Source organism: Xenopus laevis, chromosome 2L (assembly GCF_017654675.1).
Source record: "Xenopus laevis strain J_2021 chromosome 2L, Xenopus_laevis_v10.1, whole genome shotgun sequence".
NCBI lineage: Eukaryota > Metazoa > Chordata > Amphibia > Anura > Pipidae > Xenopus > Xenopus laevis.
In genome coordinates, this window is record NC_054373.1 from 146,235,818 (window position 1) to 146,376,528 (window position 140,711).

The following is a 140,711-nucleotide window of genomic DNA, read 5'->3' on the forward strand; positions in this document are numbered from 1 at the left end:
CTCACAGCTTAAAGGGTAATTCACCTTCATTAGCAAAACTGTAATAACAGGAAAAAAAACCACAGAAATATGTTCAAACTTTCATAACCTGCCAAATTTTGTAAAATGAACATGGTAATTAGGGGATGTGGCCACAAAAATGGGTGTGGTCAAAACATTCAGCCCGCTACGCGCGCCAACTTTTCTGTCCCTCTTTTTATTTCCAAAATGTTGGGCCCCATCAAACAAACATACCGTATCTCCTTCTGTCTTTATGTCTTAACATCTTGAAAATAATTGGTAACGTACATGCCTCAATAGCAGAAAACATTCCCTTTTAATGGGGAAAAATGAATTCTTTGGAGCCATATCATGTAAATACCAGAGACACCAGGGCTTGTCTGTATCACCTAATACAAGGAAAACAAATTTGTTTCTTGCCCTTTTGAGACCCTTATTTGAGTAGATCAACACTTGCTGCTGACTCCATTGTGGACCTCCTTGACTGGCTCTTTGTCTGCAGCCTGCTTTGGTTTCTGGCACATGGAGCGCTTTGTTTTCTGAAGTCGACTGAAGTTTCCTCGTGAGGCAATTATGGGCGACTTCGGAAAATGAAGTGCTCCGTGTGCCTGCCCCAGGCGATTTACATTTTAGCCGGCGGAAGGCAGATCAGGGAGATTAGTCGCCACGAAGAAGAGGAGATTTGTTGCCTGGGGACTAATCTCCCTGAATCTGTCCATGTAGCCAGACCCTTAGGCCTTCTGTGTTCTATTCACCAGGACATCTGGCTTGTCTCTGACCTGTTGCCTGTCCTGCCCATGACATTTTCCTTGCCATGGGAAGCCGATGTTGCCTGGAAAGTCTGATTAGCATGTTCCATCTCCAAGCTCTCTGTGAATAAATAATACATAAAACTGTCTCAAGATTACAGACCAAAGGATCTGGATTTGTTTATACTGTGAGAAGGTCTTTACCTAGATACTTTTATTAAGAATCCTTTGAAGCTTCACTTACTGCCTCTAAATGGCAACTCCACGCATTGCTTTCAATAAGGACCATAATAGCCAAAATTGCAGATGAAAATTGATGTCCTCACCATCTTAAAAAAATCTGATGTTTTGCTGGTTACATGTTTTTTGAAGCCATATTTACTATATGTTTCACTTTGATCTAAAGCCTTTATAAGTTCAGATGTAGCTTGCAATTTCATAGAATAGTCCCATCCTGAAAACCAATGCTTTGCCTCTCACATGGGAAACATAACACTGTCTAGCCAAGCCATTGAAGGAGGGCATTTGGTTTTGGGTCAAGTTGCCAATAATACTATTTTGACTCTTCCTATAAGATATAAATTTAAACAATATGAAGCATGAATTCTTTGAATACGGGGATAAGCTTACCACTTTCCACGGTGGGGCCGGGTGCTCATGCCCCAGACCTTCAGCAGAGGGGAGCAACACACAAAACTTGTATAACGGGCAGGCACCACTCCCGAACACTTAAATCAGTCAGTCGGTAGAATCCAGGAGCCCAAATTTTTAAATAGTACAAAAAGTCTTTATTTTACATTATGCATAAAAGCCTGACGTGTTTTGTGTCCCCCAAGGACACTTAATCATAGCCTATGATTAAGTGTCCTTGGGGGACACGAAACGCGTCAGGCTTTTATCTTTTATACATAATGTAAAATAAAGGCTTTTTGTACTATTTAAAAATTTGGGCTCCTGGATTCTACTGACTGATTTTGGTGTTCGGGAGTGATAGACCAAGCTATTGTTTGGTTTGTACTGCTATAATTTCTCTGAATTATCCCTTTATACTGTGGGGGGCGGGGTTTATACTATATCTGCAATATCTTTTCTTTATGGTGGCGTTACAATGGCGAGCAAGAGAAGTGATTACAGAGAGGTGGATGGGCTATATTTGAAAGACTGTGTCCATTACTTAAGGGGCTGATACACCTGAGGGATTCAGTAACATATACACATACACATTATTAATTGATATGATGATAATAAACCTGACAGGAATCTTACAACACTTAGAGGGAGTCTCTATTTTCTCTTTTGCGCTTCTTCCAGCATTTTTATATCACTCAAATGATTTGTCTCCCTAGTGAACTAGTAGACTACAACATTCATCTAAAATTAATTGCTTATTGGCAGGACAACATGTTTATTTTCTACCCAGCTTTAAAGAAATATTCTGAAACTGAATATCAGTGATGTGCCTGGGTATGTGTGCTAATGCTAATTCTCTGTCCAGAAGCTGGACAACGAGTGAAACCCCTGGAGGCCCCAGCCCTCATGAGCTAGCCACTCCAGGCCACTGCCTGTGTTTGGGGAATTAGTTTGAGGTGAGTTATCAAAGGTACGTGGTCCAATGGGGGCGGATTGTGGTGGGATAGGGGGCCTCCTCCAATACTGTATGGGGGTTATATAAAAAAGGGTAGTATTAAAAACAAAATTGTTATTACCATGTTTCCAATTGCAACATTTCTCCTTTTCAATGTGGATACTATAAGAGCACTTGCCAAGGTGATGACCAAATAATCATGCAGAGTATATGTGAAAGAAGAAGCCTCTGAAGGTTTTCATTGATCCATGTCATGCAGTATCCAGTTGTATGAAACATCTGGCCTTACTCAGAATTGATCAGCCAGTCCAGCTGCTATAGACGTATCACTACTAGAAATGATAACAGAAGAATTCATATAATCCATTAAATGTACAGGCCTTGCATAGGAAAAGATCTATAACATGGGCATAAAATGCCACCTAGTGGCTACAAAATAAACAGCACATGAAATACAGTATCTCCAATACCTTATTTAGGGGAAATACTTAATACTTTTCACACTAATAGATTTTCAACTTCATAAATAAATTGTCTCAGTATTTATGATTGATCCTTAAAATGGAATCCATTAGTAGAATCAGTAATCTTAATTCACAATACAGGATCTATTATCCAGAATGCTCAAGACCTGTGGTTTTCCGGGTAGGGGATATTTCCGTAAATTGGATCTTCATACCTTGATACCATTAAATAAACCCAATAGGATTGCTTTCAAGCAAATAACGATTCATTATATCTTAGTTGGGATCCAGTACAAGGTACTGTTTTATTAATACAGAGAAAAAGTAAAATCACTTTAAAAAACTTTAATTATTTGATTAAAAAGGAGTCTATGGGAGATGACATTCCCGTTATTCAGAACTTTCTGAATAACGGGTTCCTGGAAAACATAACCCATATTTGTACAATGAAATACTAGAAAAAAACACCTGTCAGCAAATCTGTTAATGCTCTTATAACTGTGCTTGTGATTGTGGCTTTAAAGGGTATATAAAGTCTATTTTGAAAAAAATTCCTTATAGGTTTTTTGCACTAAACAGCTTTGCAATGTATGTCTGCTAACAATGTTGTACCTGCTTTGAAATACACACACAGTGGTTTCTGCAGTTTTCCCTTCTCTCCCTTGATCGCAATCCTCCTTGAAGTTGAACAGCCTTTGACTGTCCTACTCCCTGGGGCAGCAATTCCTGAACAAGTATGTACTGTATATATGTGAGGTTTAAACCACCCTGAACCCTATCTAACAGTTAAGATTGGAGGGGTAGCCCATAACTCATTACTAGCGAGTAGGACAGCTGGCAGCTGCTGAATTTCAAGGAGGATTGTTATCAAGGGAGATAAGAGAAAGCTGCAGAAGGATTGTGTGTATCACAAAGCAGGTACAACATTTTTAACAGACATACATTATAGAGTAAGTGCTAAGAAACTATATATGAATTTTTAAAAAATAAATATGGGATCTTTCATCCAGAAACCCATTATCCAGAAAGCTCTACATTACAGGACTCCATTTTAAGCAAATAATTAAATGTTTTTCTCTGAAGTAAGAACAGTAGCTTGTACTTGATGGTAACTAAGCTGCATGAATCCATACTGTTGGCAAATCAATCCTATTGGGTTTATTTAATGTTTCAATTATTTATACAAGACTTAAATGATGGTGATCCATATGGAAAGATCTTGAAAACCTTAGGTCTCAGACATTTTGGATAACTATGTCACACCTCTACCCATACAAAAAATGTGTCCTATGTGCACCAATCAGATAGTTATTACTCATTGGTGGCATCCATTTCACACACCCTCTATCTACACAACTCATCATCCATTATAGGGCCTCCTCTAAATTGCTGCTGAATGAAGCAGTAACAGTTATTGGCAGAAAAATGTGCATTCGGGTGTTTTTGGCCTGAGCACTAGCATTAATTGTGATTTCCAGACATTCCCAGGCAGATCATTTGCAAATACCTGTAAGTAATGGTCAGTGTTGGAGAAACAAAACCTCCAGCTCTGTATCAAATTATTGGATCCAGGGAGCACAAGAGTTTCTTAAAGGCATTGTTCAGTTTAAAAATAAAAACTGGGTAACTAGATAGGCTGTACAAAATAAAAAATGTTTTCAATATAGTTAGTTAACCAAACATGTAATGTATAAAGGCTGGATTGAGCAGATGTCTAACATAATAGCCAGAACACTACTTCCTGCTTTTCAGCTCTTTTGGTTTCCACTGATTGTTTACCAGGTTTTTAAGCCTATAACTCAATTAATTTGAAGTACTGAGGTTGTTCGATCAGTTCGAGTATTCGAGTTTTTCAGTGACTTGAGGGAGGGACACATGGGCCATATCTGTTGCTTTTGAATCTGAGTTGAATACTGAAGATCAATTACAAACTCACTGAACAGTTATGTCCCATGTGCCCCCCCTTTCAAGTAACTGACTAACTCAGAGTTATAGAGCTGAAAAGCAGTAAGTAGTGTTCTGGCTATTGTGTTAGACATCCAGTCACTCCAGCCTTTATATATTACAATTTTGGCTAACTAACTATATTAGAAACATTATTTATTTTGCACAGCCTGTCTATTTACACAGTTTTTATTATTACACTGAACTGTTCCTTTAAACTACCGTAGTCCCCTATTCACTTTTCCTCCACTGTTAAAAACCTCCCCACAACAGGAGAGCCAAAGCAAAGCCGTGATTGGAACACACTCCAATAAGTGCGCAAACTCCCTGCTAACCCTCTGATTGGCTACAAGCACAGGCGTTCTTTCTTACTGTCAGCCAATGTAAAGAGGGCATCGTCTATAGGCAACAAATCATTGGCTAATACCCGTTGCCCGTGGCAATGAGGTACAACTGTTGCCCTGGGAGACGAGTGAAACTTTTGGTATCCGGATACGGGACATCTCATATTCTGGAGTCTGGTCAAGTCGCTGCCAATATGCCGGGCGGGGAAGGGGAGAACCGGGTCGGAGAAGGGATCCAATCACTCAAGCAGCTACATGCACTTCCCTGGGACGAGAAGACGGAGAATGAGATGCTCCGGTCCCGGCTAGACGAGCAGTCGCAGCTAATCTGCATGCTGAAGCAGCGAGCGGATGAGACGCAAATAAAGTGGCAGCACCTGGAGCGAGTGAATGGGGAGCTGGAGAGACAGAGCGGGGAGGCGGCCCAGCGATTTCAGTCTGAGAGGGAGAGAGGGGAGCGGCTGGAGGAGAGGTTCGCTATACTGGCCTCTAACCACCAGCAAATGATCCGCTTTAAGGACGAATACAAACAGCAGAACGAGGAGCTGAGGCAGCTGTGCGACACAATGCGGGAAAGCAAATACCCGGAACTTCTGCACAGGGACCGCTGCATCCAGGAACTGAGGGACCAGCTGGGGGACACGGAAACGCGCCTAAAAGAGCAGGAGATGAACTACGGGCGGAAGCTGGACACACTGAGGGCAAAGGTGGAACAACTGGAAGGAGAGAAGCGGACTGGAAGCCTGGAGCTGGGGGATCTCACTCACAGACTAAAGGCAAGAGCCGAGGGCCCCGCAGTATTGCCCCAAACACCTGTGTCCCAGTCATCACCAGTTCATTACTAAATACCTGATATTGTGAATAAGCAATTGTATACACATTATATTCTGTGCTGATATAGCTAATTATGTGTGGCCAAGTCTGGTTGGACCCTCTCACTGACTCACATTTACCCACAATCCCACATGTAGGCTTGGCAGTAATATGACTATAACCAGGAAGTGATGTCACGCTAGACAACAGACCAATCAGGATGACACAATTATATATTTTACCATGACCCAAGTGCCCAACAAGGAGCCAGTGGAAATAAGAGCTGCTTCTACCTGCTGGTGTAACCAACTCAGTGCAGGACTCTGTATTATAGAGCAGGGAGGGTATTTTTTACATGAGGGATGCTGGAGCTACCATTCTTCAGCTCTAGTTTGTCTGTAATGCCCAGCATCCCCCTGTCAGCTGAAAACCCTTAGATGTAGGCTTCAACATTTGTCTAATGTCCAAGGCCCAGAGCTGCTGCTGCCATGAGGCAAGTTAAGAATCTTGCCTCAGACGGCAGTGTTTCATGGGTTACCAGTGGTTTCTAAATCAGAATTTCATCTCTCTGCACTAGCTATGAGTCCACCTTTGAAGGTTTAAATTAAGGGTGAGCTGATGATGAGGGTTACTGTATATCAGAAAGATCTGCTTTGGGGCAGAGAACAGCTACAAATTGCCCCTTCCAGGTCTCCCTTTTCATTAACTGCAGTTATACCCCCATATGTAATAAATGGTACTAAGTTTGCCCAGGAGCAGTAACCCATAGCAACCAATAAGATGTTTGCTTTTAAACAGGTGACCAGTAAACTGCTGATTGGTTGCTATGGGTTACTGCTCCTGGGCAAACTTAGTGCCCTTTATTACATAAACCCCAAAGTGTTTTCAACATGAGTTTAATAAATAGAGCTTGTGCTGAACATACTTTTTGACTGTTGATTTAATTATGAACATTTAAAGGGCACCCGTTGGTTGAAAATATTCCTCCTCTCCAAAGGGCTAATAGAGCCCACACTCAGGTTGGGGTAACAGTAGTTTTTTTTTTTATAAATTGTCCCCGTCAGTGCTAGGACACTCGCCCCGGGAGCTTTCTCCGGCCAAGTCATGCAGAGCACATGAGCATAATGACGTTCTGATATTACACGCATGTGCCAAATGAGCAAGTCATGGCATTCACTTAGATATGCTCATGCGTGTGCCCCAACATGGCTGCTCAGGCCGGGAACTCCCTCCCTGTGTGGGTGTCCCTCCCTACTGTTAACCACAACTGGAGTGTGCATTCTATTAACCCACACCTTTGGTGGGTGAAATTATTTTCAGGCAACAGGTTACTTCTTGCAAAAAACAGTGATAAATCTGAAACTGTAAGTAAAATTATGTATTTCTTCCTGTTCTCTCAATCTAGAGAGGAGGTAATAGTGACTTTTGCATTATTTTTTTTTCTTTAAGGGAGGGAATTGTGCCCCCTGCCATTGTACCTTAGGTGTGTGCCTACCCATAGTCCCAACTATGGGAGGAGCTTATTATACCGAGAGCTTCTTAGTGAATTGATTATTTATTTTGATTGTACTCTTTATTTTAATTTTCAAATTTTGCCCTTAAAGTCTAATTAAAACAATAGGCAAAAAGTAAGTTCAGCATAAGCCCTATTCATCAAACGCATTTTGAACAAGAGGTGACAAAACACCTATAATGAATATGATTTTAAGCATGTTCAGGAATGCTCTGTATTTTTTGAAGAGGGCAATGCTGCTTCTGCCAAGGTAAAACCACTGTCCTTGGTAACTTTAAGATCCAATATTTTTTAAAATTAAAATGCTGCACCAGAGGTGATCCCCCCCCCCACCCAAAATGCATCATGGAAATAATAAGCTTTATAGTGGGGTGAGAATGGGTTGGGTGTCTCTGAAGGTAAAGCTCTAGTTTTAGTTTTAATAGCAAACTATTTTGTAGCCTTCAGATGAGATGTTAAATTATTATATACCCTTTTGTATAGAAACATATTTAGAGAAACCTGAAATCTGGTGAAACTTGGCTTGGTTATTGTGTTGCAGGTGTCAGAGGAAACCCGTCACGAAGCTCAAGAAAAGCTGGCACGTCTGGAGGAAATAAAGAAAGCTGAGAAGGCTGAAGCAGACAGAAGACTGGAAGAGATAAAGAAGGAGAAACAGGAACTTTTAAATCTGTGCATGGAGCGAGGGAGAACCCTGCAAGACCGCCAGAGAGAGGCTGCTGAGCTCAGTGTTCGGTTACAAGAAGCGCAAAAGTCACTTGAGAAGGCAGAAGAGAGTTACCAAAGAGACAAGGCAGCTGTTGATGCTGATATCAGAGTGTCAGACCTTCAGAGAAAACTGGAAGATGGTGAAAACCAGTTTGAGCAGCTGAGAAGAGATTTTGAAGCATACAAGAAGCATAGTGGGGACTTGCTGACTAAGGAGCGAGAGCTAAATTCTAAATTACGGCATTTGATTGGATGAACATGGACAAATGTTTCTAATTGTGGAGACTTTTACCACATAGCTTTGGGAGCACAGATGCAAAATATGTTGAATAAAAGTATATATAGGAGAAATCTAGTTCCTAGGACAAATATATACACTGGTACTTTGGGTGACACTATATGATTTCTAGAGCTATGAGGAGAGAAGCAAATGAGAATCCTCTGCTATGAGATCAAATATTAAATGCAATTTTACGAATAAATAGTGTTTGTGCCACCTTTATAAGAATTCTACACGGAGTGCTCTTTTTTTAGCAGTATGTCCCATTTTAAGCACTAAGGGCCTGGGACCATATGATTCACAGTGCACACAAACAAACCAAGGGCACACATACATGTTAGTTCACATGAGCCAATTATTGAACAGTGTTCTGTCTTTTACTCCCACACTTCTTCCTGTTACAGTTAGAGGTGTAGTATTTCCTGTCAGGTGATCTCTGAGGCAGCACACAGACCATCACAAAATGGTGGCTCAAGGGAAAAGATTAAAAGATTTACAGATATATATATTTCGGTTTGGTAGGATTCTTTAATAGGTCATTTAATATAATATAAACTATCTGTTGGTTAAGTATTCTTTCTGGGGGTATAGTTTTCATTTAAGTTCGCAAAATGTATTGTATCACTAAGTATAAGTATATACATTTGAGAATGTTTTCACTTGGCCATATAAACTTTGATACATTAAATAATTACTTTTTGAACTGTCTGGGTGCTACTTTCCTTTAGAACTTGGGCATGATAGTACTTTGCCAGCACTGTAGAGTCTATTTTAATGCCTGTTAAACACGTCCAAGCTTTTCTTTATTCATTATAATTGCTGAGCCATTGAAGATTGCTTTATTTAGTCTTTTTTTGTCAAAGCAATTGTTGTTGCTTGTATTTAGATTCAGATAAATAACACCCACCATGGTGCACTGAACTATGACATTACAAAAAAAGAAAAAAGTAGCTATAAAGTTCACAAAAAATGATTAGTGTCATTTGTCATTGAAGCCTATGGGGAAATGGAACCGAGTTATAGATGTTTTCCATATTAAATGTAATATGGCCAAAAATTCCTTATTAGCTACAGGCTCTGCCAATGGAATCCTAAAAACTCGGCCTGCCATATTTTCACCCTTCGAAGAAAAGTGGAGACAATCAGATCAGTTCTTGAATGAATTGACTTTTTTTTAAATTATTTAGCATTTTATTCAGTGGTTCTCCAGTTTGCATTTTTAGCAATTTGGTTGCTAGGGTCCAAATTCCCCTAGCAGCCATGCATTGATTTGAATAAGAGACTGGAATATGAAAAGGAGAGGGAATGAATAGAAAGATGAGTAATAAAAAGTGTCAATGACAATAAAATCTGTAGCCTTATAGAGCCTTTACTTCTAGGTGGGGGTCAGTGCCCCCCATTTGAAAGCTGGAAAGAGTCAGAAGAATGAGGCAAATTAAAAAAAAAACTATAAAAAATAAATAATGAAGACTAATTGAAAAGTTGCTTAGAAACAGCCGTTCTATAACATACTAAAAGTTAACTTAATGGTGAGCCACCCCTTTAAATATCATAGGTTACAGGAAGTACTCCAATAATGTGGGCATTGTAAGTAATTAATAGAATATAGCAGAAAATGACATAGGCTTACAGTATGTCACAAAGTGGACTAATATGCAAGCAGTCCTTATGACATGTATATAATATATTGGGAACTCCTTATAATATATGTGTTCACACCTTCTGTGCACCTCATTGTAGTTAAAACTATTTGTAGTGGTAGACAAAATATATAAGTATGGCATACAAAACTGCAATGATATTGAAAACAAGTGTAAAGATAAGAATAAGGGAGTGGATTTATAATTTTAGTAAGAACAGGAAGATTATTGTGGAACTCTCTCTCTTTCTGACGAGGTTATCATAGAAGGTTGTTTTTTTTACAATTAGAGAAGATAATTCAAGATGAAAGTGTTAATGTGTTTATCAGTGAACCAATCCAAAAGCCACTCTGGATTCATAGGGGAGCATTACCTATTTCTTCCTCCCTGGCTGAGGTTTCCAAAACAAGACAACACAGAGAAGTATGCGTTTGAAATAAATTGTTTATTAATACCAATTGACATACTGCTTAAGAAGGCACAGGCGAAGAAAGAGAACAATCTTTACAGTGAAGAATTGCTTATCCTTAAGTTACATATGATTTGTTTTTGTTCCGAGATCAGAATAAGGATGGCAGCTCTTAAAATATCCATTTCTAACAGGGATAATGACATGTTGATGAACAAGATGCTTGTGTTCTCTTTACATTTGCAGCAGTACAGCCAGGCAAGGTTGTGTTGAGCTCAAACGAGATAATGCAACCCTGCAGCCTGACTTCTACCTTAAGGGCTCTTACACATGGCCGTTTTTGCCTGCACTTCCCTGCGTTTCGCTTTCTTCCGTTCAGCCGCAGGGGAGCGCAGGAGTAGACGCACTCAATTATTTTGAAGGGGGCTGTACTCACACAGACGCATGTATGCGGCAAACGCAGGTTGGGACAGAGCATGTTGCGTTTGGTGCATACATGCGGACGAAATCGCAACGCAGGGGAGCGCACGCAAAAACGTCTGTAAGAGCCCTAACAGAAGGGTGCAACAGTATATATGTAAAGAAAGAAATTCTCAAGGATACAGGCATTATGGCCTGAAACATGTCATTATACCATAAATAATTTACCATTTTTAGTCTGTGCTTCAGTTTAATTTTAACAGGTTATAAATAAATGTAAATAGATTTTAAAACATATTTGATGATATGCCAAAGTTCTATCTCCTTGTCACTTTGAGCATTAAACTGTATAGAATTCAATCACTCGCTATTCTATTTATGCGATCATCCATCATCTACTATTTGTGGCAATTTTGCCTCTATTGCATTTTTTCCATGAGGAAGAAAAACAATAAAAAAAAAAAAACAGATATGAATATGAATTTGCACCTATGGAAATCTGTCTCCAGAATACGAGGTATATATTTGAGGCCTTTGTCCAAAAATGAAATGGAATTGGAGGATTTCTAAAGTTTTTGGCATAATTAATTAGATACTGAATGCATTTGAGGTAAAATCAATCCTTTATTAAAATATGCCTAAGGTCATACTATAATATAGTGGTGGCTACTCAAGGGGAGCATTATATAAACAGCACAATGTAGTTGCACAGGTTCATCTCTTGGAACTGGAAGTGCAGCAGTCAAATTACTGTATAAACACAAAAAAATGATTCTTTACAGCAACTGCAACTATACAACAGCTTGGGCTCATCATCGGGAGAGAGAAAATAGTCCTCAGAGCATGTACTTTTTCTGATTATTACAAGGTGCCAATATGCATAGAAAGGGGAAGGAGCCTTTGACACTTCAAGGCAGAAGAGGTGGAGGACTAATAGCGGACGGAAAGGTGTGAAACCTGTGAAATAAAAAGGGATGAGAATACGACCCAAGACTAGAGATCTCCTAAACCTGCTGCAGAAATGATTCCATTGTGGCTTGCAGGGGAGATGTAGATCATGGTAAGGTTTGGAAACTCTTGATTATGAAGACTACCTCTCCTTCAGGTTCAAGCAGGTTTTAAAGCCCCATTCATACTCTCATCATCACTATACAAACACTTCCACTCTTTGGCTGCCTTTCTTCTTGTACACGGGACCCTTGCCATTCTGAACACTTGCTTCAATGAACTTCAGAGCTATTGGATCCTTTTTGAACTTTACCGAAAATCTTAAATGAAAGGAGAAAGTGGTTTATAGACATCATCATCTACTCATTATTATAATACCGTAATAATAATATAAATAGTAATATGTCTATCAAGGACAGTGTCTATTCCCAAACATTTACAGACACTAGGCAGCTTATTTTCAAATGCCAGAAAGGAACAAGAAATTTGCAGTTTTTCAGATAAGGAGTCTTTATTTTATAATTTGGATCTTCATACTTTGTCTACTAGAAAATCATGTAAACATTAAATAAACCCAATAGGCTGGTTTTGCTTCCAATAAGGATTAACCCTTTAAGTGCCAGCAGAATTTCACATTTTGGTTACGCGAAATGCCAGCCGTTTTTGAAACATTTTGTGCTCTCTCACTTTAGGGGCATTTTCTGAGGGGAAACCTATAGTTTACCTAGGAAAACTATACATTGTTTTTTTCGGTAGAAACTGAGCTTTCTAAATCTGCCTGAGTTTTCATGTATTTTCACCTGTGCAAAAAAATTTATAGTGCTAAATACCAAAAAAAAATGAAAAATTACCATTTTTCATCGTATATCAATTTATACCAGAAAAATATTTCATTTTACGGATGAAAATCCAACTGATTTGGAAAGCCTTATGTCTCTCGAACGTGCCAATACCAGATATGTATAGTTTTAGGGAGATTTAGGATTTCTGTACAGCAAAAACTCCCGGCAGTATATTACCGAATTTTGAAAGCACTAAGGCAGAAAACGGCATGCTTTAGATTCCAAGGCAAAAAATCCTGAAACCGTAGGTTTACCCCAGAAAACCATACATTTTTGAAAAGTACACATTCTGCTGATTACAAAATGGGTAACTATGTCTCTCTACTCCCAACTACCAAACATAAAAGCTTGTCTGAACATAGCGGTTTTTCAACAAAAAATTCAAAATTCTGAAAAATCATTTCAATGGTTTTATTTGCTGCTCCGCATATCCCAAACTATATTAGGTACCAAGAAAAAGCACCTGAAATATGATTGCCAGGGGTCCACTGAACAGTTTGATACCCATTATGCATAGGTTTACCAAAGTATCTGGCATTTAGAGACACCAATATGTAGTTAGCACATCCAAATTGTTCAGGACTTTACTTCAGCTACTGAGAAATCAACACATTGACTGCATTTTTTGTGGGGTAAAAACACAGAAATATATGTTTACCCCCCAAACCCATATATTTTTGGAAAGTACACATTCTACTGAATCTAAAATGGGTACCCATGCCTTTCTGCTCCAAACTACTGAGTCGCAAGGCTTTCCCAAAATTGTCGGTTTTGGTGAAATATCTGAAAATTTCCTCAAACCTTCAACTTCTCAGCACCATATCACCCATGTATCATTACATACTAAGAAAAAGCACCCTAAATATGATTGCCAGGGTTCCTCTGAACATTTTGGTGGTCATTGTTCATAAGTTTACCAAAGTATCTGGCATTTAGAGGCCCCAAAATGAAGTTAGCGCATACAAACAGTCCCGTGGGTAACTTCAGCTAATGAAAGATCAACACATTGACTGCATTTTTGTGGGGTAAAAACACAGAAATATATGTTTACCCCCCAAAACCAATATATTTTTGGAAAGTACACATTCTACCGAATCTAAAATGGGTACCCATGCCTTTCTGCTCCAAACTACTGAGTCGCAAGGCTTTCCCACAATTGTCGGTTTTGGTGAAATATCTGAAAATTGCCTCAAAGCTTCAACTTCCCAGCACCATATCACCCATGTATCGTTACGCACCAAGAAAAAGCACCCTAAATATGATTGCCAGGGTTCCTCCAAACAGTTTGGTGGCTATTGTTCATAGGTTTACCAAAGTATCTGGCATTTAGAGGCCTCAAAATGAAGTTAGCGCATACAAATAGTCCTGTGGGGAACTTCATCTAATGAAAAATCAACACATTGACTGCATTTTTGTGGGGTAAAAACACAGAAATATATGTTTACCCCCCAAACCCATATATTTTTGGAAAGTACACATTTTACTGAATCTAAAATGGGTACCCATGCCTTTCTGCTCCAAACTACTGAGTCGCAAGGCTTTCCCAAAGTTGTCGGTTTTGGTGAAATATCTGAAAATTGCCTCAAAGCTTCAACTTCCCAGCACTATATCACCCATGTATCATTACGTACTAAGAAAAAGCACCCTAAATATGATTGCCAGGGTTCCTCTGAACATTTTGGTGGCCATTGTTCATAAGTTTACCAAAGTATCTGGCATTTAGAGGCCCCAAAATGAAGTTAGCGCATACAAACAGTCCCGTGGGTAACTTCAGCTAATGAAAAATCAACACATTGACTGCATTTTTGTGGGGTAAAAACACAGAAATATATGTTTACCCCCCAAAACCCATATATTTTTGGAAAGTACACATTCTACAGAATCTAAAATGGGTACCCATGCCTTTCTGCTCCAAACTACTGAGTCGCAAGGCTTTCCCACAATTGTCGGTTTTGGTGAAATATCTGAAAATTGCCTCAAAGCTTCAACTTCTCAGCACCATATCACCCATGTATCGTTATGCACCAAGAAAAAGCACCCTAAATATGATTGCCAGGGTTCCTCCAAACAGTTTGGTGGCCATTGTTCATAGGTTTACCAAAGTATCTGGCATTTAGAGGCCTCAAAATGAAGTTAGCACATACAAATAGTCCTGTGGGTAACTTCATCTAATGAAAAATCAACACATTGACTGCATTTTTGTGGGGTAAAAACACAGAAATATACGTTTACCCCCCAAACCCATATATTTTTGGAAAGTACACATTCTACTGAATCTAAAATGGGTACCCATGCCTTTCTGCTCCAAACTACTGAGTCGCAAGGCTTTCCCAAATTTGTCGGTTTTGGTGAAATATCTGAAAACTGCCTCAAAGCTTCAACTTCCCAGCACCATATCACCCATGTGTCATTACGTACTAAGAAAAAGCACCCTAAATATGATTGCCAGGGTTCCTCTGAACATTTTGGTGGCCATTGTTCATAAGTTTACCAAAGTATCTGGCATTTAGAGGCCCCAAAATGAAGTTAGCGCATACAAACAGTCCCGTGGGTAACTTCAGCTAATGAAAAATCAACACATTGACTGCATTTTTGTGGGGTAAAAACACAGAAATATATGTTTACCCCCCAAAACCCATATATTTTTGGAAAGAACACATTCTACAGAATCTAAAATGGGTACCCATGCCTTTCTGCTCCAAACTACTGAGTCGCAAGGCTTTCCCAAAGTTGTCGGTTTTGGTGAAATATCTGAAAATTGCCTCAAAGCTTCAACTTCCCAGCACCATATCACCCATGTGTCATTACGTACTAAAAAAAAGCACCCTAAATATGATTGCCAGGGTTCCTCTGAACATTTTGGTGGCCATTGTTCATAAGTTTACCAAAGTATATGGCATTTAGAGGCCCCAAAATGAAGTTAGCACATACAAATTGTCCTGTGGGTAACTTCAGCTAATGAAAAATCAACACATTGACTGCATTTTTGTGGGGTAAAAACACAGAAATATATGTTTACCCCCCAACGCCATATATTTTTGGAAAGTACACATTCTACAGAATCTAAAATGGGTACCCATGCCTTTCTGCTCCAAACTACTGAGTCGCAAGGCTTTGCCAAATTTGCGGTTTTGGTGAAATATCTGTAAATGCCTCAAAGCTTCAACTTTCCAGCATCTATTGTCCCATGTTCATTACCAGCATAAAGCATCCTAAATATGAACAAGGGTCTACTAACATTTGGATGGCCCAATGTGCATAGATATACCAAACGTATTGCGCACAGAGACCCCAAAATGACAATATGTATAGACATTTTCACGGCTGGGACGCTGGCTGCTGCAATATAACCAACTCGTGTGTGTAATTAACGACATTAGACCCCACACAGTACAGAACCCAGAAAACATATATTTTCAGAAAGTACACATTCTGACGAATCCAATATGGGTAAATATAGTGTTCTCTGCAAACTGCCAAACTGCAAAGCAATGCTGACAATACGGTTTTTATCAAATTCTGAAAATCGTCACAAAGCTTGAATTTACCCATATATGCCCCACATTTCGTAACTTATCAGTTAAAAACACCTAAATATGAACGCCAGGGTCTACTAAACACTTTGATGCCCAATATGCATAGATATACCAAACTATGTGGCCACAGACCCCAAATAACAATAGTGTAGTATACATTTTCACGGCTGGACGCGCGCTGGCTGCTGCAATATAAGCACCGGTTGTGTATATGCGACATTAGACCCCCCAACAGTACAGAGACCCCAGAAAACCATATATTTTCAGAAAGTACACATTCTGACTAAACCCTAATATGGGTAAATATGTTTCTACTGCAAACTGCAAACTGCAAAGCAATGCTGAACGTAACGGTTTTTATCAAATTTCTGAAAATCGTCACAAAGCTTGAATTTTACCCATTATATGCCCCACTTTCGTAACTTACAGCATAAAACATCCTAAATATGAACGCCAGGGTCTACTAACACTTTGATGCCCAATTGCATAGATATACCAAACTATGTGGCGCACAGAGACCCCAAATAACAATAGTGTATATACATTTTCACGGCTGACGCGCTGGCTGCTGCAATATAAGCACCCGGTGTGTGTATTATGCGACATTAGACCCCCTAACAGTACAGAGACCCCAGAAAACCATATATTTTCAGAAAGTACACATTCTGACGAATCCAATATGGGTAAATAAGTGTTTGCTACTGCAAACTGCCAAACTGCAAAGCAATGCTGAACATAACGGTTTTTATCAAATTTCTGAAAATCGTCACAAAGCTTGAATTTACCCCATTATATGCCCCACATTTCGTAACTTATCAGTATAAAACATCCTAAATTTGAACGCCAGGGGTCTACTAAACACTTTGATGCCCAATATGCATAGATATACCAAACTATGTGGCGCACAGAGACCCCAAATGACAATAGTGTATATACATTTCACGGCTGACGCGCTGGCTGCTGCAATATAGGCACCTGGTGTGTGTATATGCAACATTAGACCCCCCTAACAGTACAGAGACCCAGAAAACCATATATTTTCAAAAGTACACATTCTGACGAATCCAATATGGGTAAATAAGTGTTTCTACTGCAAACTGCCAAACTGCAAAGCAATGCTGAACATAACGGTTTTATCAAATTTCTGAAAATCGTCACAAAGCTTGAATTTACCCCATTATATGCCACACATTTCATAACGTATCAGCATAAAACATCCTACATATGAACGCCAGGGGTCTACTGAACACTTTGATGCCCAGTATGCATAGATATACCAAACTATGTGGCGCACAGAGACCCCCAAATGACAATAGTGTATATACATTTTAACGGCTGACGCGCTGGCTGCTGCAATATAAGCACCTGGTGTGTGTATTATGCAACATTAGACCCCCTAACAGTACAGAGACCCCAGAAAACCATATATTTTCAGAAAGTACACATTCTGACGAATCCAATATGGGTAAATAAGTGTTTCTACTGCAAACTGCCAAACTGCAAAGCAATGCTGAACATAACGGTTTTTATCAAATTTCTGAAAATCGTCACAAAGCTTGAATTTTACCCCATTATATGCCACACATTTCGTAACGTATCAGCATAAAACATCCTAAATATGAAGCCAGGGGTCTACTGAACACTTTGATGCCCAATATGCATAGATATACCAAACTATGTGGCGCACAGAGACCCCCAAATGACAATAGTGTATATACATTTTCACGGCTGACGCGCTGGCTGCTGCAATATGAGCACCTGGTGTGTGTATTATACCAAACTATGTGGCGCACAGAGACCCCCAAATGGATATATAGTAGATAAAATTTACAAGGCAAAACAAAATAAGGCAGTAAAGAGTGAAATGCAAAAAAATCCAATAAAACCACAAAAATCAATGTTTTTTTTTCCAGACTAGTGTTATCGGCCGTCAGAATCACAGTTTGAATATTTTAGCTGGGCCAAACAGGTTATACGGCTAGAAACAAGTGAACACAACATACGCAGAGCTGAAAATGCAATAAAATGGCTAAAAATTCAATAAAATGGCTAAAAATGCACCAAAATACCCAAAATTGCAATATAATCACCGAAATAACATACAAAAGATATTGCACAGTAGGGTTAGCGAATACGCTATTCGTAATGGCAATAAAACATTTTTTTCAGCCAAAAAAAGAGACGATGCGATAAGAAAAAAAAAAAAAAAAGCCACAATGCCATGTATGTGCGTGTGCGTGTGTACAAATGGTAAATTACATGTTATGTGCGCGTGTGTGCGTGTGCACGTGTGTGTAAGTGCAGTGAGTGTAAGTGACCCCCCCAATCCCCAAAAATGTATGTGTAAGTGTGTGTAAGTGTGAATCTAAGTGTGTATTACTGTAATAAGTGTGTGTTGGTGTGTTTGTGTGTGTAATTGTTGCACTAACCTGAAAAAGTCGCTGGAGACTGTCGCAGACGATCAGGAAGAGCCCCTGGAAGAGATCTGCGACGTCATCTGTGTCCCTGTGCTGTGGGGGCGGAGATCTACGGCGCGGTGTAGGCTGCAGCAGCAGGACACGTAAGTAACACGTGCCTGCTGAAGTTTTTGGGCCCCTGGGCGATCGCGCCACAGGGGCAACTCGATCCCCTGCTCTGCTCGTTGCCTAGGGGCAGGGGATCGAAGCGGAATGGAGCGAGCGGCTCTAACAGCCGCTCCTCCGCTCCAGAACCCGGAAGTGCTGCAGAACGTAGAATCTACGTTCTGTGGCATTTCAAGTTACTTTTCCACAGAACGTAGATTCTACGTTCTGTGGCACTTAAAGGGTTAATTATATCAAGCTACTGTTTTATTATTACAGAGAAAAAGGAAATCATTTTTAAAAATCTGGATTATTTGGATAAATGGAGTTTATGGGAGACGGCCTTTCCGTAATTTGGGTAACAGATCCAATACCTGTATGTAGACCTGGCAGGGTTGTATGTGTATATGTGCGTGTATGGAGTAGTGCAAATGCAAAGTTAAATGCATTAAATACAAACTGGTTGTTACCTATAGTAACAATTAAATATGTAATACTGTAACTGCCATTGTAAAATGCTGTAAGCAATAAATAAAATTGTTAAAGAAAACAAAACATTATCTGGTCAATGTATTTTCAGCCAAACACGCTCTATTTTCATACAATCAGATTCAAAGCAATTCTTTTTGTCCCATACACAGACCATTCAGGAGACATACGTTTGCCCTTGCTCAGAGTTCCCAAGCTCTGGAGCTGGTCTCTTAGGGGGCCAAGAACAGCTGTGGCTGGGAGTCCCAGTCTGAAGGCATTTAGGGTTAGACTTGGGCACAATACATATTTTCTCACCTAGATACTCCTGTAAACGGAGCTTAAAGGGGATGTAAAGGCAAACAAATAAAATCCCATTTTTAGTTTCTTTAATGAAAAAGAAATTTATCTCCAATTTGCTTTAATTAAAACATTTGTACCGTTTTTATAAGTAAAAACATGACTGTATGCAGTGAAATTCCCCCACTTGCTCTGACTGCTGCGGATAGGAAACTTCAGACGGTCCCGAACTGCTCTGCAGGGAAACTATCCTACTTTCAAACGTCAGGGTAGAGCCCCCCACCTTACTTCCCTGACCTCGAACAGCTTTGTTTGTTTCCCTATACAGCAGCCGGCGACCATGTAAATATTTGTACCCACAGACCCAGTGCAGTCTGCATATTCTGATTATTAATCTGTCTTGCTGTATCAGCTTCTTTGACTTGTGCTGTTTTGATAATTTATGACGATCCCTAAGCTTAACCTCCCAACTGAAGCCCAGACCACACTGAGCATGTGCATAGTCTTGGTCTTGCAAACATGTTTAACAACTTTGAAAATATAAATCATTTGTTAAGGTAGGCTTGTGGTGCAGTAAGTTCATGTTTATGTTTAGTATACAAAATACAGTATTTCTAGCCTTATTCTATTTAAGACTTTAGTTCCCCTTTAAAAATCAATTGGGTGAACTCTCATTTTCTACCCAAGATATTCATAATATGTTTGAATGTGTGATCCAACAAATGTAATATATATAGCTTTATGGATACTTACTCATCGCTGATCTCAATATTTAGTTTATTTTTTGTGATTTCCAGTACAGATTGGTACAGCTTGGCCAGAATCTCAATGGTATTTACGCTGGACAGTAGGAAGTCTCCTTTTAATCCTGCAGTAGCAGTCTGTGAAATGAATGCATGAATAGTGTTATCTGTGTTCTGTGAAAACACATAAATTGTACAAGGCAATTCAGAAATAAATGTGACTGACAAGGACACCAATGGGAAGGGCATTTTTTGTTGTTTTTTTTCCTTTTAAAGGAATACAGCCATCCAAAATGAGCTTACAATGAATAAACCGTCCAGCAGTGCAGCCCTCACAATGTGGTCATAGACCTTGAGACACATTACACCCCCACGTAATTTTGGTCCCCCATTCAGAATTCTTGTGTCAACTTTCTATATGGTGTCACAAGGGTGACGGTGAAATGTGGCTAGTGATTGGTCCATGCTTTATCAGAGGAATTCATTGTTTTTAATGACAGTATCCCTTTAAAATTTAGTAGAGATAACAAGTATATACAAGACTGAATTTTGTAGTAGCATATGATAGATCAGGAGATCCGGTACATCTTTATTTTGGAACCTGTTATTAGAAGTTTGCTTTGCTTGTCTGTTCTGTAGGGATGCACCTAATCCAGGATTTGATTTGGGATTCGGCCTTTTTCAGCAGGATTCAGATTTGGACGAATCCTTGTGCCTGGCTGAACCGAACCCGAATCCTAATTTGCATATGTAAATTAGGGGCAGGTAGGGAAATCATGTGACTTTTCATCACAAAAGAAGAATTTTTTCTACTTTTTCCTTTCCTGCCCCTGATTTGCATATGCAAATTTGGATTTGGTTCGGTATTCAGCCGAATCTTTCACCAAAGAATTCGGGGATTCGGCCGAATCGTGGATTTGGTGCATCCCTACTGTTTTGACGCCTTACATTTTCAGTAGTGGGTCCTATAAGATCTATATGTAGTTGTAGAGTTGTAGATTGTTCACAGGGTAGATTAAAGGAAAATTAGATCATATAAAGCACCCTTGGGCAAAAAAGGGGCCATAACGATTGGAGTCTGCCGGCCTGCCGACAAATCTGTTTCAAGTCCAAATATCGTAGCAAAAACAAGAAAACAGGAGGTCTACAAGATTCAAGGAGGAAGACATGGCAGCCTATTCAAAGACTGAAATTAAATGGAGAATGCCTTGGATCAATCAGAAACTTCATGGAGTGTGTAAGCAAAGGGTTGAACAAGGTGGACACTATTGTAGCCTATATTTAAGCATAGGAGCAGACTTGATGAAAGAAATCATTTACAGTACCGGAGTCAATTGGATTACAAAAATTCCATCGTTGAACTTGCTGACGGAAACACTGGCGATCTCGTCCAACTTGGCTAGTGATTTTACTTGGCCTTTTGTAGTTGTGAGGCCTAAATGGGTGTTTGTCAACAATAACATCATAGGGGATCCCTGAAAGAGCAAGCAGCAGAATAAATGCCTGACAAACAACAGCAAAGTACAAAGAGCAAAAGAAATCAGTAAAAATCATGGGGATATCTTGCTGTAAGTAGGAGTTTCATAAATAGATAGAGAACCGAAGAGAAGTGGCATAAACACTACGATGATGTTCTGTTCAACAGTAGATACATGTTGTCTATGTAAGACATTGTTTGTGCTCTGGTTTCTATAGAGATTCTGCCTCAATGAGGAGAAGGAAAACGCTTACCTTGCCATTAGTTTTGGTGATTCTTTGAACATTGGCAGCAACCAGCAATGTTCCAGAAACACCACTGACAGCCTTTTGTAATTTGGGATTATTCTGGACACCCACATAATCTCCCTGGAATGGTTTGGCAACACTAAAAAAGCAATTACAGTTTAATTACAATGCTATTCTCTTAATGGAAAATGATATAATTAATCACTGGAAAATGGTGAAACATTCATTTTTATCAAGTCAAAAATACTAATCCAGCTTGTATAGACAATTATGGCAAAGGGCATCTGTGTTTCTAGTCGTGAATACGTGTGGGATTGGTATTCTAGAAGATGAATTACTTATGCAACCAGAATATTTGCATGGATCTAATGTTTCAGCTGCAAAGATACCATGGACATACTGGATGTCATTTTTTTTTTTACTATATGGGCTAGAGGTTGAGAAGCTAGAAATAGTTGGCTGTGAACAAAATCTGCCCTTGTTTATCACCAGATCAATAGAGCTGAAACAGCAGAATATATGATTTAGAATATAAAGTGTAACTATACAGTCATCATTTGCATTTATGTTTGTGAGCGTGTACACATACTATTATTTTTGTGTGTCTTAAGTTAAAAATGTTGACCATAGAACAGATATTTTTGCATTAACATATTAAAGGGCCTGACGCTGCAGCAGCCTTTGTCAACTTGTATGTATTCTGCCTATAATTAGGCACCCGTGTACTCCTATGTTCTACTATATTGTATATATATCATTGTAGTACATTGACATTCAAATATATCTTTTTTTTAATATTTTTACTCTTCAATGTCAGAGATTTTGGGCTGGCCCACCTGGATTCCAGAAATGCGTATATGCTACAGAATGCAAAATATGACGCAATTAGAGCTTAGAGTACAAATATTTGTAAAATATATATTTGATATGTTTGACCAAGCTTCAATGGGATCTTTAGTCTGTTGACATAAATTCCCAGCCAACAGTATGACTCTCCTCCTTTAACCTAGTCCATTACAGAGGTTTAAAAGCTGAACTTTATAAGACAGTGTGTTCCTAAGCAAGGCCACCATCAGAACTCCAATAATCACTCTATGTTCCTGGGCATCATTAGTGTCCTGTAGTTGACTAAACAATTCTAAATACAGTTTTTTGTGGATTGAATTATAATATTACTTTATACAGTAATACCTCCAGCTGTTTTCTATGCAGAGAAATAAAGGAGAAACTAATGGGGAGAGACAGTAGATACACTTGGGTAACACTGAAAGGCAATAGAGAAAAAAAGATAAGGATTAATGTAAAATGATAGGGATAAGAAAATGAGGAAGAGATGGGTAGGAAAAGAGATGACGAGGGAGAAACAAATGGAGAACAGAAGTAGTAGAATTTAGTGGTAGGATGGATGAGTATAAGCCCAAACAAACTGGTCAGTACAGAAAGGGGGAGAGAAAAAATAAAGCAGTTTAAGAGAGAACAGTAATAAGTGGACCCATTATGGTATCCTGGCATTAACATTAAAGCTCACATACAAATCCTGCAGTTCCTTTCCAAAATGCATATAAACTTCCATCAGAGCAGTGAATGGTTAATATCTGATGGTTTCCCGAGTAGTACTAATTATAATATGCACATAATGATAACCATTTTTTACTGCAAAAAGTACTTCATAGTAAATCTATTAAACCTTCCACTCAACTCTAGCACCATAATCATGTTAAGCAGGACCCAAGTGATGGCAGAACTCAATAACACTGACCTTGCAGGGTAACATTTCTTTTTGCCATTAAATAGCTCACTGGCACATAGTTTGTCCTGTAGAATAGCTTTCCTCTGGGGTGTTAGATTTTCTCTGTATTTCTTACACTGTGGAAAAAAAAGGAAAGGATTTAGCAAAAAGTATGATGTGATTTGCAGACACAGTCGACTAAGCAGCATGTACGCAGAGTTGTCTAAGAGGTAAATCAGGGCTTAACATTTCTTACAAAATAATGAAAAAGCTCTTATGTCAGAGAGCAGATCTGAGGTAGCAAATTAGTTCTGTAAAGCAATGTCATTGGCTGGTAACATAAAGCACTGCAGCCTTACAAGTATGGAAGAACTAGTCATACGATTAGACGTGCCTGTTGTACTGAATGGAAAACCCTGTAAGTTCACCAGTAGGACAACGGTCTGATTGACCAGGGAAAAAAAGTATCAATAGTATCAATTAAAGGCTAGAGAGAACGATGTTTGTAGATAAGGATAGAAGAGCAAGGCAGAGGCATAAATTCTAACCTTCCAGTGGTGGAATATCCTCATGAGTTGTTGACTGGCAGGTGCAAGAAACTTGTACTTTGGTGGAGCCCATGTTTTGTTTGTTGGGGACATTGATGGCATATTATTTTTCAGGCCAATAATATACATTTGCAGCTGTTTTAAAAAAGAAAGAGGGAGAGATTTCCTTTCAGGATACAATCAATACACAGACACTGGAGGCAAATAAATGTCTTTAAAACTAATTGTCTGAGCACTAAATGTTGATATATATATATATATATATTCAATTCTTAGCAGCTGCACTCTAACCCGGACTATATATATATCCAGTTCTTAGATAAACAACTTTAGCTTTGCTTTTCTTAGTCACTTTCATAATCATTCATATTAAGGTATCCAAAATCCTGCCCTGATATCAACCATGAGTTCTGGGACCATTGTGGTAAGAGTGCACTACTATAATAACAATAGCCAGTGTCTCATACATAAAGCATTAAAGGTTTGTTCACCTTTAAGTTAACTTTTGGTATGTTATAGAATGGCCCATTCTAAGAAACTTTTCAGTTGGCTTTCATTTTTTCTTTTTATAGTTTTTTTAATGATTTATCTTCTTCTAACTATTTCCAGCTTTCAAATTGGGGTCACTGACCCCCCCATCTAAAAGTAACTGCTTTTTAAGGCTAAAAAAGTTTGTTACTTCATTTGCTTCTTCCAGTGTCCCTTAAAGGAACAGTTCAGTGTGGAAATAAAAACTGGATTAATAGATGTCAAAAACAAAAAATATTTCTAATATAGTTAGTCAGCCAAAAATGTAATGTATAAAGGCTGGAGTGACTGGATATCTAACATAACAGAACACTACTTCCTGCTTTTCAGCTCTCTAACTCTGAGTTAGTCAGCGCCTTGAAGGAGGGCCACATCAATCCAAAGACCATGTCCCTTTAATCCATAGACCTATCAGTAGATATTAGTTCTTAGCAGCTTTGTTAGTCTCTATGAGCATTATCATTCACATTTTCCAATCTACACATTAATAAGAGAAAAGAAAAAAGCCTTACAATTCTTAGGTAGATAAAGTTAGCCAGCTTCTTTGATGCTGTGGACCTAAACTGTTTTCGGAATTCTTTTCGCACCTGTAATTTTAATGAATGGATTTAATTGCTTGACTTATTATAAAACAACTCAACCCAAGGTGATGCACAGCTTTAAAGAATACTTTAGCTTTACCTGGTTCTACTATATAAATAATAATAACATAACAACAATAATAATAATAATAATAATAATAATAATAAGGTGGTGTTTCCTGAGCAAGACCACCATCAGAAACCCAATAATCAATTTATTTCCTGTACCATTAGGGCATCTGTAGTTTAATAAATAATTCTAAATATTGCTTTTTATAGTGTCAAGAATAATAAGACATGTGACCCTCATTTCAGAAGTTTTCCCGAAGAAACTTTGCAGAGAATAGGAAGGGGAGAGACAGTAGATACAGTTGGGTAATATTTATGGGAATAGCGAGATAAAGAGAAGGATAAAGATAAAATAAAAGGCATAAGAAAAATAAGTAGATATGGGTGGGAAAAGGGATTATGAGGGAGAGTAACAAATCGAAAGGCCATAACAATAATGATAATAATAATAATCATAACAATAATAATATCACTAAAAGCCCATGCAATAAGATGGAGCACTTAAGGGTGTATGAAATAAAATTTATTTTTTATAATTGGAATGTATTAGCTCGGCAGATTTTGCACACAGTCCCCCAATCATCACCAGAGAGAACAGGCTTTTTACATGTAAACAAGTCATAGAATTTGTATGTGAAGAGTGTGTATTTCAGTACATGTGACAATACTGCATATCCGCAGTGATATATACCAATATAGTTGTCACTCTGATACCAAACGCTGCCCAGAAAAACAGTATAATGAGGTATGCTTCTTCTGAAATCTGCTCAGCCTTGACAGCACTGTGTGAGATCTAGAACTGCGTCTTAAGGACAAATTTAAACATGATATAATGAAGAGGATTGGGCTGTCCCACATTAATTAACTACTCAGGTTCTACAGAATATGGATCTGACATTGGGAGCCACCGCAGGTTCTCCCACAACCCCTTGCCAAAGGAAACCCTATTTTAGAGCAACTGGCTACCTTCCCCTAATACATAAACAGAGAGCTTTATAGTCTAATGTAAAAGCACATAGTGTAGTGTATCTTTTAATCATTGCATTTATATTTTATAGAAGGGGTTTCAGTGGAGAAGGGTAAACTAACTGTGCTTCCTGTCATTAACAGTGACCATTGGACAACAGATCTAAAGAACACAGAAATGTTTTTTGTGAAAATACATAAAAATACAGAAACTATTTGCCTATCACATCGAATACAACAAACAAATATATATATAGTAGAAGCAGATTCACTGTATTTCAACAAATGAATTATTGCTAATGATTGGAAAGCAGAACATTAAGCTGATATGTGCAATAATGGAGGTAGATACCGGGGGAGCAGATATCAGTACATTACAGAATAATAGAGCTGTAATCAGACAGAAAGTACACTGGAGAATAGCTGACATATTCTTTGTGTATATAGACAAAGATGAAGGTTAGTTACAGTAATGTTACAGAGAAAGAATCTGTTTGAAGCAGCAGTAATGTGTATGTGATGGGAAAATAATAGCGAGGAGCTAAATATAATACCTAAAGAATGGCTTGAGAAACAGGCGATTGGGAGGCATTACTGACTGTAACAAGAAATGGATTTATTTATATAATAAGCAGTGGGTTTTTTTTTGACGGATTTGGTATGATGCAGCCCAGCCTGCTATTTCTGTGAGATGGAGGGTCGGCACAGCACAGAGCGGCTGATGTCTGAGCAATAAGGAGCTGTGCGTCATCTGCATGGAGGCGGTAATTGAATTCAAAAGATGTGATGAGATCAGAAATGGAAAGCGTGAATGAGGTGAACATGAAACTTGAGTTAACAAACAACCATAGTAAGAGAAAGTTGGGGGGAAGAGCAGTTAGAACAGGTAGTTGTGAAAGAGCTGACACAGATAAGATAAAGGAAAAACAGAAGGAAATACATGTTATATTATTTATATTGTATCATTAAAACGTAGGACTTCAATAAACTAAAGAGTTAATTTACAAACACAAGCTTGGAGTAAAAAGATGGCTGTTTTTTACCCACAGTGCAGCTTTTGTAATAGTAATAACTTACTCAGTAAAGTGCAAGGTGCAATGAGCATATATTGATGCAAGCATTTTTCACATTGCATTTGCGTGACCATAGGTTTTATCAGGGTTTTTTTTCCCCATAATGTTTCTATTGTCTTTTACATACTTACTAAATATAGCCCATGCAGCAGCGACAAGCATTGTTTTCCCAGATAGATAGGTTTTATATTTACATTTCTGGGAGTGCAGTATATGTGTAAAGGGTGGAGTCACTTGCAGAAGAAAAAAATCAGCTTCTCCTATATATATCATTTTATGGTAGAGGGCAGGGCTTCAAATCATTTCAACTATACTAGAAAACACCCTAAGAATTATGATAAAACTTGCAGAATTGTATTATAGATTAATCTTTACATGTCAGAATTCAATCCATCCCTTTAAGTAGTGGACCCCCTCATTACAATATTTTTGGGGTTTTTTTGTCCCCTCACACTACAACCCTTCAAATGCGGGAACACTTTAATCATGCCACTTGTTATCTGTAAATATAAGGTCTAGAACAGGTTAATTTGTCTGGTTACATGTCTAGTTACTCTGTTTTCCTACAACCAGGCACAAGGTAGGGACACCAAACCCAGAGATACCATCAGAAAGTCATTTTGGTAACTGGAAACCTATACAAGAAGGGTATATAACATCCCTTGTGACTTACTGTCCCCTTCTAAATATTGTCTTAGGGGCCCATAATTGACCACACCAAGTAGAACTCCCCCTATCCCTCTGGCACCTAATTTCAGAGTCAGAAATACAAAAACATGCTGAACAGGCAAATTTACCTTGTACCCCCTCCAGTAAGCGCATATTGTTGAGGATGCAGTCTCCTTACGTTTTTCCAGCTTCAGTTTACGCATCAGTACACGTGCCTGGTAGAGAAGGAATGACAGTGAAATCTTTTCTTTCTAATAGTGCAAAAATATATATATATATTTTTTCTTAGGCTGGAGTAAGGAAGTATTACATGTGATACCACACAGCAGTGCACCATTATTAGTCATTGTTGGTTACCTGTACTTAGGAGACAACATCCTATGATAAACCTGTCCCAAAAGGAGCATATTACCTTTACAATAACAATAGCTACACTAATGGAGGCTTCGGTTGAAGTTTATTGGACACAGAACTTGTGCATAGTGTTTGTGCATTGATGTCACTAAGTATGTCAAAACATACTAAGTCCGCTCAAAACCACCAAAACGGTGTGGCTTAAATATTGTAGTATGTATAGATACAGTAGATCTAAGTGTAAATCATGTGCCTTGGAACAAATATCTCAACAGTTGCTGAGTTGCACGATAGTAGTAAAAAAATGTTATATTAATTATACTTTAGCTGAAACTATATACCTGGGTTAGAGTCCTGCATCAGGTCGGGAACGCACAGAATACCCACAAAGTGGTAGGGTTTTGGGCAGAAAGTTCAGATTCCCTTATTGTACCTGCCTGGGTACCCAGCTAAGGTGAAGGATTGGTCCCTTCCTCCCCTGAGGTTATTGCACAATTTTTTCCCTTACCCATCTCATTAGAGTGACATCACTTCCGGTTCACAGTTATGTCACCTCCTGTTTTGCGGGCCCCCAGTCAGTCAGTTTCCAAGCTGCCCCAGTCATGTGACTGATGGACTGCTGGAACTACTTTCTGGCAGGCTGTTACTTCTCCTACTTAATGTAACTGAATCAGTAGCAGTGGGACTTGGCTTTTACTATAAAGTCAGTTCTTAGATCTACTAGAGCTGTTATCTTGTGTTAAGGAGCTGCTATCTGGTTACCTTCCCATTGTAATTTTGTTAGGCTGCTGGGGGGGGTGGAAAGGGAGAGGGGTGATATCAGTCCAACTTGCAGTACAGCAATAAAGAGTGTCTGAAGTTTATCAGAGCACAAGTCACATGCAGCTGGGAAACAGACATTATGTCTAGCCCCATGTCAGATTTCAAAATTAAATATAACAAAATCTGTTTGCTTTTTTGAAAAATGGATTTCAGTGCAGAATTCTGCTGGAGCAGCTCTATTAGCTGATGCATTTTGAAAAAAACATGTTTTCCCATGACAGTATCCCTTTAATCCAATATGTGGGTAAAGCAATGCGAAAGGTTAAGTCAGATTTCTGGAATATATGAGTGGCATGGAAATAGTTCATGAGAGATATTTCATTGCTAAACATATGTTGGAGAAACCTGGGGGATCTTTGAAGTGGCCTTTCAGGTTATTGATAAGCCAAGAGAAAGGGGACAAATAAGAATTGGTTTTGTCTTTACAAGTGCAGTGGATATGTTCTGTATGCTGAGGGCAACATAGGGTGAAGGAGGTTTGAACAAGTATGGGAATGATAATTATTTTTCATATATTTGTTAATATTTTTGACACTGTGATGTTTTTGACCTATTATTCTTATTGTATTTGTATGGAGGAAATTTAAAGGGGTAACAACTGTTGCTAGTAACGCCCTATATAGATACGTGGTAATTATATGTAATCTTGCTTGTGAGTTATTAGCATCAGACAGGACAGAACTGCACCATAAACCAATATTTTTTCTCTGCTCTGTTTAAAGAATAGAACATAAGCCCTGGCATGCCAAGTGGTTTTCCAGGCTGGCCTTTACACCGGATACAACTAGTATGGCACAGTTTCCTGCATTGGGAGCAGTTAGCACTGTGGGCATATGCACATATTACTCTCAAACAACACAACTGTCTGAGAACATATAACCTGCAAGAATATTCCTCTTATACTCCCTTCTAAGGGAAAAAATTACAAATATTATAAAAAATGAGTAAATTACATTTTGAATAAAGTTAAATGCCTGACAAATGCTGCTTTGTAAGAACAGTATAATTTTCTGACAGTCGTGAACATTCTTTTGTACACTCATACTTTATGACTCTATATCTAAATGACTTAGATAAGCTTGGAACATGAGTCATAACAGTCATGAAAAATGCCAGTGCCACTCTAAAAGAGGCAAAGATTCTGTTGTCCTCTATAACAAGAAAAAGCCTCAATACATTAAGCATAAAATGTGCGAGGCAGGCATAAGGGTAATTAAAATAGGATAAAATAGGAAACTCTAGGCTTTTCACAAGAAGCACCACCTGCATCTAACATAAGGGTTACTTATTAGCTGTAGTACCCGAAATTATTACATGAGTCATTCGCAACTGCCAGCACAGTTGTGTTCCGGCAATCTTCCCTCAGTTGCACGTTAAACACCTTTCATTAAACGTACTTGTATCAAAATGCATTTCCTTCCACATAGTTACATAGTTAAATTGGGTTGAAAAAAGACAAAGTCCATCAAGTTCAACCCCTCCAACTGAAACCCAGCATCCATACATACACCCCTCCCTACTTTTAATTAAATTCTATATACCCATACCTATACTAACTATAGAGTTTAGTGTCACAATAGCCTTTGATATTATGTCTGTCCAAAAAATCATCCAAGCCATTCTTAAAGGCATTAACTGAATCAGCATCACAACATCACCCGGCAGTGCATTCCACAACCTCACTGTCCTGACTGTGAAGAACCCCCTACGTTGCTTCAAATGAAAGTTCTTTTCTTCTAGTCTAAAGGGGTGGCCTTTGGTACGGTGATCCTCTTTATGGGTAAAAAGGTTCCCTGATATTTGTCTATAATGTCCTCCAGTGCCGGGCCAGAGTGCCCGGGCGCCCCAGGCAACTGGCCAGCTGCGTCGCCCCCTTCACTGCGCGCGCAGACGTGAGCGTGCGCATGAGCACTGGCTACAGCCTCACTGTGCACACCACCCTGCCGTCAGATAGGAGCATGCGCATATACGCACATGGAACATGACACGCCACCCTGCTGTCAGATAGGCGAATGCGCACATGGAACAGGGCGCACACCATCCTGCTGTCAGTTAGGTGCATGCGCGCATGCACACACGGAACAGAATGCCAGACTGGACAGGGGTAGGCAGCAGTTAAAGGTACGTGCCGGGCGCCCCCCCAAGCTTTGCGCCCTAGGCACGTGCCTACTCTGCCTACCCCTAGTTCCGGCCCTGATGTCCTCTAATGTACTTGTAAAGTGTAATCATGTCCCCTCACAAGCGCCTTTTTTCCAGAGAAAACAACCCCAACCTTGACAGTCTACCCTCATAATTTAAGTCTTCCGTCCCTCTAACCAATTTAGTTGCACTGTCTCTGCACTCTCTCCAGCTCATTTATATCCCTCTTAAGGACTGGAGTCCAAAACTGCACTAAATACTCCAGATGAGGCCTTACCAGGGACCTATAAAGAGGCATAATTATGTTTTCATCCCTTGAGTTAATGCCCTTTTTTTATGCAAGACAGAACTTTATTTGCTTTAGTAGCCACAGAATGACACTGCCCAGAATTAGACAACGTGTTATCTACAAAAACCCCTAGATCCTTCTCATTTAAGGAAACTCCCAACACACTGCCATTTAGTGTATAACTTGCACTGAGCACATAGTTGTGCTCAGTGCCACCCTGTCCTTCCTGCCATAACAAATCAAACACTGCTGTGCCTATTGACTCAGGGGAACCCTGGAGTCACCACCACCTCCATACCAGGCAGTAGCTCCAGGATTCCCTTCCCGCCCAATGTCAATAGATGCAGCGCACTTGTGTCAAAATGATGCCAGGCTTATGCTTAATTGTGCAATGCCTCCTTGCGGCAGCAACAACACTGGAATATTGAGGAAAAACTCTGCATTGTGGGAAAAAAGGTGATTGCACTCCAAATGGCACTTTGCTAGCTGCACTTGGATATGGACATGGATATTAATGACTTATAACTGTTTAGAATTTGTAAGAAGGATGTCAAATATTAAAGGTCCCAAAAGGGACTATGGCCTATCAGCTCTGGGACATAATGTGACATCAGTGGGGGCATGGCCAAACATACTATAAACAGACTATATATTGTACACTCTCCATGAAAGAACGCCATAATTTTTCTTATAGTCTGTATAGAGAAATTCAGGTATGGGATCTATTAAACAGAATGTTCGGGGTTCTGGGGTTTTCTGCATAAGGGGTATTTCTGTAATTTGGATCTCCATACCTTAAGTCTACTAATAAAAACATTTAAACATTAAATAAACCCAATAGGATTGTTTTGCCTCGAATAAGGATTCATTATTTCTTGGTTGGGATGAAGGTACTGTTTTATTATAACAAAGCAGGGCTGGAACTAAGGGTAGGCAGAAGAGGCAGCTGTCTACAGCACAATAATAGGGGGGCTCTAGGAGGCTACCTCTAAAATAGTCTTCTGCCTACCCCTAGTCCACACCTCTCAGTCTTACTCCCCTTCCTTCCCTCCTGACACCCTCCCCTCCGTCGCTGTCCCTCCCCTCCATCACTCGCTCCCTCCCTCCCCTCCATCGCTCACCCCTCCCCGTCGCGTATGGGATCTGCTTTCTGGATAGCAAATCCTGTACCACAAACCTATGCCAGTATTCTCATGAACTAATCATAATTAATAAAGACAATGTAATTGCAAAGTTGCCTGTTATAAAACAAAAATCAATCCTTCCAAGACTGTGCCATTCTGTCAGTATGATGGCCATTTGAAGGAATTTGTGGATACACATTTCTTAATTTTTCTTGCACCTCTTATTATTGATATCCTTTATTTATGTAGCGCCAACATAATCCAAGTGACTTTTGAAGCATTAAGCAAACTTACCTTCCAGCCACGAACATAGGCTTGGAGTAGCAATGCTGAGAACTTAATGTTCTGATATTTCTTCTTTTGCTGTAAGAAGCACAAAAAGAGGTGCAGAGGTAGGGTTACAACATGCTCTTTACTGTTAATAACGGAAAGTGTATGTGTTTTAAGATTAATCTCTTTATCTCTGCACCTAATCCATTATCATTGCTAATATCTCATTTTCCTCTGTTCAAGGACAGTCAGCCAAGTATAAATGGACAGCAGCTGAAGGGATGCAGTCTATTCAATCAATTTTTTAAGACTAAGCAAGTTAAAGGGGAACTAATGTAATAAAAATGTATATGAAATATGAAAACAATTAAGACGAGCTTCATCAGACAGACATAAGAAACATTCTAAATATTATTGATTAAAAATTCTGGACTGATTCTGAAAAAAATAAACCATCTTACTCTTCACTATTCCCCCTCTCAGCAATCTGTCTCTCTTTATGCAGCTTTGTGTCAGAGTTGGTTATAATGAAGACAGTTTATTCTAATACATTGCCATAGGCTTAGAGCATTGATCAATACTCTCTCTTTAATATCACCATTCACTTGTGGACAGTGATGGGCGAATTTGCCGAAAAATTTGCGAAATGCATTGAAGTCAACGGTGGTATAAATAATTTTGACGTGTGACAATTTCATGTGCGCAACTATACTGATGTGCAACTATTTTTTTTTAGTTGCGGCGGATTTTTTGCCTGCGATAGGGCAAAAAAATTGCGAAATGCATTGAAGTCAATGGTGGTATAAATAATTTTGACGTGCAACAATTTCATGTGCGCAACTATTCTGATATGCAACATTTTTTTTTTGTCACAGCGGATTTTTCTCCAGATTTTTGCCACAGTTTCACGAATGTATTCGCTGGTGGCAAAATGCGGAAATTCACAGAAAATGCATGCCTGGTGAATTTAAGCGCCCATTACTACTTGTGGCTTGTGTATATACTGACCAGGCTTGGTGGATAATCGTGTCATACTGAATTTACTAAATTGCCAACTAAATAAACCATATGTGGGGGACCACACAAGCAAATCTTCGTGTGTGTGCTTTATGATGACCAGTGCTTAGTTAGAGCCATTGCTTCAGATACAAATAATACTTACAGCATGCCCCTTGTAAAAGGCAGAGATGATAATCTGGCTCTTGCGCATGAGCAGAAAATGAGTGCGGCATCGCCATCCACGGAAAGCTGTCTGTATTGTAGTCGCCAACTCATCCAATCGACGTCTGCGTCTTTCCTCCAAATCAAACAGCTGGAGAGAAACAGATCAATAAAACCCAAGTCCAGAATACTTAAACAAAGCAATAAAGAGCCATCTGGGCTTAATTTATTAATATGTGTAATGGTTTGCACATGTTGATAAGACTTTCCAGCAAATATTTGAGTCAGTGCTAATATTCACACCCTGTATATATAGAATGTAGAACTTGCAGTGTTTAATGAGAATTTTAATGAGCCATTATTTACAACGTTACTTTCAGAAACCATTAAAAAATAATAATGAATAAAATCCATATAGTGAAATATAAATTGAGCACGCAATCCCAATGTAAATCAGTAAACACTACATAAATGATACATATTGTAAGAAATTGCCATCTTGATTTTGTTATTTAATACGAAAGCTGTTGTTCAGGGAACTTACATGAAGCCCTGATTATCATAACAAAGGTTTTCCTGTGACTACCAAGGCCTATGTCTGCTGTGGGTACCATAAAACTGATTTTGTATGCGAGAAAACTTGCTCAACTTACAATATGGTCATTTTAAAGGTAAGAATATGCACGTTGCTATATGGATCAGTCAGGATATGAAATCCCATTATGCATAAGTAGCACTTGTTATGGATAAGTGCCAATAGTTTTTGCAGAATTGACTTTAGTATAATGAGCTTTAGGAAGGGCAATATATATATATATATATATATATATATATATATATATACTGTATAGTGATAAACGTTATCAGTTACTGGCCAATCTGCTTTCACAGCAGATAGAAACATGTTACGATATCACTCACTGTGCTTGGAGTTCTGATAAATATTTTGGTATGTCCAAGTGCTGCTTCTTCAGAAGAAATATCTAACTCTGCCATTATTGCTGCCACTCCATCCCTGAAACAAAACAATGAATAATAACAACAACAACATTATTAATAATAATGATCAAGCATATATATATATATATATATATATATATATATACACACATACACACACACACTTCTAATATCCTTATAGTTAACAGTAGGGGTGCATTGTTTGTAACAATACAATCATTTCCATGGTTCATGTGACACATATTACATTACTAAGCACCAATGATGACACCACTAAGCAGCATTTATAAGGAAATATTTTATAAAACATTTATATACTGTAGCTATATATCATCATTATACCCAAAAGATATTGTAAATACCGTGGTTCTCCTGTCCAATGTGGCCAAGTCTGCTTGGAAATCATCTTGTAGCGTTCCAGGAAAGGCTTGTACAACTGTCTGTAGGCAAATCCAGCCCGGCGGACTTTCACATTCTCCAGCAGTCCCAGGTAAAGTATCTGAGTTTTCACAAGGGCATCATCAAATAAGGATGGCTTCTTTGAACTATTGGGCTTTAGGCATCTGTTGACAAAAGATACATGCATGATGTATGAATTGTATTTTATATAGAAAAAAAAATCAAGGCAGGTATTTTGTTGCTGTTTATATAACAGTTAGCGCTGCTGAAGTTCACGGCAGCCATATTCTACTTCTACTGGGCATTTGCCTGGGGGGGGCAGGTAGTCTGGAGGAGGAGGGAGGGGGGTCTACCCAGGGTAGGGGAGGAGCGTTTTTTTTTTATTACGGGTTGAATTCTACTTTAGAAGCCTGTATTTTCTTACCAACCTCAATACCAATGTTTCTATCAAACCATAAAGGTTTTGTTTTGAGTGTAGATTTGCTATGATTTATATACAAATGTATTTTAAAAAGTCACCTGATATAGTTGGGGTTTTTGGCATACAGATTTTTCATGAGAGTTGATACAGAGTTTTTGAACTGGAATCCGACAGTATGAGGACGTTTCAGTGAAGAGTTCTTTGGACTGCCTTCTGGGAAAAGAGTTTGCAGAAGTTGGTGCTTGGCACTCCACATGGCTTGGGAAAGGTCTCTGAAGAGAAGGTCATTATTTTTGTCCAAAAACCCATCAGTGTTGTATGTTACCTGCAAAGAGAAGTGACGGTGCTTTGTAAACAGAATGCACCTCCAATCCTATCTACAAAATAAACCATTGGTTTGGTGCACCAAATATTCAGTAACCATCAATGCAACTTACCTGGCCAGCATAATGTTCAATGCGGAAGCAATTATCAGGCAACGTTAGATCGGCAATACGCTTTTCATTCTGAGTGACCTTACTCTGGAAGTGTTTGTGATTTTTGAACTTTGTGCCAAGCTTGGAAAGGAAAGTGGCATCAGACACCTTGCCTGGGCGCAGACACTCTTCATCTAGCACTGCCAAGATTCCATTTGTGCTCTGATGGAAGAGAACACAAATACAATTGCATCAGCTACTAAAAAAAGTCTCTCCATTTGTAAAAAATTATATTTAAAACAAAAATATTAGCAAATAGGATTTTCAGAGTAACAGAAACGAGTAATACTGTGCAATTCTTCCTCTAGGGGGAAGCAAACATCCAATCTTCAGCGCTTGACAAAGTACTGTACAATAACTTCAGGTGCTCTATGATCTGAATTGGTCTCCTCTGTTTAAATGTGTATTACTGATATGTGTGAACAAAAAACTCCCAGTCCCTATATGTATTGTGAAAGCAGAATATACAATGAAATAAAAATCGACTTACATCTTCTATGAGGTTACAGATGACTTCATTGTCAGTATAGACAATCCGTGTCCATTTAATACCCTGTAAAAATTAATAGAATCCAAGTAATTTCAATACGGATCAAAAATAAACATTGGTCATTCCAGTTGTTTATGTATCCTAACACAGTTGGCTGATAATGCTGGGACATTAAGCAACAATGTTAAATTTTGTTTTTGACTTAATTATATAATTACGTTTTCTTCACTTTTTGCTTCAGTGCTCCATTCTAAAAACACGGTGCAGGCAGCCAGCATGTGGCACATTTTAATAAAAGACACTTTTTCAAACTGCTGCTGTTCTTCTATTCATTATGACTGTTGCATAGTGATGGGCTAATAAAATGGGCAAGCATGGGTTGAGCCACACTCAAATGTTTTTGCGAAACTGCTTCGAAAATTCACCAGCGGAAAATCCACCGCAACGTGTTAAAAGTTTCTGCGCATCAAAAACATTTTGACACCCATTGACTTCAATGCATTTGGACAAAATAGTTGCGCATATAAAAATTGTTGCTTGCATCAAAAATTTTCACGCGCCAAAATCATTTTGACAGCCATTGACCTAAATGCGTTTCGCAAATTTTCAGGACAGATTCGCCCATCACTACTGTTGCACCAATCTACAAACACTGCTAAATATTTGTGTACCATAAAAATAACATGGATGTTATGTGCATTACTTAGACCCCACTCCTCGTTCATTTTGATACAAATAAAAGAGCAAAGTACTAAAGATTTATAAATAGGTAATTGATATAAAAAAAATCAACATGAGAACATCTGTGTTTTCCTTAGGCTTGTTTATGTTTTAGTAGTTTATTTTAAGTGGAAAAAGTGGTTCTATCATCAGCCCAGTTGAATGTCAACAAAGCAACTTCCCATACTATTTCCTTAAGTCAGGGGTCATCGTCCCATGGCTCTCTACCAGCTGCAGGATAACAACTGTCTACAGACACTGACAGCAAGCGCTAAATGAATTGTTCATGTTTATAAATGTGGGTCTGGTTTCAGAATCAGGGAAAGATTTGACTGGGAAAACTGTGAGAAGCTTGCAAAAGTCATTGTATAGGCCCAAAGTGAAATGGATGTTTGGGGAGGCTGTCATCTTGCAGATATTATATGGTTGCAGAGAGTTGGTGGTTAGATCATCATATGATTAAAAGTTTTCTAAATATATCTCTCTTTATAATGACATAACAGTAAGTACTGGATTTTTTCTTACAACGTTTTATTCCAATTTGTCCAAAAACACAGAAAATCCTTACCTTTTAGACATGCTTACTGGCCACACTGCCATCTACTGTACACAGTGATCATAATACACCATGTATATCAAATTTAGGCTGAATTAAGTGAAAAGCTCAAACCAGTCACCACTGTAGTTTCAAATGTATCTTCAGAAAGTCATAAATCAATTAAAAGTATAAGAACGGCGTTAACATTTTTTGAAAGGGAAAGTGCATTACCTCTCTTGTATATTCTTCTTGCTCTTCCTTCAGTGTCATCTGAATGAATATCTGCTGCAATTTTTCATTACAGTAATTAATGATAAACTGCTCAAAGCTGTTGACCTAAAAAAACACCGGAGTTGTAAAATATAGGTCCTAGTTATATAAAAAAGGGCACTGTAAGATCTTGCTAAAGAACAGTGGATTAACTGCATTTATAAGGCCAAGTCAACAGTTTGCTTACTCTGTCTGTATTATAATGTTGATCATTGTCTTTTCCCTCTGGAGATTTCAGCTGCTACAGATATTTGAATACAGTCCTTTCTAAATCCCTTCCTACTGCTAATACTGATCCTGTATTTGAATGATTCATACCATATTTGCCTTCATTAAGATTAAAAAAACAATGGCTTTGTTACAAACGACAGATTGAATAAAGATTCCAGCGTGAAGGGTGTCCTGTACTTACCTCCAAAATCTCAAAGCCATAAATATCTAGCACACCCATGACCTTTTTCCCTTGGAACTCTGAAACCTGAAATGAAAACAAACTCATGAAATATTATGTTTTGTTTTTCAACTCAACTCATCAGGGTAGAGTGCATGACAAGTGATCACAGAAGGGTCTGAAAGTCAGTAAACAATCCACGCATTCAGGACTGTAAAGTAAGACTTTGGAAGTAAGGGATCACTAAATAGGAGGCTGTGGGGATCATTTGAAAGGTATGTCAAATTTTTATGTCAATTTTATGTCAGTATTGATTTAATAATGTATATATTATTGAGTGTTTGTGTATAGGCTTACTAAAGAGGTGTTTTGGCTCTTCTGAATAAATGCAACTTGCTATATGTGGTATGGGAGTTCTACTGGGGGTTTCTTAAAGAGACCCCGAATGCAAATGCAACATCACTAAGGGGCGCAAAAGTGGCTGCACTTCAAGCACATAAAAAAACATTTTTCAAAGTAACAGGGTTTCTTGTGGTTTGTTTTTTTTGAAAACCAATCACATTTTTAAGCTGCCATTTTCTTGAATTTTGTAAAAAAATAATATATGTGTATTTATACAGTCTGTAAACTTTATACATTCCCCCCATATTTAATAAAAGGCACTAAGTTTGCCCAGTAGCAGTAACGCATAGCATCCAATAAGATGTTTGCTTGAAACAGGTGACCAGTAAATTCTACCTGCTGATTGGCTGCTATGTGTTACTGCTCCTCCGCAAACTCAGTGTCTTTTGTTACCTAACCCCTTATATGTTTTATTTCTATGTAGACTATATTGTGTAATGTATATTGTTAAAATAATGTGAAATACAAACATACAGTATGAATTCTGCATTTTTGTTTTACAGCATTAATAATCAATTACTGGGAAAGAGGGGAGTTATTTATATATTTTTTGTAAGTTCAGATATGTTCAGATATTTTCAGATATAATATACAAGGCTATTAACAAACTGAACAGGCTACTTAAACAGATGCAAATCAAACTGACACTTCTAAATTCATGAGCCTATGATCAAGGGATACAATCCCGAAACGCGTTAGGCGGCTTTCAGCAGTTTTTTTCCCAATAAACGTATCCACAAATGCCGTCAGTCTGTGGAGTTTTTGCTAAATTCATGATAGAGTGGAACGCTGAGATACAAATACCTGTACAGTTTTTTTATTATAATTTTTTTTAATTACACCTCCAATACTAAACTTACAATAGATTAAGTAAAGTAAAATCACTTACTTTTATGCTTTCATTAATCCTCTGAACAAGCCAACTGAAAAGCCGATCATAGAGATTCTTAGCAAGGGCATCCCGGGCATAGATTCCCTGAAACACACATTGTTTCATTCTTAAGTATATACAGTACTGAATTTGAAAGAAACATCAGTACACATCCTGACAAAAGATGGACTCTTGCATTTTATACTTTTTATTTTATTATGTACAGGTACAGGACCTGTTATCCAAAATTGCTCAGGACAATGCTTGGATAAGGGGTCTTTCCCTAATTTAGATCTCCGTTAAAATTATTTAAACATTAATAAATTTGATAGGATTGTTGTACCTCCAATAAGTACAAGCTACTGTTTTAATATTACTGAGTAAAATATGAATATATATATATATATATATATATATATATATATATATATATATATATATATAAACATATATAAACAAATATGAATTATTTTGTTAAAATTGAGTCTCTGGGAGATGGTTTTCCCGTAATTTGGAGCTTTCTGGATAATGGTTTTCCACATAACTGATCCCACACCTGTATTATTAAATATAAAAGCAATGTATCACATCAAAAATGTAAATAATAGATAAAGGAAAGATATATGATAGATAGGCATACAGATACATAGATACACATATACATAAAGATAGATGAAAAATAGACAGATGGACAGACAGACAGATAGACAGATAGATGATAGATAGTTAAACAGATAGATTCCAAATGGGGGTCACTGGTCCTATATAAAAATAAATGCTCTGTAAGGCTACAAATGTATTGCTACTTTTTATTCTGCATCTTTCTATTCAGGCCTCTCGTATTCATATTTCAGTCTCTTATGCAAATCAATGCACGGTTGCTAGGGTAAATCAACCAGATTGCTGAAAATGCAAAACTAAATAACTAAAAAAAACACAAATAATAAAAAATCACAACCAATCATTCTTAAACCAACAGGAGTGCAATTTAAGGGCCGTCTGGGTGAACGGAAGGGTCCTTCAGCACATACTTTCCTCCTCCTTAATTTAGTCTGGCTGGGATAGAAGAGAGTGGACAGTCTAGGTGGGGGAGCCCAGTCCGACACTGCTTATATGAGATGCTTGGGAACTGGGTTCAACAACATTTCCTGAATCATAAGTGAATGTATCATCTTGCAAGTGGTACTTATCTTATACATTGGCTTTTGTGGTTGTCATTCATATTTATAATTCACAATTATTGTATGTATTCTAAACCATTAACAGATGACGCCATACCTGGGATTGATTGAGCGTAGTCACAACCTTCTCCTGTTTGGCTTCTACAGTGCGTATACTGAATGCATTCTCCAACATGGAGGAGTCCAGGCCAATCAGAGAGCCAATCTCATTTATGCCTAATAAATTGCAACACATTAATCTGGCTGACAAAATTCAAGTTTGGTAACTGCATTCTACAGATAAATTCTATCACCTTGTCACATAGTTTTTGTAAAGTAAAATACTCCAGATATTACTATTCATTCATTTGGAACTGCAAGTCTGATTTCAATAAAAATACATTCATCTATTCATTATTCTACATATTTATCATATGAGCCAAAAGGGGAAATAAAAAAAGCATTTTTATATTTATATTTTTAAAACTCAGCATTACAAAGAGGGGACAATTCAACACAATGTTACCTCTTCAACCAATTACAGAGAGTGATTAGTTATTATTAAAGATCTTGTGAAACAGCATAATCCATTACTTTAAAACTGCACCTGGACACATTTCTTTTACACATAACATCTCAAGGATCAAATGGAACAAACTTACCCTTTGTGTCTGTAATGTAGCAGGAGGCCATTCCGTTGGCTTGAAATTGTCCCTTGATCTCTACATTTCCCAACTTCAGTATCACAGCAACAATTTCTAAAATTGAGGTCACCTCAGCATTGGAAAGTCCAATAATCTCCATGGCATTCTATCAGATAAAGTGCCAAGATTACTTTTTCACCTTCTGTGATATAGTTTTATACTTTCTGGTATAGAAGAGTTTAATCACCCTTATAAAAACAAGCTACGGTTCAAATAAAAGACAGCAATGGAATTCATCTTGAACAAACTGTTGTTATCCTACATTTTCCTTTCAGTTCTATATTGGACCAAAATTAAAAGGTTAGAGCTGAAGAAGCATCATAAATACAGTATATATATACCTTAACAATCTGAAAGTTTTCAACGTCTCCCATTCCATTTAGACTGCTGGGATCATTATTCAAGTAGTTGTACTTGCTGCAGTCGGAGACCAGTTTTAGTTTTCCTAAAAGACAATTTATACGGTTACATAAAATTTGGACATTAAGGAAATTCCTATTAATGTGACCTGTCTACTAGTAAAGTTTTCTAGTGGCTTGTAGTATATTAGGAATAGAATAAAAAGTGTTTGCTCTTTAGTAGTGATGGGTGAATAAATTCGCCAGGTGCAAATTCGGAGTGAATTTCCACGTTTCGCCGCTGGCAAATAAATTAATGATAAAAGTGTTTGATGCCCGCAACAATTTGACGCGTGCATAAAATGGTCCACGTTAAAATTATTTGGACGCCCGTTGACTTTAATGTAAATTGACGCCGGCATCAAAATTCGCATTTCGCTGGACAAATTCACCCATCACTACTCTTTGGAAAATCTGGATTCCTGGAGCAGTGGCTCCCTGAGCAAGCTGAAGTTCTGGATTATATTAATGATTATGTTACCGAGCATGCACTGCAAATTGGTTCTTGCAGAGTTTAATGTGGAAAAGTCCTCAGGCTTCATAAAAAAAGAAGAAGCCGGGATCTGAAATGAACAGTGATGTTACCCAAAACAACCTGATTTTTGCTTCCATTTTCTAGCTTGCAGTATATTGTTTTAAACTAATGGCAATTCTATTTGTGCATTTTATTATGTTAGTAAATCAACCTCAGTCAGAGAGGGAACACAGTGATAAATTAGTCCTAGCTTTCCATGCAATCCCATGCAAACTACACTGACTATTTTATGGAGAATTTCCCCCTAGTTCATTGGTGTTTGGGGCTAGATTCTCACCTAGGAGCTCAGTGCCCCCTCCGGCAAGAAGCTGGTAGAATATGTGAAAATTTCTTTCTCCTTTTACATTCCTGACCACACGGGATTTCTCCAGTAGATCTGTTGAGGGAGAGAACAAAGGAAATATTAGATTTGATTAGATAATTGGCACGTTTACAGAACACTAAACAACAATGGCAAGAGATGGCAGTTGTTTAGCTCAAGTTTAGGGTTGGAGTTGGGGCGTCAATGTGAAGATAAACAGACTCTCCATAGTCCATTCACACAAGGGAGAGGTTCTATATCTGTAAAACGATGCGGCTGCAACTTGAATGTAAAGAAGCTCACTAATAAGCTGCTCCAATGATGCCACTTTAAAGGAACAGTTCAGTGTAAAAATTAAAACTGGGAAAACAGATAGGCTGTGCAAAATAAAAAATGTTTCTAATATATTTAGGCAAAAATGTAATATATAAAGGCTGGAGTGACTGGATATCTAACATAATAGCCAGAACACTACTTCCTGCTTTTCAGCTCTCTAACTCTGAGTTAGTCATAGACTTGAAGGGGGGGGGCTAGGGCCACCATCAAGGAGGGCATGAGTGTACTGGGCCCGGGCCTGAAGGAGGCCCAGCAGTGCTGAACTTTTTGAAAGAGCCGGGCCCCCCTTGACAGTGCCGAAAGCTGTGTCGCCTCCTTCCGAAGTCCTGAACAGCCAAAATGCATAAGTGCCGAAAAAGCCAAACAGCCGAAGTCTCGAAGCCACAAAAAGTCCAGAAGCCACAAAAATAGCCAAAGCCAGAAGCAGGGAAAAGACCTAAAGTCACGAAAACAGCAGAGATTGAAGTCCTGAAGCACCGAAAAGACCCAAAGTCACAGAAACAGCCGGAATTTCAGTACTGAAGCAGTGAAAGGACACAAAGTCACGAAAGGAGGCAAAGTTGAAGTCCTGAAGCCACAAATTCAATTCCTTTGAACACCAAGTTTTTTTTAATCCCCTGGTCACCAATGTATTATTTTAATACTCTATAGGCCCCTGCCACCAATGTTTGTATTTTTAAACAATATTCTTTGGGGCCCCAATTTTTTTTTTAACTTGTAAGGGGGGCCCTGGTGCCAATTTTTTTTTTTTTTTTAAATATTCTTTAGGGCCCCAATTCTTTTTAACTTGTAAGGGGGTCCCTGGCACCAATGCTTTTTTAAAAAAAACTTATAGGGGGCCATGGCGCCAATTTTTTTTTTTTAACTTATAGGGGGGCCCTGGTCCCCAATAGCTTTTTATTACTTGTGTGTGTGGGGGGGGTTACCTTTTTTAGCGCTGATGTCTGTATGGTCTTTTAACTGTGATGTGGAGTGGCTTGGGGGGCAGGGCCAAGGGGCCCCCAAAAATGTTGTTGTACGAGGCCCTGTGATTTCTAACGGCTGCCCTGGAGGGCCATGTGGGATATAACTGTTCTGTGAGTTTGCAATTGATCCTCAGCATTCAGCTAAGATTCAAAAGCAAACCGTTATGATCCATGTGCCCCCTCCCCTCAAGTTGCTTATTGGTTCCTGCCTGTTAACCAATCAGTGGAAACCAAGAGAGCTGCAAAGCAGGAAGTAGCGTTCTGGCTATTATGTTAGACATCCAGTCACTCCAGCCTTTATACATTACATTTTTGCCTAACTAACTATATTAGAAACATTTTTTATTTTGCACAGCCTTTATATTTACCCAGTTTTTATTAAGGAAATAGAATCTAGGGGTAACTCTGTGGAATTAGTTCACTGGGACATTTCTTAGACACAGTTACCAATGGAAAATGCTGGCAACCACTGTGATTATAGAGTGGACACCATCAGCACCCAATAAACATGGCTATCTTCTCAGTTGGTTAATTAAGGAGGCAAGAGAGCTGCATGTACGAATCATAAATCCAGTGTGGAGTTTTGATACTGTGATAAAAGAAAATTAGGAAGACGGGCCATCAGGAAGCACATCTGGAGCTACAGTCAGATAGGATACCCTATAATGCTCAGAAATGTGTTTCTTGTGTATCAAACACAACATATAGGAATTATCAGCATCTAAGTATTCCATAAATAGGCTTAAAAAGAATGCTGCTTTCTGTTCTTATTGCCCAGGAAACTTTAATAATATCCCACATGTTTCACATTACAAGACAGGATGCAGCTGGAACTTGAGAAGTAGCCTCGGCTCATTAGGGTTTCTTTAATGCATATTGCTGCATATTACTTTTTAACCCCATCCTCTGAAGCACAACTCTCTGTGTGACTCTGATCTCACAAGGAGGAAAGGGGGCAGTTTTCCTGCTCCATGTCTCTTCGGAAATAAAAATGAGAGAAAGAACAACTGAAGTGTGAGAAAGAATATGACGTGGGTGTATTAAGGGTTAAATGAAAACGGAAGCTGTTTATTTATTTTTTTAAATTCCCTTATAAAGCCTTGAGTTAGTGTATGCTATAAAAAGATACGGATAGTGAAATTAATTGGCGAGGTATGGTGACGTCATTCCTGGACCCTGTTATAGTACAGGTATAGGACCTGTCATCCAGAATCCTTGGGACCTGGAGTTTTCCAGATAAATCTGTATATACAGTAATTTGGATCTTCACACCTTCTGTCTGCTAAAAATCATTTAAATATTAAAAAAAATCCAATAGGCTGGTTTTGCCTCCAATAAGGATTAATTATATCTTAGTTTGGATCATGTACAAACTACTGTTTTATTATTACAGAGAAAAATGGAATCATTTTAGAAATGTGGATTATTTGGATTAAATGGAATCTAGGGGAGATGGACTTTCCATAATTCGGAGCTTTCTGGAGAACGGGTTTTCTGATTCCATACCTGAACAGTACTGCTGGTATTTCACACAGGGTTACACATTTCTGCCATAAACAGGGACCCACTGGGCCAAGTGGGTTTCTGATTCTGGTCATTAAAGGAATTGTTCAGTGTAAAAATAAAAACTGGGTAAATAGATAGGCTGTGCAAAATAAAAAATGTTTCTAATATAGTTAGTTAACTTATTTAAATCAAATTGGGAGCAGAAGTAGTAAATACTATTAGTAAGCATGTTGGAGACCTCTAGTGACCAAAAAGAGGCAAAACCACAATCTCAATAATTTCTCCAAAGCATGCTATTCAATAAAAAAATATTTTATTCACATCAGTAGTTAAAAAACATGTATAGTAATCCCTCTAACGCCTAACGCGTTTCATGCTTACCCAGCACTTAGTTCTGCCTATGACTAAGTGCTGGGTAAGCATGAAACGCGTTAGGCGTTAGAGGGATTACTATACATGTTTTTTAACTACTGATGTGAATAAAATATTTTTTTATTGAATAGCATGCTTTGGAGAAATTATTGAGATTGTAATATAGTTAGTTAGCCAAAAATATTATGTATAAAGGCTGGAGTGATTTGATGTATAATAAGTCAGTCAGGACACTACTTCCTGCTTTTCAGCTCTCTTGGTTTACACTGACTGGTTGCCCTGGCTACCAGGCAGTAACCAATCAGAGACTTGATGGGGGGGCACATGGGTCATATCTGTTGCTTTTGAATCTGAGCTGAATGCTGAGGATCAATTGCAAACTGACTGAACAGAAATGTACCATGTGGCCCCCCTTCAAGTCTCTGACTAACTCAGAGTTATAGAGCTGAAAAGCAGGAAGTTGGATTCTGGCTGTTTTATTAGACATCTGTTCACTCCAGCCTTTATACATTACATTTTTGGCTAACTAACTATATTAGAAACATTTTTTATTTTGCACAGCCTATCTATTTACCCAGTTTTTATTTTCACACTGAACTATTCCTTTAACACACTCTTATAATAAGAAATCAGTAGTCATTTACAAAACCGTAGAAAAATTCCTGAAATTTCAATGGGCGTTTTTTTCCCAGTGCAAAAAAAAACATTTTTTTTGTTCCGACAAAACAAAACACAGAGAAATTCGAATAATGCCACTGGCATGGAGTTTTTTCCAGTTAATATTAAAACACACATGCCATTTTTCCTGTGGAAAAAAAAAAAACTTCTGTCGAAACAAAACACGTGGCAAAATTCTAGTAAATGTTCCCCATTGGCAAAAATGTGAATTTGGCACGAAACTGTACCAGAGGAATACGTTTGCTCATCACTAAACATCAGAAAAGTGTAGTGTACATACTGCTGGGGAGTATTGTTAATGTAGTGAATATATAATTTAAGAAGCTAGAAATAAGCTGTACTGGATAGCAGTTCAGATCTTTTACCAAATGCCAGTTGTATGATTTTATGTAGGTTCGGATAAGATTGTATGGGGTCAGGATCATTCAATCTGGTGTTTTAAGAAGATTTTTTATAGGAGGGATTTCTCCGAGAATGTCCCAGCATTGAGCTTCCTTGTTCCTGTGCAACACATGTCTTTGTGCACATACGGCCTGCACATTTTTCTTACAGAACAAAGATACATTAGGAATAGTGACAAGACACACATGTACCCCTATGTAGAATGCTTGCTTCAGAGTTGGGTACAGCCCGAGCAGGACCTTATGTGGGGTCGAAATGATTATGACTGAAGGAATCAGTCTTTCTAAAGACAAATACGTAGACAATCAAAATAACACTTAATATGTAGTCATTGGATTATAATACGATTAAATAATTAGTTATTACATTGAATTGTGCCCTGTGATAGCAACGGCGCTACTAATTCCTTACATAAAACATTCTTTAAATGGAAGATAATTCCTCAAGGCCAGTTGAGACATATTTCCCTGTGTGAGTCTATGAGCCATCAATGAAATACAACCACAATGTTTTGTCTCCAGTTACTTGTACACTTACAGTTACTGATTACGCCTCCCACAGGATCTCCTTTAAAGTCAAATTCAATGTCCATGTATTTCCCCTGAAAGGTAAAAGGCTCATATTAATACACTGTAAGATGCATAATTCTTTATGATGGGCCCAGAAATTGTGATATTTATAGCAGAAACAGCTGAACAGACTACGGTACCTATTATCCAGAATGCTTGGGACCTGAGGTTTTCCAGATAAGGGGTCTTTATGTAATTTGGGTCTCCATCCTTTGTCTTTTTGCCTCAAACAAGGATTGTTTATACCTTAGTTAGAATTGTGTACAAGGTACTGTTTTATTATTACAGTGAAAAAGGAAATTTAAAAATGTGAATTATTTGATTAAAAAGGAGTCTATGGGAGATTGAATTCAGGTAATTCAGAGCTTTCTGGATAATGGGTTTCTGGATAGCAGATCTTATGCCTGTACTAGTAACTAATGATCGAAAGTGTGTCTCCTATAGGACAAAATACAGAGATGCAGTTTATAGTATAAAACGATCCATAGGAAAATCTGACTTGTTTCCAGCCTACCACAAGCGATTCCCCAGCAAGTAGAGTGTGCCCTAGGCTTGGCAGAACAAACAAAATTACTGAACAATGAAAATTCATGAATATTTAACGTGGCAGGCTATAACCACACGGTTGAAGGTTGCAATAAAAAAGGATTGTGATGTTCTATCGTGTTAACGATATGCCAAGCTTTACAGTGCAGTGTGCAATTAAAAAACCCTGTAAATCCATAAATCAACCAAATTCTACAGAGATATACAACTAGTTAGACATGACTTTGTGCAGGAGAGTAGTTCAAAGCGCAATGTTGCTCCCTCTGTTCATATTTTCTTCCAATTAATTAAAATCCATGTGCCGGATAAAGGTGTGAATGGCTTTAAGGGACAGCATAAACCCTTTCTTTTTTCTCAACAAAGACAACATTTTTTCACACTTAGTAATGCCTCCTTTAATTGGCTGATTTAGTTTAATTTGAAATATTGAGCTCTGTATAAATAACCCCCTCCCGTCACCCCATTATTGTGACTGTATTGTCTTTCAAATAAGCAGAAGTGCATTATGCAGGGGGTTGTCTATGCACTACTAATCTAATCACCTAATTAGCAAGAACCACAATGCTGGAAACATGGAGTATCTTTAGTTTCCTTGTTTGCCCTGTTTAAAAAAAATAATAACAAAACCCCATATATGTTTCCTTATTAAAATATTTCACCATAAATGGCATTCATAATAGCAAAGTGAATATTTACAGTTGTAGCAACTTACAAATCTGGACGAGTTATCATTGCGGATGGTCTTGGCGTTTCCAAAGGCTGCAGATAATGGCAAGAGAAAACACGTGTAAGAAATGGTGTGTTATTGAACAGGTGTCACACAGAGAAAGTGAGTCTTTGCCATCTCTATGATATGATGAATAAAGTATGAGACTGCTGGGGAAATCCAGTTACCGGAGAGCACTTCAGGTGAAACACAACGTTTATTTGACATGAGGTCCATGGATTCTGAACTCACAAAGAATCAGATCCCCTAACTCAGGAATCACAGTGTTTTTATAGACTTGTAAAACCAGAGTTACCAGTGGGAGAGCATACAGGTATTGCTCCACAGCACAGAAAGAAAGAGCTGCTTTTACAGCCAAACAGGTGGCTCTACCCTCTAGGCCAGAGTACTAGTGACCAAGGCTAGATTGAGAACAGAATTCATCCAAGTCAAGGGGTCTCCCAGGTGACTCTGCATACACAGAAATGAGGTTGACCAATCTGCCAACATAAGTTCACACCCCCTGCCTGATTTTGTCCATCCAGTGTTTTATCATTGGCATGTATCCATAACAGGGTGATTTACATACCAGGCCCCCCTATGCCCGCTGTCATTCATTGCCCCGTCCCCTCCCTTTTATTTGCTCAAATTTTCACCATCGGGTTCAGAGCAATGGGAATTGGCGCACAGGAAATTTAAAAACTATTGTATCTCCTGCGCAATGAAACAATGTGGTTGGGCAGCATGCTGCCCCCTAAAATCCGGCTGCCCAAGGCCCAGTCCTTTGTGGCCTCTCCACAAATCCGGGCCTGCCAGGGAATGTGCCAAGATGCTCCGAAATAATAGTGTGTGGATGTCCAACCTTCATTTCTTCAACTGTTATTCAGCTCCAACTCCCAGCAGGGCAGTTCTGGGAGTTGTAGTCCAAAAACAGCTAGCATCTCCAACTTTTTCAGCCTATTCAGAAAGTACTGCAGTGTTTGTGCCACAGAAGCAGACATGATTATATAGATTTATATTTTCAGAACAGGAGACATGGGTTATGGCCTTAATGAAATATTTTATGTTTGTTCCAGGCAATAGTTCACTTGCACCTTTGAGCTTTATTTACATTTTATGATTTGCCAGCAGTTTGGGAACTGCCTTTGTTTTATAACACAAATTATCATATAGTGCAGGTATTCTCTCTGCTGAAAGTTCTCTGTCATAACATAAAAGATAGTGAGCAATATTTTTCTATAACTAAATAATGGGCTATATGCTTTAGAGCAGCTTTGCAGGAAGATTTTTGGAGCAGCTTTGCAGGAATAACAGCTCTCTAACAGAAGTTTCACTGCTGGATGTAAAGAAGACTTCTTCCAATGCAGGAATGTTGGGGCCTTTATATATATGAGAGAAAGCATAATACATAAACAAGGAATGTCCAGTTTTTAGTCTGCATGAGATGCAGTTATAGAGAAGCTGAAGTTAGTATAGATATGGGTATATAGAATTTAATTAAAAGTAGGGAGGGGTGTGTGTATGGATGCTGGGTTTTCATTTGGAGGGGTTGAACTTGATGGACTTTGTCTTTTTTCAACCCAATTTAACTAACTAACTATGTAACTATGAAGGCTGGACATTCAAAATGTACATGCTGTTGCACCTTTGTTTTATCAAAGGGCCCCAGGCCCCTTTCCCTAAACCAATCCTGTATAGCTGGATTGCATCTCTGTCAGCTCCAGGCACCCAACACTGGGAGCAAACTATGCCAATACTAGACACATGTTGCTCTCCCTGTAGGAGACAATATAAGGCAGATAAAAGTGGTTGCTATAAATTATCGTTTAACATAAGAAGTATTGTCATAGGGATGACAGGAGAACTTGCGTCCATAAAAATAATTTTTATTTCTATTATTATCATAAGGCCTTCTAGCTCATGCTTAATTACCTTACAATTATGCAAGCACTCCTGAAGAGCTAACTATAACCTATTATGCTCCACTGATCCCTCTGTATAGTCACACTCCAGGGGTCAGATGAAGTTGATCCATAGGCTGCCTTTCATACATAATGAACTGTTTGTTGGTCGTGTCACCACACACAAGCACCCATTTGTTAGGCCACCGATCAGAAAGTTCAGTCCTAGGGGCAAAAAGAGGGTCATGCGGGGAGTCCATGCTGTACCTCTGGCTGAGGACGCCAACCCACATCAGCTGCCAGCTTGGTCAAGAGAGGCCATAGCACATTCTCTAACACCAAGTTGGTTCAGTTGAAAAAGCTCTGATTTTCTAACCCTGCAGGAAGTCAGTGGACACACCGTATTTTTTGGTTCCAGCGTGGTCTGCTTTCTGGCATTATGTCACGTCTGGGTTGTATGGTGCACTGCAGGTAATCACAAATCACAAGGTAATTTCTGTGGTTTAGTGGTTTGTGCGGTAAATAGATCAGTCAGTGGGTCAGGTTATACCCAACTTAACCCACACAGATCTCTCTGCGTTTCACTCTGGGGTTGTCACATGAGTATCTGCACCTCATTTTGCTTAAATATATGTTCCACTAACCCCAATAATTCTGTTTTGATCACTGCCGCTGGGGCAGTGCCTGAAATAAGTGCATACATGTACAACACACATCAGTGTCCCTCCTGAGTGGCAAATACAGAAACTCTTGTCATTGGGGTTCTGGCGAGTTTGACTTTAGGAAATGCTGAGATTTTTCAGCTTGACTCACTATTGCATTAAATGGTTTTCAAGTCTTAAAGGAATCTTCTCCCCTAAAGACCAAATTTGGAAGCCTGCCTAAACAATGTGCTCTGTACATCACATAGAATAGTGGTGGGAAAAATATTTACTAAATTTCTAAAAATTAAACTGACGTGTGATGCCTGCCTGGAGATATGTACTTCCGTTTAGTCATAGGAATGTTTCTTTCCTGGCAAAAACCAGCAGCTCTTTCCTGTCTTATTACTTGGTTTCTTGATGACTCTGTAACAGTGAAGTTTAAATAGGTTTTCCCTGTAAAGTCTGGATCTCATTTTTTAAGTACAATTTAAGACATTTCTCCAGTTGCCAACTGCTGGGACACAAATAAAGGGAAGGGTGCCTACTGGAAAGATCTGAAATGCTTCTGGTGTGGCCAAAAGGAATGAATGAATTATTAAGAATGCTGAAAGGTATGATAGTTGTTCATTTTATTTGTGATTTAAATGCTTTCTGACCCACAGGTGTGATTAGTAGCTACAAGCGGCCAACAAAAATCTCAGTTATTTCTACCATGATTGAGATTTATGAGGCTGTAACTTGAGGAATTGGTGTTTTTCATGAAACCATATCAATATGTTCTCTCAGCCCAATGTAATTGACCTTAATATTCCCACAGCACTGCACTATTTGCAATGCATTTGTGGCAGAACGTGATAGGACAATGTAATATCACTGGGGCTCATTTATAAACTTCACGCAAGGCAGATTGGTTTGCACAGTGAATATATTTGCCCTTCACATGATTACATTTATAAAGCTGAATAAGAGTGTGCAAACAGAATTGCGAATTTTTTTTCACCCAGTGAATGTCCATAAGAGCTTTTTAAATATGTCAAAAATCGCAAATTGTACACTCTTCGTATGAATTATGCCACAACGTTGGTGGCAGAGAAAATATTCGCAAAACAGTTTCATCAATTGTGAATTTGAATTACTGTCAACGCTATTTTCGAGCACAACAACCTCGCACAGTGGGCAACCTCACGCAAACACCCCTCTCATTTGCAAACCATCTGTGAAAATGTATTCACAATGCGAATTCGCAAAAACCGGAAAGACGGGCACAGCAGTGGAATATTTTAGCTTTCAGGAAAAAACATGGGCAATACAACTTTATAAATGACCCCCTGGGTTTGAATTACGCTACAACTTTGGTGGTGGAGAAAATATTCGCAAAACAGTTTTCCAAATTGCGAATTTCAGTTACTTTAAACTATATTTTGGGGCACAACAACGTCGCACAGTGGGAAGAACTCACTCAAACATCCGTCTAAATTGCAAAACCATATGCGAAAATTCATTCACCATGCAAATTCGCAAACAACTGGGCACAACAGTGCAGTATTTTAGCATTTAAAAGAAAACATGGCCAATACAACAATTTGCGAATAAATATGCGCTGCGTGAACTTTATAAATTACCCCCAGTGTATCATTAGGCAATGCAGTTACAAAATATAGATAAACAAAAAAAAAATGCCTTTCTTTTAAATTGCACAGTGGGACAAGCAGCGTTGATTAGGTTTTGCGCATCATGTTCATAGCTAGGCCCTCTATGTATCATAGACAGGGATGTAGCGAACTGCCGATTTGGTGTTCGCGAACGCCGTTTGTAAGCATTTGATCGAATGAACTTCGAACACCCGCTAAAATCGTTCGATTCGAACGATCGAAGGATTTTAATCATTCGATCGAAGGATTTTCATTCGAATCGAACGATCGAAGCCATTCGATCGAATGCTTTTCATTCGATCGAATGCTTACAATCGTTCGAACGAATGGAAATCGTTCGATTTTTAGCGGTCGAAGGAATTCGAATGGTCGAACGATCGAACGCGAACTCAAAATGCAAACGTTCCCAAACGTTCGCGAACATTCGGCGGACGCAAACAGTCGAAGTTCGCGCGAACTAGTTCGCAGCAGAACAGTTCGCTACATCCCTAATCATAGATAAAAGCCAAGACAAGTGACCTTCCCATGTTACACTGGATACAGGAATGATAAGGTTCTGCCCTAGATTTGACAAGAGAGATAGTGATTCTGATTCATAGTCCATCTTTGCTTGGTACCACCTCTCCTGCATGGCAGATATAATGGCTCAGCCTAATAAAGAAACAGGAGGTGCCTTGAACATTACAGGGCTTCAGCTACAGCCTGCACAGCCATAAACTGTTGCTAACAGAATACAGATGTGGGAAGCCACACTGTGGATATTATTAGCTTTTCCAGAAATACTCACCCTCCAGGACAGGGTTGGACTGTAGGAGTTGCTCTTTTACTTGATTCACTTCTGTCCCTTTCCCACATACAGCTGCCACGTAGGACATCACCAGTTTACTGGCCTCTGTGGGAAAAGGATTGAACTGTATTTTAACTTATAGCATTCTTGGCACATTCCACTATAATTAGCAGGGAAAGAAAAATAAAAAAAAAAAGATAGAGAAAAGCACACAGAGGAAGAAATGACTTGCTCTGCTTAGTTTGTAAAATAAATAGTGGCATAGTGATAAGAATCTGTGTGTTGAAAGCACTGCACAATATGTCGGTGCTCTAAAAATTACAAATTAATAAAAGCAGTCAATGAAAGCAATAAATGGGAAGTTCAGAATTATTCAGCTATGATTTACAAGAAACTCCATCTTGCAAATACAGACAATGTATCTTTTGGTTATGTTCATCAGGAAGTAGTTAGTACAAGGTATTACTTATCCAGAAACCCCTCATCCAGAAAGCTCCTAATTATGGGAAGGTCATCTCCCCTAGAGACCTTTTTAAACCAGTAATTCTAATTGATGACAAATGTTTTACTTTTGCTCTGTAAACAGTACCTTTTACTTGATGGTAACAAAGTTGCAGGAATCCATATCTGTGGCAAAACAATTCTATTGGGTTTATTTAATTTTACATGGTTCTTAGCAGATTTAAGGTATGGAAATCCAAATTCTGGAAAGATCCCTTTTCAATAGAATCCCAGGTCCCAAGCATTCAGTGTAGTAACGATAGAGAAAGCAGACCCAGTAACTGCAGGAAGGCCTGGGAAACAGGGGGCCCGATAACCGTCGGTGGTTAGACAGAATCCCTCCCTTCTCCGATGCTCTGCTACCTTTGAGTGGGGACTCGGGCAGGGAGTACGCAGGGAGGCAACAGAGTAGGCCAACGGAGGCTGTAGGGCGGTGGGTAGAGAGCAGGTCTGGACTGGGACTCAAAATAGGCACTGGCATTTCAAGTGCACAGAGGCCCAACCAGCCACCCACCAGCCTACTTCACAGTAGGGTTGCCACCTTTCATTAAGCCGGTGCTGGGGGTGGCAAAAAGAGGTGGGACGTGAAGTCAAAGAGGGCGGGGAGTGACTGCAAAGGGGGCGGAGTCGTGGCATGCAATTGGACGTGACATCAAAGGGGGCGGGACAAGACGTCGAAGGGGCGGCTTGGAATTGGCCACGTGCTGAAGAAAAGGTCGATTTTGTGCAGATTGGGGCAGGCCAAGGGCTTTAGCTAGGGATATTACAAATTTACCGGCAACTGCATTGCCGGTAAATTTGTAATACCAGCCCCGGCCTTGGCGGGTGTTTTACCGGCCAGCCCGGTAAAATACCGGCAGAGGTGGCAACCCTACTTCACAGTGACTATCTATGGCATCTTACAGCAGCCCCTCTGGCATTTGCCAGAACTCACAGATTGCTAGTCCGGGCCTGGTGGGGAGTAGGAAGGTGAGCGGCAGGTAGGGATTGCTGTGTGGAGTTGGGCAGAACACACTAGTTACGACACTAATATACCTGTACAGATATGGGATCTCTTATCTAGAGTGAAGGGTTTTCCAGATAACAGATCTTTCCATAATTTGGATCTTCATACCTTAAGTCTACTAGAAAATCATGTAAACATAAAATAAACCCAACAGGCTGGTTTTGTTCCAATAAGGATTAATTATATCTTAGAGACAAAGGAAATAATTTATTTATGGATTATTTCGATAAAATATAATAATAATTCTGCGCTTTCTGGATAACAGGTTTCCGGATAACGGATCCCGCACCTGTATTATACTAGATTGAGTGCTCTTGTGTCTCTGTTTGTGCACTTTTGAAAGAAACAGATCATTTATAACCATGGTGTGTCAAATGTCAGCCTTTTTATTATCCCTGTAACTGTATTTCCACATTTTTAGACATAAGATAATAACACAGTATAATCTTTTTTTATGCTGAACCAAAATAAATTTAGAACTTTTACTTTTAAGTCAGCCGAAAGCGCTGTAGATGAGATGAAATAAACATGACGCAGAGACTTTGAGACTAATTACAGCACTGTATTCCAAACTTAAACATAGACCCTGCTTTTGAGGTTTTTTTTTGCCACAGACAAACTTAAAAGACTGTAGTCAGACTTTGCAACATTCTGAGGACAATATTTTCCTGCCTGGGGAAAGGAGCTCATAGTCTGCTAATAATGGCCCTGAGCCCTGATACTCTAATGAAAGTAGAGAAGACCTTAAAGGACCAGTAACATCAAAAAAATGTTTTAAAAAATTGATAAGTATACATCGAAAAAAACCAAGACGACAAATTAAACTTTAAAATTATGAAGTCTTTATTAATAAATAACTTACCAAAACTCCGCTTGTGCTCCTCTTCAGAAAGCGATCGGGCGATCCATTATGCAGCACTCTATTTCTCCTCCCTGCCTTCCTTATAGGAGATAACCAGGGAGGAGAAATCGTGTGCCGCACGATGGATCGCCCGATCGCTTTCTGAAGAGGAGCACAAGCGGAGTTTCGGTAAGTTATTTCTTAATAAAGGCTTTGCGATTTTAAAGTTTAATTGGTCTTTGTGGTTTTTTTTTCTATGTATACTGGTCCTTTAAAGTCCCTGGTATGTGGTGTGTTAAATTCATGTAAGTCTGTGCGAGTTATTACCTGTTTTTCCAGCTCCACTCTCCCCTGTAATCAAGATGCACTGGTCTCTGTCTCGGTCTCGTAGTGACTGATAGGCATCATCAGCAACAGCATAACTAGAAACCAATCATTTCATAGAATATAACCATTATATATTCAAATGTTAAACATTTATATGTTCATTTATGCAAGGATGGAATGTTTCATAGATACCATTGTTTATGTATGCTTTTACCTAAAATAAGTGGTTTTAAAGGGACAGTTCATCTGAGTAGTGATGGGTGAATAAATTCTGCAGGCATGAATTTGCGGTGAATTTCCGTGTTTCTCCGCCCACTGATAAATTTTCGAAACTACGGCAAAAATTCGCCCGCAAAAAATCCAAAATTATTCGGACGCCCATTGACTTTAATGCATTTGGACAAAATAGTCACGCCTATAAAAATTTGTCGCTCGCGTCAAAATAATTGTGATGCCCATTGACTTCAATGTGCTTCGCTAATTTTTCCCTTCCTTTGAGTTAACATTTAGTATGTTTTAAAATTACTAATTCTAAGTAACTTTTCAACTGGCCTTTATTTTTGTAGTTTTTTTTTAAATTATTTGCCTTTTTCTTTTCCTCTTTCCAGCTTTTCAAAATGACCCTTCTAAAACAGAAGCTCTGTTTTAGGGCTCTTACTGACGAGCGGTTGAAGCTGCGCTCCCCTGCGTTCTGTTTTTCTGCGTTCAGCCGCATGGGAGCGCAGGAATAGATGCATTAAGCTTTTTTCAATGGGGCTGTACACAGGCGCGTGTAGGTGCCAAATGCAGGAAAAATGCAGCATGTTGCGTCTCAACCTGCATTCGGCGCCTACACGTGCCTGTGTGAGTACAGCCCCACTGAAAAAAGCTTAATGCGTCTATTCCTGCGCTCCCCTGCGGCTGAACGCAGAATAACGGAACGCAGGGGAGCGCAGCTTCAACCACTCGTCAGTAAGAGCCCTAAGGCTACAAATGTATAGTTAGAATTACTTTTTATTTCTCATCTTTCTGTTCATTTCCTATTCATATAGGAAATTCAAATCAATGCATTGTTGCTAGGGTAATTTGGACCCTTGCAACCAGATTGCTGAAATTGTAAACTGAAGAGCTGCTGAATACAAAGTTAAATAACTCAAAAACCACAAATAATAACAAATGAAAACCAAATTGGCTCAGAATATCACTCTCTGCATTGTAATAAAAGTTCATTCAAAGGGAACAATCCCATGATGCAATATTTTTTATAATGAAGAATCACCCAAGATCCACACAGGAGGTCACTCCAATGAAAACACGTGGCCCTGGGTGCTATGGTGGAAAGAGCCCACAGAACATTATTTTGCCCTGTCCAACCTTACCTCCATGCTCGGGCCCAGTTGGGATTCCATTATGCACCGTGGAATGACATTATAGTACACAGGCCATTTTTGGAATGCGAATATACAACAGATATAGGAATATTTGGGGATTTGGTACTATAGTCTGGCCTAGAGAATAAAAACAGCTGTGGGCCCCATAGTGCTGCTTTGATGTTTGGTCACATCACAGGCCCAAATATTTTACTAATGAATCCCCAAAATTATCTCTAGATCAAGTCACAGCTTGAGCATTAGTGCTTTTTGACATTGTTTTTTTTCTTTTAAAAAAACATGGTGTTCCCGTTACCTTAGCAGAGCTTTAATTCCGGGACCATGACTTCATATATATTGGAAAGGGGAGAAAGGCTAGACTTACCAGACAGCACAATGCAATTAATGAAGTTTATATATTGAATTCTGTTGTTGCTGAGCACTTTAGTTTCAGGGAGATAGCCTTATAATCGGGTCTCTAATGGATTTGGCCTGTGGCCGAGACAGTGGAGGTTTAAAATGAGTCACATACATATAGGCCTGTCTCAGGGGTATAGGAGTTTTGGCTATCATCACTCTGACACAACAAGCTTTATAAAATGTACCTATTAAATGTATTGCTTTTCGGATAAATAGCCACCAGTCTCTTAAAACCCACAAGTTCCCGAAAGCACAGAATTTACCACCACTAATGTAGCAGGAGTAATGTTTAGAAGCAAAGGAATGCATACATTCTTAAACTGAGAACCACCAGCTGCCATTGAGCTAATCGTTGTATCATTGGCTATAAGACAAAGGCTGCTTTTCTGTGCACAAATTACTCCATAAAAGGTTTATTTATCTACATCCTACTATTTATTCATTTATTAGATGTAGGTGCCATGCTGCCTGTTCTGTGAATGAAATAGGGATTATCAGCAATAGAAAGAAACGAAAATGACCAAGCAATCATGCTAGATTGTACAATGATCGTTTGTGCTTATAAAGTATTACCTTTTTAAAGGGATACTGTCATGGGGAAAATCTTTTTTTTCAAAATGAATCAGTTAATAGTGCTGCTCCAGCAGAATTCTGCACTGAAATCCATTTCTCAAAAGAGCAAACAGATTTTTTTATTTTCAATTTTGAAATCTGACATGGGGCTAGACATATTGTCAATTTCCCAGCTGCCCCATGTCATGTGACTTGTGCTCTGATAAACTTCAATCACTCTTTACTGCTGTACTGCAAGTTGGAGTGATATCACCCCTCCCTTTCCCCCCCCAGCAGCCAAACAAAAGAACAATGGGAAGGTAACCAGATAGCAGCTCCCTAACACAAGATAACAGCTGCCTGGTAGATCTAAGAACAACACTCAATAGTAAAAACCCATGTCCCACTGAGACACATTCAGTTACATTGAGAAGGAAAAACAGCAGCCTGCCAGAAAGCATTTCTCTTCTGAAGTGCAGGCACAAGTCACATGACATGGGGCAGCTGGGAAATTGACAAAATGTCTAGCCCCATGTCAGATTTCAAAATCTCTTTTGAGAAATGAATTTCAGTGCAGAATTCTGCTGGAGCAGCACTATAAACTGATTCATTTTGAAAAAAAAATTTTTTCCCATGACAGTATCCCTTTAATGTAAAACCTCTCCGACACGTGAATACACTTGTTTTACTCAGCATGAAGTCACAAATACAGTGCAGAGAATTGAAATATACCTTATACCCTAGGCTTGTTGTACAGAGGGTCTAACTAACTGTTCAGCTCATTGATTACATTAAAGGGGTTGTTCCCTGTTAAATTAACTTATATTGTGTGATGCAGAGAGTGATATTCTGAAAAAATGGTTTTCATTTTTTGTGGTTCTTTTTAGACATTTAGCTTTTTATTCAGTCGCTCACCAGGTTACAATTTCAGCAATCTGGTTGCTAGGGTCCAATTTACCCTAGGAGCCGTGCGTTGATTTTAATAAGAGACTGGAATATGAATAGGAGAGCTGAGGAGGAGTAATACAAAGCAGCAATAACAATAAATGTGTAGCCTTACAGAACATTTGTTTTTTAGACCCCATTTAAAAGCTGGAAAGAGGCAGAAGAAGGCAAATATTAAAAACAAAAAACTATAAAAATAATAAAGACCAATTTAAACGTTTCTTAGAATAGGCAATTCTATAACACAGTAAAAGTTAACTTAAAGGTGAACCACCTCTTTAATTAAAGTTATACAAAGACCAGAGCAACAAATGGTGGCACATGCTAAAGATACCCTGTGCTATTTAATTTTTGTTTCAAAATTCAAAAAAATTGCTCAGCACCATGTTCACTCCAGGGGCTTTGGAGTGAGAAAAATTGAGGTCTTGATAAGAATAGGTGCTCTGGCCTGTAGAGACATACTGTGGCTTGCATTACAATTCCCTATGGACATATAAAGAACGTAATTCTAAGACACAAACCGAGTTACATGTTTTCTATTCTTATATCCATTTCCTTTTGTGACCCTGTATGGCTGCTAAGTGCTCCTATATATAGTGCAAACCACTCCTCTCCAGGGGATAGTAATTTGAAAGAAATGTAATAATAGTTGCTGTGCAAGTGGTGACACTGGATCATGATACCTCTCTTCACCGGAGCACCTAGAGGAAGTGTTTTAGTGACCGGGAGGGGCCCAGTATCTACATGAACTTTACTTTATTCCCATACAAAAAATCTGCTTCAGGATACTATCATCTTTCCAGTCTTATTAATGGAAGGTATTCTTTTCATCTGCTTTTTCTGCAACCTATTTTCTGCACATAATAGTTACACCGTTTTGACACCAAAGGACGTAAGCTACGGATGTTTTACCCAAGTTTATTGATTGTGGAAGCTTTGTTTAACACTGCTAGTTATATAAAGCTGAGCTATTGCTGAACACAGCTTTATAACAAAAACAAGCGAGTGAACATTGTAATTCTGCAGAAAAGTTTGGGGATTCCACTTTATAAATTGGGGTTATAAGAGGTGGTTCACCAATTCGAAGCAACTTTTTATATTGGCCATCATCAAGTCAAATAAAGTTTTGACACAGTGGAACCCTGGAGCTAACCCCATGCTGAAAATGGCAGTAATTGCAGGGTATATCAACTGCCATATACATTAATTGAAACAGTAGAATTGCTTCCAAAGAGTCAAATGAAGCAATCATAATGCTGGAATAGTCAGGCAAAAAAGGCTGCATTATGGGGAAAAAAATGGTGAAATGTGTCCCCAATTGCACTTTGCACCCCTGTACAAGCTGTGTACATGCTCACTGTTTAATCCAATTGTATAAGCAACTGCCATTGATGGGACCTTTAATAGCCAGTTGGGCTTACTTTGTTTAGGCAAATCATCTGTGCATGGGGCCATTGGTCATACAGACAGACATTTGCATGTCTCCCAGCTTTAGATACAGGTGTCCCAGGCAACTCCGTTATTTTGTGTTACAGTCCAGAGTGTAAGTACATTTCTACTATGAAAGCTGAGCACACATGATCCCTGTTGTCTTGCCAAGGGAATTTCCAGTGACTCAACGTTTCTCTTACAATATGTGCAAAATAGGAACAACGCTGCTTCCATTATATTAAAGAACTGGGAAATAATACCAATTTATATATTACATGATTACATATTATAATATAATATTACGTATTATAATTTCCTTATATCTGGAACTCCATGGGCTGCAATATTCATCAACCATTCTCTCCTTCATTTCAGATCAGTTCTGCACCTTATACTTATCTGATACTAAAACCAACATCTGCCGCTTCTGTTTGCCCCATCAAGTAGGTCATTTAGTTAGTCTGCAAAATATTTGGGACAGGAATCTCTTCCAAATGTTTTTTATAAATGCACTTGTATTAATTACTTAAGTACAATGCTTATTTATTTTCCGCAAGTATTATATTCTTGTAAAACTTGTAAAGCTCTTGGTACTTCTGTCAATAGTAATTTTATACACACATATACATTTCCACCTAAGTATTGTGTCACATTGGGAGAAAGTAGCACCTACATGTAGCAATCTAGAAACAGGTTTGATTGTTTTCTGTGGAGCAATTAGTTCCCGCTGTAAATATTTTTAAAGCTGGCCATACTGTACATTGGCTGATATAAGCTGCCAATTCAGTCCTATCATCTGAGTTAGTAGCTTATCGGCCCATATGTGGGACCCCTGGGAGGGCCTGTAACAGGACAGTTGGCAGGCGCTCCATGGAATTGCTCTAGACCAGGCTTGTAAAATCAAAATTTCTTTTTATTGAATCACAGGCCACGGAAGGGTTTGCCCAACTGACATCTGGAAGAAATTTGCCCAGCTTTACATACCATTGGCATCCTGATGCATTCTATGTCTGACAAGTCTCTTTAGGCCAACTGTATCACCAGCCCAATTTAGCCCAACATGTGGGTGTCCAAATAGAGCAATAGAGATTCACTTGCATATGAGTTGATCTCAATGTGCTTAACATAAGCTACAATGATCCACATTTTAACATAACCCGTAGGGAAAATAACTAGGGATGTAACAAATCCTGGATTTGGTTCAGCCAAATTGGAGCTGTTTTTTATCAGGATTCCGCTGAATCCAAGAGCCTGGTTGAACTGAATCAAAAAATCTGTTTTTTTAGGCACCTGTGTGCCAGCTTTCCGACACAGGAGAAGGGTTCGTTTTCTGTATTAGGCTGAATCCATACCCCTGGATTCAGAGATTGCCAGGCACTAAAGTGGGTAACAAGGGGTACCCGGGACTGTAGGGAGGTGCAGGGAGCAGAGGGAACCATGGGACTGGCTATATGTGGTGGAAGGATTGGTTGATGGCACTAAGGCAGGGCTGTTATAAAAAGGAGAAGCTGTTTACCCTCCTCCTCTTGCAACGTCATGAGCACCTGGAGCACTGTGCAGGCTGGCAGCGTGACTGTTCTCCCCTAATAGTGGCCAATCATCCCACCCCCCCCACCCGTTGCACTGTTAAGGTGGCCATAGACTTAAGGCCCACAGGCTGATAAAAGCTGCCGACAGACCGAGTCTGCAGTTTATTGGCCCATGTGTGTGGCCATCCGACGGGCTTCCCTGATTGATATCTGCCCGAAAGTCAGCCAGATCTCGATCGGGCAGGTTAAAAAATCCTATTGGATCATGGATACATCTATGTGGTCCCGCAATCCGAACGCCCTTATCGGATCCATTATCCCTAGGGCCCAACGATCGGATCATAATGCATCCGGTACAGGTGGTTGGATTGCAGGACCACATACGCGCACAGATGCGGCCACGATCTAACGAAATTTTTTAATCGACTTACAACCAGACATCGATCAGGAAAGCCAGTCGGATGGCCGCACACACTGGCCAATAAGCAACTGACTGTCTGTCGGCAGCTTTTATCGGCCCGTGTTTGGGGGCCTTTACACTTAAATAGTTACACTTATTTGTTAATAACGTTTCAATGGACTGGTTTCCATATTGTTAAGAATGTGTTATGTAACAAATATTATTATTGTCACAGCTGTTGGTGGGTAATTGTTTTTGGTCCTTGCCATTTGGGTATGGCCAGTAGGTTTTTCCCTTTACATGCCCACCGCTGCTGCGGTGGCTGGCATCTGTGGTAACCTGGGCTTGGTATAACATGGCAAGGACAGGGTTATTGGTTTTTGGCAAATATGGTCTTAATTAAAGCTGTGGCCGACCTCCACCCACGAAAAGGGAAAACTGAGTCTTGTGTTTTATTTACGGTCAATGTTAGCTCACAAGTGACTGCCTACCCAGTCTCAACTGAACCCTGAAAAGCAGTGTTTGGTGTATCCCTATAAATGGTAGTTATGGTAGTTATCCCGCAGCATTTTCTATTTATGTCAGTGGGAAGCAATCCATTGTGATTAGCAGGGTCGGACTGTTGGGCCCGAGGCTGCTGTTCAGGGCCCCTTCCGGACCCCCCAGCCTCGTTGTCTCCCGCTGCATGCTTGTGCATAGACATGCACTGTTTTTCTGGCCACCACACCACTGATCGTGTGTGCTTGTGCACATGCGCGCACTATGTTTTTCGGATGTTCGAGGCAGGAAGAAACCAGCAAACCAAAGGATCGGGGTGCGGATCTGCACAAGAGCTAGGGGCCCACCGGGTTTTTTCTCTGTGTCCCGCCGGGCCAGTCCGACCCTGGTGATTAGCAATTTATTAATGCCTTTACATATACTGTTCAATAAAATGCAACCCTATGACATAGCCATTAGATGGATATGATACAATACAAGACATTTGGGTGGCTCTGATGTGCAGGCTGGAAATTTTACTATCTACTACAGCTGCAGTATTCAGTGTTACTGTTCATAAGTAATATTTTACGTCACCTCTCTGGTTGGACATTCCCTTACCATTAGCACCCACGCCAATGCCTGCAATACTATTGCACTACACAATATCATAGGGATTTGCCCAGCAGTGCCTTATCATATCAACCAATAGATAGCAAAGGTTAAGTTTTGTCTGTATTTGGAGAGATGGAAAGAATGACTTGACTAGAGATTAAATCATTTGTTAGAATTCACTAAAAGATCCTCACAAGCTTATATAAGCTGAAACCATACTGTGATTTTTTTTTATACAAACTACAGCCATTTATACAGCACTGACAGTATATTACATATTTGCATTGTTATTTTATTTTTCTGTTTGGATAAATGGAGTTGACATGGAGTAGCACTAAGTCTAATCAATCATAAATGTATAAGCACAGCATTGTCTTGTTTAGTAGTGCTTACCATTCTCTGAATTCCAGCACAGAGATAACTGTAAACTCTGCAGAGTGGGAATTTACGGTCTGTTTGCATTACATTTCTACTACATGCAGCTGTTGTTGCATCAGAAAACACTGCAAGCAACTTACATGTGTGGCTTCAGCTGGTACAGATTGCAGTTCCTGTACTCCTCCACTTTCTCTGGCGTATAAATGGACAGCGGCTTGTAGGGATTCACCGAAATCACAACATTTCCTATATATGTCTGGTAGGAAAATGAAAGTATATCAAAGACAAGTATTTACATTCATTTTGAAAATTTGTAATAATATGGTCATATTTTCTCAAGGGCTAGTAATGTCAACCAATCAGCAGTTGGTGTTTATTGGTCAAGAGAAGGTAGAATGAGGAATAAAAGTGATTGGCTACTATTGGTTGATGCAATTGGTCAAACGTTGCTCCTGTTTCTCTATAACTCGTAGATTGTGCAACTGTGTGGCAATCATTTATGAATAGGCAGCCAAGGCCTGAGTGGACACATTACAATCAATTGTGGGAATTTTTTATTGCCGGTATTACTGATGCTGACCTGAAGGTAAATTGGCACCTGCCTGCAGCACAGGGGACATCTGCCCTTACACCACACTTATGTCACTGTGGAGGAATGGACCTTTGCACCTACAGCTAAAATTGCAAGCTGTATCATTGTTTTTTCAAGTGTCTATAGGTGTCAAACTCACTTTCTGAACAGAGCACCTCTTTCCCAGCCTGTATAACAACTCATGTATCTATGTTAAAGGCCTTGGATGAGGATTCAAGCACTGTGTGAAGTACTATTGTCTTAGCTATTAAATATACAACTGAAAGCAGCTCACTCCACACCATACATGAAAAACAGGTTTAATAGAAATTATTCACATAACTCAGAAGCATTTCACACCAGTTAGAGATAAAAGAATTTAACCTGCACTGAAGAATGTGGAGAATTCTATGCACAAGCAAACATCTGCATATATATATGCAGATGTTTATCTATATATCTATATATATATATATATATATATAGATAGATAGATAGATAGATAGATAGATAGATAGATAGATAGATAGATAGATATATATATAGATATATAGATATAGATATATATTTAAAATTACATACATACAGGTTTAGGATCCCTTATCTGGAAACCCATTATACAGGAAGCTCTGAATTTCGAAGAGGCTGTCTCCCATAGACTCCATTTTATCCAAATAAACCAAATTTTAAAAAATGATTTCCTTTTTCACTGTAGTATTAAAAGAGTACCTTGTACTTGATCCAGACTAAGATATTAATCCTCATTGGAAGCAAAACCAGCCTATTGGGTTTATTTAATGTTTGCTTGATTTTCAAGTCTTAAGGTATGAAGATCTGAATTACAGAAAATCCATTATCTAAAAATCTGCAGCATTCTGGAGAACAAGTCCCATACCTGTGTATATGTGTATGTATATATATACTGTGTGTATATATATATATATATATATATATATATATATATATATATATATATATATATATATATATATATATATATATATATATATATATATATATACACGCTATATACGCTATATAAATAAATGATGATGATATATACACACACACACACTAATACATAATACATTTCTCTTATTTCACATTTTCCCGGATTTTACAACATTTTTATGGTCCCCTGAAAAATTTAAAATTGAGGTTCTACTGTAGCTTTATATTGTTGCCACCAATCCCCAATTAGCACTTACAAAAACATAATTCATAATACAGAATTATTCCATATATTAAAATTATTAATGTTAAATGTAACAATTACAGGTATGGAGCCTGTTATCCAGACTGCTCAGGACTTGGGGCTTTCTGGATAATGGATCTTTCCATAATTTTGATCTTCATACCTTAGGTCTACAGGTATGGCTCACAGGATAACACACAGAATGCCAAGCATTATTTGCAAGCCTTGATTCCCTCTGGTGTTCCGTCAAGTCACCACAAGAGTACTTCAATCATGGGTATGGAAATCAGAGGCAAACAGCAGAATACCTGCTAATCAGTGCTTTATTGTGCGTCCACACAACATGTTTCGGGCAGCAAAAGGCCCTTTTTCAAGGTATGGGACCTTTTATCCAGAAATGTTCGGGATCTGGGGTTTCCGGATAACAGTAACAGTAAAGTAAATCGTAATTTGGATCTTCATACCTTACGTCTACTAGAAGATCATGTAAACATTAAATAAACCCAGTAGGCTGGTTTTGCTTCCAATAAGGATTAATTATATCTAAGTTTGTACAAGTTGCTATTTTATTATCACAGAGAAAAGGGAAATAATTTTTACAAAATTGGATTATTTTGATAAAATGGAGTCTATGGGAGACTGTCTTTCCGCAATTTGAAGCTTTCTCAATAACAGGTTTCCAGATAACAGATCCCATACCCATAATAGGTAAATATCTGAACATTTATTTCTTACCACCACCCTCTCTCCCTGCATTCCTTTGTCTGTCCTTTTAAATGATTTCTATGTCTTATTCCTCCTCTGTTAACTCCTTCTCTCTATTCTGTGACTGTCTTTCTGCCACCTCCTCTCCCTTTACTATTACCATTATTAAAAATAGCAAAAAAATAGTTAAGGGGGAGGGTAAAGTAAACTTATGAGATGCCTTTTGGCAGCCTCCCAAAATAAATTGCTTGGTTCTAATGTTCAATAAACTGACTCGCTGAGTGCATGGATACAGTACTGAATGTATGGTTTCAACAAATTCATTATTTGGCTCAGTAACAAAAAACCCTACTGATATGGAATAGTGATGGGCGAATAAATTTGACAGGCATGGATTTGCGGCGAATATCTGCATTTCCACAAAACTGCGTCAATAATTTGCAGGTGAAAAATCCACCGCAACCGTCATTTCAATACATTTCTCGAGTTTTCGCCTGTTCGTGAATTTTTTCCACAGTTTCACTAATTATTCGGAGAAGTAAAACGTGTCAGTGGGTGGTTTTATTTGATGTGCCTGTAGGACATTTGGGGAGTATACACATGCCTGGTTCTTGGATTATTAACAGGTAAACTAATATCTGGGATATGTGCAGAGAGTACTATCTTATTAGAAGCTGGGAATGGATTTAATGAGGAAAAAAAGAAAGGTACAGTGCTAGGTCTATACTTACATAGATTTCATCACTTTTGAATCTTTCCTTCAAGTTCACTAGAAGTGAATCTTCGGAGATGGACTCGAGAAGGATCATGTCCCCAACTCCCACCATCCCATCCATGAAGGATGATTTGAAGTCCATCTTTGCAGACCTCGCTGAAATAAATACAAACAAGAATAAGACAAAAGTTACTGTACAAGCACACCATTATCTTGCAGTGCCGAGGTCCTGAGTTTGATTCTGACCAGGGCATTATCTGTAGTGATTTTAAATACTCTACATCTGCCTTCATTGGTTTCCTCCAGGTAATTCTGTGTTTTGCCAGGGGCTCAAGGATGCAGTTAATCTAAAAGTGGGCTACATTATCCAACTGAAGAAGGTTTTTTTCTTAAAAGTTCATATGTTTTTACCCATTAATCTGCAATAAATATTCCAGGGTTTGTAGCCAACTTTTTGGTAAACGGTGTGTTTTTTCCTCGCGGTTAAACAGTAGGTATACACGGACAGTGAGAAGTCTGAAGGTGAAAGGGCAGAGCACCAGAAGGAGATTTTAAACCAGGGCTGGAAGGGTAACGGCTACAGGCTAGACCAGGGGTCACCGACATTTCGCTTCATTCAAATGTAAAAAAAAAGGTGGGGAGCAACACATGCATGAAAAAGTCCCTGGGGATGCCAAATAAGGGCTGTGATTGACTATTTGGTAGCCCCTATGTGGACTGGCAGCCTACATGGGGGATCTAGTTGGCAGTGCATCATGTTTTTATCCAAAAAAAAAACTTCCAAGTCAGGAATTCAAAAAAAGCACCTGTTTTAAGGGCCATTGGGAGCAACATCCAAAGGGGTCAGAGAGCAACACGTTGCTCAGGAGCCACCACATTTAGTAGGCTCCTGATAAAAACAATCCATTGTCTGGTTGGTGTGATAGGAGCTTAGAATATAAGCTTTGCTAGGGCAGGGATTGATATGAAAGATTTCTATAAATATCTAAGTAACATGTTGGCAATATATGTATAAATATATTTAATATATACGCAAATTATAATAATCACTATGACAATGTATTATAATCATATAATGCATATCTTCGATACGGGAACCAGGGAGGCCCAATGACATGCTCAAATATTTTATCTTAAACTGCCCTGTAAGTAATTCCATTTTCAGTACAGGTTACATAAGTGACTAGACGATGCCCTTGAACCACTCTTTATCCACTAGTTCAGTTTCATGCTCTGAGCCATCAGTTCTGCAGCCGCTCCCCTGTTACAAAAGTACATTATTCTGTCAGTCCACATTCTCTTAACACTTTTGTATGGAAACTTTATGAAACAGGAGGAGAGGATAGTGCATTGTTTGTTCGTCTACTAATAGAATGTTCTGTGTTATATTTATATATGGAAGTTGGGATATTTTTAAGCAGACTAAGCCTTCATTATTCTGTGACGCCAGGACAATGTGGAAATATTTAATTTGCAGGTACAATGAAATGGTACATATTTACAGGTTGTATGTTCTCTCCATGCTTGTGTGGGTTTCTTCCAAAACATACAGAATGGTTTATTGGCTTCAGATAATAAACTGACCAGATTGCAAGCGCCACTAGGGGCGGGGAATAATGTGAATGATGTTATTTCTTTCAAGTGCTGCAGAATATGTGGGTTCTGTATAAATAAAGCATAATATAAATATGGTAGCTGCACAAAGTTGAGTGAACTGCTCAAGTTTCACCAAAATGACAAAACATAGCAATGACTTAGCAGCCTATAATTATGTTGCTGATGGAGCCTCTTTAAATAATGATTCTTTAAACAAATCCTGTCCCACTGTGGAAATCAATGTTTGCAAAACATTTTTACACTGCTAAAAAGACAAAGTATAACAGACTCCTTTCTAGTGATGGGCGAATTTATTCGCCAGGCGTGAATTCCGTTTTTGGACGCCGGCATCCAAAAAATGGACGTCAGCATCAAAAATGGACGCCATCGTCAAAAACGAGACGCTGGCGCAGTTTCTCAGATTTTTTGCCGTTTCCCGTGAAATTCGCGAATTTTTCGGAGAAGCGAAACGCCCCAAATTCGACCCTCACTACTCCTTTCTGTTTATAGTAATGACAATGTTGTTGTTATTAGAATATAAACAATAGTTATATAATTCTCAATATCTAATACAGGTATGGTTATCCAGCTTGGGACCTGGGGCTTTCCAGATAAGGCATCTTTCTGTAATTTGGATCTCCATAACTTAAGTCTACTAAAAATAATTTAAACAATAAATAAACCCAATAGGATTGTTATGCCTCCAATAAGAATTAATTATATCTTAGTACAAGGCACTGTTTTAATACAAAAGAGAAAAAGGAAATTGTTTTTTAAAACTTCTAGTTATTTGATTAAAATGTAGGCAGATGGCATTCCAGTAATTAGGATTTCTGGATAACAGGTTTCCAGATAATGGATCCCATACCTGCGCACATTATCAAAATATACAGTGGTAGGACATGTATACATATTTATATAGTGAATAATATACCTCCTATTGTAAAATATAATGATATTATAAGTCACTGAAGAGTTCCATGACCATATTAAAGCACAAAGGCAAAAAACCTCAGGGGTAGATTATTATAATACACAAGGACTGATTAGAACTGTTTGCATCACTATAGACCATTTATAAGGGTATACGTTACAGGGTTTTGTGCATTAAAGTGTAACCCTCCAGGTCCCAAGACTTATATTCCTCAACTTCTATTGATTCTTTAGATAAAACCTCTCTGTGTCACAAATTAGATGGTCAATATGAAAAAGAAAAAAACATTTTGATTTCTTTATCTGCATTTTATTTTGCCGGATCAGTGGAGTGTAGTAAACTACTACCCATCGCTATCTAATATTGCTGCTTTTGTAGTTACATAACAACGCTTTCCAAGCATTTAAAACAAAATGAAGGGAAAAATGTGTCATCCTACAATGACAATAACCATTCCAGGCTTATCAGCCATTTATAGGTGTCAATAGAACAGTTTTATGGTATAATGCTTAGCAACGGGGAGAGTTTATAGCGGTGATCAGTTGTAGGCAAGAATAAAGAACGCACGTGCATGCATTAACTTGGTCTAGATGTAACCCATAGAAACATGTAAAGAGAGTTAAGGCATGCACGTTTGTTAATTGTACATTGGCATAAACATACAAAAAAATCTATGGCTTTTATACTGGAAAATATATTTGTTTCTATAAAAAATGTGTTAAAAATTTGAAGTAAATGTTACAGCTTTAATTAGGCCATTATATCAATTATTAGTAAAATATAATTACACAATACAGAGTAAATGATACACAATATAGATACCATGCCTTCGTTTGGCCATAATAAGAGAGAGACTGAATATGGGATAGAAGCTGGATAAGATAAACTGTATATATATATTTATTGCCATGCCTTAAAAATGTCTATAAAGGGATCATTTGATTATCACTCCTGATCTGATAAAGACATGTATAGATAATTATGGCTAATAAATGACTGAAGTGGAACATAACAGTTTGTTTGTTGGCAGGACTAAATCTGGGTCTCAAATAAAAGAAGCCTATTCATAGCCCCACATTCAGCGTTGACCTTTTTTTACAAAAATATATAGAATCTTTCATGACCCTAGCAGGCACTCTATATTCCTGTTACTCCTGCAGCCATTGGGTCTGCTCTCCCTGTTGATATGCTCTTTGATATCAAAGCACCAGGGTCTACAAATAAATGCTTCATAATTGTACATTCATGATATTCACTCTCATTTAATGGCATTGTAAAAGCCCCAAGCTTCCAGGGTGGCCAAACAATGGTGCAAATTCCTAGTACATATCTCAAATGAAAAGAACCAATAAATATAATTTGTTATGTAGAACTTATCTAGGTTGCTGTATGGACATAGTGGGGCTTATTTATCAACACTGGGCAAATTTGCCCATGGGCAGTTACCCATAGCAACCAATCAGTGAATATTTTTTTAAAGCCAGCTGCAAGTATTACAATGAATGCAGCAATTTGATTGGTTGCTATGGGTTACTGCCCATGGGCAAATTTGCCAAGTGTTGATAAATGACCCTCACTGTGTTCAAAGTGGCATCACGCTGGCAACAACAAGAATGACCCAGTAAGGATGGAAATGCTCAACCATTTGGTGACTCATAAAAATACTGCATTTTCTAATTTCAGGGGCATCACATCCAAAAGGCCTTGTTGTACCCAGGCTGCTCAGTGTCAAAATCTGCTTTCTTAAAATACATTAAGAAGCAATTACAGCAATCTCGTTGCTAGGGTCCAAATTACCCTAGCAACCATACACTTATTTGAATAAGAGACAGGAGTAACAATAAGAAAGGCCATGAATAGAAAGATGAATAATAAAAAGTAGCAAAAACAATAAATTTGTAGCCTTACAAAGCATTTGTTTTTTAGATGGGGGTCAGTGACCCACCATTTGAAAGCTGGAAAGATTCATAAGAAAAAGGCAAATAATTAAAAATAATATGGATGCACCGAATTCAGGATTCGGTTCGGGATTCGGCGCTTTTAAAACAGATTAGGATTCGGCCTGAATCCTTGTGCATGGCCGAACCGAATGTGAACCCTAATTTGCATATGTAAATTAGGTGTGGGAAGGGAAATTACGTGACTTTTTGTCAGGATTCAGATTCGGTTTACGGCCGAATCTTTCAAGAAGGATTCAGCCGAATCACAAAAAGTGGATTTCGGTGCACCCATAAAAAACTATAAAAAAATAAATTGAAAAGTTGCTTGGAATTGGCTATTCTATAACACACTAAAAGGCCCTTTAAGATACAGTAACAGCTCCACTCTCTCTATTTGATTATCTGAAGGCCTAACTATAGAGCTTTATACAAAAGGATCAACAAATACCTTCAGTAACCAAAAGTTCTTTTCTTTTATGTAACCTTATTTGACTAGTGAAAGTGAACTGATTTCAATAGTATCAGTGTAATGAATGCCAAATCTTGGCTCTCTCAGATCTATATTAATGTATTATCAACATTATGGTTGCTTTTGTAAAGATGCTGTCCACAGCACTACCTGGCATAAATAGGCTTTTAGTAAATTAAACAGCAAAATCAGCAGAGGTGGAGCTTATACCTGCAGTACATTTAGTGCCAGGGTTGATGTCATGTTGGTGCTGATATTCCAATGGAAGATATAGAAGGAAGGTTCTTTTTAATCTGAAAGCAATCATGTCATGAACATTGGATCTAGATGGTTGTTGCTAGATAACACAACTACCACTGCAAATTATCTGCACTTCTGGGTTCATGTAAAATATGTGCACCTGTTAACATTCAAAATCACCTTCAAAATTCTATTTATCCTTTATTAGGAAGAGTGTGCATAACTCAATACTCTATCCTTTATTAGGAATAGTGGGCATAACTCAAAATTCTATGTATCCAGAAGAACTTACAATGCAGAGAGGAAGTGCTACATTCAGATAGTTTTAAATACTACCGTAATAGGCCATTAAGGACTAGAAGGAAGTAGTTTCCATAGTGGGCCCAGCAGGGTGAGATTTGGGGAGTTTGCTTATTTGAAGTCATAGATTTGCATTGTGGGTTGTTAAAACTATGTTTCCATTTACAGTATATCTACAACCCTGTTATGAGATTGAAAGGCTGAATACCTTTTCACTGTTATGAGCATGAATCTATATATATTTTAAGCAGTATCATAGCAAATAGAAGCCAACCCAAATGCTGGACTGCAAAAGGGGTAAGAGTTAAAGCAACCAGGCAAGGTTAGTGGGTTTAAGGTCTTCCAATCTAGATCTAAGTAATTAAAAAAATGTGTCAAGCTGTGGTTCAAGTATAAAGAGATAGTGAGAAATTAGTATTACATACTAGTCTGGCAAAGTTAGATTAACTGATTTTTCTGTATCTAGGAACCACCTCTCCAAAACAAAATTTATTAATGCAAAAGGGTAACAGGCAATACCAATCAGCTTGCAAATTTCCTAATATGAAAACATGAGTTTGATGTTGTAAATATGGATTAACTAAGCCAAAATTGTTACTTTTACATGCTGGAGATTTTGATAGTATTACTAATTGCAGAGGCAGGATTCTGACTTAAAGGAAAACTATACCCCCCAAACAATGTAGGTCCCTATTAAAAGATACTGAGTAAAACAGCTCATGTGTAAAACCCTGCTTCATGTAAATGAACCATTATCATAATAATATACTTTTTTAGTAGTATGTGCCATTGGGTAATCATAAATAGAAAATTGCCATTTTAAAAAATAAGGGCCGCCCCCTGAGATCGTAAGATTCACTGTGCTCACATACAAACCACATGTAAGGTCACATGAGCCAATTAACAGACAGAGTTGTGTCTTTTGCTTCCTCACTTCTTCCTGTTACAGTTAGTGTTGTAGTATTTCTGGTCAGGTGATCTCTGAGGCAGCACAGATAGAGCCACGAAATGGTGGTTCAAGGCAAGAGATGTAAAAGGGCAATATTTATGTAAATATATATATTCCAGTTTGGTAAGATTCTTTAATATGTCATTCAATTTGATATAAACTATCTGTTGCTTAAGTATTCATTTTGGGGGTATAGTTTTCCTTTAAGGGGGATGGGATACACAGATGATGCAGGTTATACAAGACTGTGTGTAGGATGTTCTTTAGGAACCTTATAAGAACTTCTCTCTCTTCTCTGCCCATAGCCATATGTAACAGCTACAGTACCAACTGGTACGAGTCTTGTTGCAAATTCCTAGCAGAGAGTTTTCAATGGGGCATGTAGCATTCACATTCTTAGGCAAAAGAGAGTCTCCACATAATTCCAGCATCTGCCTTTGATGCCAACTGACAGGTCTGGTTAGAGGAAGGTCATGTTATGACCAAATATTTGGAAATCACAATAAGATATTTCTTTGTTTTAGTTAAGTCCCAAGAATATTATTGCAGTATCGCTAGCAGCCAGACATGTTGTTTTTTTAAAGGAATGTTGCTGTATATTTATATAGAGCTGTTTGTTAATGCATGCTGCACATTTTATAATACATGAACAGTACAGACTGGGAACAGGCAGCACAATAAATACACAACATATCCAGTTACCAAGATTAAGTGCCACATGCTGGGAGACACACGAGGAATGAGGTCCATGCCCTGTACTGTAAAGCTTCTAATTTGTCAGTTTTCTTGATAAAACTTAGTTTTTCCTATTTGGTAACATGAAGTGGGAGGAGAAATCCATTACTAGTTGAATGGGTTAATTATGAGTAGTAACTAGAATAAATAGCCAATGCCGGCACAGCACGTATATAGGTATAGGGTGCCTGGGTAAAGAGCTATGTATCAGTATTTACAATTGCTCAAGAGAGGCTAGCACACACAGGACTTCTGGAGAAAAAAAAGGGTTTTATTTAAGCAAAAAATAAACTAACGTTTCACTAGGTCTCTAGCCTTTCTCAAGGTTAGGGACCTCGCCGAAACGTTAGTTTATTTTTTGCTTAAATAAAACCTTTTTTTTCTCCAGAAGTCCTGTGTGTGCTAGCCTCTCTTGAGCCATTATATAGATATATATGTATTTGATCAGAAGGACCCGCACTCCATATATCGTGCATCAAAAATTTTTATTTATAAATGCACATACAAATATGTGATAAATAAAATGATGGCCTTTTAATTTGTAACAAATCCCAGTGTGCACCGATTATTTGATGATTATATATATATATATACACACACACACACACACACACACACAGAGTTTGTATATGTTTCCCACAACTGCCATCCAGCCTAGAGGCACTGAATTCCCCTAGGAGGAAGTCTGGGTAGTAAAGGATTGAAATGAACGGATTGTCATTAGGTTTCTGCAAGGATAAAATATATTATGATGCTTATGGAAACATTCTGATGGGAAGTATGTCACGTGTATAAGCAGTGTACCCAGTTAAACAATGCTACAGCAAATAATCCCAAGCATAAGAAAACCCAGAAGAAAGAATATCCATGAAATATTGTGAGAATACACTAACAAAGCACAGGAAGTATTAGTAGCATGTAGGGATGTAGCGAACTGTTCGACCGTTCTCGTCCGCCGAATGTTCGCGAACGTCGCGCGACGTTCGCATTTTGAGTTTGCGTTCGATTCGAATACAAATCGTTCGACCATTCGAATTCCTTCGACCGCTAAAAATCGAACGATTTCCATTCGTTCGAACGATTGTAAGCATTCGATCGAATGAAAAGCATTCGATCGAATGCTTCGATCGTTCGATTCAAATGAAAATCGTTCGATAATAAGGATTAAAATCCTTCGATCGTTCGAATCGAACGATTTTAGCGGGTGTTCGAAGTTCGCGAACGTTCGCATTTTTTGCCGGTGTTCGCGAACGGCGTTCGCGAACACCAAATCGGCAGTTCGCTACATCCCTAGTAGCATATCACATTCCTACTTGAGAACAAGAACTCTAAACAAGTAGCTACATCCTTCACATCTTTCAGTAAGACTTCACAATAATATGTTATTGTTTTTATTAATATAAAAATAGCAATTTTTGAATATCATATTCCAATCTGAATTATAGGTTTATCAACCTAGTAAGCACTTGCATGCTGTAGGCCAACAAATGAAAAAAGCTTGGTTCGAGCTGGTAAGGTGGGGCAAGATGAAGGTGTTGTAATTGTGAATATAATCACTATTATCCCACATAATATGTCATTATAAATGTACAGAAAATACTAAAGGGGTTCTTCACCTTTAAATTAACGTTTAGTATGATGTAGAGAGCGATGTTCTCAGTTTTTAATTTTTTATTGTTTGTTGTGTTTGAGTTATTAAGCTTTTTATTCACCAGCTCTCCAGTTTGCAATTTCAGCAATCTGCTTGCTAGGGACCAAATTTCATTAGCAACCGTGCACTGATTTGAATAAGAGACTGGAATATGAAAAGGAGATGGAATAATAGAAAGAGTACTAATAACAATACATTTGTAGCCTTACAGAGCATTTGTTTGTTTTTTTTAGACGTGGTCAGTGACCTCAATTTAAAAGAGTCAGAATGAGGCAAATAATTCAAAAAACCATAAAAAAAGAAATGATAATAATAATGTTAATTGAAAAGTTGTTTGGAATTAGCCATTATATAACATACTAAAAGTCAACTTAAAGTTGAGCCACCCTTTAAATGTGTTTTGGGGCACTGCCATTACTAATCATTACAAAGGCTTGAAATATTTATTTTATCAATTTACTTGAAAACATATTTCCCTCCCTAGGATATAATGTGTGATCCACAGCAGGTGTCTAAACTAGTGGAACCTTGTATGTAACCTTGTAAGTAATATATTGTTGGGTTCCTAAGAATACATGCCAAGAGATGATTTACATGTTCATTCATCACTGCTGCAAGGAAGGAACAAACAAGCTGAAGCAGGGCCTCGCTGCTTGCAAAATAGATGGAAATTAAGCAGGTAGAACTTTATACCAACAGAATGTTCATACTGCAGCCTTCCAATGTTCAGAGACTGAGTGAAAGGCTGACAACTCAATATACTTCTTTAAATTTGCCAAAATGCCAGCTGGATATTAGAGGTATGCTGTACAGCTACACAATTCCATAACTCTGATGTGCAGAAATGCAACAAATTTGATGAGTCCTTTCACTCATATCTAGTTTTTCAAGTCTTCCAAGTGTTGTATTTGAATAATTGCTGGAGAGTTGCTGGCAGGACATTCACACCCAGAAAAAAAGGCTTCTCTTGGGTGACTGAATGGCACATAGCCAGTATTATTGTGGCATTAGATGCAGTTTACTCAGAGTAAAGTTGTCGAGTGATAATCTCTGAAATGCTGTGCACTAAGTATACCACAAATTATATTAGTGACAGGTTATTCATTCACCTGTCAAGTGTACCCAGAGTCCTTTGTAATTTCTCTAACTGGATCTTCATCACCATCTTTGGCATGGACAAGGTCTTGTACTCAGGTAGGAGGTGAGCAGTCTTCAAGCTCATTACACCCCATCACAGACATGATGTCGCCAAACGAGCGGATCTCTCCCCGATATTCCCACCTTGATGTGGGCGTTATCGGGCTGATCTAATCGTGGGCCCTAGGGCCCAACGATTAGATCATAATGGATCCGATAAGCAGACCCGGATTTGCGACAAGGCCGCATAGGCCCGGGCCTAGGGGGCAAAAAAATAGGGGCGGCATGCCGCCCAGCCGCATTATGGGGACGTGTGCGTCCCCATTCAATTACAGCAGCTGCGCCGGCGTTTTTTCACCGGCACGCTGGGAAGGGGAGGTGAGGTGGGCGCTAGGACCGCGCGGCCGCCTGGCCGGACCGCGCGGCCTAGGGGCGCCCCTCATTGAAATCCGGCGCTGCCGATAAGGGTGTTCGGATTGCGGGACCACATACACGCACAGATGTGCCCCCAATCTGACGGGATTTTTTAACCTGCCCAATCGAGATCTGACCAACTTTCGGCCAGATATCAATCGGGGACACCCGTCGGATGGCCCCTCACATGAGCCAATAAACTACCAACTCGGCCTATCAGCAGCTTTTATCAGCCCGTGTATGGGGGCCTTAACAGACATCTAGTAGTTAACAGGGGCTTGGCCTTTACTTATAGGTATGGGATCCCTTATCCAGAAACCCATTTTTCAGAAAGCTCAGAATCACAGGAAGACCATTCCCATCCATTCTGATTCAATCAACTAATTTGTAAAAAATTTAAAAATGATGTCCTTCTTCTCAGTAATAAAACAGTCCCTTGTACTAAACTGCATATTGTGGGAAAAAGAACCCTATTGGGTGTTTAAAATTTCAATGATTTTTTGCAGACTTAAGATCCAAATTACTGAAAGATCCCTTTTTTCGGGAAAACCACACGTCCCAAGTATTCTGTATAATTGATCCAGGAGAGTTCAGTAATCCACTGATTCTGATGTTTGAGAAGAGATTCGTAATTCTAGATAGTCTTTTTTTTTTTTATTCCAAAACTTTGATTTTGCACACTTTAAAGATCTTATCACTTTAAGGGCTGAACCTCTTGTTTTAACCCAGGGAGTTCAAATGCAGCTATGACTACACAGAATGGGAAAACCCATCATAGGTGCTTGTGTATTATATTTAATACATGCATGACATTTGCTACAGTAATTATGGATCAACAAAGGTTAGACTTTCCTATAACAAATTATAAAAGGAGATATTGCAGTGAGAAAATGGATACTGTATGTGGAGGAAGTAAATCAAACACTGTTGTATAGAAAAAAAAAAGAAAACATTGGTATAATATGCAGAAGTATTTAGCCCTACCCATGACTTTGTGATAACAATTGTGCTAGAACTACTTTTCATTACGGACAACCAGCTACAAAACAATTCTGGGTAGTTGATATGACAATAGAATTAAGACACTTTAGTACAGGTACGGGACCTGTTATCCAGAAAGCTCTGGACCTGGAGTTTTCCAGGATATTGGGTCTTTCCGTAATTTGGGTTGCTGTGCCTTAAGTCTACTAAAATATAATTTAAACATGAATTAAGCCCTTATTGCTTTCAATAAGGATTCGTTTTATCTTAGTGGGGATCAAGTAAAAGGTACTGTTTTATTATTAAAGAGTAAAAAAGAAAATCATTTAAAAGTTTGATTATAATGGAGTCTATGGTCTTCCTGGAATTCAGGGTTTTCTCCATAGCAGGTTTCCGGATACTGGATCCCGTACCTGTATAGCTTTTGACAAGTGCAATTTTGGTTTTAGACAAAATGTTATCTTTACCGTTTATTTCCCTTTCTGTAGGAATAGGAGGAGGAGCGGCAGCTATTAAAGAGAACAGAGCCCGAGACTGTGTAGATATACAGTACTATACTACTAACCAGCTGTTGCTTACACTTAGCACATATTGCTACATCCTCATATCTTTGTGTATCTTTCCCTGACTCCTCTATCGACCTTACTATGACAAAGATTAGACACGCGTTGGGTGCTCATATTTTGGAAATATCAGCAAGGAGCAATAAACATTCATTTTTTTTTTATCTGGTATGTATCTATACTTTTTGTCAGTGCTGTATGCTTCATTGCATTGCGCTGGGATCCTTCATGTTTGTTTTCACAATATGCCTGAAGAAGAGGGCTGCGTGATCTGAATCTGTTCATGTAATTAATCAAGGAGTCACCTTTACTCACACTGTTTACAAAGCTTTTAGTAACTACATGATAATAAAGGTCCAACCAAAGAACAGAGGGGAGGGGGTTATTCTTCTGTGGCTTCACTGTACATTCTTTCACTTTGCACAGAAATCTCTTCCACTTTAGAAGATGCCATGGTAATGTTGAACTTCCTTCACAGTAAAAGTTTTCCCATAACTCCGGTATTCACATGATAGTTCTGCCATGGATGACATTAACAGCAGTTGTTTCTTCACATTCTCAGCATCATGTCCTGCCTTGGAAGTATGTGCAGTGCTCTGTAAATTCCACAATCAAATGTTCATGGACAAGAAGAGACTTCCCATCTACCTTTGCCTCCCGAGTGTGGTCAATAAAGCTAATCTTATCTTTCCTTTCAAATAAAAAAGTCTAAATACTCTGCTGTTTCTATGTAATAAATCCATAAATCTATGTCATAAATAGAGAGTGGTCAAAGATCATTTTGAATCCAGTACCCATTCTCAGCCCCAGGTTCTGTACTTCTGGTACAAACACTCTAGTAGAGGCTTAAATGATAATAATGCTGTCAATAGCATTGCTTAGAGTGACCCCTTTAGTTAATGATGGAATCCATGCACAACTTTCAGGGTCTGTCTCTAAGAAAATGTTGAGAATTACAGTTTAATTACCCCAGGAGACTGTGGTTGGCACCACACTGCGGTTGGCATGACTGCCTGTCACCACTGCATTTGGCAACTGGAGAGCTGCACGTTGATTTCATGGGCTGTATTCTGTTTTATTGAATATTTGTTATTATTTTAGCAAACATTAAAGGGATACTGTCATGGGAAAAATTTCTTTATCAAAATGAATCAGTTAATAGTGCTGCTCCAGCAGAATTCTGCACTGAAATCCATTTCTCAAAGGAGCAAACAGATTTTTTTATATTCAATTTTGAAATCTGACATGGGGCTAGACGTATCGTCAATTTCCCAGCTGCCCCTGGCCATGTGACTTGTGCTCTGATAAACTTCAATCACTCTTTACTGCTGTACTGCAAGTTGGAGTGATATCACTCCCCTCTCTTCCCCCCCCCAGCAGCCAAACAAAAGAACAATGGGAAGGTAACCAGATAACAGCTCCCTAACACAAGATAACAGCTGCCTGGAAGATCAAAGAACAACACTCAATAGTAAAAACCCATGTCCCACTGAGACACATTCAGTTACATTGAGAAGGAAAAACAGCAGCCTGCCAGAAAGCATTTCTCTCCTAAAGTGCAGGCACAAGTCACATGACCAGGGGCAGCTGGGAAATTGACAACATGTCTAGCCCCATGTCAGATTTCAAAATTGAATATAAAAAAATCTGTTTGCTCTTTTGAGAAATGGATTTCAGTGCAGAATTCTGCTGGAGTAGCACTATTAACTGAAGTGTTTTGAAATAAAAATGTTTTCCGATGACAGGATCCCTTTAACATGAACTACATTGTAACTGCAAACATCAGCTAACTAACTAGCATATCCAATCATACAGGTTTTAGTTCATGCAGTGCACTCTCATGAATGCCCAAACCTGATTTATGAATCACAGGAAATCTATTATGTACACACTTTTGTCTTGTCGAATACAGGCTGGCACAAACCGGACATTCACATTGAAGCTGATGCCGTTTAAAAAGTACATTTATTTAAAGAAAAAACACCTCAAAGGGTAGCCTTATGCATTTCATGCCTTGTGGCCATTTAGTCATAGGCCTATGACTTTTTTTTTTAACTGCATTAACTTCTATGTGAATATCCAGTTGGTGCCATCCCATATTCAAAGACAAGAGTGTGTTCATAACCCCTCCTAAGCTGAAGGTCTGGGGAAGAGCACTCAGACCCCCATTAACTTTTGTAAGTCAACCCTTGCTACTATTTCCAATAAGTACTGGATGTTCCTTTAAATATGTTAATTTGTTGGCTCTATTATGTGTTAATGATGTGTAATTGGTTTTATCAGATGTATATCACCTAATTTATACCTATCAAGTATCACAATTAACTAGTTCTGTGGGTTCATTTTTTTGCATGTTTATTATATATATGGGTGGCTCATCGTCTGGATCTTTACAATATGGGCGTGTTTCATTGACTCAACCCCAAGGGCCAATAAGGCTGCAGGATAGATAGATAAGGGGAAGGAAATTCGAGGAATTTGAGCCAACTCCCATGCACCCGGTTTGGCCTTGGGATTCCTTGGGTACCTCCAGATTGCTGTGTGTAATAACTATTTAAAAAGATGATAAACCAAGAACTTATTAAAGAACAATTAATCATTACTGAAGTTGGAAAAAGATATTTACAGCACATCTGCTTTCTCACTGTCATGGAAAAATGCATGACTAGAGAAGAGTAAAGCTCCCGATCAAAGCTAAAGTATAATGAAGTTTTAGGGAGGCTTAGCTGTAGCTATATATACACCTATGCATAATTATATGTTTTCCAGTGGAAAGCCTTCTATTTGTAGCTTCCCCCAAACAAAAACCTTACCCACCTCTCATTCCCTTCTAGGATGGAACCTTTTGGTTTCCATAGTGCAGCAACCTGAAGTGACAGACGCAGAGTTTCAATGGCAAAACTGCCATTTTCCTTCAGTTTTCTAGACTGGATTGGATTCACTAAGCACCTGAGGGGCGATTTATCAGAATGGAGTTGGACTGCTCAAAATAGAACACATTGTGATGAATGGGCAGAGGCATCAGTTTTGCCAAATGTGTCAGGAAAGTTTCAATGGAAATGTAGATTTAAAATCCTTCCAGATTCCCCACTTTCATCTATAATAAATCTGCCCCTAAGGGTTCTGCCAAATCGAAATGGCCTAATCCTGAATTCAGTCTCTTCTACTGTAGACCATCCGCTAGAAATAAAGTCACTTCCAGTTCCCCCTCCTTCTAACTCCCTATTTCCAACAGTGGTGTCAATACAATTGTTCAATTCCCATTCAAGAAATGATTAACAAGCTCTGACAACAAGAGAATCATTTACCCCAAATCCTCCCTATGATCTATTCTTGCACGAACAAGGTATTTAATAATGCAGACTAACTTGCTGCACAGATGCGTGTACCTTATACATGAATTTATACCCTGGGGACTGTGTTAATTGCTGTAACCATAGTACTTCTAATTAGATAAACATACAATTGGTGAGGATGCAAAGATTTAACTCACTGTGCTTCTAGATGTGGCAACAACACATACGTTCCCCATATGCACAGGGGGAGAGCCGAGATTTTTTTTTGTGCAGAACAAAGTAGCACATTTTTGCAGTGGTCGATATACACAAACATTCAGAATTCCATATGGAGTTCAGAGTCTAATTTCAGCTCGGGAGGCACAGAAAGTAAAGGTCACAGAAGCAGATCGATCTCAGGTTTTTTACAATGCATCTGGCATTTTTACAAGTTTACAATATTGCCCTGAAAAGCAGGAAAACTTCACTCATTTCTTCCACTAACCGATATTTGCAATATCTTTCTCCCAAACACAATGCCCATGTAGTCAGATTACAGTATAATTTGTTTTTTTAAAAGAAAACTAATAAGAAAGAAAACTTGGTTTCCAGTATTTTGCCCAGACAAAGACTTATTTAAATTGGGGTATTCATCTGTTACAGGGCAAAAGCAAATAAAGGTGCAATCACCCCAATGTGGGCAGTGTGAATCCTTTATATTAGTCTCCCATTGGCTGACGTAAAATGGCAAGCACAAAAAAGTACAGTGATCATGTTCTTACCAGGCAGCAGGGCTTTGCGTTCTTGTTAGATGTCCAGGTTCTGCGTTGGAGTCCCAGAAAACCCAATGCTTCTCAGAACAAAGCCCGAAGTGTGCTCAGCAAGAGCTGTCCATGGTGACTGGCAGCAAGAGTCACTGTCTGCCCCAAGTAAAAAGCCACACTCACACAGCACTTCCTACACTTACCACACCTATTTCCTCATGCCCAGTATATGTGAGCCTGGGACACCCCCTGCCTGATATATCACAATATTACAAAGCAGGAAATCTGTGCACGACATAAAGCTTTTGTGCACTGAGATTTACAGCTTTTGTGCCACAGAAACCTGAAACCTGCTCCTGACACACTAACAAAGAGGGACTATAATTAAGCCAATGAAACACCCATGTGGACAAATCGTGGAACCATATGTGCAGGCACTCGTCATCACAGTAATGCTTTTTTTTAATGCACACCGTTTAATAGCAACTCCCTTCTGTTACCAGTAGGATTCTGGGAGTTGTAATTCAGCAACAGTTAAAGGGCACCAGATCATTTAGGAAGTAACTGTTGCACATTTTGTTTGCATTGTGTATATATTGACCCAGAAGTTGGGATAAGGCAGCGCCTACTCACTGCTACTCATTACTACTATTTTTGTGTTAGAGCAATTGCCTACTTTGCCTCTGTGCTTAAATCCTATTCCCCTAAACCACAGGCACCACCCCCCTCTTTGAAATACCATTCCTTTAAAGGTAAACAACATTTTTTTAAATGAACTAAAACAGCAGGAAACAGCACACATCACATATCTGATTGAAATAGGAGACCCCCCCCTCCTTGTTAAATAAACGTGTTGAACTACAAACTTTCTCAGCTTGTTAACTTGCTCCTGAGAAAGGAACCTTAGTAATGCTGCAATTTAACCTCATTGAGTCATGAAAGGGATCACATTTCTCCTGCTTGTCTAAATGACTAACACAGCACAACCCAAGGCTTTTATTGAACTGGCTAAAGAATAATGGGACTGTACATCAGAACAAATGGCTTATAAATAGCCTGCGTTAGAGGAATATTTGCTCATTGCTATTTCAAACAAACCACTGAGAAGACTGGCCAGTGACCCCATCCTTCATGTCTGCTAGTAATGCCTTCTTAAGGGGAAATGACCCCTCGGTGAAAATCTAAACAGACATGAACTCAGGCTGAGATTTATGAAGGTTTGAATTGGGACCCCTGGCTTTATCCCAAGCAGTCTGAATATTTCACATTTACTAAACTTTTCCTGACGTTGTGGAATTTTGTGAACAATGTTGCTTATTTATTAAAGTATTTTATTCCTTCCCCCCCCACTCGCTTTTTGGCAGAAAGCGGTCTCCAGCTTTGGGCAGCTGATTTCTATTGTTTCCTATGACACAAAACTTGCAAGGCTGAGCAGATTTCTAGCACGGAACAGTTTGAAAGAGAACAAGCATAGCATTCATTTTAATGTAATGCAAGTCTATGGGGTGACTTGAAAGGGGATCTAAACCATAAAAAATAAATTGCGCTTCTCTTTTGCTGCTTACATTCATTTCCCATTTATAGCTGTTTCAGAGATATTAGCAGTTTAGACTGACCATACCAGGATTGCAGTTCTCTTTGAATTGCTGAATGGCAGCGACCTTAGGGTTATGTGACTAATGGAGGTGAACCAGTAAGTTAGGAACACTGACACTCTGCCTTTCATACAGAACTGCTGAGCCAAAAAGTCTAAAATATCTCCAAAACCACAAAAATGTAAACCGAATGCAAAGGTTCTCAGAGAAGTAAACTTACCTCAATTCACTTTCTGTGATTAGATCCCTTTCAATAACAAGTAAAAATGGGGAAAATGTAAAATAAAACAAAATGAACACATTTTGTGAAAATGTGTTTATTTTTTGCACAGGTATGGGACTTATTATTTGGAATGCTCAGGACCTGGGGGGTTCCGGATAAGGGATCTTCATATCTTCATATCTTAAGTCTACTAAAACATCATTTAAACATTTATTAAACCCAATAGGATTGTTTTGCTTCCAAAAAGAATAAAATGATTGCTTAGTTTGGATCAAGTACAAGGTACTGTTTTATTATCACAGAGAAAAAGGAAATCATTTTAAAAAATTTTAATTATTCGATAATAATGGAGTCGATGGGAGACGGCCTTTCCATAATTCGGAGATTTCTGCATAACAGGTTTTCAGATAATGGATCCTATACCTGTATAGCTCTAGCACCTGAAGACTTTTTTGGGGAGTACTAAAGGGAAAAATATGCCATTGTTGTTATCACATACGGCTTTGTACCAGCTTAAATAATGTCCTCTCCATGTATATAAAGGCAAGGTGTGTCTCTGTGTATGTGATACAAAACAGTTTATGATGTAATATCTGCATAATAATGACTATTATAATGTGGCTTTTAGCCCATATAAAATATTCTTATTTGTTCAACCCAGCATTTTTCTTCCCATTATTCTGTATTGTGTTACCTAGAATACTATATTTTATTGAATAAGGGCAAGAGGGAGCCAAGTGTAGGAGTGTTAGTGGGAGAAGGCTTAGCTTTTATTTCTTTTATTGCCCAAGCCAGATGTGCATGTGAACACGGCACATTAATGCACCAACTACAAAATATCTGTGATGCTTGTTGCGTCTTATTTGCACTCAGCATTCTGCACTGCCCCATACTATGGGAATGCATACTAAAACTCCATGTGTGAGGTCTTGTTGTATAAAATATTTGTTTACTTAGGATAAGACGATGTTTGCTGCTATGGATCTGTTGCTTCTCTGGCTATAGATGTCATCTGGTTTGATTTTGCTTTATCAGCCTACTCATCAATGGGGTATCACTTTTGTAAATATTGTTTCTACCACTGTTTGTGGCTAAAGCTGCCCATGCATACACCTGGCCTCCCTAGTAGATAACTGGTTTCGGCCTGGCCACATATTCATCTAAAAAGATCTAATTGCATGAGGACCTACTCAGGCCATTCATGGAGACTTCTCTGCACAGGCCCCTAATGTTCGGAAGGGGTTTTTTACAGTGAGAGCTGTGAAGATGTGGAATTCTCTCCCTGAATCAGTTGTACAGGCTGATACATTAGATAGCTTTAAGGGGTTGGATAGCTTTTTAGCAAGTGAAGGAATACAGGGTTATGGGAGATAGCTCATAGTACAAGTTGATCCAGGGACTAGTCCGATTGCCATTTTGGAGTCAGGAAGGAAATTTTCCCCCTCTGAGGCAAATTGGAAAGGCTTCAACTGGGGTTTTTTTTGCCTTCCTCTGGATCAACTGGCAGTTAGGCAGGTTATATTGGTCCCACCAGACTGAGTTGGAAAGACACTAGCCTGTATATGGGCCTCTCTATAACTGGCAGATATCGATTAGACATGTTTGAAAATCCCATTGGATGAGGAGTGTATTGGTGCACTGATTAAACTGGCTTTCAGATTGTCATCCCCAGCCACTGTCTCAAGCTTCCCTAAGGGGGCAGTCACACTGCACTAAGTGCATGACATGGTTCTGCACCTACTTTTATAAATACAACACTAACTTTGCAGGAGACCCAGTAATCTGGCAGGAGAGCTATCAAGTGGGCATTTGCATTCAGTTGTCCTTAATTGCACAGCCATATGCAATTGACTGCAGCTACATAGATGCTTTGGTGTGATTTCCATGCATAAAAGGTTGATGCTGTTGCTTTTCCATGTGAAAAAAATTGCAGTTGTCTCAAGCAACTTAGTTATTGAACTTTAAACTTCATGAGCCTGCCTAAATGTCAGATTATCATAACAAGTTTCAGTGAAGGTGCTAGGGCTGTTCTAATGTATACAGCAATTTCTTTTTCAATCGTTACATTTGCTCAGCTTCCCACTATGCCCCTCCCATGAGAACATAAAGGGTAGTTCAGGGTCCACACACAGCAATAAACAGGTTGTGAGGTTAGCACAGCACCCAAGGCTGGAGCAAAGTTCTTATGCAGGTATCCACTGGCACAGCAAATTATATTATTGCAGGGTAAGGTACAAGTTGTATTACACATGTTATCCAGCCTCATACTGCCACTCCCATGGGCATTTATGGCGTGGGTTATTAAGCAGGTCTTTGGGCCACTGAATTGCTTTAGGACTGGCCAGATATGGGATGACTTTGACGTAGTTGGCCAGCTTAAATATATTGCAATATATGGACAAACAATCCCTGTTTTGTTTAAAGGGTAAGGCATTTTTTAGTAGCAGTATGCACAAAATGTCTCTGTCTTAAATATATTGATAATGGGTTGAGTGCAGAGGACTCTTGTATTTGTCTTTATGTATTTTGTGGTCACAGCCTCATTGCACCCCCGCCTAATGGTTTTAAAATGTAGTGGTGAGCACAACTTTCCCTTGTTTGTTGTAGCTTGCAAATGCTACCTGATTGTAGGAGTCATGACACAATGAAAATACCAGAGGATGGCCAGGTCCTGCACCTATTATACGCAACTGTGAAGTGATGAGCAAATCTGACCCATTTCACTTCACCAAAAATTGGCAAAATGTCAAAAATTCGCTGAAATTAATTTGGGCACAATTTTTTTTTCACCCATTGGAGTCTATGGGCGTAATTTTCATAGAGAAACTTGGTAAAAAATTACTATGAGCACTGGATGGAAATGAGGCAAAAAAAAAATAAGCACTTTGCTCATTCTATGGAATATTCCCTTATGTGCTCCTGTACAACACTAGGGGGCAGATTTATCAAGGGTCGAAGTGAATTCGAGGGAATTTTCGAAGTAAAAAAAGGTGAAATTCGAAGTAATATATTTGGATACTTCGACCATCGAATAGGATACTACGGGGCACATTTACTCAGTTCGAGTGAAGGAATAGTATAAAAAAAAACTTTGAATTTCGAATGTTTTTTTTGGCTACTTCGACCATCGAATTGGCTACTTCTAAAAATCGTTTGAATATTCGACCATTCGATAATCGAAGTACTGTCTCTTTAAAAAAAACTTCGACCCCCTACTTCGCCACCTAAAACCTACCGAGGTGCAATGTTAGCCTAAAAAACTGCTTGCTAACAGTTTTTTGGTCAAAGAAAAATCGTTCGATCGATTGATTAAAATCCTTAGAATCGAACGTTTCAAAGGATTTAATTGTGATTTTTCGTTCAATCGTTCGATCAAACTATTTGCGGTAAATCCTTCGACTTCGATATTCGAAGTCAAAGGATTTACATTCGGCAGTCGAATATCGAGGGTTAAAGGCCATGTAAAGTCTAAAATAGAATAAGGCTAGAAATGCTGTATTTTGTATACTAAATATAAACATGTACTTACTGGGCCACAAGCCAAATCAAATAAATGATTTATGCTTTCAAAGTTGGCTACAGGGGGTCACCATCTTGTAACTTTGTTAAACATCTTTGCAAGACTAAGACTGTGCACATGCTCAGTGTGGTCTGGGCTGCTTAGGGGTCGTCATAAACAAAGCTGCTTGAGTTCTGCATAGCTCGGAAGTAAGGCGGGGGTTCCTCCTGCTGTTCATAAGTATGATTGTTTCCCTGCTCAGCAGTTAGGGACCATCTGACAATTCCTATCCACAGCAGTAAATGAAGGGAGAATTTCAATGCATACAGTCAGGTTTCTTATAAAAATGGTACACATTTTTTAATTAAAGTATATTGGAGATAGGTTTCTTTTTCATTAAAGAAAGTAAAAATGGGATTTTATTTTTGTGCCTTTACATGCCGTTTAATTAACCCTCGATATTCAACCATATGTAAATCTGCCCCTTTGACTTCGAATTTACTTCGATTCTTAGTATAAATCATTCGAATATTCGACCATTCAATAATCGAAGAACCGTCTCTTTAAAAAAACTTTGACTTCAATAGTTCGCCAAATTAAACCTGCCACAGTGCTATGTTCGTCTATGGGGACCTTGTAATGCATTTTTCAACGTTTTTTGTAGTCAAAGAAAAATCGTTCGATCGAACGATTTTACTTCGACCGCAGGATACCCAAATTCGCTGAAAAAAACGTCAAATTCGATAATTGAAGTATTTTTATCTTCGACCCTTGATAAATCTGCCCCTCGGTGTATTTTACAGGGGCACTGCCTCTCTTTTACCTTACAATTTTTCTAATAGACATACTATATTACTATATATATATATATATATTTATATATATATACTCTTAGCACAGTGACTAAATATTTATATATTCTGCTTTGATTGTCAATAAACTTTAATAAACAATGCAGAATGGTAATACTCGAGAAATGTTTCATTTGTCTATTTGATTCTTCAAAGTAACAATGGGAGGAAGAGAAAATGAGTCATGAATTTTATAAATTAAATTCCTCCTCTATTGATTCACAAACTTGAATATCCTTTGTAGGTTAATAGCAATCTCTTTTGTGGGAAAATATAATCCTTTCACTTTACAAAATAGATATTAGATGACATGAAATCAGGAAAACATTATTTTCTTAGTAGCCTATGAATATGATATAAGGGGATGGGGTTGTGTTCTTTTGATAAGGCGAGTGAGGGAAACCCGTGGTTGTAAAAGTGATGAATGTATCCTACAACAATGGTAAATAGCATGGTTCATTTATGAAGGACTTGCACATAAGAGATATCATTGCATTAGGATTGATGAGGTTGTAAATCAGCCTTGGTTAAGATAAAGCCTGGGAAATCTGGCCTTTCAGGTGGATTGAGATTGTGACATTTTCCTTGCCTGAATCACTACGGTGTTCCTTGACTTCTCGAATTTGATACTTCGATAGTCAAAGTATTTTTTCGATCGAAAACAGCAATTCGGCAGGTTTAAGGTGGCGAAGTGTCGAAGTCGAAGTTTTTTTTTAAAGAGACAGTATTTTGATTTTCGCAGTTTTTTCAATTCGAATCGAATTTTGGCCTATTCGATGGTTTAAGTACCCAAAAATCAAAGTTTTTAGTAAATGGGCCCCTTAAGGTATGCTAAAAAATGATTTAATAAAGCACATAATTGCAAAGTCATTAAAACATATAATTTAGTACATGCCAAACACAGTGTCCAAAAAAAAACCAACAGCACTCAGGCTTGTAAGGCAGACAAGTTGGTGTGTGGGAGAATAGCCCAGTAGGAATATTTTTTTGGCTCTATTTGGGTTAGAGCCTTGACTCTTGCACCCTCTGCTAAATTAGTATTTTAAGGGAGTGCCCTCCATTAATTGCCGTTTACTGATAAACATCATCCTCTGAAATTTCTGGGGTTTTCCTGGCCTATTTTTAGTGACATGGAAGAATGCAAGGTGTCCAGTAATTTATTATATCAGCACTTTGTAGTTACTCCCACAGGGTCAGTTTTCATGTCAATCTGCTGCATTTTGCTCTAAATGTTTCGAGCCCTTCGAAAGGTGTTGGAAGAAAGGTTTGATGCTGGTGAACTGTAACTTTAAACGCATATACCATATGAGTAGTGAATTGCGAATTTCTCCCATTTCGATTCGCGGAAAAATTAGCAAAACGGCGAAAAATCGTGGAAACAGAACGTTCACGAAAAATTTGCGAAATTCGGCAGTTTTCACAATTTTTTGAAATTCTGAAATTTTCACTAAACATTCGTGAAATTCGGACGTTTTCACGCAAAATCTAGCAATTTGAACCTTTTTCACAAAAAAATCATGAAAACCGGAAATTGCCGCAGGTGAATTTTCACCAGCGAATTTTCGTGAGAGATTCACATGTATTCGCCGGTGGCGAAACGCGGGAATTCGCCGCAAATTAGTGCCTGGCGAATTTATTTGCCCATCACTACATACGAGGAAAGAATTAGGCACCAGTGGCTCTTAACTGAAGAGGTGATTTATTGAACAATAGCAATAAACAAAAAAAGGTACAGATATGGGATATGTTATCTGGAAACCCATTATCCAGAAAGGTCCTAGTTACAGAAAGGCCATCTCCCATTGACTTCATGTTAATGAAATAATGATTTTGTTTTACGCTTTAATAATAAAACAGTACTTTGCACTTGATCCAAACTAAGATATAAATAATCCTAAAACAATCCAATTGGGTTTAGACGGAAGATATGGAGATCCAAATTACAGAAGGATCCCTTTTCTGAAAAACTCCAGGTCCTGAGCATTCTGCATAACAAGTCCCACACCTGTACTTCCTGAGCACAGCAAATAGTCAAGCAGTTTGAGAGGATAGTGGTATAGAAAATCTAAGGAAGTACAAAGGCACATGCATCCGAATATTCTCACCAGTAGAGGGACACTCTACTGAAATGGATCTCCTCCAATGGAAGCTATAAGTGAGCAAGCAGGAAGTGATGTCACACCAAGCTAAAACTGCAGCTGCTATCCTAAACAAGCAGAGAGCTTCTAGAGCTTTTTACTCAGGTATGGTAATACATTCAACAGAATAAATTTATCATTTTAGCTTGCACTATTGCAGCTAATCTGTTGGCAATTAAATGCCTCCGTTGCTTCCTTCTCCTTTAAGGCAGCCATACATGGACCAACCAGGTGTGCTTTACTGTGGGCTCATTGGACAGAGGTAAGATTTGCTAACCGCAGAATTTTTTCTATCTTTTACACTTTTTTGGTTTATTATGTATTATTTTGTATATTAGTTGAATATATGGACTTTGGTTAGTATGGTATCACTTTAGAAAAGAACTTTGACTTTTTTGGACTCCTTTTCTTCATCACCTTTTATTTTTACTTTTAATGAACATTGTTAAATTGCACCAATCATTGTACATATATGACTTTATATTTGCACCAATCATTGCAAGTGTATGGCTTGCAGCAGCCTTTGGATAATTTTTGCCTCATTGGACAGAGAGCATATAAGGGGCATCACATGGCATGGCCACCTCTCTACGTTTCTGATCTTTGTGCATGAAAGATTGAAACAGAAGGAAGTGAAAAGGATCTTCTTGTCTGCTGATGCACCATATGTACTGACTGGCACATTTTCAAACCTATCCATGGTACATAGATATTGGTCAGAATCAGTAGCCCACCATACATGCTACACATAATTGCTTTCACATAGTCGTACGTGTCCAGCTTTAGACTTTCCTCCATTTAATAAGGGTGGTACAGGAATCCAATTGTCAGTGCAATGACACCCTAATTTCTGTGGTACAGCTGTCTGAACTTGTAGGACCAAGTCACCAAGGTCAAAGCTTTTTAGGGAAACGTTTAAAGGCCAACTATCACCCCATAATCAGGCTTAACCTAAAGCTATGATGCCCTGCTGTGCTATGTTGATATGCAAATTAAAGTTTGGTCCTTATGATGTGATAGAAGTACAGCACTGAGACATGTCTAAATACGCACTCTAGATAAAAGCCTGGTGGCACTGGTATTGGTATCAGCATGGATTCCCTACCTAGAGAGTGGACTGTATGATCCTACAGCTCAAGAATATGAGGCAGGTAGGTGCTCTTTAAAAAAAGTGGTATCACAACCCTAGAAGGAGGGTGGGGGTGGTCAAGCCAGGATTTGTGGAAAGGCCACCAAGGCCCGGGCCTAGGGTGGCAGGATTTTAGGGGGGCGGCGTGCTGCCCAACCACACCCACATTGGTTCAAAAAACACTGGGGATGCCCTGGAGATAGAATCATTTTTTAAATTTCCCGTGCGCCAATCCCCCATTGCTCCTGTCTGTCCCCCTGGAGGGGACAGGGGCGACGAACGGTAGTGGGCCTAGGGGCGCCCACTATGTAAATCTGGCTCTGGTAAACAATAAGGTACAACAGACTTGCAAATTAGATGCAAAGCCAAGTTCTGGTTTAATCTTTATATCCATACATTCCAGAGGTAAAGTTCCTATATTAACTGATTATGGAAAGGTCACCATCCCAACACGTCTCATATAATCAAGGTCAAAAGTGAAATAGCATTCCATTATCTCATGCTTTCACAGTGATAGGGTGAAGAATGGCCACTCCACCATTTCCATTGCATAGGAAAGAATTTAACGACAGCAATATCACTAGGGAGTTACTCATATTTTCAGCATTTCAATGCCAAGGGTGAAAGTGATATGTTTACAATGTAGTTATCAAGGCCCATCTTGAGACTGGGATGGATAAAATGGGAAAGTCTGTCTGTAAAAACGGCATCTAGTTGTTAAAACTAAGCTGCAGAATGGACACCGGGCAAAGACACCGTCTACAAGCATATTGGAGGGGTACATAGCAAAGATACATTATCAGCCTTTATTTACTGTATATAGCCAACTTATGTAGCAGTGCTTTAAAGAAAACATTTAATCATTTACATCCGTACAAGCTCCAGTAATGGAGCTTACAATCTAATCTCCCTACCATATACGCTTAATCACACACACACACCCATCCACACTAGTGTCCCATGACATCACAGGCCAGCTAGAGTGTAGTTAAAGGATCAGTAACATAAAATGTTAGTATAGAACAAAAAAAAAACAAAAAACACGAAGACAAATGTTTTAAATTGCTAAGCCTTTATTAGGAAATAACTTACAGATAGTCCGCTTCTGCTCCTCTTCAGAAAAGGCGACGCGGCGATGATCCATCGTGCGGCGCTCGTTTTCTCCTCCCTGGCTATCTCCTATAAGGAAAGCAGGGAGGAAAAATCGGATTGCCTTTTCTGAAGAGGAGCAGAAGCAGAGTTTCGGTAAGTTATTTCTTAATAAAGACTTAGCGATTTAAAACTTTAATTTGTCCTTGTGGTTTTTTTTTTCCGTTCTATTCTAACAAATTTTTTTTTTTTTTAAAAGTGATGTTACTGGTACTTTAAGGAGACAACAGAAACAAGGACTTCACAAAAAACACACATTTTGTGGCTTTGGGACATGCAGTAGACAAGTAGTGATTGTTGTCTAGATTCAGAGAATATTGAAAACTAGAGCAAATGCAGTTGTATGGTGTTGGCATTAACAGCTGACAAACGCTAAGGATTATTGTTATTAACATGTATTTATATTAAGCCAACATATTGCGTAGCACTGTAAAGTAAATGTGATTCCTGTAATAAAGAAAAGGGGATATGCCATAAAAAAAACAAAAAAATAAATAAATAAATAAATAATACACACACACGAGGGTTAATTAAACCTCGATATTCGAATGCTGATTGTAAATCCTTCGACTTCGAAGGATTTACCGCAAATAGTTCGATCGAACGAAAAATCGTTCGATCGAACGAAAAATCGTTCGATCGAACGATTAAATCCTTCGATTCGAACGAACGATTTTTCTTCGACAAAAAAATTGTTAGCAGGCCTATGGGGACCTTCCCCATCAGCTAACATTGCACCTCGGTAGGTTTTAGGTGGCGAAGTAGGGGGTCAAAGTTTTTTTTAAAGAGACAGTACTTAGATTATCGAATGGTCGAATATTTGAACATTTTTAGTTCGAATCGTTCGATTCGAAGTCGAAGGTCGAAGTAGCCAATTCGATGGTCGAAGTAGCCAAAAAAACATTCGAAATTCGAAGTTTTTTTTATTCTATTCCTTCACTCGAGCAAAGTAAATGGGCCCCCTAGTGTTACAACAGATATTGTAGCCACATGTCTATAATCTCTCTCTCTCTATATTCGTATATACAGTTATTGTTATCACTAATTATATCACTGCTAGAATCAGGCGGATTCAGTAAATGACTTGCTAAACACCCACATTTGGGCTCTTCGAGTGCTGGTGGATTATATACCCAGAGTACCACTAGTTACATCCCAGGCCCATACACTTAGGGGCACATTTATCAAAGGTCGAAGTGAAAATTCGAATTTCAAGCTAATTTTTGTGTACTTCGACTAGGGAATTGTCCAAATTCAATTTGAAAAAAAATTAGAATATCGAAATTTATCATGTCTCTTTAAAAATCCGACCAGTCACCATCTAAAACCTGCTGAATTGCTGTTTTAGCCTATGGGGACCTTGAAGAACCTATTTGGAGTCAATTGGTGTACTTTGTAAAACCTAAGTTTTTTTTTTTTTTGGAAAAAACGGTTTGAATTCGCTATTACTTCAATTCATACAATTCGAATTCGGCAGAAAACGAACCTATTCGATTGAAAACAGACCAATTCCGCCAAAAAATAAATAAATAAATATTCGGTTGGTCTTTTTTAATTCAAATTTCGACGTTTTTTAAATTCGAAATTCAACCCTGGTATTTTGTTCATTTGTGGTGCAGTTATTCCTCCTTAAATCACTTGTTGGTTCTGGTGCACTGGAACTGTACCCAGATCGTTGCCAAATGTGCTTAATAAAGGCTTTTTATTCTTAAACATAAACCGGTCCTGTGCTTCAAGTCTTCTACACTGCATCTGAATAGCACAGTGGATCAGCTCTAAATAGAAAAGTTGCCGGTATCCTATTCACTGTATGTTCACTATATCATTTATCGACCCCACTTACACTTAGCCACTCCTTAAAGGGGTGCTTCACCTTTAAGTTAACTTTTAGTATGTTCTAGAATGGCCAATTCTAAGCAACTTTTCAATTAGTCTTCATTATGTTTATTTATTTATTTATTTTTTTATAGTTTTTGAATTATTTGCTTTTTTTTCTTCTCTTTCCAGTCTTCAAAAGGGGGTTTTCTGACCCCATCTAAAAAAAACAAATGCTCTGTTAAGGTGGCCATACACAGATAGATCCGCTCGTTTGGCGATGTCGCCAAACGAGCCGATCTCCCTCCGATATGCCCACCTTGAGGTGGGCAATATCGGGCTGATCCGATCGTGGGCCCTAGGGCCCAACGATCGGATCCTAGCGTTCGCCAAACGGGCGGTCGGATCGCGGGACCGCATCAACTAACAGATGCGGCCGCGATCCGACGGGATTTTTAATCCCATCCGATCGAGATCTGGCCGACTTTCGGCCAGATCTCGATCGGGGAAGCCCGTCGGGGGCCCCCATACACAGGCCAATAAGCTGCCGACACGGTCTGTCGGCAGCTTTTATCGGCCCGTGTATGGCCACCTTAAGGCTACAAATGTATTATTATTGCTACTTTTTATTACTCATTTCTATTCAGGCCTCTCCTATTCATATTCCAGTCTCAAATCAATGCATGGTTGCTAGGGTAATTTGGACCCTAGTAGCCAGATGGCTGAAATTGCAAACTGGAGAGTTGCTGGATAATAAAAACCACAAACAATAAAAACCAAATGGTCTCAGAATATCACTACAGGTATGGGATCCGTTATCCAGAAAGCTCGGAATTATGGAATGGCCATCTCCCAATACACCCCATTTAATCCAAATTTTTAAAAATGATTTCCTTTTTCTCTGTAATAATAATACAGTAACTTGTACTTGATCCAAACTAAGATATAATTAATCCTCTACCCTTACCCTTTATTTATTTTTTTTCTGTTTGTTTAATTGTTTGTATATTATTTTGGCTAATGTAATAAGTATGCAATGTTTTGATTATAACATTATTGTTATTGTTGAAAACTAATAAAAATTGTCAGGATAAAGATATAATTAATCCTTATTGGAAGCAAAACCAGTGTTTTGGGTTTATTTAATGTTTAAATGATTTTCTAGTAGACTTAAGGTATGAAGATCCAAATCACGGAAAGATCAGTTATCTAGAAAACCCCAGGTCCAGAGCATTCTGGATAACAGATTATGTACATAATTATAAAATTTGATTTAAAGGTGAACAATCACTTTAACACTGTCATATTCTTGTGCCTATTCAACGAGTGGCAATAATATCCATGATCTCCAACTTAACCTTTATATACTACTAGAAGTTCTACTGGTCCTGAGTGAAGCTCCCATCCCTTCCATTATGTGGTTTGTTCCTTTATGTACTCTTTAGGAGGCACAACAATCAGACATGCACCAAATCCACTATTTGGGGATTTGGCCAAATCCCAAATCTTTCATGAAGGTTTCAGCTGAATCCCAAATCGAATGCAAACCTACAGTGTGCAGAACAGAAAAAACACAATTTTCTTCTTAATTTGACAAAAAGTCATGTGATTTTAAAGGGCAAGTCAACCCCCCCAAAAAATTTGCTTAATAAAAGAAAACATGATTTTAAGCAACTTTCTAATATAAATGTTTTGAAAATGTTCAGTGCTTCTAAAGTTATTTGTAAAAACAATTGCTGTTGAAAGCCGCATTTGCTTAACTCCTGGTTGTTACTTTTTAAACAATGTTGCAAAAGTCTTAGTTCCCCAGTTGACAGGTCTACTGCCTTGTCTTACATTGTATCAACAGTCTGAGCCATCAGGGCAGAGACTAGTAAGGGACAAACACTGCTTTGAATAGTAATACATATACAGGTATGGGATCCATTATATGGAAACCCTTTATCCAGAAAGCACTGATTTATGGAAAGGCCGTCTCCCATAGACTCAATTTTATCCAAGTAATCCAAAATTTAAAAAATTATTTCCTTTTTCTCTGTAATAATAAAACAGTGTGTTGTACTTGATCCCAACTAAGATATAATTAATCCTTATTGGAAGCAAAACCAGCCTATTGGGTTTATTTAATGTTTACATGATTTTCTAGTAGACTTAAGATATGAAAATCCACATTCCGGAATGATCAGTTTCTGGAAAACCCCAGGTCCCAAGCATTCTGGATAACAGGTCCCATACCTGTACTGCTGAAAAAGGCAGAGCCCCATGCAAATTCTGGATTCAGCGCATCAGTAAAGGGTATATAAACAATGCAAGATGAAATTACCCATATGGCATTGACAGTGGGAGGGGAACTAGTATGAAGTAAACAAAATAAGCTAGGGGCTGGTGTGCAGTTACAGAAACCCTTACAAAATGAAAGAATATACTTTATTTGCACACAGAAATGAGAAAAGGATTTGTTTATTACAGAATTAAAACTCGCTAATAATTGTGCACATATACACAACATTTACAACAGCAAACATATATATGCTGCATGTTAGCCTAAATTAATAACGATCACAGAGCAAAGTTTTCTTTATAAATAATTCTGTCATTATTTTTTTTTTTTTTTTATAAAACATAGAAAATCACAGTAACAAAACTTCTTACAATTAGAAGCATCAGTGCAGCCATTGTAATTAAAGTGGCATTGCCTGGATACACTACCTCCGCTGTAGCACCTTAACATATCCATTAAGGATCATCTAGAAATCCTGGATCATCCTGAATTCTTCTTTAGTCCTTTATGAGTTGCTTTTCCTATAAAATTTAAATAGGAATGGTTATTCAATTTTATGTGAATGTTTAACATTTGTCTTTTTATTTACAGGTATGGGATTTGTTATCCAGAAAGCTCAGGACCTGGGATTTTCCAGATAAGGGATCATTCTGTAATTTGGATCTACATACCTTAAGTCTGCTAAAAAAATCATTTGAACATTAAATAAACCAAAAAGGCTGGTTTAATAAGGATTAATTATATCTTAGTTGGGAACAAGTACAAGGTACTGTTTTCTTATTACAGGGACGTTATCCAGAATGCTTGGGACCTGCGGTATTCTGGATAATGGATCTTTCTGTAATTTTGATCTTCATATCTTAAGTCTACTAGAAAAGCAATAAAACATTAAATAAACCCAAAAGGCTTGTTTTGTTCCAATAAGGATTAATTATATCTTAGTTGGGATCAAGTACTGTTTTATTATTACAGCAAAAAAGGAAAATCGATTTAAACAATTTGAATTATTTGGAAAAAATGGGAGATGGCCTTTCCGTAATTCGGAGCCTTCTGGATAACATACCTGTACACAGAAGAAGGAAATAATTTTTTAAAAAGTTGAACCATTTGATTAAAATACAGTCTATGGGCGATGGCTTTTCTGTAATTCGAAACTTTCTGGATAACTGATCCCATACCTCTACAGTGAAACCTCGATTTTAAGTACCCCGATTTTAAGTTTTTCTGCATTTTACATTTTTTTTATTTGTGGTCCCACCAATCTATAATGAATTTCAATGGGTGCATTTCACTGATTTTAAGTAATGTTTTACTGGATTTTGAATCAAAATTTTGTCCTGAAGTTCCTAAAAATGGGCTTTTGTCCTCTGTGAATGTTATTATTAATGAAATAAGGAGGTTTAAAATACTAACCAGATGTATATTTTGTCATGGTTCTGCCTGTAAATGGTCAATTCCAATCAGTCTGCCCCTTATACAGTCCTGCACCAATCACTTATTGCTTTAGGTTGTGTATGTGACTGACAGAGAGGCCTTGCACATGCCCCCATAGTTTAACATAAAAGGACCAGTAACATCAAAAAATATTTAAACAAAAATTCGTTAGTATACCACGAAAAAAACCCACCAAGACGTATTAAACTTTATGATCGCACAGCCTTTATTAAGAAATAACTTACTGAAACTCCGCTTGCGCTCCTCTTCAGAAAAGGCGATCCATCGTGCGGCGCTCGATTTCTTCTTTCTTCCTTATAGGAGATAGCCAGGGAGGAGAAATCAAGTGCCGCACGATGGATCGTCGCCATGTCGCCTTTTCTGAAGAGGAGCACAAGCGGATTTTCGTTAAGTTATTTCTTAATAAAGGCTGTGCGATTTTGAAGCTTAATTAGTCTTTGTGTTTTTTTTCATGGTATACCAACAAATTTTTTTTTGATGTTACTGGTCCTTTAATCTTGCAATGATTAACCCTTGTCATTAACACATTAAATATTGTATCTCAAAGTAAAAGAGACTCCTGTGCTTATATCATTTCAGCATACCTCCCAACTGTCCCGTTTTAGAGGGACAGTCCCTCTTTTGACAGCTCAACCCGCAGTCCCTCGTTTGTACTGAAGTCCAGTTTTTCTCTGCACTGAACAACCAGAAAAAGAAACAAAGTTGCTAACTTAATTGGTTTTTGGCAGAGAGCCCAGAACAGCAGATAAGATCATTTGTAACAATTTTGAGATAAGCAAATAAGTAATCTAGCAGGTCCCTTGGGAAAAGTTAGACTCACAGCTTAAAGGGCAATTCACCTTCATCAGCAAAACTGTAATAACTGAAAAAAAGAAATATGTCTAAACTTTCATAACCTGCCAAATGTTGGTAATTAGGGGGTGTCGCCACAAAAATGGGTGTGGTCAAATTCTTCTTTGATGTGCCACGCGCGACAACTTTTTTTGTCCCTCTTTTTGTTTCCGAAATGTTTGGAGGTATGCTTTCAGTACTTGAATAAAAAGTTGTTCAACACATTTCCCTGATTTCACATTCTCCCATAATTTACATAATTTTCCCCTGGTCCCCTGAAAAAACATAAAATGGGGGTTCTACTGTATTTATTTTTTTTTAGTAAAATATGTGTCGGATATATAATGTATACACAAACAGATGATATGTCTTTTAAAATTGTTGGTGTGCAGCCAGGAAGTCCAGCCAGTCTTTCTCGTCACATAATGGAACTATTTATGTGCCTGGTGCCTTTATAGCACATCATTATCTAAGCTCAGCCTCCCAGTGTTTTACAGCCAAACATAACAACACAGACAATATAGAAACTCATAAACACAGTTACTGAAAAACAACATGGCTGAGTTTATACATACACACATGGACAGAGACAATGCTGTATAAAACTTCCAATATACATGATATAGTTTAAAATAGTTTTAAAACATTTTTATGCAGAGGCAGAGTCCCTGTTAAACTGCTGAAGGGTAGCGTTCGGGCAGAATTACAGCAAGTATGCAGAACACTCCTCAGAGGCAGATAAGAGTGAACTCAGTACTCTCAGTAAGTGCAGTAAAATTAGTCATCCCAAGACAAAAGGGCAACTAAAAAGAGTGCATTAATCAACGTAAAAAAGGTTAACAATATTTAATACAAAAAACGATGTCAAAAGTCAGTGTAACATAAATTGCATATTTCTAAAGCTCTGTTAACTTTGATCATAAAATTAATTATTTGCAATCAGGTGTGCGTTATCTTTTTATTTTAAGGCACATTTTTTTCTATTTTACTCCATCCATGTATAGTCATCGGAACACATTTTTGGTGTAAATTTCTATATAAAAAAAGTGTTACTCATTTTTAGATTTCATTTTCATCAGCATAATACCTTTTTTTAAAAGCTGATTTTTATGTCCAGCCATAAGTTTGATTACAATTATTAGACAATAATTGATGATAATTTATGGGCAGGTTTATCAAAGGTCGAATTTCGAATGTATTTTTACTCTAAGGGCTCTTACACATGAGCGTTCTGATCTGCGCTCCCCGGCGTTCCGTTTTTTGGCGTTCAGCCGCAGGGGAGCGCAGGAATAGACGCAAGTCATTATTTGAAATGGGGCTGTACTCACTCAGGCGCGTGTAGGCGCCGAACGCAGGTTCAGACACAACATGCTGCATTTTTCCTGCGTTCGGCGCCTACACGCGCCTGAGTGAGTACAGCCCCATTTCAAATAATGGCTTGCGTCTATTCCTGCGCTCCCCTGCAGCTGAACGCCAAAAAACGGAACGCAGGGGAGCGCAGATCAGAACGCTCATGTGTAAGAGCCCTAATAAATTGGATATACTTGAATGGGAGGTTAAGAAAAATTTGAATGTCTAGCATTTGATCAAATAGTCCCGACCAGAAAATTCTAATACCTATTCGAATAGAGGTTTCCTGCCGGAAAAAAAAAACTTTAATTTCGAGAAGGCAATTAACATATTCAAATGGTTCAACGGACCTCTGCCATTGACTTGTAAATTAACTCTGCTGGTTTGATGGGGCAAATATTCAAAATAGAATGGTTTCCATGGTCGAGGTGTGATAAATCTCATTTGAATTAACATTCGAATTGGGGGGATAAAAATTTGAATGTTTGAATTTTGACAGCAAATAAAAAATTCGAAAATTCAAATTAACTATTTAACCCTTAAAAAAGGTCGAATTTATGTGATTTTTTTTTTACTCTAATACATTCAAATACACCCAAATACACCCACAACCCAAATGGGTGGCTATTTAAGAAAAAATTTGTAAGTCTAAAATTCCATCGAAAAGTCACGACCCCAAAATTCAAATTGAATTCCCTCCAAAAAAAAAAAAAAAATCCTATTTCCGGATTAACATTAAAATTAACATTTTATGGATCAACAGACATCTACCATTGACTTGTAAATAAACACGGCAGGTTTTAGGTGGCGAAGATTCAAATTAGAACTGTTTTCATGGTCGAGATGTGATAAATCTTACATTTCAATTTACATTCGAACTGGGGGATTAAAAATCGAATGTGTGAATTTTGACAACAAAACTATTTGAAAATTTAAATTTACTATTCGATCCTAAATTTCCCCCTAAGTATTTGCAAAAATACAAAATGTATAAGGCCATGCAGTAAGTACCCAATAAAATAAGTTTTTTTTCTACGTCTGTTTGGAAGAAAGTTCCTTAAAGGGATACTATCATGGGAAAACAAGTTTTTTTAAAAACACATCAGTTAATAGTGCTGCTCCAGCAGAATTCTGTACTGAAATCCATTTCTCAAAAGAGCAAACAGATTTTTTTATATTCAATTTTGAAATCTGACATGGGGCTAGACATTTTGTCAATTTCCCAGCTGCCCCCAGTCATGTGACTTGTGCTCTGATAAACTTCAATCACTCTTTACTGCTGTACTGCAAGTTGGAGTGAAATCACCCCCTCAGCAGCCTAACAACAGAACAATGGGAAGGTAACCAGATAGCAGCTCCCTAACACAAGATAACAGCTCCCTGGAAGATCTAAGAACAGCACTCAATAGTAAAAGACAAGTCCCACTGAGACTGATTCAGTTACATTAAGTAGGAGAAATAACAACCTGCCAGAAAGTAGTTCGATAGTAAAGTGCAGGCACAAGTCTGGGGCAGCTGGCAAACTGACAAAATGTCTAGCCCCATGTCCGATTTCAAAACTGAATATAAAAAAAATCTGTTTGCCCTTTTAAGAAATGGATTTCAGTGCAGAATTCTGCTGGAGCAGCACTATTAACTGATGTGTTTTGTAAAAAAAAACATGTTTTCCCATGACAGTATCCCTTTAAGTGCCTGCTTTACAGTGTGGATCCACTCCCTTAACTGAAGGTTCAGGGCAGTGCAGTTCACTTTCATGTGAACTCCTTCCTTTTTGGTACAATTATTAGACAATACACACAAAGGAGCATCATATTAGAGATTATTATATATCACAAAACCCATGGGAGTTCAAGAAGAAAGCATCACAGCAGGAAAAAAAGCAAACATTAGTCTGCAAGGCCAAAACATTTATTAAGTTCCAAAACATGCCACAAAAACCTATATTTAGCAATTAGGCTAATGCCACACAGGGCTGAGAATTGGCCTGGTGAAATTGGCAGACTGAGAATCAACCCCCTACACTGGTATTAGCCTCCTGTCTTGCCTGCATTCAGAACCACGGTGTTGCACCAGGTGCAGCTACACATTGTGGATGTCGGCAAAGAAACTCAGGAGTTTACATTCTCACGCCAAAATCCTGCACCCCGGTTGGTCACAATTGTTCCGGGTGCAGGCAGGACAGGAGGCTAATTTCAGCATAGGGATTTCTCTGCTCCCTGTGGCTTAAGCCTTGTTACATCTGCTCTTAAATAGTGCATTCCGTCCGCCCCCCCCCAAAAAAAACAAACACACATCTTCACAAAAGGCAAATCTACAGTACAATACCTCTCACGTGTTCTTGAAAGCAACTATTACACTACATAAAAATACATACAACTCCAGAAAACTATATAAGAATACAATTGGTAAATTCAGGTTTGTACACAAATCTAGCTAAACATCTTCGGACCTCAGGCTGTTTTATAGGATAAGAACATACCACCTCAACCAAAATGCATTTCTAGTGGATACACTTCCCTGGCTTTTTGTATGCCGGTCAGAAAACACTGCACCAGCCCCAAAAAGTGTAGAACCAGTTTCCAGTTGGGAATCAATCAGAATACTGCCATGGCTGTGACTCAACCTCACCCACTGAGTTGTAAGTCTCTCCGGCCTTCCATGGAAATGGAAATTTAAGGAGTGATCCCAAGCTTCCTAAAAAAAGTTATATATAAGGAGAGGTGCAAGAGGATGTGACCACAAAATTCAGACATATATAATTATATTAGACATTTTGTGCATAAAGCTATTAAAAATTCCCTCCCTTTTGAACATAACGGGGAGTTTTTTGTCTCATCTATTGAAATATTTTATAATGCACAAAAGGTCCTAAATATATTGATATGGTTGGGAGCAGAAAATTCCTTTTCTCTCCATTATTCAAAACAATAGAAGATAACGGCAGCAGGGAGAGTGAAAGCGCAGTGCGGTTATCTAGAGTTAAGTGCAATCTATCTTCCTTCCTCTGTACATCAATCTGGTTGGCTGCCACATAGGAGAGAAGAAACCAGGCATGTGTAGAACGCTCCCTGCTGCCGATCTTTGCATGTAGGAAGTGTCCCCCCCCAAAATAATATAAAGAAAGCTTTTTTTTTTTTTTTTTTAAATAGATTGTATTGGGTAAAGTTCTTCTTTTCCACTCTGACAAAACTTTATTAAAGGGAAGATTCTCCTTTTCCAATGTGAAAGTTGATTCCTAGCATTTAGAATGTTACGATTTTACTGCTGTGCACAGTTTAATCAAGTTCTTCCCTATGACGTGATAGAATTCATTGACAGCATTAAACAATATTGATTCAAGTCGCACATACAAAGACCCACAAAACAAAGACAAGAACGGTGTCAATATTTACTGTAGTAACATGAATGGTCGTCTACCTTTTCCAGATGTCACGGATGGGCTCATACCAGTGAAGACTTTACAATGGATTGGGATTTTAGGAGTTGGAAGCACAAGTAAAATACAAACAGCATTTCAGAGACAGCACTAGGGCTCAATTATGAATATGTGGCTAATTGGCACCTGGGCAGCAATCAATCAGCATTTTCCATCCAGTTGTTAGTAGGACAATAAACTCCCTTAGGTTAGAACTACACAGGCAATTTTACCTGCGATATCTTCCATTCTGACATGATGAGACTAATCTCAGACGTCACGTCGGATGCGCCGAATCTAATGTAAGTAATACAAATGTCGGACATAGAAGCTAATTGTATCCGACACGACATGACTGAGGGACCCTGCAAATTGCGTCTTCATCCGACTTTAGTTTTGGTGCATCCGACGTGATGCCTGCAATTAGTCTCATCACGCCTGAACGGAAGGTATCGCAGGTAATGTCGCCCATGTAGTTCTACTCTTATTCAAATCGATGCATGGTTAATAGGGTAAATAGGACCCTAGCAACCAGCTCGCTGAAATTTAAAAATGGAAATCTGCTGAATAAAAAACTAAATACTACCTTAACTAATAACCCCTCAGGTATGCATTATTGGTGTAATAGAGGAGGTCACCCCAAGGGCAGCCATGAGAATACTTTTCCGTACACTACTATTCTATGCCAGGAAATTTATCCTCCTGAACTGGATGTCCCCCCCAATCCCCCACATTTAATGGCTGGTTGAACTTGCTAAAAACAACACTCCCCCTAATAACACTCACCTATACTGCAAGAGGGTGTCCCCAGAAGTAAGATCTGGTGTGGCGAGACTGGCTGGAAGCCACAGAGGAGCCTTAAGGTCAGAGAAGATAAGCTAACAGTGGCATAACTATCTATAGCACTCATTCAAGTGGTCCAGGGCTAACAGCTACAGAATTATTACGGAATTAAAATGTATGCAATTGTACAGGACTCAAATATATTAACTGCTTACGACATACTGTGATAATTTTAAGAAGATGGAACCATGTATGATATAATGTTTGTTTGTTTAGTGTTCTAAAATGCAAAATAAAAACCTTTAAAAAAAACCGAAATAACAAAAACCACAAATTCTAAAAAATTAAAAATTGTCTCAGTATATCACTCCCTACATCATCCTAAAACTTAACTCAGAGGTGAACAACTCCTTTAATCCTTATTGGACGCAAAACCAGCCTATTGGGTTTATTTAATGTTTACATGATTTTAAGTAGACTTAAGGTCCAAATTATGGAAAGATCCATTTTCTGGAAAACCCAAAGTTGCCAGCATTCTGGATAACAGGTCCCGTACCTGTACCAGCATACCCACCCAGTGAGGTGGGTGGGAAGCATTTGTGTGTTTTTTAACTACGTTTTACAGTACAGTAACTTGACTGCTAAAAAGTTAGACAAAAGTCTTCTTCAGCAACATACTAAAAAAGCATAAAGTTCAAGTACCAGGAATCTAAAAGTATACATTCATTGTCTAGATATTTTGATACCCAGATTTGCTTGAAGAACTAAACCCCCCATTGTGATGTCTCCACTGGTCCCCTTCCCTCTTGAGGCCCCCATACATGGGCCGATAAAAGTTGGCGAAAAAAAACGAGTCGGCAGCTTATTGGGCCATATGGGGCGTCTGTATGGGGAGTCCGTATAGGGCCATCTGACGGGCGTCCCTGATCGATATCTGGCCGAAAGTCAGCCAGATGCCGATAGGGCAGGGTAAAAAATCCCGTTGGAACGTGGCCCCGCATTCTAATCCGATTGTTTGGTCCTAGGACGCACGATCGGATCAGCCCAATATCGCCCACCTCAATGTGGGCATATCGGGAAGAGATATGCTCATTTGGCGACATTTGTATGGCCCCCTATACCCTTGAATTCGGTCCCCTCTAGAAAGATTGCTCCAACTGCGCATGCGCCAATACACTGCCCACTTACGAACATTACTGAAGAGAAGAAGATGGCACCCGTGAGCTCTGCTGCGCTCACTCTGCATGTGCGGTCGCTATTTCTACAGGGGACAGAATTCAGGGGAAAAATTGTGCAGGGGGGAGGCAAGTGGGGGTTTACTTCACCTTTAAATAAAAAAATGGATTGGTTTAAGATGAAATCTATAAATAGCAACTCCCTTTAAGAACAATACTGTAGCTATTGTGTTTGTTTCTATTTGAAATTTAACTCAAATGCATACCTTGATAAAATTCAAGTATGCTCATTTTGTGATAAACAAATGCACATATATATATATATATATACACACACACTTCAAAAGATTACATACATATAGATATTTACATATACAGTAGATTTAGGAAGTACCCGTTTGTTTAAAATAGAGGCAAACTAAATAATTACCAGGGTTTGTTTTTTGTTCCTCTTTTTATTGGTACTGAAAAAATATATATATTTTTTTAACACAGGTACCTTTTGTATATAAAAAAAATAAAACAACAGGGGAAGTGAAAAAGAGACCTGAACCCCACTCAGCTGGCAAACAGTTTGTAAGTAGACATCAGGCCGACAGGTCAGTTACACTGTTCAGCTGAACTCCTTCTCCCATGGTAAAATTCTGTGAAGTCATGGTCAAATGCTTCCAGTGACTTTGTATGAATGTTGATCCAGGCGTGTGCATGGCATTGCTGGTTGGAGATGATCACAAAGCCAGATCTTGAGGGCAAATACAGGGGAGTTGCATAGGGCTGCTGTATGTGGCTGGTAGGAAAGCACCATGTTCCTCAACACAAACTAGTTCTTCTTTACTCATGTTGCATATATACTTCACTTATGTTGAGGAGTTTTGATGGAGATGTCCTTCTTTAATTTAGTTTTCAATTCGTTGTAAATCAGCAATATCTTTGGTTAAAAAAAAAATACTGTTGGAGGCACCTGCAAGTGGTAAAGGGCTGCACTAATAGTGATGGAGATGTTTCCATCCAAAGCACAGATAGAGTTACATTATATGAATGGAAAATATTTTATTTTGTGGGTGATAATGATTTGTTTTATTTTCTTATGTAGCTTTCGACAGGCGTGCCCTGTAGTAAGTAAACACTGATCAAACACTGGTTTCTTAGGAACCAGATGAACCGCTTGTCAAACCAAATGATCAGTGATTTATGAGGACTATATGTGCTGTCTTATGATCATAGGCCTTAGTGGCATGGCTTTTTCCTTTGTCTTCACAGGTGAAGAATTAAAGAGAGCTAGGCAAATCCTAAAAGACAGATCTTGGAATTGGATAAAGTGGCGGTTCAATTTCCATTTCTTCCTCAACATCGCTGTCCTCTCCAAACAATTCATCTTCTAAGAAAGAACCACCTAAACCATACTCGTGCTCATGAACGGATACTTCATTGGGTGTCAGGTGAGATGAGCCTTCAACAAAATCAGCAAATCTTAAAATGACCATAAATGGGGTAAAGAAAAACAGTAAAGATGGTTAGTTTATACAGAACTTGGTAGAAAACACTTAAGTAATTAAAGGAATTGTTCAGTGTGAAAATAAAACTGGGTAAATAGATAGGCTGTGCAAAATAAAAAATGTTTCTAATATAGTTAGCCAAAAATGTAATGTATAAAGGCTGCAGTGACTGGATGATCAACATAAGAGCCAGAACACTACTTCCTGCTTCCCAGCTCTTATTGTTTCCACTGATTGGTTACCAGGCAGTAACCAATCAGTGACTTGAAGGAGGGCCACATGGGTCATATCTGTTGCTTTTGAATCTGACCTGAATGCCAAGGATCAACTGCAAACTCACTGAATAGTTAGGTCTCATGTGGCCCCCCTTAAAGTCACTGGTTAACTCAGAGTTCGAGAACTGAAAAGCAAGAAGGTGTGTTCTGTTCGACATCCAGTCACTCCAGCCTTTATACATTACATTTTTGGCTAACTACCTATATTAGAAACATTTTTTATTATGCACAGCCTATCTATTTAGGCAGTTTTTATTTTTACATTGAACTATAATATAGCGGAGAGAAAAATAATAATAAAGAGTGTGGAAGTGTTAAAGTGGTCAAAGAGTCATGCAACTAAAACAACTCATGGTCACTGACCTGCACTGACATTGAGTCATGCATTCTGTAAACATAGCTAAGGAACACCAGAGCCATTCAAAGTGAACATTATGATCACAAAAAAAAGGTATCTATAATCACAAGATATTTAAAGTAGAACTAAATCTTAATGAATAACAAGGCTAGACATTAAGGGACAAATTCACTAAAGCGCGAGGTGGCTAACGCTAGCGCAAGTTCGCCAGCGTGACGTCATTTCGTTACTTCGCCGATTTACTAACAGCCGCTGGCGTAAATTCGCTACTGAAGTGGACCTACTCTAGCGCTACTTCTCACCCTTACACAAGGCGAAGTTGCGCTATGGCGAAGGGTCAACTTAACTACGCTAATCCACTAACTTGCGCATTTTAATGAACGTTACTTGTGCCAGTCTTGCCTTCACCACCTCAGACCAGGCAAAGTGCAATAGAGTAGATAGGGCAAAGTTGAAATTTTTTCTAAGTCCCAAAAACCGCTGGCGTCTTTTCCTTTTTTAAGGGTGATAGGTTGAAAAAGATTGTAAATTTTTTTGGGGGTACACTCCTTCCCCCCTACATTTCCTAACATATGGCAAATAAACTATACACTGGGCATATGTATAGGGCAATATAACAACTTTATTTTATTTAATGAAGCTTTCCTAGGCTTGTATAATGTAATGTATTTGCTGCTACATATACGTCCATTCAACTTTTAACTTGGCACCGTATGCAAATTAGGCATTGCTAGCGTAACTTCGCTTTGCTTGACGAACGCTAGCGCAAATTCGCTACCCTGCGCCTCCTTGAGCGCAACTTCGGATTTTAGTGAATTAGCGGCGCCCTGATGAAACTTTGCCTGGCGAAGTGCGGCGAAGGCATCGCTAGCGCATTTTTCGCTGCTTAATGAATTTGCCCCTAAGTTTTGAGCTTCATCCACGGCGAGAACCCATTTAACAGAGATGGATATTTAAGTAAATTCAGTATATAATACAGCATATCTATTCATGTTCGCCCCTAAATGGATGTAAGAACATTTTTTTATTTAGAGTAATGAAGTTGAGTTTAGAGACACAAACTAAAAAAAATACACAACTGCTTTTGGACAAGAGAAACTAGCACTAGGATCTCATCCCACAATTACTTTAAAATTGAGGCAAGTTTGATTTTGTTGCAAAACGTACTTATTGCAAATTAAGCAAATTAAGACCAGAGCTATAAGACTTACTTGTTTGCCCTGTTTGTTAGCACGGAACTTCCTACATTTGCATCGGGTTCTGTTCTTGGGGATGAGCAGATCCTTGCATCATCACTGCTGCTATCACAAACAATCGTGGTTGAATAGCAGCACCATCAAGTTTTACAATGTGCACTGCACCCGTGTGCAATAACCAGTAGGAATTTAAAATTAGAAGAAAGAAGCCCTGTTTGTGACTTTATTATACCGTAATGTTATTAAAATCCACTTATAAATCAATTTACGTTAAAAACTTGGGATCATCAATACCACACAAAATCTGGATTATATTGGACCACCTTATGGTCAATTACTTCTTTTTTTACGAATACAATTAATTATTAGAAAAATAAATGGAGTATTCCTGTGATTAATTACCTAAAATCAGACACCAAACAATCAATACTCTTGGATAGTCAATTGATTATTATATATCAAATTATAAAGTGCTTGTGCTTGTCAATTCATTAAATTATTGATTTTACTCCACTGTGTATTCCATTAATTCATTCACATAAATAATCAAAGCGAAAAGTTAACTCTATTGCTGTGAATAACTTATAAAGTGCTTGTGCTTTCTAATTCAAAAAAAAAATAAAAATCTAATGTTGCAATTAATTATAAAGTGCCAATGCTAATCAATTCATTATTTTAAAATATTCATTACATACCCCCCCTAATGAATTGTTAAAAATGAATTACTAAAAATTGACCAATGCCGATATCCAATAAATGAATCTGTTAATAATAACCTCCTAATTAATTGTCCCAAGTTATTCCTTGATTACAGACCAAGAAAAGGAAATGAATAGTTTGGTGGAGTTGCTCCCATAGATTCTAGTTTAGTTTTGTCTTGTCCCGAGGAGCAGCACAAAGTGGGAGAAGGCAGAAGCTGGAGGGCTGCGGTCTCGTATTTTACCTTCCCTGTCTTGTTTGGAAGAGGCTACTATACCCTATAAAACCGCAAACCCTTCAACCCTTGGAAAGAAAATAGATTTTTAGAAGAAGAAGTCAAGGAAGATAGCACACTAAAAATTACTTCCGCAATCTCGATTCACCAGAAAGTGAAAACACAAACAATTAAAACAAGGAGTCAAGTCTTGCCCTGATGCGTTTCGCCACTGCTTTTTTAAAAGGCAATTTCAACACAATATCCAGTCGGAATGACTAGCTAGTACAGCTTACAGGTACCATTCCTAATGAATATTTCTGCTTACATTTGTCCATTTATGGCAGTACTGACAACAGTGATATGTTTGTTTTCAGCATTTCAGCTACATCATATCAGTACTGACTGGTTGCTATGGGCTAGTGGAGTAGTACATTATATATATATATATATATCACCATTATGGTTTACTACCCTAGTCCGCTATGTGAACATGGCACCCAGGTGAACAAGCACAGATCAGAAGCGCCATAAGTCCTAATGACCGCCCGTCCGTTGTACTAAGGCTAAGTAGTGGGGTCATTGCTGGCTTTAAATAGCTGCCAGTGTTCCCCACTGAGCCTGGCAGTACCCTGTTCCCACAGGACGTGTGGGTTTGTCCATGGCAGTTTGAATAAACCGGCTTGAAGGGCCAGCGCAGCGCCTGGACACGGACTAAGCGTAGGCGTTGCTAGTCAACGCGCTTCTGCTGCTGTTCACTGAAGCGCCGGGAACTCAGCGCAGTTCCGGTTCACCGCTTGCTGACTGAAGGACGGGTAAGTTAGCCGGCACTTCGGCTTCCTGTTCATTTACACGCCGGTTACAATACTGGATGGCTCACGGGTTTAGTCTTTGCTCTGAAGGGCGACTGACCCAGCCCTATGCCCATAATACTGTTTTTAACCCTATACGCACACTTTTTCCTCGTGCACACGTTGCTAGGCACCCTAGCAACCACATTTTGGCGCCATTTGACACCATTTAAACTCTGCACTGCTCTGTTGTGTTCTGTTTTCTTTCCCTGACGAAGGTTCCAAGAAGGAACCGAAACGTAGGATCACAATAAACCGTATGGTTTCACCTTATTTGACCATTTGATTTTTTGCCTGTGAGTGCCGTCATTTTTGCATTTGACTATATATATATATATATATATATATATATATATATATATATATATATATATATATATATATATATATATATATATATATATATATATATATATATATATATATATATATATATATATATAGATATATAGATATATATAGAGAGATAGATATATAGATATATATATATATATATATATACACATACACACACGTGTGTGTGTGTGTGTGTGTGTGTGTGTGTGTGTGTATACACCTTTAAGTGAGGTGTATCATTTTTTTTTTTAAATGATACACCTCACTTAAAGGGGATCCCTTGGTATAAACATATTCAGAGTGGACCGCTGGGCACTTTTTTAATTTGCATTCACTTTCTAGATCAAGAAGTATAGTTTCAGACAGTTATATACTTCAAGGCAGGCTTCAGTTCAACAGCTTTTTGAAGGCCAAAAGTGTCAAGGATCCAAGCCGTCTATGCATTATGTATTTCCTGGATTCAGTTAACCCTTGTTTTTCTGACTTTCAGATCTAAAATCCAGTTATTAATCTAAAAATGCAAATTTAAGAAACCGCTAAATAGAGTGTAAAATATAAAGAAAATTAATGTAAATGGTTATAGTGCTCGGAGATCAAGGGATAAGTAAACCTTACAATAAGTGAATGTAAAATTGTTGGGAGTGCTATTCTAAGCACTTTTGCAAAGTACATTCATTATTTTTTTTTGTTTAATTCCAAGATATTAAAGGTTACATGTACTATTAGCATCAATGAATTTTGTTACAACAGTACCACCTGCTGGTCATTTTCTGAGCAGTCTGACCACCAAGTAGTCAAGGAAGTTGTCAAGAGAAAGGAAAAGGCTGCTCTGATGTTCTTCTGCTCAGGAAAGATTTAAAAAAAGGTTTATAATTTTTTTTTCCTAAGCAGAAAAACATCGGGACAGCCTCTTTCTTTCTCCTGACAACTTCCTTGACTAAGTGGTCAGAAAATGGCCAGCAGGTGGCGCTGCTGTAACAAAATTAATTTTCATTGATGTGAACAGTTCATGTTAATTCATTTAATATCTTGGAATTAAACAAAAATAAATAATGAATGTAAGTTGCAAAAGTGCTTAGAATAGAACCCTCATTAATGTTACATTCACTTATTTTTAAAGTTTATTTTACCTTTAAGTATACACTTTTATCCTGGGGGAGTTAAATCCCCTGTAAGAGTGCGGTCAGTCTGAATGGAAGCCTTTCATTCAAAATTTAAAGCAAATGCATATGCTGGTAGCACTTTCTCTGTATACACACAGAACTCTGATCTATAGGAATGGCGTAAGTGTACACAGAGTGGGACATCGTTTAAGAATGACATGATGATAAAAACAAGTTATAGTAGATGGGGGATGTAGGTATTAGCCTGATGTCAAATAAGATTTTTATTTGCTTTTTATTCAAGTCCTGGCAATGATTTTTTTTTCTTTTTAAAGTAGGACTGTGAAATGGATAACCAGCACCTAGGCATAGTAAACCTTTTTTGTTTTCTATGTTCACCAAGTCGGACTGTACATAAAAAACATATATATAATTTACATTTCATGGTCAAATAATAGTTAATATAAATAATTACTTCCTTAAACAAGCATGTAATGTATTTTTGATGCCATGGTTACCTCTTGGGTGACTGGATGCGAGAAATCGTTTTCCATGCTGCAAAATCTGGACTACTGCAACATTCTCGTAATTCCTCCAAAGCTTTCCTGGTCTCAACATCTGCTTGTTTTCTGTATTCTTCTTCTGTTAGCAAGCGGGGTGGGCCCGGCTTAGCTCTCTTTAGTTTTATTTTTCTATAAATTTTAACATACATTTGTCATTGTGGGTATAAAAAAAATAAATATATGCAAATAGATAAAGGAAAAAAATATTGCTATAACCATGTGTAAGTAATATGTTTAATAGTGAGGTCATTTAAAAAAGTGAAATTGCACTTGAATATAGTAGTGCATTGCCTGTAATTGTGTCTACAACGCTCTTAAATTGTAGTTATTACTACCACACTTTCCAGCTAGTCTCTGAATCACAGAACTCACTTTACTTGACTTGAAAAATTTCAGGTTTGATTTATTTGCAGGTTTGTATACAAAGTTTAAGGGGGAAACATTTCCTTCAGGTACGTGGAACCTGAAACATTGTTATAGAACCCTACGGATAAGATACTTTTTTTTTTTCAAAATGCATTAGTTAATAGTGCTGCTCCAGCAGATTTCTGCACTGAAATCTGTTTCTCAAAAGCGCAAAACATTTTTTTATATTTAATTTTTAAATCTGACAGGGGCTAGACATATTGTCAGTTTTGAGCTGCCCCCAGTCATGTGACGTGTGCTCTGATAAACTTCAGTCACTCTTTACTGCAAGTTGGTGTGGTTTCACCCCTCCCTTCCCCCCCCCCCAGCAGCCTAACAATAGAACAATGGAAAGGTAACCAGATAGCAGCTCCCTAAAGCTGGCCATAGACGCAAAGATCTGATTCGTACGATTTTCGGACAGTGTGTGGAGAGTCTCGTCATTTTTTGTCCAGCAGAGTTCGGTCGTTTGGTAGACCGGACAGGTTAAAAGATTTGTTGGCTGCCGATAATATCTCTGCATGTATTGCTGATCATAGGATTTTCAGTGGGAGACTGTCACTAGCTTCTGTCGGTCATAACTTTCATACGATTGCTGTCAGGGGCAGAACATCGGCTGATCTGTTCTTTTGTACTTTATTTTATCAGAATGGTTAGTGGCAGGTTGGGAGATGGCGAAGTCCGATCGATCGAACGATTGGATCTTTGCATCTATGGCCAGCTTAACACATGATAAGAGCTGCCTGGTAGATCTAAGAATAGCACTCAATAGTAGGGATGCACCAAATCCAGAATTCGGTTTGGGATTCGGCCTTTTTCAACAGGATTCTGATTCGGCCGAATCCTTCTGCCTGGCTGAACTGAATCCTAATTAGCATATGCAAATTAGGGTCAGGGAGGGAAATCGCGTGACTTTTTGTCACAAAACGAGGAAGCAAAAAAAAAAAAAAAATGTTCCCCTTCCCCCCCCTAATTTACATATACAAATTAGGATTCGGCCGAATTTTTTCGCATAGGATTCAGGGGCTCGGCCAAATCCGAAATAGTGGATTTGGTGCATCCCTACTCGATAGTAAAATCCAGGTCCCACTAAGACACATTCAATTACATTAAGTAGGAGAAACAACAGTCTGCCAGAAAGCAGTTGCATCCTAAAGTGCTGGCTCTTTCTGAAAGCAGATGACCAGGCAAAATGATCTGAGATGCACCTACACAACAATATTACAACTAACAAAATACACTTGCTGGTTCAGGAATTACATTTTATATGGTAGAGTGAATTACTTGCAGTGTAAACAGCGTAATTTAGAAATAAAAACCACACCATAAAAATCATGACAGAATCCCTTAAAATAAAGTGTGTGGGGATTCCATGATTCCATGTATAAAAAATAAGCATAAAGTGGTTGCTAAAGGGAACTCCCAACACCCTGATATTTATGACGGTGGATGTTGTCAGCCACTCATTTAACTAGATTATTTGGTTAGGTCTTTCAAAATGACACCACCTTAATAGTCTTAAAATATGCCCCACAATACTAGTCAGGTAAATGAGACACCTGAGACACTTGCCAAGAAAAAGCTGCAGATGTTAAAGTGACCAAAGTATGGTGCCAAAAGCCATTAACTGTCTATAGCAATAAAAGCTCAGAGGGAAAGCATAGCTGTATATTACTTTGGGACTATTGTGGAATATGGATGATGAAGTTACCCCAAAGAAAGTGTTTTCACTACTTTTAGCAAACTGTACAAATTAGAGAGGAACATTATATCATGATTGTTTCTTAGGGGGAAGTTGGCTTTTTTTAATCATTGTCATTTAAAGTAAGAAAGTGACTAATTTTCAGCAGCTCACCTGTATAGTATGTAAATCCACTGTACTGGATATTCTATCTGTTTGGTACAAAATGCAATGACTACTATAGTCACTGCTATGTGCTGTATTTGCACACTGACGTACATTAGCAGCAGACCAATTAACTGTAGTGTCCAGTTCAAAATGTTGATGCTGCGTTCATTCTCCAAGGGCCCATATATATAACAAAAAGCAAAGCTGACAAATCCAACAATACCCAGATACACTGAAAAAGAAAACATCAAAGGATATAAAAATTACCGTATGACCAAAAGTTAAATTGGCAAATTATATAATTATAAAGGTCTGTGTCATATGGCTTTTCTCGTCCATAAAGTCTTCTTCAGATTCTGGCCCGGGCTGACATACACAGTAGAGTGAAAATAACAGCTTTTTTGCTTAAAATTAGGCCTCTCTCTCTACTGCACATGTGCACCCAGTGAAAGGAGGAAGAAGCAAGAAGCAGATTGCTCTATGCTGCTCAATTAGAGATACCTAGGACTAGTGCAGTGTTTTGCTAAAAGGAGCACTGGTCTGGGTTATCAGGTAAGTGATAATAATCACTGGGTGGTGCCTAACATTGACACCCCCAGTTATTAAACCTTTCCACTTACTTTAAGATTTTTTTTTTAATAATAAATATATATATATATATATATATATATATATATATATATATATATATATATATATATATATATATATATATATATATACACACACACACATACACACACACACACACATTAAACAGTATGCTAGTGCTACTAGCTGCAATTAATTTACCATAAGGTTTAGTCCAAAAGTAGCCAATAACCGAACCACTACAATTCACAATTGTTTTTACTTACCAATAAGATACTGCCAGTACTCACTGCAGATTGCCTGTAAATTTCTGAAGACCAGTTGGATTACGTAAATAGAGACGGACCATCCTCCAAGCAGCAACGCAAAAAATGGACTTTTCTGAAAAGAGTAAACATTAAGTTATTTCAGAGCATGGTTACAACATAATCCTATAGATATAAGACTGATAAGGTGGCAACATCATAAAATCGCAAACAGGGCAAGGGGAACACACAAAGGAAGACTACTTTGCAACCAAACCTGTTAACCCACAGCCTGTGCAACCCAGACCTAATAAGAAAAATAATAAATAAAAGCTTCACAAGTGCCAATTAAAGTGATGGAAATCCAAATGTGTTTTATTAAAAGATGATGAGCAGCACAATTTGATAATAGGGACTCACAACCATTATTTTCCAAATAAAATAGATTATATTGGTATTCTAATCTCCAGGAACATTTTGTGCAGCATACGGCACCACTTTAACAGCAATATAGTCAGTTTGTATAATCTACTGTAAAGGTTACCTTTGGCATCAGTTTGGAGAGCATGAACACAAGTATCAGCATTGAAGCCAACATTCCTACAGTGATTCCTGTGCTATAGAAAAAGAGTTGGCTTCTGTGAAGAAAGAGGACAAACAAACATTTAAAACATAATGTAGGGCATATGCCATAAATGTCTTTACTGCAAGTTGGTGTGGTTTCACCCCTCCCCCCCCCCCCCCCAGCAGCTTAAAACTGTATGGTACATTTTAAAGGAGAAGGAAAGCTACGGAGGCATTTTATTGCCAATAGATTAGCTGCAATAGTGCAAGCTAGAATGCTATATTTATTCTGTAGAATGTTTTACCATACCTGAGTAAAAAGCTCTAGAAACTCTCTGTTTGTTTAGAATAGGAGCTGCAGTATTAACATGGTGTGACATCACTTCCTGCCTGAGTCTCTCCCTGCTCTTGGCTCAGATTACAGTAGAGAAGGGAGGGGTGGTGGGAAGAGGCACAAACTGAGCATGCTCTTGCCCAGGGCAAGGAGGTTTAAGGTGAAGGCAGGAAGTCTGATACAGAAACCCATGAGTACACAATAGAAGGAAAGAAATGCAGTGTTTCTTTTAACAGGGGATTCAGAGCAACATTACTTTGGGGGTTTACTGGTGTATTTATATGGACCTTTCTGATAAGGCTTACTTAGTTTTAACCTTTCCTTCTCCTTTAAGGGGCAATTTCAATTATAGTCAGAACAACTTGCTAATTTATTATAATTTACAAAATTAAAATACATGTGTCAGATACAGTGAACTCAGAACAAATATTCATACACACAGACGTACAAACTGCTGTAAGCAAAACCCGACCATTCTGACCACCAAGTAGTCAAGGAAGTTGTGAGGAGAAGGAAAGAGGATTCTTTGATGCGTAGGAAAAAAATTAGAAAACGTTCTCAAATCCTTGATGCAGAAGAACATCAGACCAGTCCTCTTTCTTTCTTCTTCCTAACAACTTGGCTACTTGACGGTCAGAATGGTTGGATAATGACCAGCAGGCTGAGTTGTTGTAACAAAACTCATTCCTATTAACAGTACATGTATCCCTAATATCTTGGAATTAAAAATAAATAATGAATGGACATTGAAAAAAGTGCTTAGAATAGCACCCTCATCAATTTTAAATTCACTTATTTTAAAGGTTTACTTATCCTATAAACTACAGATCATACAATAAGCTTTAATCAGGATCCGCAAAGCATTCAAAGCTCACCTGCTCAGAGTGTCACCATAAAAGAATAGTAGAAGACCGCATAAGAAAACAAAGAAGAGTCTGGGATCAAATCCTGCAGAAACATACAATAAAATCACAGTTGTCTTCAGAAGATGTGACATATTAAACATCTTGCTCATGAAAAGAATGATATGCCAGTTGCCTATAAACTTGTAAATCCTTTTTGTAAGGTTTCCCTTCCCAGAAAAGTATTGCCTAACAGGGAATATGTTTTCTCGGTTTACAGAAGCTACAGGTCCTGGAAGCTGGAGAGTTATGGAAGGACCAGGTGGGAGGAAGGTCTCTCTAAGCAAGACACTGAGCGGAGTGTCTAAGTGCCTGTGCAGGTAAGTCCCAGAGGGGCAGAGGGGTGATGTTACATCAAGATTGAAAGTGAAGCCAGGAGGCAGAGTAATCCCCAAAGAATCGACAAGTGGAATAATTTCACTTGTATCCCCTCAAGGTCAGACTGCAATACCTATAATAGAAATCAGTGCTTCGAGAAGCAGTCAAGGACTTGTCCACTTCCATTTCCACTAAGCCAGGATCTATACCCATTGGGCCAGGAACCACATCCTCATGCAGAATATCCCATTCACCTTCCCCACATAACATGTCAGGGACTGGATCCACCACCTCCACCTGATCCTGTAGCTGTTCATCCTCTGCTGCTGAAAACATTCATGGTGGTGGTTAAGAGGGAGGCTACACCTAGTGTGGTGAATTTAAGTAGCACCTTTCGAGCACCGAAAAAAAGGGGGTCACAGTTCAAACTATATTGCCCTATGTTTGTTTATTTTGTCCTGTGCCTTTGGTGCTGGTTCTATTATAGGTATTACAATGCCTGTAGTAGAAACTCACCTCGAGAAAGTGCAACACTGTAGTAAGTGTCGGTGTCTGTTAAATGCACTTTGACACAAGTTTTGTTGCTGTAGAGATTCACATATATGAATGTATCATTCAGTTTCTCCTTGAGAAAAGATGAGAAAAAGTCAAACATGTTGAAAGTTTCCATTTCCTTCAGCTTCTCTTCATTATCCACTTGGGTCACTCTTATCATTTTAGTGCTGTTTATACGTATCTGCATGGATACAAAAACAGTTATATATACATTCATTAATAAAAAGCAATATCATAAAGTCACTGGTTCTAATGTGATTTATATTCTCAATGACATGTCTTTATACCCCAGTGCACATGCTGATATGTGGATTGTTTAAAGAAAATAATTTGCAACTTATTTTTAGTTTTAAGCAGTTTTTTTTAATTTGGTAGAAAGTCTACTTTAACAAAATATAGGCTATGGGGGAGGGGGGTTACAATTATGACTTCCATGTGTGTTTAACAATGTACAGTATGCTTGTTTATGATTTGTTGAAACTTCTTGTTTGCATTGCTGTGGGTTTTTTCTAAGTCAGATTTCACCAGAAAATAGCACAGATTTAGCATTCATACACTCATGGGGTTGTGGGCCCATAATAGATAGTGATTTCATGCCTATTGAAAGATATTTCTAAATTACGAATATCTAAAATTTCAAAAGAAAATGTATTTAGAGCCATGCATCTTGTGACAAATGTGGACTTACACACAAATTCATGTACATTAGCATTGTTGATGCTGCCTAGGTAAACCTACAGCTTCCCTTCAGGAAATGCCCCTGAACAGGAAGAGTACAAAATAATGAAATATTAATAGAAGAAAAAGACAAAATTGAAGGTAACAGTCTAAAGCACTTGGTGTTTGAAATATTTTTTAAAAGGATTATCTCACATAAATGGAAAACCCTTGGTTTTATAAGCTGTAATATTACCTGTATCTTAGTCCAAACATCACTCCATTTTGGTTCATATGTTCTCTGATAGCAGAAATTTCTTGACTCATTATACCGGACCATTCTCCCTTCATAGAGTTTAATCACATGTAGTTCCTTTTCTTAGGATAAAAAATAAATACATTTGAATACATTTAATTTGATTCTCAGCTTTTATTATACCATGAACCCTGTTTTCTGCATCTTACCAATGATTACTTAGAGACCCTGTGCAGTTTAAATGGTGATTTGTTTGCTTGCTTCCACCTCTGACACACTGGTCAATTGCAAAATTATTTCCTCTAAATATATATTACAGGAAGACCATCTTCTTATACTAAACTAACTGTAGATCTTGAGCTCACAATATTGATCTTATACTTGTCCAAAAAAAGTAATTCAAGCCACTGTTAAAGGCATTAATAGAATGTGCCATCACATCATCACCCAGCAGGGCATTCTACAACCTCACTGCCCTCAATGGGAAGAACCACCTACTCTGCTTCAAATGAAAGTTCTGTTCCTCTAATATATATGGTACTGATATTTATCTATAATGTCCTGCATTGTACTTGTAATGTCCCCTTACAAACACATTTTTGCCAGGGAAAACAACCATCTCTCTCGCAGCTGGTGGCAAGCAGAACAGCAGCATTTGTTCTTCTTTGTGATGGCTGTCCGTTTATTTAAATAGTCACATCTACCACCACCACCCCCCCTCTCCGTGACAGAGAGGGAAGGTTTTGGGGTGGTTATATAAGAAGTGATATCATGCTGTGTAAGGTTAGTTTCTGCTTGGGAAAGACCAGATTAAGGTCAGATGTCGGCCGGCTTTTTATTGACCTACGCATTTCTATCTTGAAGTACTCCACTTAGAATATTGGTCAAATTAAAAAAAAATGTTCCATTTACAACCACTCTTTGTAATTTATTATTCAGCCAGTTCTCTATCCAAGTACATTTATTATGTTCTAAGCCAAAATTGCTTAATCAGTAGCCTTTAGTGTGGTTCTGTATCGAATGTTTTAGCAAAGTAGATCACATCCACTGCCACACCAATTTCTAGGCTTAAAGGGATACTGTCATGGGAAAAAACATTTTTTTTCAAAATGAATCAGTTAATAGTGCTGCTCCAGCAGAATTCTGCACTGAAATCCATTTCTCAAAAGAGCAAACAGATTTTTTTATATTCAATTTTGAAATCTGACATGGGGATAGACATTTTGTCAGTTTCCCAGCTGCCCCAAGTCATGTGACTTGTGCTCTGATAAACTTCAATCACTCTTTACTGCTGTACTGCAAGTTGGAGTGATATCACCCCCTCCCTTTTCCCCCCGCAGCCAAACAAAAGAACAATGGGAAGGTAACCAGATAACAGCTCCCTGACACAAGATAACAGCTGCCTGGTAGAACAGCACTCAATAGTAAAAACCCATGTCCCACTGAGACACATTCAGTTACACTTAGAAGGAAAAACAGCAGCCTGCCAGAAAGCATTTCTCTCCTAAAGTGCAGGCACAAGTCACATGACTGGGGGCAGCTGGGAAATTGACAAAATGTCTAGCCCCGTGTCAGATTTCACAATGGAATATAAAAAAAATCTGTTTGCTGTTTTGAGAAATGGATTTCAGTGCAGAATTCTGCTGGAGTAGCACTATTAACTGATGCATTTTGAAAAAAACATGTTTTCCGATGACAGGATCCCTTAAGCTCATCTCCTCATTGAAGGTACCCTTTATGAATAATTGCACCACGCAAGCAATTTGCCAGTCTCTCTGTACCACGCCAGACACTGCTCCAGCTAGTACAGATATCAGAGTGTCTGTGAGGTAGTCCAGGTGTGTAAAGAAAAGTTCAGTTAACAGTTCTGGTGTGTCTGGAATGTAGTGGGAGCATTCCACTTAGAACATTGAGTGTGCATAAGAAAAACTTTTTTGGTTTTTTTTGCCTGTAAAAATGAACATTAGTTTGCTGGAGATACAGTGTTGCCAATGAAACAAGAGATCATGCTTACAATGTAAAAACATAGAAAAGCTGTAATCTAGGCCTTTCAACATACTGATATGCCATAAACTCTGGGAAAATTACAAATAAAAACAGGTTGACAGTTTATCTTAAGTTACCTGTGCTCAAGGTACATAATGACGGCAGTGGTAATACCAGCAAGGTTACCAGGACTCCCAAACTAAATCCGCAGCCTCTTCCTTCCACTTCTCCCGCCATAATCAAGACTTGAATTAAGGGTCCAAATCGAGGCTTGGAACACAAGCAACTTGCAGTCACCAAGGCAGATACTACTACTACAAATCGTATAGGCTGGGGAGACTCCGCCCAGCCGCAGTATGTTGTCGCTCTATACCCTTCGCTCCCTCAATTTTCCAGCTATCTCGGAAGTGCCGACTGGCTCCTACCGCTTCTTGAGCTTCCTGGACTGCTTCTCCAATACTTACAGGACGGTCACGTGTTAACGACGTCGACAAGCGTACGACGGCCATTTCACGTTCTTTCTCTACGTCTTACAGTATGGTCATGTGTTTAGAACGTAATCGAACGTCGTGAAATCATTACAGTTAGCGGTTGTCTTTTTTTGGTGTTGGGGAACAATTGTTACACATTATGGTGCCACTGACGTGGCCTGTCTTTATTATTACACGCAGAGAAGTTAACAGATACCGGCTTGTCAGTGGCAACACTAAAGAGACAGCAGGATTTTATTTTCCTTTAATTTATGTGTATGTGACATATAGAACATTAGTTTATATTATCTAGTAAAGCAGATTATTAAGGCATTTTAGACAAACCAAAGGTATTCTTACTGGGGGGGGGGGGCAAAAATGTTAGGCACCCCCAGTAGGGTTGCTACCTTTTCTGGGAAAAAATACCGGACTTCCTATATATTTAACTTTTTTTCCCTATTAATAACATTGGGATCAACCATCATTTTTACCAGCCAGGCCTGTAAAATACCGGCCAGGTGGCAACCCTAACCCCCAGTGATAACAATTCCTTACCTGATACTGGGCCAGTACTGTTAGCAGAAGTTAGTACTTAAAATTTTAGTAAAATCGCCAGAAAACAATACAATAGACCCATTATCATAACCCTGCTACAAACATTAGTCATAAAACACTGCCTAGTATTAGTAAAGTATTTTTTTTTACCCGTGAGCGTAGGGTTGCCACCTTTTATGGAAAAAAAATACCGTCCCTATATTCTTGCTATTTTTTCCTATTAATAACATTGGCATCAAGCATCATTTTTTACCGGCTAGGCCAGTAAAATACCGGCCAGATGGCAAACCTACGTGAGCCACATTCAAATGTAAAAAGAGTTGGGGAGCAACAAAAGCATGAAAAAGTCCCTTGGGGTGCCAAATAAGCGCTGTGATTGGCTATTTGGTGGCCCCTATGTGAACTGGCATCCTACAGGAGGCTCTACTTGGCACTATACTTATAGGGTTGCCACCTGACCGGTATTTTAGCGGCCTGGCCAGTAAAAATTATGGTTAATCCCAATGTTATTAATAGGGAAAAAACATAACTATATAGGAAGGCCCGGTATTTTTTTTCCAGAAAAGGTGGCAACCCTTTATACTTAGTTTTTATGCAATTAAAACTTGCTTCCAAGTCTGGAATTCAAAAATAAGCACCAGCTTTGAGGCCACTGGGAGCAACATACAAGGGGTTGGAGAGCAACATGTTGCTCACGAGCTACTGGTTGGGGATCACTGGTCTAACACATACCTCCCAACATTCAAAGAGTGGAAAGAGGGACAGAAAGTTGTTTTGCGTAGTGCATTTTTACAAAATTTGGCAGGTTATGAAAGGGGGCCACTGGGGCGGCTGCCGCAGGGCTTCCCCTCTGGACCCCCCACCACCGCGCGCGTGTGTGCGAATGCGGGCAAGAGCGCGCACATGCACACTGTGTTCCAGTCGCAGCAGGAAAAACCTCTGTCGTGCAGGGTGCGGATCTGGGCCGGGGGGCACACGAGCAGGGGGCCCACCGGGGGTTTTCGATTCTGTTTTTTTTCTGCACTGAGATTATGTGAAATTTCACGAAAATAAACAAGGACACGGTGGGTTTTATGAATATCTATTAGTGGAGATGAAATGTAAATTTGTATTATATGATTGTATTACATTGTACAGGACATATCTGAGCAGCAGTAGAAAAGGTTAGCATTATAATAGAATTGTGTCCACTGTATGGTTACCCCTTCTTTTTATTCATGGATGGGTTATACCTGTCAACATTTGTAAAATATGTTTTACACAAAAAAAGTTTAATCGCAGTAAAAATTGACGCTAGTAAATGTACAAAGTAAACAATTTCAGGATAGGAATTTTTTTAAATAAACATTAACAAAATAAAACTTTAATCATTGCAAAATGCACTTCACTTGTAAAAGTAACACTAATTCACATACTGTATTAACAGTAAATTTTTCACCCAAGCAAAGCTGATGCTAGGTGACATTATTAAACAGGTATGTGACCTGTAAGTCTACTAGAAAATCATATAAACATTAAATAAACCCAATAGACAGATTTTGCTTCCAATGAGGATTAATTATATCTTAGTTTGAATTAAGTACAAGTTTTATTTCAAAGAAAAAGGGAATAATTTAAAAAAAAATTGGATTATTTGGATAAAATTCAGTCTATGGGAGACAGGCTTTCCATAATTCAGAGCTTTCTGGATAACGGGGTATCGGATACAGATTCCCATACCTGTGCTATTATTATTTGCAGCATGCTGCAAACCATTTAATAAATCAGCAAGGGTTTACCCTGCTAGCAGTACCTGTGTGCCAGTGATTTTTCTTCTGATCCGTCATTACAAGGTGGGACGCCGATTCCACCATTGCTGTGCACCAGGGATTATCTTCAATTGAAGGCCAGGGTGTGCAAGTGCAACTCGCTAATTTTCCAGGCAACACTCCTGATGTCACAGCCCCTATCCCCAACTGCTTATTGCTCACTTTAGGTTTAGGCGGTACATGAATCACATGCTTAATTGACCTATACTCTATGGCAGCACATCTTCAGTCTAGGAGGAGAAAGAAGGCTGCAACAGTGAAATCCAGAAGGTTTACAGGACTTCAAAGTGGGCCATAACTTCAGCGCCATACAGCTACTGCTATAGTAAGTGACACAGTAACTCCATGCCACAAAATTTACACTTATAATAGGTCCAACTGCTTTCAGAGATTGACTTGCCCTTTAAATTGATGTGTAAATTTATCTCTGCATAAATACTTGATAGTCAGATGATACTTCCGTACATTTATTGGTAAAGTTACACACTGCATAATCATCATGAACACTTTACTTGATTTTTTAATAATTATTCCAATGTGCATTATGCAACGGACCAGTAGATGTCAGTACTGCAATTTCCAATACATTAACCCTAGCCTGAATTTCTATTTGGCATGTATTTTATATTCGTAATCCAAGATGCAGCTAACTGTAAATTATATCTTACTGCTTTCATATTCAAGGGTCCGGCAGTAAGTAAGTTAAAGCATACCTATACTCAGAATGGGAAGTTGAAACTTCGGGCGACTTCGGAAAGCCCAAGCAACCCGAGTGCCATCCTGACGGCGATTTACATTCTAACTGGTGGGAAAGCATATAGGGGAGATTAGTTACGCAACAAAGAGGCGATTTGTCCCTGGACGACTAATCTCCCCCAGTAGCCACCACCCTAATACATTTAGATTTCCTCCTGACAACTGACAATAGGGTTTAAAAGAAAGAACGTTGATTATTCCATACTGAACGTTGGGTCACAAGGCTGACTTTCATGCTTAATCTGGGTCCCATTAAAAAAAAAATGACATGCACAACAGTCATGAGAAAAAGTTGATTTTACAATGATACTGAATGTTCAATTAGAGCAATCACAATTGTTTTCCAGGTAAAGTTTTCGTCAGTAGAGAGCTGCAGGCAAGTGTGGGGGCAGAGAGGCTAACCCACGTAGGCTGCTGCTCACGTCATTCACCTTCTAAATATAACAGCCACAGGTTTCTCTGTATGAATGAACAACCATAGAACTTCCTTTCAACCTTAGTACTACAATGCTACCTTTGAGGACCAACATTTCCAATTCTTTAGATGCTTTTATAGGATTGTTAATCATTTATCTTAGGACTAGAAACATTTGTCACTTGAGGTATTGCCTGTACTGTATGTAAAATAGATTTGGGCATAGAGGCATCAAGCTGCTGAAAAGGCTGCAAGTCTTGGGCAGTTTATATTAAAGTGGTCTTTCACCTTTTAGTCAACCTGTAGTATGTTATAGAACGGCCAGTTCTAAACAACTTTTTTTTTTATAGTTTTTTTAATTATTTGCCGCCTTCTGACTCTTTCCAGATTTCAAATGGGGGTCACTGACCTCATCTTAAAACAAATGCTCTGTAAGGTTATACATTTATTGTTATTGCTACTTTTTCAACACAAATAATAAATCAAAACCAATTGCATATTGTATCAGAATATCATGCTCTACATCAAAGTTAACGCAAAGGTGAACAATCCCTTTAATTGGAGATTTTAAGGGTCAGGGCACACAGGCTGATTCGCGGAGTCGCCTGTCAACAGTCGAATAATCTCCCTGAACTGCCTTCTGCCAGGCTAAAATGGCACTTGGCGCAATTTGTTTTCCGAAGTCGCCCGAAGTTTCCTCGTAAGGCAACTTTGTAAAATGAATCGCACCGTGTGCCATCCCGCCGGCGATTTTCATTTTAGCCGGCGGGGAGGCAGTTCTGGGAGATTAGTCGCCCCGAAGAAGAGACGATAAGTAGCTACTAGTAGCTCCATCTGTCTTCACCCTAATACTTGTGATGTAGATAATTCCAGTTTACAGCCCCTTCGCCCTTTTTTGTGATGGTTTCATTAGCAGGAGCCCGAGAATTTACTTATCTGTCTTACAAGCACCAAACATGGAGTAGCTTCATTTTCCCTTTTTGCCATTTTTAACTCATGAAATAACAAGGAAACAGATTTTTGTTATTCATACCATTGGTATACATAGAAACGGTATATTCATCAAGTAATATATAGTACACTATATATATATAGTATATATAAATAGTAACTTTAATTACTATATATTCCCAAAAAGCATTCGAACATACTGGAAGAGCCAATGTGGAATAGAAAATCCGGTTTTCTCCTTAGCTGTTTCTGTCAACGGTGCCTGCCAATATCCCCTAATCAGGTCAAGGGTTATGTACCTAGCAGGACCTAGTAGTTCAATTAACTCAACAATCCTTGCCATAGCAAAATTGCAAAGACCCATCTGGTTTGGGAACAAGTACAATAGGACTATTCCACTCACTTATGGTCTTCTCAATTACCCCCAAATCCAGCATCCTTTGCACTTTCACTGCCTGTCTACAGGCTTCCGTGATCCTATAGGATTTAAGCCGAACCAAACCCGAAGATCAGTGATGACATCATGCTTTATCACATTAGTACAACCTGGTACCTCCGAAAACACCTCAGAGTTTCTTTGCAGAAACTCCCTGACTTCCTACTTTTCCTTGTCTTTGAATACCTTTCTGTGAATGGGGCAGGGGTTGAACCATTGCTGTGAGAGCTTCCTTGTCCTTCCAGGGCTTTATTAGGTTTACATGGTAGATTTTTTATTTTCCCCTTTTATCTAGTTGATAATCTTTATAGTTCACTTCAACTACATTTTCCATGTTTTCATATGGGCCCTGCCACTTAGCCAGGAATTCGCTCTCCACTGACAAGAACCAACACTCGGTCCCCAGGGTTGAAAGTTTGAACCTTAGCGTATCGGTTTTAGGCCTGACTTTGGGCCTCCTGCGCTTGCTGCATGTGTTCCCTAACTATGGGCATGACTGCAGCAATTCTGTCTTGCATAAGCATAATATGTTCCACTACGCTCTTGTGGGGGGTTACCTCCTGTTCCCAGGTCTCCTTTGCCATATCAAGAAGACCCCTGCGGTGTCAACCATAAAGTAACTCAAAGGAGAAAAGACATTTGACTGGGGCACCTCTCTAATTACAAACATAAGGTTTGGTAGGAGACAGTCCCAGGTCCTCCGATTTTTATCTACAACTTTCTTTAACATGTTTTTCAAAAAAAATTTAAAGCGCTCTACCAGCCCATTGGTCTGGGGTGATACACAGAAGTTCTTAACTGCTTAATTTTCAACAGCTTACACAACTCCTTCATAACCCTAGACATACAGGTTGTACCCTGGTCTGTGAGGATCTTTTAGGAATGCCAGTGCTGGTAAATATACAGAATAGTTCCCTAGTGATATATATGGAGGCAGTGTTTTTCTTAAAGGGACAGCCTCAAGATACTGGGTAGCATAATCTAGGACTACAAGAATACACTGATGCCCTTGGGCTGACTTTACTGAAGGCCCTACTTAGTTCACTGCAATTCTGTCAAAAAGTACCTTTCAAGGCAAGGCAAGTGAGGCAAGGGCACTAGAGGGCTGCGGAAGGGAAACACTGGGCCCAACAGCTGGCATTCCAGGTAGTCACAATACCTCTTTACCTCAGCAAAAATACCTGGCCAGTAAAACCTTTGCTATATTTGCTGTTGAGTCTTTTCCTGTTGCAGGTGACCACTCAGGGCATGAGTTAGAGCCAAGTAAAACACCATTTCCCTATAGGATTGGGGTACTATTAACTTTTCTCTCACCAAACCCTAGACTTTGTCAACCTAATAAAGTAATGACCAAAAAATGGGGAAAACATTCTCAGGTTCCTATGATTTGATTCACCATTAATTTCTTAGGCCTTGGACAATGTCCGAACCCTGATCTGCAATGTTTCAAAGTTAGCCTGAGAGACCTCCAAATCTAGCATATTGGACACTTTGGAGGGCAACTCTGTTTCACCCGTTAATATCTCTAGTAGAAAATTATCGGCTTCAAGCGGGGTCACCCTTACATTATCTACTTCAGACTCAGCTTCACAAGCCCAGGGAGCATCCTCAGGAACCCCATTCTCAGACCCCTATGGAGAACCTTCCTTTCCCCAGAGCTTCCAAAAGAGGGGAAAGTCTTGCCCCAAGATCACACTATGCAACAAGACAGGGGAGACACCCACTTCATAACAGTCAGTATCAGTAACAGTTTAAAATTTTACCATGACGGTGGGATAACATTTAATGTCTCCATGAATACAGATCACCCCAACATTAAGGTCATTAAGTTGGTCTGGTCTCACCAGACTAGCATGCACCAATATCACTAAGCTCCCACAATCCAGCAGTGCTTGAAAAATCTTTCTACCACCTTTACAACTGTCATATGCAAATTAGTGTCTGATGTGCACACGGGGTGAGCAAACAACAACACTTGCTGAGCAGAGTTACAGTCAATAGGCTCAACAGGTAGTGGGCACCTGGCAGCAACAATTTTCTCTGCACCTTTAGGCCACTCTGCAGCCTTTTGTTCAGCCCCTGCATCCTGAGACAACAACTCACTGGACTGGGAAGGCTGCTTTGTGGCCAACTTGTGCTGCAGTAAAGGCTACTCTAGGTTGTCCTCAGCGGCCTTATAGCGTTCCACCATTTCCACCTGGTGATCGTCTGACTGAGGATCCGCATCTCCTCAAGTTTGGCAGAAGAGCACTCAGAAAATGGTCCATGGTGACCCTTTTAACTATTTGAGGAGCTAACAGGGTTTCTGGTTGTACCCACATTTTCACAAGATGAATTAAATCATACATCTGGGCACAGGGTTACCTTTCCTCCTGGTAGGACCACTTGTGCACCCGTTGACCTTGCACAGCTGATGTGACACCCAGACATTGGAGTATCTCCACTTTGAACTTGGAATCTGCCTGAGTGAAATCAAAGTATGCCTTTTGAGAGTCTCCTGTTAGAAAAGGTGCTACAAGCCCTGTCCATTGAAACTTGGGCCAGGCCTCCCTTTCAGCAGTCCTTTTGAAAGTATGTAGACATGCCTCACGTCATCATGTGGTGTCATATTTTGCAAAAAACAACTGACCCTAATGGGGCCCCGTGCAGCCAACAACACCAACAACACCTCTGGGCTCCGTGCAGCCAACTGCAGTATTTCTCAGGAATACCAATATCAGAGGCAGCTGTTAGCCTTTTCTCCCAGCTTACGCACTACCTCAGCACACCCAGGCTCCTTTTAAACAGTCCCATCTGCGTACTTTCCAACCTTGCTCCAGGGTCTTAGCCTGTCTTAACCTGGAGATTTGAAGGAGCCAATACCTCAGCTTGGGTGCTATGTACCTGTCAGTATAGACACAATTCCCACTGGGACAAACCTTTGTGTCACACCACATATTGGTGAGAAGATCACTTTATATAAGCGCTTCATTGATGATTGCTTTCTACTGTGGCAGGGTACTGCTGATGAGCTAGCTGACTTTGTTCAAGCTTATGACCTCACCACAACAGTTAGATTCACAATGGAATTCAGTGACAGTTCCTTACATTTCCTTGATCAAGAAATTTTCAAGAATGGTGACAAATTAAGTACTGCACTGTTCCCTAAATTTACACACTGTAATACCAGCTGCTAGAGATGGCCCAGCACTTTGAGGAAAGAGGATATCACCTGAAGAGATTGCACCCCCACGCTGGGGCAAAATTCAAGATTCAATACACACACTTACATGTACAAGTTCTCAGGTGGTATACCTGGCCTGGTGCCTGTGTGGTTGAGCATATGTTGGCAAGGCCAGTATAACGTACCATGAAAGAATGAACAATAACAGGTATCCCATTAGGCCAGCCATTAGTACTGGACAAGCCTTGCAGCTCATTGCTAAGAATTTTCTGGTGGCCCAGCATTCACTGCCCCAATTTTGCCACATGATTATTGATCACATTCCCCCTCATGGGAGAGGTGGCGATAGGGATCCAGCTCTTCTGAAATTGGAATATTTTTGGATACACAGACTGGACACTGTTGCACCAAGTGGTTTGAATGAACCCCTCCCTGTATCTGTGTTTATTTGACTTTCATAATACAATTTTGCCCTGCTACAAATGGTACTGGCTCTTTGGACTTCTTTAAAGTTGTGCTCATGAACTGGCATGCTTTGCTTTTGTATATATGTGTATTAAGCTTATATTCTGCCACTCGTGCCGCCCATCCAACCTTATGAATTCTCCTTACCCCCTATTTGACCATCACCTACTCTCCTTTCAGATAACACTTTCACCTGCACTATCACAACCATCTCTCTCTACCCACACATACAGAAACATTAACGCCTTCGATCCACAACAATTATCAACAAGATCAGCACAACCCATCTCTCATATTAACAATCTTTCCTGTCCAAAAATGGCAGCTTCTCTCTACAACGATGCCCTTTCAACAGCTCTTGACTCCCTTGCACCTTCTCCCACCTGTCACAGCCGACCAGCTAAACCCCAACCCTGGCACACTGGTGTAACCCGGTACCTCAGAAGATGCAGTTGATCAGCTGAGCAACAGTGGAGAACTGATCCTGACTTCATCCACTTCATATTCATGGTCTCCTGCTACAATCGAGCTCTATCATTAGCTAAAGAACAATACTTCTCTTCTTTAATCTCCACTCTGTCCTCTAAGCCACAGTGACTGTTTGCCACATTTAACTCACTCCTATGCCCCCCTCCACCCATTAATGTAACTGCCCAAGATCTTGCTCATCTCTTTAATGAAAAAATTGATCTCATTAGGCTGAGCATACCATCTGACAACAATCTCAGACTAACGTGCAGTCCACTCACATCCACTTTGAACTCCTTCACCCCTGCAACACTAGATGAAGTTAACAAACTTCTAGCCTGCTCAAAACCCACAACTTGTTCCCTTGACCCCATACCATCTCGACTCCTCTATCCAATCTCTGATACACTCTCTCCTGCACTCACCCACCTATTTAATCTTTCACTCTCTACTGGTAATTTTCCATCCTTATACAAACAAGCACTAATCACTCCTATCCTCAAAAAACCTTCCCTTGATCCCAGCTCTCCCGCTAACTGTTGCCCAGTTTCCCTTCTTCCATTCACATCCAAATTACTAGAAAGGCTTGTTTACAAATGCCTGATCCAGCATCTCGCTCACAACTCCCTTCTCGACCCACTGCAATCTGGCTTCCGGCCCATCACCCTCAACTGAAACTGCACTCACCAAAGTAACCAATGATCTTCTACTGGCAAAGTCTAAAGGTCAGTATTCCATACTCATCCTTCTAGATCTCTCTGCAGCCTTTGACACAGTTGACCACACACTCCTCCTAGACATTCTATACTCTGGCTGGCATTCGTGACACTGCTCTTGCATGGTTTACATCTTATCTGTCTGACCGTTCCTTTAAAGTTGCCTTCTCTAACTCTACTTCTACTACATTCCCTCTCTCTGTCGGAGTTCCTCAAGGCTCTGTTCTAGGCCCCCTGCTGTTCTCGCTCTATACAACTTTGCTAGGAAAACTTATTCAGTCATTTGGACTTCAGTATCACCTTTATGCTGATGACACCCAATTTTACTTGTCTATTCCTGATCTTTCCAATTCAGTCCTTTCCCAAGTTACACATTGTCTCTCTGCTGTCTCCTCCTGGATGTCACAGTGCCACCTGAAACTGAACCTCTCAAAAACAGAACTCATTATATTTCCTCCAAGATCTTCCCCTGTCCCTCAGATATCACTCACAATAAACAACACCACCTTTCATTCCACCAAATAGTTATCCTAGACTTACATCTGTCTTTTTCACTACACATTCAAACACTTGCAAAATCTTGTCGTATTCAACTGAACAACATTGCCCGAATACGACCATATCTCAGTTCAGAATCAACTAAAACACTGATTCAGTCGCTCATCATCTCCCGCCTTGATTAGTGCAACCTACTCCTTGCAGGTATTCCAACAAGTCACCTTTCACAACTCCAATCTGTTCTAAATGCGGCTGCTAGACTCATTCATCTATCTCGCCGTTCAACATCAGCTGCAGTCCCTTCTGGGCATTTTGATAGTTCAGCATTTTTAGAGATTGCGCTTTGTTTTAGATTCCAGATAAGACCCTTATACCCTATCTTGTTTATTTTTATTGCCAATTGACACAGTGCCTGGACAACAATTCTTAACCACTATGCAGTATCTAGATAACCTTATATGCCTCATTTGGTTTTTTGGTTATCCCCAAGGAACTGGACTAGCTACTTTGTTCCATTCTATTTTTATATGAATAATCCCACAACAATTGCTCGATCTAAATAACTTTCCACAGCTTGGCGTATTAGCGTATTAACGCTTGCTTTCATTTTATTTTATTAGGCTGGGTTTCCTTAGTTTTTACACCCACTTTGAGTTTCTATGGTAATTAATGGGATCCCAGGTGGAGGGTTCATAAGGGTTGCACTGCTTACTCTTACACTTCCCCTGAGGAAGATCACAAAGATGTGATCGAAAAGTTGGAATTTCTTTTGTTTGTTTATTAAAATCAGTTACATGTTAAGTGCGGTACTTTTTTGGTACTTTATATATACAGTATATTATATATATAGAGTGACGATTTCAGCATACAAAACATAAATCATACAAATAAATCCTGCCCACTGGGCGCTAACTTCACGCATTTGATGAGCTCACTCACTAAACTAGGTCCCTTGTGGACTACTAGCAAAAACAAATGTATTGGGGTGACCCCTGTACTCACGATACTTCGTTTTGGGGGATATCTCAGCCTCCAGGATTTTGCTCAATGTCTCACTCAGACTGACTCATGGTCATGGCTCCCTCTGCTCCTTGCAGTGGCTAGCAGCACCCCAACCCCTCTGGGAGTTCCTAACATATACTGGTAACCTTCCTGCTCTGTGTCCTACTCAGAGAGACCTTCCTAAGCCTCTCACTAAAATTAAATACCTATTCATAGGACAGCCTTCCTGTGGAAAATGAGCTCCAATATGTGAGCTGGGCTACTGGATCAGATCACCTGGCTGCCTGTTCCTTCCAGAATACTCCACCTTCCAAGACCTGGCAACTAAAGTCTTCGAACAGAGAAACCATTCTTTGCTTATTAACACCTTTATATGTGTGTGTGTGTGTGTGTGTGTGTGTGTATGAGAATTTAAAAGGGAGGGAAAATCATAGAGGTTATTTATAAACCTACACAACATGTTCTAATTGAACCCTCTCTGGCTGTTCTCCTCCCCCTCCCACTATTATTCTCTGGCTTGTGGTTCTTTGGGGTCCCGGAGGGATGGAGAGCTGTGGGTGGCTAGAGAACTTCAAAATTGGCAGCAAGATCATTTCTTGGTCTGTGGGAGGAAGGAAGTGCGTCAGGGGAGAGTGTGGGCACAAGGACACGTAGATGCACTGAGATGAAATGCAGCCGGCTTAAAATAGCATGCCTGTGTACTGGGAAGAAAGGGGAGTGATAGACAGTAAAAAAAAATAAATCACCGACAAGATGATAGGGCCCATCAGCTCTGCACATCAGCAGGCCAACAAGCCCATTGTACGTGTTTATATTTAACCCTTGGAGAACCGTAGGTGTGTTCCGGAAATATGTTTGCTTCTAGTTTGCTGGAAGTCTGGTGAAGCAAAGAAAATATCCGTACCCAAAACTAGCAGAATATCCCTTACTAGTGAGATACTGGGGCTTTTCATTCACTGTGAGGTCTGCAAAGCTGGTTCTCTTTTGCGTTCTGCCCTCACTTAACTCAATCAGATCCTGACACAGGTGAATCCTTATGTTAACATTTGCAGTCAGGGAGCATGGCCCTATAAATGCAGATTTATTATTTGGAATGCTTGGGATCTGTGGTTTAAGGACGCTTTCTGTAATTTGGATCTCCATACCTTAAGTCTGCTAATTGTAAATTATATAAATATTTAATGAACCCAATGTACTGTAATTATATTGCCGCCAATATGGAGCTATGCAGCTTTAGTTTTATTGTTACAGAGAAAAAGGAAATCAATTTTAAAAAAACAATTTGAATTATTTGCTTAAAATGTACTGTGGGAGTATAACAATCCAGTTCACTCATCCACTTCCTTTTGCAACCACCTGACTACTCATACGAAACATGTAGCCAGTTTATTAGACTTATTCAGATAGATGGCTTGTCTAGGTAGAATTTCTATAACACAGGTATGGGATCCGTTATCCGGAAACCCATTATCCAGAAAGCTCCGAATTAAGGAAAGGTTGTCTCCCATAGACTCCATTTTATCCAAATAATCCAAATTTTTTAATTCTTTTTCCATTTTCTCTGTCATAATAAAACAGTAGCATGTACTTTATCCCAACTAAGATATAATTAATCCTTATTATAAGCAAAACCAACCTGTTGGGGTTATTTAATGTTTACATGATTTTCTAATAGACTTAAGGTATGAAGATCCAAAGTACAGATCTGTTATCTGGAAACCCCCAGGTCCCACATATTATGAATAACAGGTCCCATACTTGTATATCCAAAGTTTCAAAAAAAAGCTGTCAGCTGTCTTGAAATGAAATGCTGAATATATCCTCTCCCTCTGACTCGGTTGCAGAGCACTGGGGATATCTCAGAACTCTGAGACCCTTTCCTTTGTATTTACCTAAAATGCACATTCCCATGAAATTTAAAATATTATACAAATAAATATGGTAGTATTACCAGAGTCGGATTTACATAGCAGGCACCCCTAGGCCTGCTGACGTTAGTCGCCCCTGTCACCTCCCTTATATTCGCTCAAATTTTCATAATCAGGAACGGAGCAATAGGGATTGGCTGATGGGAAATTTAAAAAGATATTTAATCTCCTGTGCATCCCCAGTGTTTCTAAACCAATGTGGGTGTGGCTGGGCAGCATGCCACCCCCTAAAATCTTGCCTCCCTAGGCCCGGGCCTCGGTGGCCTTTCCACAAAGTATTATGCGAGAAGGGGTCAGATCAGAAATGTTACATGTGCATACAGAACCCTAGAAAATGATCTGTTGCATATCCTCATTAATAATACCCATAGGAGCAGTGCAGCAAGCCTAGTAACTGTGGCTTTGTTTAAATGCAGTTATGCACATTGTATACTTGTCTACAAAGGTTTATACCTTTATATTATATGTTATATTTTGTATCTTTTTTTTTTTTACTGCAATACCACTAACTTGGCTTACCTTTCCTTTAAAAATAAATTGAACAATATTTTGGTCAAACAGGTATGGAGTATAACAAAAAATTTGAGAAAAAACATTTCCAATATCAATAATACAAAGAGCAAAACATTACTGAAAAGCACTTTTTAAGCTAATGGTGCACACTCACTTCTCCACTGATCCCAGTGCATTTGCACACACATACAAGGAGATGGCAAAGGATTGCCAAATGGCACAATGACCATTTTCTTAGACTGTTCTAATAGGCACTGAGATCATTTATCAGTACTGACTACTAAGGGCAGAGACAGACAAGAAGATTCGGGGAGATTAGTTGCCCCGCGACAAATCGCCTCTTCTACAGGCGACTAATCTCCCTGAACTGCCTCGCTGCTGGCTAGAATCTAAATCGCTGGCGGGATGGCACTGTGAGCGATTCATTTTCCGAAGTTTCCTCGTGTGGCAACTTCGGGCGACTTTGGAAACTGATGCTCTCCGAGTGCCATCCCGCCAGCAATTTCTATTCTAGCTGGCGGGGAGGCAGTTTGGGGAGATTAGTCGCCCGAAGAAGAGGCGATTTGTCGTCAGGTGACTAAATCTCCCCAAACCTTCTAGTCTGTCTCTGCCCTAAGAGGGCTACCTTTGACCTCAGGTAATTTAATGATCAAACATTTGAATCCAGAAGTCAAATTAATATTATTTGTTTACTATAGAACCCCTGAATTTAACATTTTCTGTTGCGGCTGGTTATATATATTTTTTTTACTGTTGTTTACCTTAAAAACTATAATATCACTATAACAATTCATTTATCTTCTAGATCTGCAATTTAGATCTGCCATAGCTATTTTTCAACATTCTCTACTGTATGTTGTTTTCTAATCTGTAATTGCTTTTTGAAAGCCTCATTGGAGTTGCAGTTGGTGTGTATATCCATAGATACGGTTGCGTCTGTTCGGTATCCGACCAATCAGCCATTCGGCCAATGGATAATGTATGTCAAGCGATACACATGGAATGCCACATCCTATGGTTTATTCATTCATGCCGATAGCTATGAATCCTCTCCATGTACTCAATAGATGTTGTACACCCAGGATGGGCAGATGTTTACTATACTATTTTATTGCTGTCATATCTCGATAGCGCCCATCACAGTTGTATATAATAGTTGTACTTTAAATAAGTGACATGGAAAGCTTAATTCTGCTTTCATAGGAAACCAGTTAATGCAATATAAACCACACTTTTTCCATGCACATTTTTCCTTCCTCACATCATACTACTCAGCTACATATATACTACTATAGCGGTAGATATGCCTTGATGCACTATATGCAGCTAAATGGTTAATATGTATGAGTCTGACATCTGTCAGGCAGGTACACCCACCATCCCACTCTATTGCTGGGCTTTGCACTCTGATGTCACCTCCTGCAGCTCATCATCCCAGCCCACAGTATAAGTGTGGGTTTGACATTTTCTGGGCTTCCTTTTTTTTTCCCCTTTCATCCTTTGCAAGGACATGCAAGAACTAATTATTTCCATTGATGCTGCACAATCAGTTGCATTTCACTTCAACAGTATCATTTTTAAGGGCATAATAGTGTTGCAACCAGAGGATTTCATAATATTGTCAATGATGAGACTGGCAGGGGACATGTATTTTATACATATCTCCTTTTAATTTGATAAACTCTTGTAACACTTTAAAGCAATGGAATCCCTGTCATATGTTGCTATTAGTGGCATGGGGCACATCGCCCATCACATGGAGTTCTTAGAACATTTGTGCCAAACTGGGAATGAATGGGTTTCCCCCACATTTGAGACTGGGAATAGGTTTTGGAGAAGTTTAATATTTTAACCTGTAAAATTTAATATACAGAGTAATGTTAGGACCCTAGGGAGAATGCTCCACTGATAACCCAGTACAACAACCCAGAGGAACAATCAACAGTCAACTTTGACAATTATAATACTGTAAAAAAACCTATGTGAGCCTTCCCTCCCAATTATATGAAAGGAAGGGGGTTGTCTAGATCAGTGTCTTGGTTGCCTTCATTCCTGAGGTTACATGTGGACAAAATGTGGAGTTTGGGGTGTGGGAACACTAAGCAGTTATATAAAGTTATCTGAGTAGCCATAGTGCCATGATTATAGAGGGAGTTGTGAGCCTGCGTATCATAGGCACCTAACTAAGAAGGCTAGAATGTGCACTCGCGGGACTTTGAAAAAATATTATATCAACATTAAAAACATTCCTTTCACAATTAAACAATGACCTTTTTTAAATAAATTTGTGGTATGCCTATTCTTAGATACAGCATACACCAGTTTTGCTAGAAATTGTTGAAAATAACAATGTTATGGTACTGACACAGGTATTTCTTTTGTTTACAGTGGAACAGCACAAATCAAAATGGAATGAAAAAAATTAATCACACTGGAAGGTGTAATAAATATTAGAATTTCAAGCAGATGACTCTCCTTTAATATTTTTGTAAATCCATCTGTGATGAGTTGCAGAACTATGAGAAGCACACATTCATCCTGTTTGGACCGTCTGGGTGTGATGAGGAGGTGAGATAGAAAACTATAACAAAGCACAGACAATACCAAGGCTACAAATTAATCTCCAGAGACCATAATGTTCCTGTGTCCATGCACACAAAGCTACAAGAAGTTTGAGGCTGATGGCAATGTAATCAATCTCCTGGAAGTAGAAGCAAGAGAAAAATGAACGCATTAACAAATAAACTAGCAAAATGGATGCAAAACCTGTGTTTTTGACAGCATTCATTATTAACTGATGGGCCTC

At 38.8% G+C, this 140,711-nt stretch overlaps 3 protein-coding genes across 5 annotated transcripts; 1 reads left to right on the plus strand and 2 right to left on the minus strand.

The window, feature by feature from the left end:
- Positions 1 to 5,245: 5,245 nt before the first annotated feature.
- Positions 5,246 to 9,100, plus strand: ccdc89.L (coiled-coil domain containing 89 L homeolog). Its single transcript, NM_001089115.1, is given in 2 exon segments — positions 5,246 to 5,862; positions 7,954 to 9,100. Coding segments are annotated over 2 exon segments (1,005 nt in total). The 5' UTR covers positions 5,246 to 5,280; the 3' UTR covers positions 8,377 to 9,100.
- Positions 9,101 to 10,466: 1,366 nt separating this feature from the next.
- myo1a.L (myosin IA L homeolog) lies at positions 10,467 to 85,014 on the minus strand. 3 transcript variants are annotated; one of them, XM_041580946.1, is made up of 29 exons: positions 84,338 to 85,014; positions 68,388 to 68,527; positions 65,326 to 65,441; positions 57,090 to 57,184; positions 54,415 to 54,519; positions 49,437 to 49,483; positions 48,147 to 48,210; positions 43,327 to 43,425; positions 42,458 to 42,561; positions 42,075 to 42,222; positions 41,531 to 41,649; positions 40,271 to 40,357; positions 39,001 to 39,066; positions 38,550 to 38,654; positions 37,061 to 37,123; positions 36,532 to 36,732; positions 36,193 to 36,419; positions 35,637 to 35,837; positions 35,236 to 35,329; positions 34,316 to 34,465; positions 33,178 to 33,246; positions 28,284 to 28,370; positions 25,310 to 25,384; positions 24,270 to 24,404; positions 23,752 to 23,858; positions 21,999 to 22,131; positions 21,593 to 21,742; positions 20,278 to 20,405; positions 10,467 to 12,137 (listed from the first exon to the last, which is right to left on the minus strand). In XM_041580946.1, exons 2-29 carry the CDS (start codon positions 68,511 to 68,513, stop codon positions 12,017 to 12,019), a joined length of 3,222 nt encoding a protein of 1,073 aa, XP_041436880.1. In that variant the 5' UTR covers positions 68,514 to 68,527; positions 84,338 to 85,014; the 3' UTR covers positions 10,467 to 12,016.
- Positions 85,015 to 108,447: 23,433 nt separating this feature from the next.
- On the minus strand, positions 108,448 to 124,147 carry nemp1.L (nuclear envelope integral membrane protein 1 L homeolog; the record flags this gene model as incomplete). Its single annotated transcript, NM_001097755.1, is given in 9 exon segments — positions 108,448 to 109,478; positions 115,055 to 115,228; positions 117,360 to 117,585; positions 118,211 to 118,325; positions 118,734 to 118,827; positions 119,963 to 120,035; positions 120,824 to 121,043; positions 121,776 to 121,897; positions 123,899 to 124,147. Coding segments are annotated over 9 exon segments (1,305 nt in total). The 3' UTR covers positions 108,448 to 109,297.
- Positions 124,148 to 140,711: the final 16,564 nt, after the last annotated feature.

Coding starts and splice junctions, on each gene's coding strand:
- myo1a.L (XM_041580945.1), bottom strand. Junction 41,650..42,074: donor CTACATTACAGACACAAAGG/GTAAGTTTGTTC, acceptor GCAATTTATTAG/GCATAAATGAGATTGGCTCT. Junction 36,420..36,531: donor TTGAACATTATGCTGGCCAG/GTAAGTTGCATT, acceptor TTCTCTTTGCAG/GTAACATACAACACTGATGG.